Raw genomic sequence first — 101071 nt, forward strand, 5'->3', positions numbered from 1 at the left:
GGACAAGCCTTTCTTTTTTACGTGAAGACTTTTTTGTTATTAGAAGAAAGTCATATCATCTCAGAATTTAAAATAACTTTCCCGATTAGTCCCACATTGAAAGAGAATCACCTGGAGAAGGACCACTTAAGAAAAAAAAATAGGAGAGAGATTTTTCCAAAGGGGAGAGGTCAAATTGGGCTCATTATTAAAATGTTCTTACATCCTAATTATGGAGTCACTAATGTGACACCTTACAGCTAGGTACAATGCAAGCCAATATGGCTCTAGATAAAGACCCATCTTGGAAAAAAAGAAAAAAGTAACCATTTTGTGACATTTTCTGCCCTTTTGATTTGAAATCAAAGTGCTCAGATAATTGTTCATTTGTAAATGATCTCATCCTCCATTTCATAGACTGATTCCTTCAAGAGACCCTTTTCCATAATCAGTATGAGGCAGTGACAACACAGCAGAACCTGGAAAAAAAGTGGTCATAGGAAAAATAGGATACATTTGGGAGATCAACAGACCCAGCACTGAAGACACAAAATGTTTTAAACCTAGATAGTTTTCCCCCCACTAGGTAAAGGTTTAATAAAAGTTGCTTGTAAAACAATTAGCACCTCAGTCTGTGACCTTGAAGGCAATTTATTTGTGTGGAAAGCCATTGGTATACTCCCATGAATGATCAATTATCATTTTCGGAGTCTTAAAGTCATAGTGGGTTGGAAGGAAATTGAGCTGCTAATTTCTTAGAGTCACAGCACCTGTAACTGAAAGACTCATTTAAAAATAGAGGTGGGGAAATAAGCAGTAAGAAACTGAGGGATCTTGTAAAAAAGACTTTCAATCACTTGCTTTTATGAACCATAATACACTGCTGCTAGGTCAGACTCTCAAAAGCTTAATAATGAAAATCCATCATGTAATCTTCTATAGTAACTTGTAATGGCATATCATATCTTTTGTCCTTTAACATACTATAGCAAGACTATGTCAGCAATATCACAGGCTCTGAGAGAGCACCCTAGTTTTACTGTAAGAAAGTTTGTAACCTATATATCACATCCCTCATCTTTTTTCTTTCTATTTAAATTAGAAAAACCCAGGTCGGGATAGCGGGCGGAGGGGGAATACAGATTTTCTCTCCTCCATTTAACTGTAGAGCACTTTGCATTATTATACACCCAGAACTTTTGCAATAAACATACGTCTATACTGTGTCTATATGTATGTGTGTGAAAAGGACAGATCTTGGATGCTGAAGTGATGAAGGACTGATGCTGCTTAATTGAAGTTAAGAGAAAAGCCCTTCTGTCAGAAGCAGATGTGCAGCAACAACTACTTAGTCTAGACAGTGACATTCTCTCATCTTCTAGCTGGGAACAATATTTTAATAAGGGAAGTCTGAGACATGTTGGTCATCTGTGATGTCATGTTCTCACATGTTAGGACTTCATGAAAATGTCTTCTAACATCTAGTCTTTAAATGAATAAGAGTGGCACTGAGCTTTCCCTGTTTTGCTTACTGTGTCATTATAACAGGGTTCTCTCTCCGGCCTAGGCCCGGAGCAAACTGGGCACACAGTTGTAGCTCTACCATACTACCCCAGAGGACCACTCTCACACCACCTGTCTCTCACCGGGGTCCCATTCACTCCACTGGCTCTCACCCAGCCTCTTTCATGCTGCCCTTTCACCTGGGCCACATTCATACCGCCTGTCCTCACCCAGCTTTGGGCTTGTCTCTCCATGCCTTGGTCAGCCCCGGTGCAGACTGTTGGGCATCTCCCGTTGCCCTCACCTAAATGTTTGCTGAGCAACTCTACAACTGTTAGCCTACTTTGCTCCCTCACTGGGTCTCTCTCTCCCCATCACCCCTCTCTCTCCGAGTCTCTACTCATGCCCTTAGGCTTTACCTTGCTGCCAACTGCCCTCTTTATATATCTGGTCTGTGTTTGAAAATGGCCGCTGCAATCAGCCACCTGGCAGCTGCCTGCTCCAGTCCTTAAAGTGACAGGCACTAAAGGTGCACTGCCACAGTGATAATATATTGTTCTACCTCTTTCCCCCTCGTCTGATATGTCAATCTCATCTTTCACACCCCCAATTTCTACTCAATCCTCCCCTTCAGTCTTCCCACCACCTTACTCTCCTAAACTATTGTTTCAGCCTCTGCCTCTTTCCAACTTAATTTTCCTGTTATACCCACCAAGTCGCTCACATACACCTTTTCATTCTCTTTCCCCCTGTGACTAGTTAATTTCCCTCCTGTTGCCTGTACTGGTGGAAAGGGAAATATGCTTTTTCTGTCTCTCCCTGGAGGGGGAAGGACATCTCCAAGGAAATCTGCTCTCCCTGTGGGCAAATTTATCCCTTTCTTCTTCCCTCATTTGAGTTCCTACAAGGACTATTAGCAGCTCTGGTCCATGGAGGGATTGTCTACTTGCTCAGTAACCCGCTCAGCCTGTGAGCAGTGCACCGCTGGGTCATTGATCACTCCCCCTGGAGATACAGCAACGTACATGAACAGCTGTCATATGTGCACCATTGGGCAGGAAGCAGATGCTGACAGTTTAACCCATCAATTGTTCACTGGCTATCATTCAAGGAAGGGAACAAATACTAAAACTACCACAATTGCTCAGTGTTTTCAAAGGGCAACAGGAGTTTTTAGAAATATGCCATGATTTTCAAGTAGCCTGCATGTTGGTTGTCTAATGAGGAGAAAAAGACACTGTGGAGGGGTAGCTCACTGTTCCCAAATTAGGCAGGTGAGAATGAGGCAGAAGAGCAAACATAAAATGATGCTAGCACATTAAATTAATGGGCACTTGTATATTCAGGGCAGGCTTGGAGGCCATTTTGTCTTCTTCTGAAGGTCCCAAAATTTGGAGCTGATGGGGGGTACAAGCATAGGAAGAGGCCTAAGGAAGCTTAGTCCAGCTCTAAGACTGGGAACTCATAAAAAACGGAAGCGGGAGAAGTAGGGTTGTCATTTGTTTGTGTTGGGAGGATTGAAAAGTGGCTATTTACACTACCATCTACTAAAGTGGGTTAGCAACCCCTAAAAACAAGTCTCCATTCAGTCAATGGGGAAGCATTGCTGGAAAAAGAAAAGAGCTTAGAGGGCTATTCCTGTTTTCACCAAGTCAAGAGGTCCTTATTTTATCCTCCTTTTGGCCAGAAAGCTGTCTAAAGAGTTGTCACCTCTGTGACCCCCCACATTTTATGAAGGCCAAGAGGGCTGACCAGCAACCAGGGGCAACTGAGGCAGCAGATCACTATGGAAGCAAATTTCACAAGTCCCCGTCACACCCCATATGGACAATGTTTAGGTCCCCATAGGAAAGGATGAACCAGTTTTCAAAACAGAAAGCTGCTCTCTACACCCCATAGAAAGTAAATGTGACAGCTATGCCAACCAAGTAGAGTCACTATTTTAATAACTAAAGCATTAATTTAGTCTCTCTAGGTGAATCTGTTTTCTTGTTTTAGAAAAAAGTGAGACCGGGGGGGGGGGGGGAATTGAAAAGACAAAAATCCACTCCATAATCTCATCCTTCTGCTCTCTAACCAACCACCCCCTTTCCTCCCTGGTGGAATAGGTGACAATGCTGCCTGACATCATGAAGTTTTACCTATAAAAGTTAAAAACAAAGAAGGAAAGGTTCCTTCCTGTGCCTTTAAGAAAGCCAGTCCAAGCTCATTTTTTTTCTCAGGACAGATTCGGTTGTTTTTTTATTAACCTTAGCTACTAAAGCCAAGCTGTTTAATGTTCATGAGAAGTAACTGTAAAAAGGGCTGTGAAAATTGTCAATGACAATTTGGATTCAACTGAATTTGTGGGAAAACGTCTCTTCTATTCACTCAGCTCTAATTATGGGTAAGATTTTTAATTGAGTCTTTTTTTCCCTCCTATACCCTCAAACTATCAGAGGAATCAATGAATATTAAGCAGATAAGGGATGCTTAAGAAATACTTAGATTAAATCAAGTCTCTGAGGGGGAGAGCCGGCAAGTACCCTGTATTCAGGCAATCTTTTTTTCAAACTAACTTAGAAATCTCTGAGTGTAAACACTTCCGTGAGTTCAAAGATATCAGCCAGGCAATATGATGCACACCCAAGCCCAATAATCAGTCTCCCCAGAGCCTCAAGACAGTAAGAAATGTGAGAACTGTATTAACTACTTCCCAATGCTCTGTCTCTGAGTAGCTGAAATCAAAACAAAACACTTCAGCTGACCTGACCAAATCTTTTGCTGGATTCCCCTTTTTGTTTTCCTTTAAAAATCCTTCCAGACTTCTTTTCTGTTGGTCCCAATTCAGGCTGGGAATGGAAATCTTTCAAAGACAAGAACAAAGACTTTTTATTGCAGGCCCTTTGTGTTACTAAAGACCACATCCCAGGTACCTTCAAGCAGCCAGGAGACCTTAATCAATTTGTACCTGGATCAGAAAGAGAAACTTTGGGGGTTTAGATGCTCTGAGATGCGTGATAAACACTTTTTCTTTGATCCTCTTATTTTTTTAGAGCATATTTACTGGGAAGTGTCTATTTCAGTGGGAGAAATACTCCACCAATACTCTTGTCCTATTCTGCCATTATGATTGGTTGCTGCAAAATAAGTGGAATAGAAACACAGTGCATTACAGTGTCTTTATTAGTGAGTGAATTGCACTTTAAGCTACATTTTTATATTTCAAATGTGACAGCAAAGCACTTGAGTTACAGAAGCAAAACATCTTGCTCAGTATTCTCTCAGTCGTGCACAAATTTCTTTTCAGCCCCCATCTACATCCATTGAAATATGTACCTATTGTCATAACATCAGTAGGGAGTAGCATTCCTGTATCCTGAAATGCTTTGTGATACAGTATTCTAGGGCACCTATACACTAGGACTGTGCAAAATTTCTCCGGGTGTTTTGTTTCAAAGCTGTTTCGATGCATTTCAAGCTCAAAACAGCCAAATCGAAATGAAACAAAAGCCTTTGAGATGGCTTTGACCTGAAACAAGGGCACTCAATACATTTTGAAAGTTTTGAAATATTTCAAGTTTCAAAGCCGGGCTTATTTGGGTTCAGCGCCAGTCCCAGCCAGCAGCAGCAGCCTCCTGTCATCAGAAGCAGATCTAGGGGCCACCTGCCCAGGAGGATTCTGACACATCTGCCAGCCCTCCTGGGGGTGCGGGCCCCTGGATCTGCACACTGGATGACAGCATGCTATTGCTTGAAGCTGGGGCCAGCAGCAGCACTAATCCTCCCAGCACTGGGTGCAGGCTGCACCCAGCACCAGTCCCAGCTGGCAAGAGCAGCCTCCTGTCATCCAGCAGGCAGATCGGGGGCCCACTCGCGCCTCCAGGAGGGCTGCGGGGCTGCACTGGACTCCTCCCAGGGCTCCAGGCCCCCCAGTCTGTCTGCCAGATCACAGGAGGCTGCTGCTTCCACCTGGGACTGGCACTGGGAACAGCCTGCACCCAGCGCGGGGAAGATTGGTGCTGCTGCTGGCCCCGGGCAGCAGAAGCAGCCTCCTGTGATCTGACAGGCAGATCAGGGGCCCACACCCTGGGAGGAGTCTGGCATAGCCCCTGCAGACCTCCCAGGGGTCTGGGTGGGCTCCTGATCTGCCTGCTGGATGACAGGAGCTGGTTCTGCCAGCTGGGGCCAACGGCAGCCCCAATCTTCCTGGCGCTGGGTCTGGGCTGCACCCAGCACCAGCCCTAGGTGGCAGGAGCAGTCTCCTGTGATCCAGCAGGCAGATCAGGGGCCCACAGCCCCGGAAGGAGTCCAGCAGAGCCCTGCAGCCCTCCCGGGGTTGTGGGCAGGCCCCCAATCTGCCTGCTGGATGACAGGAGGCTGCTTCTGCCACCTGGGACTGGTGCTGGGCACAGCCCACACCCAGTGCTGGGAAGATTGGTGTTGCCACTGGCCCCAGCTGGCAGCAGCAGCCTCCTGTGATCTGGCAGGCAGATTGGGGGCCTGCACCCCTGGGAAGAGTCTGGCATAGCCCCACACCCTTCCCAGGGCTGCGAGTCCCCAGATCTACCTACCAGATCACAGGAGGCTGCCACTGCCAGTAAGTGACAATTTTGCTTGTCAACACCTTGAGATGCAGTTTCCCCAAAACCTCTATACCTATCTCCTTGAAACTTGGCAAGCTTCGTGCCCTCAGAAGGGACTACCATCCCTGCAAGTTTCATCTAAATCAGTCATGAAATGACAAAGTTATAGGCATTTAATGCTTCCCCATTATAGCCTATGGGCGAAACGGCGAAACAACTTTGACGAAACAGAACAGTGCTTTCAAAATGAACTGAAATGCGAAACAAAACACTGTTCTGTCAAAACAGAAGTCAAAGTGGAATGGTGCTGTTTTGCACAGCCCTACTATACATGTGACAGAATTCTGCTCCGATTCATGCTAAAATGCACTCAATCAACTCTGCTGGAGTCCGCTAATTAGCGCACTCCAACAGCCTACGCATTACATGTATTCAGCATCCCCATGTTTCAGAATGGCAGCGGGGTGCTTTAACTATCATTTTGAAGCACAGGACACTGAATACATGTGCTGCTGCGGGCACTTTAATTAAAGCAGCTCTCAGAGCTGCTCTAGTTAAAGCGTCCCCCTCTCCACCCCAGAGCAAGTGTTCAGATGCCCATATTGACTGGACTGGACTGGTGTTACTGTATAATCCAACCATCTCAGAACTGTCAACTCAGATATTCCCTCATGCTTCAAAAAAAAAGCACACGACAGTAGGCAACTGAACATTTTATTGTCTGTTAAAGAACAAATAAAAATTGTGAATTCATGTTTTACTAGAGGAAGGGTTTTACTTCTACCATGATATGTTTTTTATGATTTTTTTATTCTGTGTAGTTGCAGAATGTTGCAGCCTATTCTTAGGGTTATACCTAGAGAAATGCTACCTTTCTGAAAAGGCACGGGGGGAAACATTTGGGTACAAACCTACATACCTACACAGCCTGTGGGTAGCCTACTGAGCATGCTCAGTAGCTTTATGACTACTTCTGTGTCCACACTACACAGGAACTAGAGCTGCAAACTGTGTATAAGTGCCCAAAATGACAATTCTGCAGCTGGGTAAGTATCGTTTCGGTGCATAAAGTGAATTAGGATTCTGCCCCAAATGCTGGGAGGTGGCGGGGGGAGGTAGCATGTGGTTAATGTGAATATTTTGCTCAAGAGTGTGATTTATCTGTACTCTGCTCACAGTTTCATTTTCTTGGCACTTGCCTTAATGCTGGAACCAATGAATCCAAGAGCAAGTGTAATACACTAGAAAAACAATTAGGTACAAGAACTAAACATAGCTTTTCTCCCCTTCTCCTTGCCAATCTTGACTGGAACAATGCACGCAGGCTTTCTATACATGTGCTGGAGAGTGCAAAGTGGGGGATTTTAATTCAAGCGGTTCCCGGACAGCTCTAATTAAAGGGGCTTGTCATAACGTGTATTAAGTCCCTGCACTTTTGAAAATGCTCACAGGATGCTTTATCTAAACGTTATTTGACAGGGTTTAGATAAAGCACCCTCACAGCTATTTTGAAATGCACAGGGACTTAATGCCCGTGACAGTGACGTGACTCTGGAGCGATCTAATTACAATGTGAATGAGCATGTCTACAGGAACGTATAAATCCTATTTGAAACAGTTTGCAAGAAATGCCCCCTCCTCTGTTATAGTCCTGTGGCTAAGATTGTTTAATAAATGACTTGGCTCTTTTACTGATAGCAAACTGCATTCTAAACTTGTCTGACAGGGCTATGCCTGATTCAGGGCTTTCTAAATTTGTTCTGCAAAAAAAAGTAGGTCTATAAAGCTGTATGAGTCATGTCACCATGGTACAAGACACTTACAGTGAAAGAACTGCAAGATACAGCACTTACCCATTACACTGGAAAAAAGAGAGTGGTGACTTCTTGAGGATGTTCAAATTTGACAGCAGTTTATTAGCACAGTTCATAGTATGTGCTAAGACCAAGGAGCTGAGAAAGCTTAATTGAAAACACTACCTTTTGAGACAACTCTCCACAATTAACTCAACTCCACAGAAGTGTCTGAAATAGATTATGTACCTCAGTGAGGCCTGCAGAGTAGCATGTGATTATGTCTGTACTGTGGGCAGGCCACATGTGCCTGAGCCTAGATCCCTTCCACCCCTAAGCATCCTTAAAAGGCATCCCTCCCCCAGTCTGCTGAACATCTATCATAAGAATTCAGCCACAAGCAGGAACAACTCATCCAACAGCACTATGCTTATTGAACAGGAAGCAGACGGAGCTGAAAATGCTTCTGACAAATGTATTGATGAGCTATAGCTGCTTATGTGCAGGGGATGCAGAAAAGACCATACTTATAATAATGTGAGCCATATCTTACAACCAGGTTAAGATTAGTTAGGTACCCCAAACCCTGGAATATGCTACCAGAAATCATAGTGTCAAACCTGGTTACATCTACATGTGCAAATGCTGCTAGATGGGTTTACTCCACAGTAATTTACTGTAATTTACACCCTAGCTAGGTGTCTACACAAGTGGGCATCTGGAAGCAGATTTGCTTCCAATGGGAGCAGCCTTCTGCAGGCTGCTCCCACCCTGTTCTTCCCCCCTGCAGCAGTCAGGGGGAGCACCAGGCTCCCCCTGGGTGCTAGCCCAGGGGCTGGCAGAGAGCATGAGGCCAGGAGAGAGCTGTCTTCTGGTGGGGGCTGGGAAATTGTTCTCTGGCCCTGGGAGCTGCCTGCTGCTCGGGTGGGCTCTGATGGCAGAGCCCAGGCTGAGACAATGTCCCCCTTCCCCCAGCAGCAGAAGCTCCCAGCACCAGGTCCCCAGTTGGAGGCAGGGGACTTGGAAAGAGCTGTCCCAACCCCTGCATTGACCCGTGGGTGGGATAGCTAGGAGTGAAACCCAGCTGGGCGGTAACTCCCAGCCCCCACAACACATTTGCAGGTAGCCAAGTAGAGCATATTACTGCGCAGCAAGGGTCTGCACACATAGATGGTGACTCTTACTGCACAGTAAAGCATCCCATATAGACACGCTCCCTGTGTACTTCAGCACTAGGTGTGGATGTGCCTATAGTGATATGAGATGCGCGCAGCCCTGGAGGGTGGATGCTGAAAGGCAGACTTCATAAGCACAGATTCACATGCATGTAAGCCAGGACACCAGTGCATACTGCAGAGAAAGCTTACCCTGAATGTATGTCCACCTTTCACACTCAGGTGCAAAGGAAACCTGTCTAGACCCACCTCAAGATATATTTATAAACAAGTTGAATTCAAGTTTTGCAATTGCATGTTATCAAGGGCTGAGCTTCTCATATAGGATGTCTAGGCACAGCACTGTGCAGCTCTTGTTCTTTCATAAAGTCAAAATATAATGTATCCTAGAATCTGTGGAGATTAAACGCATCCAGTATCTGCTTCCTTCCACAGTGGACAGCCTAAAGCCAGGCCATGCACAGTGGTTTTGCCATCAGATCAAGTGAAGGAAGACTGGCTATAATTTTTTTTCTGAACTTGCCTTTTGAAGAATTTCCAGCTGCAGAGGGGAATTTATGATTCTTGGAGCACAGCTTGGCTTTGTGTACCCGGACTGTATTGTCATGAGGATGCCACTGCAGATTAGTGGCCGGATTGCAGCTTGAAGCACATTGCTATTAACAGCTAATAAAGATGACTTGTCAAAGATCTGATGAGTTCTTAAAAGATAAAAAAAATTCAACTACTTCCAAATCGTGTAAACAGTTTATCACAACTGTTTTAATTCCTCTGTGTAAGTTATTTATTCTCACCAGCTTTTACTGGTAATTTTTAATGCCTGGTCATGCACAATTTTTCAGTTGTCATGCAGAATTTTTTCTCAGCCCCATCCATAGTTTCGAATTGGGTTAATTTCCATTTTATGAAGCAGTGCCCACACTTTGGACCAGATTCTAGTGTTTATTACTAATAAGCTTCAGCATCCCACTGACCTGAGCAGTGTTTCTCTAGAACAGGTGGGGCATCCATACAAACATCCCTTGGGCTCCATCTAAATGTCCCCCTACCTATCCCAAGGAAACCCTGGCTTTCCGCTCACCAGCTGCATTCTAGGAAAACCCCACCCAGATATATCACACATGCACCGGGAACTTCTGCTTCCAAAGCACCAGACCTTGTTGTGTTCACTAAATATTGAGCATGCTGCTGCTAACAAGGGTTTGAGACTTCAAGCTAGCAGGTGAGAGAAGTTTGGCATGAAGCTGGTGAGTGCATATGTGGGGAGTTTCAGCTGGATGCCTTGGCAGCTGAGAATATTAATTTTCCTAGAAAGCTATTTTGAGTGTCTTGTATAGTATTTGGGATACATGGTGCATGCCTGCAGAAAGCCCAGTGGGTGGGAAGAGGGCTGGTAAAGTGGTACCAGTGGGTACACATGGTAAAGTCATGCCCAGAGGGTGCTTGATTAGTGATTAAAAGAATAAGCTTGGGTGGTTAGAGGCGTACCATGGAGGAGCCTGGCTAATGGTAGGAAGATGCATGACAATGCCTGGGAACTGAAAGGAAAAAAAAATAAGGCCCCTTTTTTCTAGTCAAAAGTGACTAGTTAACTTTAGCTGAAACTGCGTTCTTTTAGTAACCAAAGAAGAGAGATGGCAAACATTTCTTCAGGATATTTAAATTCCTTAAGCTTTATATTACAATTCTGTATAGTGTTTTTGAAGCATTCTTCATGCTGCAGTAATGCTTTATGTCAAAGAACACTTTACAGACTAGAGCATCATGTATAAATTACTAGTTAATGAGTTTACTACAGATACTGTCAGAATTTGCTACTACTGTTTCACTCAAAGAAAAATCTTGTCTCTACATGGTTTCATCTGGGGTTCCAATACCAAAAATTACTTTGAGCTACTTCAAGTTATATTAGAATTTTCTTAAAGGTACTTGCTATATAAACTGAAATAAGGGGAAAAAATCACATCTCACCTTTCAGAATTTAAATTCAGAGCTCTGTGGAAGAATTCCAATGAAGAAATACTCTTGAGTAAAATAACTTTCAAGCAAAGAAGTTCACTATTTTCTGTAGCATAAATATTTCATGACAGCCAGCAGCAGCTTACCTGACCCTGCTCTGAGCCATTTGGGCATTTGTAGAATTCAGAAAGCAGGAGCAGGCAATTATTTTGGGCAGAGGGCTGCTTACCAAGTTTTGGCAAGCTGTCTAGGACTGCATGGGTAGCCCTGTCCCTTGACAGGTACCCCACCCCCTAGTCACCATCTTGAAACCAGAAGTCCCACCCCCTAACTCCCAACCTTTGTCACCAGAAGTCCCTCCCCTTCTCACTGGAAATGCTCCTTTCAGCAAAGGGTTTTGCCATCTCAGAACCAGAAAAATACCAAATTATATTCTAAAAATCAAACATCTACAACATTCATTAATTTGATTTCAAAAAATATTTTTATCCTGATTTACATGTGTTTGTGTAGTGTACATAGAGGTGATTGCACAGTAGTTTAAATGAAGTCTTATATATTCTTGTATACTGTGGGGGGGCGGGGGCATGAGAGGGTGGGTATAGGTTTGTAGAGGGCTGTGGGTGTGTAGGTATGTGGAGTGTGGGGGAGTTGTGAGGGGTGGATATGCGTGGGGATGTGGGTGTGGGTGGTTATGTGGGGTGTGGGTGGGTATGGAGTTTGTGGGGGACTGTGTGTGGGGGTGTGGGTGTGAGGGTCTGCATATATTGCATTGTGAGGGGTTTGTGGGTGCATGTGTATGGTGGGGTGTGCTTGTGAGACCTTATGAACACACATGCACACCCTCCCGCTCCTGGTCCCAGGGTACCGCCATGTCCCCATGCTCCCACAGTCTGGTGATGCAGCCTGAAGCCATGTGGTGCTGGAGCAGGCATGCAGGGAAGCAGTGAAAGCTGAGGCAGGCTGAGGCTTCAAGTTGGAGGGGCAGGGTGGGAAGGGGCTGGGAGGACAGGGCCAGGCTGGCCTTGCTCTCGAGTCCTGCCGGCTTTCTCTGAGTCCTACTGTCCCTGGTTCCTATCATCTTTGACAGGCAGCCAGGAGCAGATAAATATTAATTTTCTAAACTTTTTAGGTGCCCTGCAGGCCAGACAGAATGGCCTGGTGGGCCGGGTCTGGCCTGCAGGCCATATTTTACACACCCCTGAATTAAAGGATAGTTTTGGTCATTTAAATGACTGACTTTAACAAGCAATTGCTCTATATTTTTTTAATTCTTGACAGTGGTGTTTTTTAATAGATGTCATCACTCTAAAAGCACAAAGACCATTATGATTACCCAGTTCATCTTCCTGTATAACCCAGGCCAGACGGTCCTAAACAATAATTCCTGCATGAAACCCACTGTTTCTGGCTGAGCTAGAGTTTAAAAGCTTTGAGTACTGGAGAATCCACACAAGCCTAGGTGACCTGTTGCAGTGATTAATTACCCTCACTGCTAAAAGCATGTACGCTTTATTTCTGGTGTGTTACCCAGACTTCAAATGGTTTTGTGGTTTCTTATAATTTAGCCAAGTGGCTTAGCTCTGTTAGATGTTCGTCTTCTGCACAGAGTCCAAAATATTACATAATCCTGGTAAACTAATGGGATTACGGGAACTAATTAATTAGAAACTTTAGATTTATTTTTATTGCTGTTTGGTTAAAGATGGACTAAATCCAGACAGAATGAGTTGTAAAAGACATCTGCTTGACACTACATAGAAAATGAACTCCTTGTTCTGTCAGTTGATAACTTAGATTTGGATTATGGTAGTCACTGGAAACAAAGCACTTATCAAAGTTCAGGAATCATTTATCAAATGTATATTCAGATTCTGCTTGGCATTTTGCTGAAAGCATTATAGTAAATTATTAGCCACAAATATATCCTGTATTTAGACATGTGAGGGGGCACTCACTTGTCCACAGTCTTATATTACTGTAACACTTAAACTATTAGCAGCAGACAGGGCCATCCCTAGGGTGGAGTGAATCAGGGCAACCGCCCCAGGTTCCGCACTTTGGGGGCGCCCTGCAGAGCTGAGAGGAACAGTGGTGGTGTGGAGCTGGGTGAGGCAGCAGCTCTGCATCCAGCCACTTGCTACCCCTCACTCCCCACCACTGCCAATGGCAGTGGCAGCTTCTTTGGGTCCAGAGCCCATGGGATTGGAGCAGAGGCAGGGCCCCACATGGGCTGATTTGGCCCAGGCCCCGCACCCTGCTCAGGTTGGCTCTGGCATCAGACATATGCAATATTCACATCTTTATGGTTATTTTGGGCTTTCCAATTCTGCAAAAAGTAATACTTGTGTGACGGGCTAGCTGGTAGCGATTTACCCCAGGGGTTTTGAAAAGGTAAAAGATGATTGGAGGGCTTTGGATTCCCTTTCCTCATCAATCAGGCCCCAGAGACTCACCCTCCATGTGCCATAATTGGCCCCTTGGGTCACCTGGAGGGGGATAAAAGGGGCAGCATAGCTGACTTAAGAGAGACCAGCGAGGGACCACAAGAAAGGAGCTTCAAAGAGCTGGCAAGAGCTGGGCCAGCGAGGCGGGAGCACTTGCCCCAGAAGCACCTGAAGGAGTGGGCCCTGCAGGTAGCAGTTGGACCCTCAGCAGCGTGGCGTGCAGCCAGCAGGAGAGGCTCCCAGCTGGGCTCCAGGATCCCGTATGAGAGGCTGCGGCCAGCAGGAGAGGCTCCCCAGCTCCAGCAAGGATCTGAGCAGCGACCTGAGAGGTTCCCAGCCCCGTGTCCAGCTCCTCCAATAAGAGACCGGGAAGCTTCATGTGAGGCCAGGGCTCTAGGAAGGTCAAGATCCCTGGCAGCTTGGGGCAACACTGGTCACTGTATAGTAGAGGTTTCTGCCTACCATGTGGGCAATCCAAGTTCAAGTCCTAGCTGGAATGACTTAGGGTGAGTGAAGTGATGGGGAGAAATTCTTGTTACAGTAGAAAGGGGTCATTGTCTTTTCCCCCCTTCCAGGTGCCTAGTCCCTATATTCTTTGTTATTTGATGTTTTGTATTTTGTGCCTTTTATATTTCGCCCACCAGCATTGTTTGTTCTGCTGTTTGTGTTTTATATTTTGTTAACCCTGTCTTTCGTCAACTGGATGAATATGTCTGTGATTGTAAGTGTCTAACCTTTATTGAATCCTGCCCCCTCGGGGTGTTGTAGCGTCCTCTATACCCCCTGGGTTATATTGGTTATGTTCCCAGTACTGTTCTCTCATTAAAAAGAATATGGTTACATTCCCATTAGTGATCTAGTTCTGCTCTGTAGGGGGAGGAGGGTCCCTATGCCTCCCACAGCACTTGTGTACCTGCTCTGATCCCTTCAATTGGAGACGGGGTACATCTTGAAGTACCGCCTAGGTTACACTTGAAAACTAGTAGTAGAGAAAAGAAAGCTCTGTGATCCTTTTTTGCTAGCTAACTGCCCATTCACTCATGCTTTTCTACTTCTCTGGTTGTTCTAAGACAGCTAGCATTCAGGCATAATTTCAGGAGGAAAACAAAAACCAGGAATTCTAATTAGTAATTTTTTAAAGGCAAGCCAGAAACATTTGCTCTTATTCCATTTTCTTCCTAAATAATCTGTATTTTCTCACATTTATCACACATCCGTTTCCAAAAAAATCAGCTGCTGGAAACTGGGTGAGCATTTTAAGCAAGGAAATATGACAATAGCAGCCTCTGCAGCATGAACCTCTGCCAGCTAAAAGAGAAAGCAATGCTGCATATGCTCCCTAGTTGCTAGCTGTGGATGCTTTCCCAGCAGTGCAAGGAGCACTTGTGCTGGCCCCTGGAGCCCTGGGGGGCTCCTGGGGCTACAGTTGTGGTGATCCAGGCATGCAGAGACTCACCAGCAGCTGGATTATGGTTCCAGCCAGCCAGGGGATGAGTGCTGCAGCCACGTGCACCACCCTGCTTTTTTTGGCATAGTTTTTTTACACCAGGATCTCTGAGTGTCAAAAAACCCCAAAACACTGCACTGCATTAGCAAATTAGCAAACCACTGCCACAGTAGCAAATTAGCATCCCCCCGATGCTCCTGGATAGGATCAGGCCCTCAGATTACCTGGAAGGTGCTCCTGGCTGCCCATCCCACTCTGGTCATGAAGAGAAGAGGCAGATTGGGCAATTTGGTTCAGCTAGCTGTATCTGCGGTGTCCTACAAGTAGGGAGTCAACAGAGCAGCCATGATGTTTTAATCCCACCCCCCCAACCACAACACCTACTGCAGCTGCTTGTGTTTTCCCTGGGAACATAACACACTTGCCAGTACTTTCTTTTTTATTTTTCTTCATCCTCCCTTTCAAAAAACAAGTTGCATATCTTATTTGGGGGTGTGATGTATGCAGGAAAATATGATAGCATAGGACAGACAACACACCATCCCTCGCCTCTGTACTTCCTACTTTGTACATGGGAGTTTTCTCCATTCTGTTTTGTGATGCCCTTAAACACAGCAACAAGCCTGCAGTACCAAGTACAGGGCTTGATTTTGTTGAAGTGAACAATCTTTTTATAAAACTAGTGACAAGAAAAAACCAAAAAGACAACCTAGTGGAAAACTGAGGCATTTAATGCAGAAAATGAAGACTGGCAGGAAGCTATCGAAAGATGGGGCTACTGTTTTCTTGCAAATAAGGATATAGACAAGGACAAACAGAAATCAATTTTCCTCAGTGCCTCTGGCAGGAAATCTTATTTCCTCTTAAGGAGGTTGTTATGACCCTAAAAACAAGAAATAAAAAAAGTTTAAAAGACCTGCAAAAGATCTTAATAGAGCACTATATTTCAAAACCAAGCATCATCGTAGAATATTTTAAGTTTCACAAGAGAATGAGGTATCCAGGTGAAACCGTGGCCCTGTATTTGCCAGCACTATAATAATAAGTGAATATCACTCTTTGGAAATGTCATATAGGTATGTTGTGGGACTGATTGTTTTGGGTACTGACAGAAAATTTAGAAATGATTACTAGTAGACAGGAAATACGTGTGACTAGCAATTGCAATGGAAGCAGCAGTGAAAAAGCTTAAGCCATTTGCATTTAGAATGCAGAAACAATCAAACCAGCTCAATAAACTGCAAAATTGCACTCTACTTTACCCTGTTAAGAAGCCAGTATAACCTGGGGATGAAATCAAGGCCTTTGTTTCTTTAGAGAGCTGCCTGCACAAATTTTCCAGGTTGTTCAAATTTTTTGCAGCAGACTATATGTACACTGCAAATACAAAGGTGTGTTTTTAACCTCAGCTGGCTCCCCTGAGTTTGCTACATTCAGGTAGGAGGAAAGAGAATAACTCTGGTTTCAACTTGAGAGAGCTGCTCAATGTTAGTCCAGTGGAGAAGTCTGTTTGAACTTAAGCTGCTAACACAATTTAAAACTCCAGTTGCTTTGTCTCCATTGCTATTTTTACTTGGTTAGCCAACTCAGGTTAGCCAAGCTGAACAAAAGAACACACTGTTTGAGCATAGATCTACTCTAAAATGGGGCTGTGCACTCTTAATATGCTCACCCCTTCAATTGCATTGGCACCATTTATGAGTATGAAGGCAGCTTGGGAATACACAACTGACTGCAAAGGGAAACCTGCATTTAGATATGGAAATTAGGCCTATGCAAAGCAGCTAGTATTTGCTTTGGATTTGGCCTATCGTAGGACAGTAATTCAATGTGGTGATTCGAATCACTGTCCCAAATACATTCGGCCAAATCTGATTTGGAGATTCGGCCGCTGCTGAATTGGCCGCATCTCCAAGTCAAACAGGCCCCATCCCCCACCCACATCAATGGCTGCCCCACCCAGCCCCAGCATCCCAGCTCTTTAAAAAAACAAAAAAACCCCACTCACTGGCTCTTGCCAGGCGTGAGGAGGGGATGAGCCTTGCTGCACCCCACTGCCCCGTGCTGCATGGGAAGCTCTTCCATGAGCCATGAGAGGCCCCAACAGCCACTGCATCACCCAGTGAGTGCGAGGTTTGGTTTTTTTTTAAAGAACTGGGAGCTGGGGCCAGGTGGGGCAGTCATGGGGGGGGGCTGGAAGAGTGAGTGGGGAGCACTTGGGGGGCTGGGGGAGCAGGCAGGGGATGGGGCCTGGTGGGGGTCCCACCATGGTCCCTTCTCTCCTTTAGCCCTCTCCTTCCCCCCTACTCACTGGTACGGTGTTCAGGTCCAGCTCCCTCTGGAGAGTGGGGACTGCCCAAATCTCCAGTGCTCTCTGAATCTTTTCCAAATTGAATTGGAGAGCTTTGAATCAATTCAAACCTTTTAATTGGTCTCCCAATTCGATTTGGATTCGGAGATTCAGCTGCCAAATTGGACTAAATCTCCTCTGAATTCAATCAACACCCGAAGCTTCGCACAGCCCTAATGGAAATCAATCCAGAATGCTTTGTTAATAAATATTTCCTGTTTATTACCAGCATGTCTAGCAAGGATTTTTTACCTCTTTTAGTAGGCCAAGTTATAACCATGGATCCTGGTGTTCCCTGATAAAAAATAGCAAATTCTCTGATAACACCCCCTCTCCAATCCACAATTAAAATAAAAGTCTCCTCCACAGCCCCCACCCCATCCAGGCTCTGGTGGTGCCCTTCATTATCCTTCCCACAACCCCCTGGCCCTGCTCATGCCCCTCAGTCCACCCTCCCCAAAGCCTCCCCAGACCTGGTGGTGCCCCCTGTTCCTCACCCACAGCCTCTGCCGCCCCAGCCTTGCCAGAGAGGCCCCCAGCTGCTAGGGCTATGGGGCCAGGGACCCAGGTCCACAGCCCCGTCCCCAGCAGCAGGTAGTAGCTACTGCAGCAGAGCAGAGCATAAAGCCTGGCTCCCCCTCCCCCTGTGCTGTCTGCTTGCAGGTGGGGTGGGGCTGGTTCCTCACTGCTACATGCACTGGGGGGTGGGGAGGGGAGCAGAGGGGGCCCATGCTCCCCAGATCTGTGCACAGGGTGGGGGTGGGCATGGGCTGCCCACTGTAGGCTCAGGCTTCCACCCTGCTGCCCTTTGCAGCCACTGGGTGTGACCCAGCACTGCAGGGCAGAGCGAGGCTGCACAAGAACGCTGCTTTCCACTGCAAGCTCCACACTGCCCTGGCTATGCATCCCCTGTGTGTGCAGCAGCAGTGAGAGGCACAACCCTGGGCCACTGCCCCTGCTGCATGCAGGGGACATATCACCAGAGCAGCACAGAGCTTACAATGGGAAGCAGATTTCCTGAGTGGCCCTGCTGTGCCCTGCAGTGCTAGGTCACACCCACAAGCTGTGAAGGGCAGCAGGGCAGGGGCCTGAGCCTCCAGCAGGCAGGCTGTACCCACCCCATACACAGATCTGGGGGCATGGGTCCCCTCTGCCCCCCAGGAGCGCATACAGTGGCAGGGAGCCGGCCCCACCCCTCACCCCCTGGATGAGCCACCTGCAGCCCTGTCCCACTCCCCACTGGGGCCTTGTGGCCATGTATTGTGGCTCCAGGCCCCAAGCCCCATGCACTGCCCAGCTGGACAGCAGCCCCAGCCCTGCCCAACTCCCTGCCTATGGGGGCCTCAACCCCCCACTCCACCTCCTTCCCTGCCACTTACCTGTGGGAGCTGCTCTTCAGGCTGCATGACAGCCATGTGCAAATGCGTGCACCTGGCTCTTTGCAAAACTGCAAAATCCTTGGGTTTCTCTGCTGAAATGAGAAATCCACATTTTCGTCCGGTAAAGGGGGAAATCCATATTTTACTCTGGTTTTCTGTGGGAAATGGAAAACCCGGATCCCTGGTTATAAGTGAAAGTGTCTTATGCCTCACAATACTTGCATTTTAGTTATGCATGGGATTTTTCAAAAGTATTCTGTGCTGTACACTACTCTTACTGCAATGAATGGAAATTTTGCTACTGATATAATTGGAAGTAGTGTTAAGATCTTGCTGCATGCTTTCGACAAATCCTGGCCTAAATATTTCCATGAGAAATCACAATGCTTTCTATGTAAAATATAGTTTCTGCTACAAACATTGTACTTCCAACCTAAAAAGATCCTGCAAAATGGAACTAAATATTTAAATTTCCCCTGATCTTTTGTGTTTTATTATGGGTTTGTATAATGCTTAGAAAAGTGACAAACTCCTTTCAGTAGGAGACCTCTACATGCTGTTCTAATACAACTAATAGTAAGACCCAAAACACATAACCTCTTAAAAAATAAGAAGACAAGATATGGGAAGTTAATATGAGTTTAATCACACAAGTCCTGCACATGCAATGATATGTACACTTCTTGTTAAACTGAAGTATTTATAAAAATATTACAAATGGATTTGGTTCGTTGCTGAAAGTCTTTAAAAGTAGTATAGGGGAATAGATGTAGATAAAGAGGCAGCAGTTGACTAGTAGGTAAGGACAGTTCCAAGGCATTAAAAGTAAAATAGAAAAGACAATAAAGATGCTTGATCATAACAGATACAAAAGAAGTAGGTGGGATGTTTGATCACAGCAGACATGCAAGAGGAGGGGGAGGATTTCAAGCTTTAAATTGGGAAAAAGAAAAAAGCATGTAACATGTAAAACAAAAATTGCCAAACACGGAGAAGAAAAAAGAATGCAAGTGCTTATAAAGGTACAAGTTCTATCCTGCTGCAGAGTAAAAAAACTCTGCAGCAGCTCATGTGTACAGACTGATGGGGCTGGCTGGGGCATGAGGGTGCTTCAGTGCGGGGGCTGCCTGCAGAATAACCCTGCAGTGAAGCTCCCTTGTGCCCCAGCCAGCCCCTCCATAGCACACTGAGCTGGGGAGAGCAGCCCGAGGCCCCCCAGGACCCTTGAGCCCCCTGTCAGCTGGGGCTGCTATGACCTGGCTCACATGAATCAACTGCAGAGTTTATTGCTCTGGAGTTATTTGCTCCCAGGTGCACATTCAAACAGTGGGCCCAGGAGCAATTAACACTGGAGCAATAAGCTCCTCAGTTTATTCACTCACAGTAATAGCATGTGCAGACAGGCCACAGTGTAATGCAATGGTTCTCATCTTTTTTGAGTCAGGGCACCTCTTCATAACTTTTTTCAGTTTTGTGGCACCCTACTTAAGAACCACTGCATCAGGCCCTATACAGTTTCAAGCAATTCCCTAAGCCAAACCTTACTTGCCCTGTTCTCCACACAAAGGCATACATCATAGCACCTTTAAAATCAGAGGCAACAACCAAGGGCACTGACTTGGGGGGTAGTGGCTACTGCTGTCAGCCACAAATTTGTGATTGTGGCAGCAACCAGATGTCACCATTTCTGCTTTGCCCCAGGCACCTGGCTGTGTCCCTACACCGCTGTAGAGACTGTTTGGAGATAGATACTGCTTCCATTAAGTTGAACTGCCCCATGTGCCTCTCTAGGAGGCACACTGGAGCTAAACAAAGAAGAGCTGCAACACAAGTGGTGCACCTGCCTGCGTAATGTAATGCAGACAGCGAGTCTTTCTATGGCAGCTCCTGCTCAGTCCATCTCCAATGTGCCTCCTAAAAACAGAGTTTCCCCCTGCAACGGTGGTAACATTTCACCCTAGAGCCTCTTGGGAGCCATGGCAGCTTCTCACATCATCTTTGAGTGCCAGATTAGCCTGGTTGAGAACCAGTGGTCTAAGGAAAGATCCCTTTCTTTTGAAGATCTCTGAGGTCAAATCCTTTACCCTACATTAGGGCTTCCAGAGAGTTTGGATAACTAACGCGTAGGACTGCACTTCCTTCACTTCGGAAAATTCTCCTAATCTATAGAACATCCAACATGGAGCATTTCAAGGGCAGCCAAATTGTGTCGCACATACCAAAAACAGTATGGACTATATAGCATGTAGCAGAATGGGGAGCAACAAGCAGCACAGCTGCAGATAAGTCAGGGAGCAGAAAGCAGAGCAGCAGGTTAGGCAGGGAGCAGAAAACAGTAGACTGGACGGGGAAGGGGATTGGAGTGACACTCAGAGAGGGGGTGGGGCAAATTTATGGCCTATTTAAAATGCTGGTCTCACTGGAGTTTCTGATGTCTCCATTAAATGCACAAAATCACTCCTTTAAATTGGCTTCATCCATGGGCAACTGAAAGTCACAAACCAGTCACCTGTTGTTTTGGCTCTGAGTTTATGAATCTAATCTTTATATCAATTATGGTTCATCCATATATATACGTGTGTGTGTGTGTGTGTGTGTGTGTGTATTTGCTACCATCTGTTCAAAGTTGTTGGACATCTAGCAATATAATTTCATATTGCATATAAGTACCTTCCCTTTGAACATCCTCTTTACAAAGATGAGCAAGGATAAAAGATAGCCCTTCTTTAGACAAACTTGAAACAATCAAAGGCCACATAAGACCAAGGCCAATGCAGTCATTCAAAATGTCCTGCAAGTATGATGGACGTATTGTCATTGTGGTGTTTGGAAATATCCAATACAGCTTTTAAAGGCAGTTACAAGACAGCAGTAATAACCCTTGTTAAATGTCATAGGAAATATGTAGCAATTTTGTGAGGAGCATGAATAGATCTGTGATCGCAGTGGTAGTTGAAGTAATAGAGCATAATAACACAGATTAGTCGCTGTCTGTGATTCATACAAGCCTTCACCTCAAATTGACATATTTGACATGGGCCACAGCTGACTAAAGAGGTGTGGATGGAGGGGGACATCTTTTCTATCTCTCAGCACTAGGGGCTTTTGTAGCTAAAAGGCTTAATATGAGTGTAGGTTTGGATTTAGCCTTTATTAATTCAGCTAACAACCAGCATAGTAGTACCCAATGGCTTCTGATGGACTGACATCTAAATACTCACTAACCAATCAGAAATTCAAGAGTACATGCTTCAGGGTTTTGCCCTAAGAATCTGATAGAACAGTTTGATTCTGATAACATTTTGAGGGACAAAACAAAAGCAGCAGGGTGCTCACCACTTACCAGGATGTCCATCTAAGTTTTGCATGAAGCTGGTTTATAGAGTATTTCTTTTCTACAGAAACAGAAAATGCAGAGGTTAGGATAGATACCTTCAAAGAAGAAATTCATGAGATGGCTCAGTTTAAAGATGCCCGGCTTGAGATGCCTTAGGCTAGATTTCCAGCAATGCTAAGCCCTTGAAGGCCTGTTAACTTCACTTGAAGTTGGAGGCATGAGGCCTGAGGACATTCTCAAATATCAACTGTCAGGAAAGGGAGCTAGCTTTCTAGATGCCCATATATAGACTATAAGGCAGGGTAGATTTGCACCTTCTGGCCAAGATAAGCCTGTTTTAACAATATGCCTGATATTATTAGCAATCTTGTCTAAGGTATGTGTGTGGATTGATCATTGTTGGCATAAAATTTCCATAGCATGACCATTTTGTGTCTTCCTGAACCACTTTTTTCTGGTAAAAAATAATCTAATCTAAATACCACATGGGGCAGAACTAATTCATTCGGCATCAGTAACATGTCACGTAACCCTATGCTTCAGGAAGAAGGCCAGCACCATCTTTTTAAACAAACTGCACATTTTTCTAACTAGTCCAGAAATGGAAAGCTTCACAGTATTTTTGCACTGTTACTTTTTGTCAGCAATAGCACAGATTTACCAGTAAAAATAGCCAACTCTATCATTCCTATCAATATTGACTATGACAGTTTGTTTTCTGTACTGACCAATTCAGAGATATTCCATAGGAAGCATATGACTCCTGCTTGTTCAATACTATATCATTAGTGAAAATTTCTTCCTAACCCCAGCTGACATCAATTTATACCATGAAGGAGGAGGATTGATAGCCCTTGTAACCTAGCTAACGTAATAAAAATACATTTTTAATTCATATTTACTTCTTTTTTTTTTCAAAGCCTGACTAAGCGATTTCACTTCCACCTAGCTCCCTCTTGTTCTTGAATTATAGGAAAGAATAAGTAGGAGTAAGAGCCAAGTACACTTATACAATCATTATTTTCTTTCACACATTAAATAATCCTTTTCTTTTTCCATTTCTCAGTGAAGGGAGTGCACTACCAGTGCATTTTGCTTCCACTTTTCTTCTCTAGTTGTTCTACATTATAGGTGACACTTAGTCTGCAGATAATGCTTAGAGCTAATATAATCTAACACTTTCTATTACATGACCCTGTTCTCAAATACTTTTTTTGGTCATATCTGTAACCATTCATACTGAAATTTTCTATGGAGGGTGCCTGCCTTTCAATGATTTTTTTTTGGAACACATCAGAAAAAATCATGCAGCCATTTCCCCTGAATCTAAGGGAAATGCATTTTTCCTCAGGTTCCATAATTCTTACAACAATTTCTCCAAGAAGCTGGAGTGCCTCTTCCCTTTGAAACAAAGAATTAAAAGTTTGGCTGGAGGGTTTCTCCTAAGTGCTGCAGCATTGCCTTATGTTGCCCTTTTCAAAACCCGTCTCATTTCAGACCACACGTGTTAAGCAACTGCAAATCAGGATTTGGTGTCTGAATTCCCTGAAATATCCCATTGCACTTTGTAAAAAAACAAGTCTTCTAAGTTACAGGCCAACACTGTAGCCACTACTCCATGCTGCTTCCCTTATGCCAACATGACTCTAGCACTGCCCAAAGCAATTGAGAGCAGGTTGATGTTCTGTGCTCTGAATACTCTTCCTGATGGCACTTAACTAATGCAGAAAAGGGAGGAGCCAAAAAGGAGACAGTAATGGAGGGCAAGAGAAATAGGATGGACAGAGCAGAAACAAGCTGTGAAATGGGACAGAAGAACAGAAACTAGTGGTGGGTATAAGGAAGAGGCAGGCTGCAAGGTGTAGTTGTTACTCAAATTGCCAATTGCTCAAATCATGAGAGAGACTTTATAAAGGTGAATAAGCCAAGGTGCTGTGTTTATTGTTCACATGAGTTAGACATAGAGGTTCGGGCACACCATTCATACAAACATACACAAATGATCATACGCATCATTACACACAGGCTTACACATACACAAAACAACCATTTCATCCACACATACACCAGATATAGTTGCTAGCAATAGTTGCTCAATATCAGCCTGGGCTTATTGAGTAGATGATGATGATTTGAAGATAACAGATTTGAAGATAACACTTGGAGCGGGGTGAACAGATGCATCTGTGCTCTGATGAAACAGCAGTAGAGAAAGAGACTCACCCAACTTGGCATTTTCAAAATGTTCTTTTATAGGGATAGGCATCCTTTGTTTCAGTGCTTTGGGGTTTTTGTATACCCAGCTTCTGTTTTTGCGGTTGTTCTTTTGTCTTCAGCTTATCTTAGCCTTGGAGTGTTTTTGCTGCCTGTCTGGCAGGATGGGTGTGTTTCTTCTCCTCATTATCTTCTTTGTGTCCTAGGCCTAAAAGGGATTCTTTAGCCATTCATTAATTAGTTTACTGACTGGTAACTTACATTTGGCACCTTGTTGCTTACGTAAACTATTAAATCTTCTCCCCTCTCTATGCCTTTCTCTCACCATTCACCCTCTTACACACACTCATACATAAAGGCTATGCTGAGTTTATTCACTTATGTCAAACAGAAGGATACAAAATGGAATTTTCAAGTTGCTTATAGGACAAGACTAATACGGTTATATTTCACTATTATTACACTCTATGTTACCATCAGCTACATTAGTTCGGTTCATGCTACACAGACAGTCACAGGCAGACTCTGGGGATGCATAATAGGCAGAGGTTGCAGAAAGCATCAAACAGGGGGTTGGGGGGCAAGTATTTAATTATTAGAACACACTACTTTCCACAAAACTGGGCACTGCACACAGAACTCCCTAGATTCAACTTGCCTCTTCCATCTAGCATATAGCTGGGAAACCCAGTGATAAACATCACCTCAGTCCCACTCTACTATGACCAGGCTCTATACAGGAGAATAACCGCCTATGGCATAGTTGCTCACATAGCAGTGGACAGTTATAAAAGTTCTGACCCAGCTGATGAGCCATAGAGACATTAGATGAATCCATTAGATGGATACGATCTTATCTAATTTTCCACCTGGACGGAGGGAGGGTGGGGAACAGCCAAAGGGTCACCAGGCCAGAAACCACAGAGGCCGGGGCCAGAGAGGAGGCCTTTGTCTTTCTGTCTGTCTGTGTGTTTGTCTCTCCCCGCCATCCAGCAAATAGTTCCGTTTCCTTAGGTCTTCCTTGTAAGAAAGTTATATAAAATTAATACATAAAAAGAACAAGAAAGGTGACACAAGCATCAAAGGTTAGATAATATAGGAATTAAGTTTGTCTGTGCAATCTTAATTCATCCCCTTTGCACATATATGCTGCAGTACAATCTTTACATGAACACATATAATCTTTTCCACAAAACTGGTGTACAGGATGGCGAGTGTTCACAGAAAGTATCAGGGACAGTGTTGGGAAAGGCATGGTTATTCATAAACCAATTTGCACTGCTGCAGACGCAGGAAGAGGTGTTGCTAGCAGGGCATACAGGAAGAGAACAGAGGATCTTCTAGGGGATGAGTGGGCAAAATGCATCCCGTGGGCCAGATGCGGCCTGCCAGGACATTCTATCTGGCCCATGGGGCCCCTAAAAAATTTAGAAAAATAATTTTTATCTGTCGCTGGATGCCTGTCAAAGATGACAGGCACCTGCAGCAGAAGGACCCAGGGAGAGGTGGCAGAAGAACCAGCAGCTATGCAGCAAGGCCTGCCTGCCTCCACCCCAGCCCCAGCCTCTGCAGTTTCTGACCTGGTGACCACCCTCCCTCCATCCAAGTGGAAAATTAGATAAGATCAGACAGAGGGAGCGGGGGAAACCACTGCAATCCACCCAGAAGCCAAGAACAACATGGTGCTTGCTGGGCTGGGCTGGAGCCACAGAGGGAAGTGGTGGGTGGGGGAGTGGAGGGGAGCAGTAGTGGTGGACGGAGTGGGGGAGGGGGGCTGCAGGAAGCAGCAGCAGCACAGGGAGTGGCAGGGGGGCCTCAGAAAGTGGTGGGGGCATGGGAAGCAGTGGGGGAGTGGCTGTGGAAAGTGACAGGGAGGCCACAGAGAACAGCAGCAGTGTGGGGAGCGGTGGCGATGGTGGCTGGGAAGCAGTAGCAGCAGTGGTAGGTCAATATGCAGGTGGGAAAGAAGGGAAATGGCAGGAGAGTGGTGGTAGTAGGCGGGACTGTGGAGCCCGTGTTGGTACCTTGGGGCCAATGAGGACCCAGGATGGGTTAGCAGGAGCATGGAGCCTGGGCACGGGATCTGCCTGGCTGCATTGCATGAGGGCCATATGCAGTCAGCGAAAGCGGCACGTGAAGAAGCTAGTGACCCGGCCCCATCTGTCTTTCTGTCTGTCTGTTAGAAATGGAATATTGTTAGAAATGCGCAGCTTGCATCTTGCACCTGATAAGAAAGAAATACTGCCAAAGACTCCTTTCTCCCCCCAGTCCCGCCTCAGTCTTTCTCATGCTGATTACACTCTCTCCCCCCTCACCCGCCTCAGTCTTTCTCATGCTGATTGCAGGAGCTAAAATTCAATTATCTATGGCCTTGAAGTGTGAACTTTTGGTGAACTGTTGTAGTTTTTGAGCATGCTTAATAAGCTGATGCATATTTACCTCTCCGCCCTGCATACTTAAGTAGCTAATTATACTATACATGCGATGTATGTAATGATGTAACTACATGTATGCTTGTATGAAACAGAAGTAGCTGTAAGAGTTCCGGTGTCTGCACACGTGCTCAGGAGAGAGAAGATAACATCCTTTTGTACCGGCTGATGTTTGTGTGTCTGTGATTTATGCGGGCCTCCAGAGAAACGAACCGCTTTGTGCAACAATCTGGCGAGCCAGCCAGGAGTTCTTTGGATCACCTCGAGACCCAGTGACAAGATCGTCCCTGCCGCCACGGGGAGTGTGCACCAAGCCGCCTTTTTGGGCTCACCCAGGGGGCTTGATACGTGAGTCGGGGTACCCGGGAGATTAAAGGCTACCTGTGCAAAATTTTTGGTTTCTGAGGACGCCAGACACACATTCCGGCATTCTGATCGAGATCTCTAGGATACCTGAGTGAGTATACGAATTCCCTTGCCCAATTTGGTTTCTGGATCCGGGGGCAAAGATTTGTTCGATTTGGTTTTGTACCGGGGGATTTTTGGCCCGGTATTTGGTGTGCGTAAGACGTACTTTTGCGAACGGTCGGTGACCAGGATCTTTTGGTATTTGGTGTGCGTTGCGCGCACTTTTGTGGGCATTAATGTGGGTGCGGGTAGCTCCCGTGTAGAAAACTCAGGTACTCCTTTGGGTTGTGTTTTACGGAACTTTAGCAAATTTGCAAAGCAGGCAGATTATGGGGTGAAGATGAAAAAAGATGATTTAATTAAGTTTTGTCAACTCGAGTGGCCAACATTCGGGGTCCACTGGACCCCGAAAGGATCCTTTGTAGTAAAAGAAGTGATAGCTATCCATGAAATAGTTATGCAGGATGGACATTGGGATCAATTTCCTTATATAGATTGTTGGTTGGGAGTGGTTCAAAATCAGCCACCTTGGATTAAGAAATGCTTAGTAAAGTCTCATGTGATGGTTGTTAAAGGAAAGACTCGAGGAGGACCGCCTGTACTCCCTGAGTCTGATGAAGGGGGGAAGGATCCTGAATTAGCCTAGTACCAGGCTCATTCTCCTGTCACCCTAACAAGTAGCGAGGATGAATCAGACACCTCCTCAGGATCCAGTCCCTCTGCACCACCACTCTCTCCCTCAGGGAAACCACCACCGGCGTACCAAAGCATACCTAATGATTTAGAGCGTGTGCCTCAGCCAAGTGCCCCGTCTGAATCAGGGAATAAGGGCTATTATTTGCGCAAGACTGTAGAATCACGGCCGGTGCTGAACTGCCCGATGCGAGAGGTTATTGGAGAGGGGGGCAATGCAACTTTTGTCTACACCCCATTTAGTACTTCAGATTTATTTAACTGGAAGAATCAAAGCCCCTCTTTTTGTGAAGACCCTGAAAAGATGAGGGACTTGTTTCGATCCATTGGGCAAACCCATCGACCCACTTGGGCTGATGTCCAGATGATGCTCCAAACCCTCCTGACCCCGGAGGAGAGGAGATTAGTGTTGGGGATAGCAGAGCGCATTGCAGCAGCCAGGGTAGAAGCGGAGGGAGCTGCTGGTTGTACCTTGCGTGATACCTGCCCTGTTGAGGAACTGAGATGGGATAATCATACCGCAGAAGGAAGAGAGCTGAGTGCACGGTATCTGGGGATTATAGTGGAAGCAATGGGGAAGGCAGTGCCTCGGGTTACTAATCTGTCTAAATTGTATGAAGTGAGACAGGGAAAAGAAGAGGATCCCTCAGCTTTCCTCGGGAGGCTGTACGAGGCGTTCCGCAGGTTTTCGGACCTAGATCCAGAAGCCCCAGATAATCAACGCATGGTAAATCTTATGTTTATTGGTCAATCCACTGCTGATATTCGTAAGAAGCTACAGAAAACTGAGGGAGGTCCTGGGAAACCGATTTCAGAGCTGGTGGAAATTGCATACAAGGTGTATGGGAATCGCGAGCAGGCACAGGAGCGCAAGGAAGATAAAAAGGCTCAGCGACAGATGGCAGCGCTGGCAGCTGCTATAACTGGAGGTAACCCTGTAAAGGCTGGGATACAGAAAGGGAAAGGAGAAAGAGTGGGAGCAGACATTTGTGCTTACTGCAGGGAGAAAGGACACTGGAAGAGGGAATGCCCAAAGTTGAAGGAGAAGAGAGAGGGTGAACCAAGAGGTCACCTCATGTGGGCAGAGGAAAAGGGTGAGGACACAGAATGAAGGGAACGGGGATCTAAGACCACTACCCTTCGGGTTGGAGCCCGAGAAGATCCCATGGTAACCATTAGGGTTGGTGGCAAAAACTTTGAAGCCTTGGTGGATACTGGGGCTACATTTTCAATGATTCCAGGAAAAAAAACCCTGTGCAAGAGCTAGTGAGCAGCATGTTCTTGTGGAAGGGATTGAGGGAACGCAATCCCGACTCCCCGTTTGTAAGCCACTCCTCACCAAAGTGGGGGACCATTTGCTTAAGCACGCCTTTGTATATTCTCCAAGTTGCCCGGTTGCACTTCTTGGGCGGGACCTACTCACAAAACTGCAAGCTGAGATATTTTTCAGAGACGACTAGATGGTGGTCCAGTTACCTGTCAAGCAGAGCTCGAACTATCAGATGGCTCTCCTGGAGGACTGACGCCCTGTAGTAAGTTCTGAAGATCACATGACTGGAGTAGACCCTTCGGTATGGGCTGATGGAACCCCTGTGCGAGCTAAGTTGGTCTCCCCAGTAAGGATCATACTCAAGGATGGGGAGGGGCCCGTTCGGGTAAAGCAGTATCCACTCAGCCGAGCGGCCAGAGTTGGACTCAAGCCATTAATAGAGAAATACAAGTAGTACAGATGGTTAGTGGAAGGGTCCTCACCATATAATCCCCCCATTCTTGGAGTGCCGAAGGCAGATGGGGTCTCATACAGACTGGTCCAAGACCTGCGAGCAGTAAATAAGAAGGTCCTTTCAGACCACCCCCGAACCCACACACGATTTTGACACAAGTACCGGGGGAAGCTGAAATATTTTCAGTGCTAGATTTGAAAGATGCTTTCTTCTCCATTCCCCTTCACCGAGAGAGTCAAAAATTGTTTGCTTTTGAATGGGAGGACCCAGATACTTTCCATAAAGCCCAGCTCATGTGGACAGTTCTCCCACAAGGATTCATGGCAGCCCCCCATATTTTCAGACTTGCCCTTCAGAAGGACTTGGAGGAGTGGAAGGGATCACACCCCGCAGTGACTCTCCTCCAGTATGTGGATGACCTGCTAGTTGCAAGCCCAAATTTGCAACTCTGCGAGGAAGCCACCAGATCACTCCTAAACACCCTAGGGGGAAAAGGATATAAAGTCTCTAGAGAGAAAGCCCAAATATGTCAGCCTCAAGTTACATTTTTGGGATATAAGCTCTCAAGAGGAGTTAGAGTCCTGAGTGCGGATCGCATACAGGCAATCCAAGGTCTAACCTCACCTAAGTCACCCAAGGAGCTGCGGGCATTCCTAGGGCTAACTGGGTTCTGTCGACTATGGATACCAGATTATGGTGGAAAGGCTAGACCACTGTATGACTCCCTGACTAAGGAGAGTCTCACTGAATGGAAATGGACTAAAGAAATGCAGCATGCCTTTGATTTGCTTAAAGCAGCATTAACACAGCCCCCTGCCCTGGCCATCCCAAATAATAATAAGCCATATCAACTGTATGTTCATGAGAATCGAGGGGTTGCATCGGGGTGCTGACGCAGCCATCAGGCCCAACTTGGAGACCCATGGGATATTACTCAAAGGTTCTAGATCCAGTTGCGCTCGGGTGGCCAGCCTGTCTTCGGGCTGTGGCAGCCACAGCAGTGGTTGTCGAAGAAGCCCAGAAGATAGTCATGGGTGCGGACATGGAAATACACACCCCACATGGAGTTCCTCAGATTCTAGGGACTGAGGGAGGAAAGTTTCTCAACCCTTCCAGACAATCACGGTATAAGATATTTTTGCTCTCTAATCCAGGACTTACTTTCAAACACACTACAGCCTTGAACCCTGCAACCTTGCTGCTGGAACCAGGGAGACCAATGCATGACTGCCTTGAGGTCCTGAATCAAACCACACAGGTGCAACCTGATCTTGCTGAGGACCCAATTGAAAACCCAGATGCTGAATACTTCGTAGACGGTTCCAGCTCTGTCATCGATGGAAAAAGACGAACAGGATGTGCAGTGGTAACCTTGGATAAGGTAGTATGGAGGTAATCATTGCCGAGCTCATGGTCAGCACAGGCCGCAGAACTCACTGCGCTTACCCGAGCATTACAGTTGGGGACAGGCCGGCGGGTTAATGTATATACTGATTCTTGCTATGCTTTTTCTACGGTTCATGCGCACGGACTATTGTGGAAAGAAAGGGGTTTCATTACGGCTTCTGGGAATAGAATTGCTAACGGCCCTCAGATTATCAAGCTGCTAGATGCACTCCACCAGCCTAAAGAGGTAGCAGTAATTCATGTGCGGGCCCATGGGAAGGCTGCTGAGGAAAAGCATAAGCTTGGAAACGCAAGGGCTGATGCGGCAGCAAAGGAAGCTGCATTTATTGGAGGAGAGGCAGAGGAAGTATCCAGGCAGGCCTTGTCCCATGCCATATGGCCATACGTCCGGGATCTAGTCCCGCAGTATTCCCCTGAAGAAGATAAATTTGCACAGGAGGCTTGCACAGAAAAGAACTCCCATGGGTGGTAGATAGTACCAGGAGGGAAAGTCATGATACCTAGGCCATTGCTTCGGGAGGTGCTGCATCAGCTCCATGCAAGTACCCACATGGGAGGCTTGGCTATGGGTGATCTAATGATCCGCCAAGCAGTAGCCCCAGGGCTATATGTAGAAGCTCAGCGCATTGCTACCAGGTGCATTACATGTCAGAAAGTAAACCCTCGAATGAAACCTCCTGTGCCAATGGGAGGTAGACCCTGGGCAGTGTACCCTGGACAAGCATGGCAGATTGATTTTGCCGAGCTCCCACGGTCTGCACATCATAAGTTTTTACTTGTCATGGTAGACCAGCTCTCTGGTTGGGTCGAGGCATGGCCCATCAGCAGTGCCACTGTGGCTACAGTAGTGAAGTATCTGTTGCAGGAAATCATTCCCCAGTATTCTCTGCCCGAATCCATCGAGTCGGATCAAGGACAACACTTTGTGGGAAAAGTAGTTCAAGAGGTCGCGCAAACTCTCAAGATTACTTGGAAACTACACACACCATGGAGACCACAGAGTTCAGGACAAGTGGAACGCATGAATAGGACTTTAAAGACTCTGCTCACCAAAATCTGTATTGAAACACGCCTTAAGTGGCCTCAAGCATTGCCACTAGCTCTTACTTGCATTCGAAACACTCCCCGACGGGGCATTAAATTAACCCCATATGAAATTATGTTTGGCAAGCCTCCTCGAGTCTTACCCCCTGGGATGCGAGAAAATGTAACTTTTGAATTAGGTAATAGCGAGCTTCACATGTATGTTATTGCTTTGCAGTCTGTCTTGTCTTCTCTTCACAGATATGCAGCCTCCTTTCAAAGTCTGCCTTTAGACATCCCGGTACATGACTTCCGCCCGGGAGACTGGGTCTTGGTGCAGCGGTAGAAAAAGGAACCTTTGACTGAGAGGTGGAGTGGCCCTTTCCAGGTACTTCTAACAACCCACACCGCTGTAAAGATTGCTGGCCATGACCGTTGGATACACCATACCCATGTGAAACGACATCCACGAGCGTCAGAGGACATCAGCTCCCAGGACGAGCTCACTCTGGAAGCTGAGCCGTCCTCGGAACAAGAAGCCAGCAGGTGGAGCTGTGAACCTACTGGTGATCTCCAAGTGCGCCTGAGACAGCTTAATCAGAGTCCAGAAAATCAAATAAGGAAGTAACAAAGAAAAAGTTTAGGCTGTATTTGATCTCAAGAGAGGGAGGATATGGCGGGAGTCTTAATATGTCTTGTTGTTATCTATGTAGTAAAAGAGGCAGGATTGAGCAACCCTAGCTGCCACCCTATATCCCCGTTTCCCCCAATTGCTCCCCCAGAAGCAAATTTGTATGTTGACAAATTGCAGAATACAATTTGCAGAATACAATTTGCAATTTGTAAGTTGCAGAATTGCAGGTACCTTCAATCTCACCAACTGCTGGGCCTGTCGGGGACTCCAAGAGGCCGGAGGCCGGTGGCCTTGGAGGGCTTTTCCTTTGGCTCCAAAGTGGCTAGTGAGTAGTAAGGCGGATGTTAACAGTACTAGTCAAGAATGGGATGAGAACTGCAGCTGGGATCTTTCCCAAGTGACATTAGGAGAGTATTGCATCAGTAATAATGGCACAGGGAGGAGTTTGGGACATAGCCATTGTACATGGACATTGAAATGGGTCCGAACATGCACTACCTGTTATGCCCTTAATTGCAACAGGTATGTGGGTCAATGGAATTCTACTGCTATCAAACTTCCAAACTCCACATGGATGAAATGTAAACCATCCACTCCACAATCATCCCCACATGATGAGGACACCTGCTTCCAAAAGGGCAAGAATATCACATTTCGATCCTAACATTACAAAATATCAGGCATATAATGAGACCCGAAGTGAGCGATTCATACCTTACTTCTGTAATTGGCAATGGGTGCACCTGAATGGCACGATAGCGTGGTTTAATAAATTTTGGAGTACCTCAAATGACACAAATGAGGTAACCGAGTGCGAGTATAGGGATAAAGATGGCGCATGGAGATGTCGGTTTAAACCGAGTGACCATTACACCGGCCCTTTAGGGCATAGGGACAACAAATACTACCCCCCTCTTTACTGGTGGAACCATGACCCCCTGGCCTTGGAAGGGAGAACAGGGCCTTAAAAGGACATTATTGGATTTGCGGACGACGGGCCTATACAATACTACCACGAGGGTGGGTAGGAACCTGCTACATTGGGGTGATTGTACCAGCTTTCTTTTTACTACCGTCCGAGGTTGGAAATAAGTTAGGAATCTCTTTGTATGATGATTGGAAAAGGACGAAGAGAAGTATTGATGTAAGTTTGACACAGGGTGGCTCCCAAAAGTGGAAGGAGGATGAATGGCCCCCTCAAAGGATTATTGAGTATTATGGACCGGCTACATGGGCTGATGATGGGAGTTGGGGATACCGGACACCAATATACATGTTAAATAGAATTATCAGGTTGCAGGCAATCTTAGAAATAATTACTAACCAAACTGCCACTGCTCTCGAGTTACTGGCCAGACAGAGTTCTCAGATGAGAGAAGCCATATACCAAAATCAAATGGCCTTAGACTATTTACTCGCAGAGGATGGCGGACTCTGTGGAAAGTTCAACCTTTCTAATTGTTGCCTCCAAATAGATGATAACAGGAAAGCAGTCTTTGAGATTGCCAAAGAGATTAGGAAAATAGCTCATGTACCAATACAAACGTGGAAAAACACATGGGGTGAAGACTGGTGGTCTAATCTGTTTGGAGGAGCTTGGTGGAAAAAAGTAGGGCTTGTATTTCTGTGTGCTCTGACTGGACTGATTTTTATTCCTTGCCTTACTCCCTGTTTCATAAGATTGATAACCACCACAGTTGAAGGAATGCAAGTTGCAACAGTTCCCCTCAAAGGGCAGACTGTAGCAAAAGTCATGGTACTCAGAAAAATTCCTCGTAATTATCTTAATCTGTCTAAATAAAAATGGGGAGCAGAAAGCATCTTGAGGGAGGAATATTGTTAGAAATGGAATATTGTTAGAAATGCGCAGCTTGCATCTTGCACCTGATAAGAAAGAAATACTGCCAAAGACTCCTTTCTCCCCCAGTCCCGCCTCAGTCTTTCTCATGCTGATTGCAGGAGCTAAAATTCAATTATCTATGGCCTTGAAGTGTGAACTTTTGGTGAACTGTTGTAGTTTTTGAGCATGCTTAATAAGCTGATGCATATTTACCTCTCCGCCCTGCATACTTAAGTAGCTAATTATACTATACATGCAATGTATGTAATGATGTAACTACATGTATGCTTGTATGAAACGGAAGTAGCTGTAAGAGTTCCAGTGTCTGCACATGTGCTCAGGAGAGAGAAGATAAATTCCGCTTACAAACACAATTAATTTGTCAGAAGCTGATTTGGGCATCAATGCCCCACTCTGACCTTGTTTGCAAACAAATACATCCTTTTGTACTGGCTGATGTTTGTGTGTCTGTGATTTTTGCGGGCCTCCAGAGAAACGAACCGCTTTGTGCAACATGTCTGTGTGTCTGTTTCTCCCCCTCATCCACCCACCATAACCCTACACCCTTCTACAACCCCCACACCCATCCACACCCACCCACCATTTCCACCTCACCACACACACCCACTCCCCAGCCACAACCCCCACATACATGCCCTTATTGCTCTCACACAATATCCAGTAGAACTGTATTTTGAGCTATTATGCAATTATCTCTAGCTACACTTTGCATAAATCAGTACACAAATATTTTTAAATAAAATTAAAATAAGTTATAGTAGATGGGGCTTTTTCTTTGGTTATGATTCGGGGTTTTTCTGGTTTCAAGTTTGTAGCACCCTCCTTTCCAAAAGGAGTACTTCCGGGGCAAAGGGAGGGACTTCTGGTGGTAAAAGTCAGGATTCAGGGGGAAGAACTTCCAGTCCCAATATGGTGACGGGGGGGAGGTGGGGCAGGGGAACTGTCAAGGTGTGGGGCTACCCATGCAGCCCTCAACAGCTCATCAAAACTCAGTAAATGGCCCTCCACCCAAAATAATTGCCCACCCCTATTTTAGGGCCTTGTTACACCTCACGCTGTAAGATGAACAAATGTTAATCAGCTTAGTGTTTTTTTTAGCTTAATAGGGCAGTCACACCGTAAAGCAAAAAACCAACCATCTCTCATTTTCCTTCACCTGCACAGCTGTGATTTGCCACAAGAGGCTTGGTGAGCAGGGCCAAGACTAGGAGCTAAGAACAGGACCAGTTCGCTGCTTCCAACGGGCAGAGCAAGCACAACCGCTCTGGAGTGCCCAGCAGCCACTGCCACTGGACCAGGTAGCTGCTTGAGCCCCAAGGGGCCCAATCTTTTTTTTCTCCAGAGCTCACCCCACTGTGCTACCCCTATCCAGCCTATTGGCCAGACCAGCACTACCTAAGCTCCAAAAAAAATTAGGTCTCTTGGAGCGCAAGTGGTGGCCAGCTGGCCAGAAGCCCAGCTAGTGGTGGAATGGGAGGAGGGTGAACTCCAGAGAAAAAATAAGATTGGCCCCCAAGACCCAGACACATGCCCTGGTGGCACCAGGTAGCTGGAGGAGAGTGGAGCTCAATGGCTACAACACAGCAGCCTGCAGCTGCTTTCCACTGACTCCAAGCTCTGCCAGGCTATGCAGGATCTAACTGTCAGCTCCTCCCACCTGGCTCTACCAGCAGCAGCCACAGTTGGTAGGTGCTCCACATAAAAGCAGGGCAGCTCCGGGCATGGAGCACAGAGTTTAGCACTGCCTATGTGGGCTGGGGCTTCACAGAGCAAGCAGGGAGGCTGCACCATTCACCAGGCCCAGTGGGGCAGGAAGTCCTGTCCCTGTACCCACCTTTACAGGTTTGCTGCTCCTGCTGGGCAGAGCCAAAGCTGCAGCCTTGGAGCTCACTAGCTCTGCTAGGGTGCAGCAGTCCAGGAACATGCCTGGGGCATCTGTGTAGGACTGGGCATAGGTTCAACCACAGCTCAGTGGGAGGAGTAAGCACCAGCCTGCCACCTCCTGCAGGTACTGCTGCCTGAGTCCCTCCAGGGCATTCAGATCAGTGAGTCAGTCCAGGAGGCACCGCAGCTGCTAGGCACTCCAGAGCTGCAACATTGGCTCTGCCAATGGCAGCAATGGGGCAGAGGTGCCATACATACCCCAACTGTGCCCCAGGGTCCCTGACTGCCTTGACTTAGGGGGGCCTACTGCATCCTGGGATGCTGGAGGACTTCAACCTGTGCAGAATAGCTGTGGATTAAGGTAGTCACACTTTAATGGAACAGGAGCAAAATTAGGTGGACTAGAAATAAACTTCCCCTGGAGTGGTGTAACCTTAAGCCAAATAACAACGTTAAATTACTTAAAGATGTTAATACACAGTCAATCCAGGGGTTAAGAGCTCCAGAAGCCACCTAAAATTACCATGTAACAAGGCCTTTAGTTTAGTCAAGTGGGAGACCAGGATTCTATCCCTTTCTTTGCCACTGAGTTCCAGTGTGATGCTGGGCAGGAAACAAAACCCAAAACTTTTCATAGGTGGGCATTTGTTGTGATCTTTATTTTATGAGTGGTCATTTAAACAACATGGCATGTGATTTGCTGAAGGGCTGAGTGTTTACCATGGCAAATAAAGTTAATAGATATTATGCATTGGCAGTATAAAGGGCTACAAAAACATCAAATTCTCTGAAAATTCTGGCTTTAGGTACCTCACATTGGGCCTCCTAAAACAGTGAGCACATCTGACAATTCAGAGGCTTAGTCCACTTATGCATCTAAGAGGTAGAATAGAATCTGGCTCATAATGTAAATGCCCAAAGAAATTGACTTAAGGATACCTGGACAATCTGAATCCTTCCACATTCTACCATCTACATGCCTGCCTATACATATAAGAAAAACCTGGAAGAGGAATCTTTAGAATAGGATGACAAAAGTTAAATACTCAAGGTAAAGTATCTTCTTCAGTTTATATATGAGCATCATAATCCATTCTATGTAATTCTCTATTTAGAAATGCCACCTAGCATCTTATGCACAAGCCTTTTGACATGGGCCTAAGGCCAGATGTGCTCTTTTGACACATCAGATGCGTAAAAAACTTGATGCAATCCAAATCCATCCTTCTTGAAGTGCAGAACCTTACATTATGTAGCTATACACATTATGCAGCTCTGACTTGGTCCTGTTTCCAAAAACCTGTTCTATTTACATCCAGCTAACCACCTTCCCCACCTTGCAATCCAATGCACTCTTTACAGTTGTCCAAGCTGGGCTCTGGAACTCAGCAAATCCCCAATTGCACACACAGCGTGACTAGTAGCTCTTAACTGTTCCTAGCAGCTGCTCTTGCAACAGTAAAAATCTACATCTCACCTGCAAAAGCACTGGTTGCCACATACAAGGACAATTAAGAATTCCTGACAGGTATATAGGGTGAGCATCACTGTAAGCAACTGTGAGCCAGAGGCTGAGTACCTAGGCAAGTTACTCATGGTCAGTCATCAGCCAAAGGAAAGAAGACATCTTGGCTGTGGTCTGGGATGAGTTGGAGGTGAATAATTTCTTGTGGATCTCTTGATCTGAGAATCTATAGAAACGGTAGGAGTGTTCAGCATGTGTTGGCAGATGCCCTTCCTACCTTATGCCTCAGCTCTTCCCACCTTGCACATTTGTACCCCAATCCCAAGTGGCTCTTTTAAGTTACTGTGAAGGACATGCTGGGAGAGAGTGAATGGTACCATGTTCCAGGTCTATACAGTTATTCCACCTACAGGGGTGCCAGGAGAACAGTGCTGGGAGGTGCTCAGATGCATCCTTTTATTGTAGGAAACAGGGCTTCTTGTGAGGGCTCCCCTAAACCATTTAAAGTCTAAACCAGATCCCTATCCCAAATTGATTAGTGGCTCCCAAATCTGCTTTTCATCACAATGTAGGCCAACGTTAGATAATGTGGGGTGAGGGAATACAAGCAGAAAAAAGCCCTCATCTCTGAGAGCAAATGGAGGCAATGGAGACCAAGGCTTTGGGCGCAGACTCTAGACAAGTCACTTTACCATACCTATCTAGAAAATGGTGTTGAAGCTGGTCATTCACATTTTGTACAGCCATGGATGGAAAGCACCAGTTCTATTATTATTCTCTAAGATATCAGCTAAGGAATTCTGTTTCAGCTGTAAGTACAAAGAATTTGACTGGGTGCAAGTGGGAAGCCTGGCTCATGCCATGCTGCTCTATGCACTCGCACTTAAGACATCCAATCTCTCATGACTGCTTCAGTCTCTGCTGCCAACATGATTCTCAGAAAGAAGAGTTAGAATAGCTAGTATGATCTATGCACCCCTGCAGGAATCTGGCCTTTTAAGACTTCGGCTTCTTAAGCAGTGGCATAACTAGAATGGAGAAACGGGCAATCACCCCAGGTGCCAGTTTCAGAGGGAACAGGCAGTATAAGCTCCCCCCCACAAGAAACTGGCTGCTGCCACAGCCACACAAATCACTGTGTGTGCGCCAGCTGCCCCAGGCACCCAGATGCATTCTTAATACTCTATTATTGGTACTAACTTTCTCTTAAATTATGTGCAACTTTTCAAACAGGAGATCAGACCATGTAGTACCTGAACATTCCCTAATTTAAAATTCCTGAAAGTTTTTATTTGGATAAATAAAGTTGCAAACTTGCTTTGCACTGCACCCTGGGGGGTTAGATTACAGTAAGCAATGGTTGTGAGGTTTTCTGTGCATCTGAACCAAGATATTTTAGATCATTTATACTAAATAGACATTAGGAGTTTCACACAATTTGGCTCACCAGACAATGGAGGAGTTGTGGCACGTACTCAGAGCTACCTTAAGATACAGTTGGGAAGAATAGTAAAAAGAGTTGTCTTTCAGCCTGAATAATGTGGTGTATTAAAACTTTATGTTTAATGAAAGACGGCGTTGCAGAGACAAGCTGGTTAATACAATGATAGTTGGTGAAGACTTCCATCGCACTCAGGACACACCAGAATATATCAGTTACTACTACTTTTCCCCACCAGCTCAACAAAATAAGCACCATTTTATTCAAGAATAACATATGTTTCATGTAAATACATTAAAGTTGAGATTTAAGTATCTTATGTACCCAGGAGGCTGACATTCAGATAAAGAATGGCTTTTGCTGAACAGAGAGTCTGTAACTCTAGCTCTACTGAATCCCTCTGTGGAGAAAAGCACTCAGCCTCTGGCTCTCTCTACACTCCTAGCTCAGAATCATTGCATCTCATTCCCCTTTATGTGTCTGCTAAAGAAGTCTCTTTTACTGGGGTGGGTAGGGTTAGGTAAAAGGACATTTAACTAAAAGGAACACAGGCAACTGGTAGGGGGAGTTCGGGGGGGCATCTGCCACCCCTGAGATTTGCCCCCAAAAGTGCTAGGGGGCCCGTTGATGCACCCCAACCTGGCACCACTTAAAACGGGGCCAGGTGTGGAGCGGATCTCTGCTGGCCTGACTGTACAGCTGGGGACTGCAGTCTGCTTCTCTACCCAGCCCTGCCCCCCAGCAGCGCTCTGGCCAACCAGAGCACTGCCCTGCCTCTCTCCCTACCTGTAAAGAGCATGCTCCAATCGCCCAGCAGAGGTGCTGTTCCTGCTGCTGGGAGAAAGGTAAGCCTGGGGCTGTTGCAGGGTGGAGGGTGGATCAGGGAGGCCACAGAAGTATAGGAATGGATATGGGGCTTTTGGCCCGCTCCTGGGCCCACCCACACATTGTGCCCCCCCAGACTCAGGAGGCACCAGTCACCCATGAAAAGGACGTATTATATACATACACATATATACAAACATACATATATACATATATATATACAGTATACGCATACATACATACATACATATATATATCCCTTTAGCTAACCCTACACACCCCAATAAGAGAGACATCATTACATTACATATAACTTCATTTGCTCCAAGAATTCCTGATTCAGGCTCTTGTCTTTATTTCTGGACCTGCAAGATATTTGAAAAAAAAAGCCCTTGTCTGACTCAGACAGCAACTGCTCTCTCTGGTTTGCTCCAGGTGTCCTGAATGTTTGTGTTTAGACCTTCTCTTACAGAGTCCATATTCTTCTTGTATCCTTTGAGCTATTCTGTATCTTGTAGGCATGTACATAGCCATCTGTCAGCTGGGCAACCTCTTCGATAGACTCTTGCTTAGGCCTTTGATGCACCATTGGGCACTGTCCAAGATTTGCATAAGCCCTGGTGTTGGCACCACTCCATTTGGCCAGGTTTCTCAGTCTTTATTCAGAGGAACGTTTGTCAGCCTCTTTCAGGGATAGCCAATAGAAAGCACAAATGGCATTTTAGTTCTGGCTGAAAAGTCTGTGGTTCTCTCTGGTTTGAATTACACATAGAAGATGACTATAATAAAAGCACAACTCCCTTTATTATCTTTCCAAACAAATTTTTATTGAATCAAAGTCATGGTTATGAAATGCAAATCACAGCCAATTATTCTATAATTTGGAGTGTTCAGTAGACTAAATTGCTTCTCTCCAAAGCCTGGAGCACCAAGGAGCCACAAAAGCCTGACACCCCTGCAACTGCAGTACATTTTCTCCATGCGAGTGATCCAGAGGCATCTAACAGATGAATCCTGCTCAGTGCTTTCCTTCCCAGCCCAAAATCTGGCAGTTTAATATTGAGCATGTGAGCAAGGATTGCACAACTAAGGCCTAATCTACGCTACAGTTTTACTGATGGAACTTGTTTTATGTCTGAGCATCTTTCCTTATGTCAACCATCAGTTCTGAGCCCTGTTGGGAGAACCCTGAATTTATTTCAGTCAAATTAAATGGTATAATCCTGTATCAACATCCTTCCACTGGTACAATGGTACTATGATTCCTGCATTGCCTATGCTGGTACCAACAGTCCTCCAGAAGCTATCCCACAAGGCTCTTGCCCCCAGGACCATCACAATTTGGAACTCTGCTGTCCAGAGATGCTGTAACTAGCCCTCCGTCAAAAAAATCCCAGAGTCTTTTGGAAATGCTTATTTTCTCAGCCCACCTTTGCTACTGTACAGCACAGGCATGACCTCTGAAGCCGTGTCTAGGAGTAATTCAGGCAAGCCTATAAGTATAGCCTAGCTTAGGAGAAGAAGTCCTATGATTTGCTCTGCATGGGGAGGAAGTAGAGAGAGCAAGTTCTTAAGGCTGAATTACCGCAGGGATAAAAGATTTTCACTTAGGCATTGCAAACAGACTCCGGATGCTAGGGCTGACCAGTTGCAGTGCTGAGGGAAGGAACTGCAGGCATCCTACCAGGAGGCAGCAGAAGTAGAAAGGAAATCTAGGGATGTCTCACATACTGCAGGTATACTGTAGAGCTGCATGCCACATTGAGTGGCCTGAGGACCCCACCTAAGATTGACAGTGAGCACCTTGTGAAACCTGACAGAAGAGGATCCAGACAACATGCTCAGGGAATTTGCAGAGAACCCACAGGTCTTTGGGACCAAGCTGAAGAGAAACCTGAGGAGCCTATAAATGGAAACCAGTGAATAAAGGGAAGGGAGCTCAGGAAGGCACGTTACTGCAAGCTGCTTTTACTTTTTCCCCCTTTGTTCATGGGCCCCCAAACTCCCTTCGTCTCTCCCACTACTGTTCTCTCTCCTCCACCCCCAATCCCTGCTTCTTAAAATTGTGGTCAAACATGCATGGGCCGGGAACAATGGAACTGCCTTCTGAAATACCGGGGGATTTGTTTTTGATTAAAAAACAAAAACAAACACAACACACAGCATGTGCATCAGAGATCCAAAAAGAAAGAAAACATTGTATGCATCCCAAAAATCTTTCCCCATCTGCATGCTCTTGGCAGAGCAAGCAGCTAGATTTTCAAGGAATATAAAAATCAATTCATAGCAAACAGAAAAAGAAATACACTGAAAAAACTGATACCTGAGCATTAAAATGAAATCATACAGATAACAAAATGCAAAATATATGTGCAATGTAGATACAAGAACAGAATGTCTTTTGTCCTAATCAAACTGTCCAAATCCAATACAAATTACTTGAATCTTGTGCTTGGATTCAGGGAAAGAAAGAGGAAGAGGGGGAAACTGTGTGGGAAATTACTGGTTTTTTTAATCCCAAAAAAGTTTGAGACATCAAAAATGTTCCCATTCCACATCAGAATAAATCCAAGCTTTTTGAAGATTTTTTTTTAAGAGAAAGGGAGAGACATTGACAGGAGGAGGGAGAAAGATACAAAACAACAGAAAGAGAGGACTGAAATGCTGAAGGGGGGAGGGGCAGAGAAAAACAAAACATAAAAACACACTCTAGCTTCGCAAAACACTTTTAGCAAAATTTGTACCCTAAACACACATTAGAAACAAGAAAAAAAATAAGATTTCAAAAGAATTAGAAATCTCTAGCATATATAAAAAAGATTAGTAGAAAGGCTCATCTAAAAACCCAGATAGAGAACAATCCTGCCTAATTTATAGATATTACAAATTAGAGCAAGTGTCCATTCAGAGTTGTACCAAGTTCATTTCTATTAGCCCACTGTTAATAAATCGGTCTATATCATATAGGAGTAAAACATCTAAATCCCAAACAAAAGCCTAAAACTATTAAAAACTGACCCTCCCTTCCCTTCCCCCCCCCCCAAAAACCCAACAACCCCTGGATATCACCATATTTGACAGTTTTCAAAATGGCCATCTTTTCTTGACCCAAGATGAAGTTTAAGACACACAACATACCTTTTTGTGACCCTGTACTGAACAGTAAAAATAAATACAGTGGGTGAAAGGACAATGGAAAATAGGCAAAAGTAAAACAACCAACAGCTGTCACCTGTAAGAGAAAAGAAATATTTCAAAAAGTATTTCCTTAGTATCACAATAAAGGTATAACATTGAAACCTCCAGAGTAAATGAATGCACCAGCACATTATCAGTAATTATCCCATGAAGGAACTACCACTGGAGATCTCTGACCTTCTTTGTAACTGGAAGTTTCTATGCATTTCATCAAGTGCAAAGGTGCTCAATCCCCAGTGTGCAGCCCAGATTCACCACTTCCCTGCCACTAAATTTCCAAGTTCTGCATGGATAAATCAGGCCCCAGCTGGGCCAGCACTGCATGTTGGATCAGGCTCCTAGACCAGATCTGGCCCATGGACTGACCTGGCACTGCTCATCCAGCCCACGGTGAGAAAAGGTAGGGCACAACTCACCATTTGAGATGTATGGAGTCCACCATCACCTCCTGTTTCCACAGTGAATTGGCATCAACAGCAAACACTCAAAAACAATTAATCTTAGCTACAAGCTATATATGATCATTTGTGTTTAAGTCATCAAAAATTCATGAAGACCGTTGAAACCAAGCATGCTCACAGACCTAGCAATATGAAAACCACAGCAAAAGAAAAGAAAGAAGCTTTAATGTGATCAGGGATGACTTACTCAAGGAGCAACTGCATCAACAAGTAGCCATACTGCATGTTTGAAGGGCTGATTTCACCCTTATTAAAAACCAAGCAGCAGTGAATGGCATTAAAATGAGACCTGGTAGTGAAGATATCCATCGAAGTTACTGTACAGGTATTCAAATCAATTTAAAAAATCCTGTGCCTCAGACTTAAAACACCCAAACATTCAGAGTGCTTCGATAAAAACAAAGCAAGCACCTCAAAACTGAGGCAGCCAAGATCCAGCAAAAAAGTTTCCAATCAAAAAGCAAGCCTCCAGCAGGCAATGGTTACTCTCCTTAAAAACAACCTTTCCCAAAACATTAACTGCTGTGGAGCCTGGAACTCCTCTGTTTATGAGATCAATAAGACCCTGACCCCCTTCCACGCAAGCCAGGTACAAAATAGACTGCCTAAGCTAATAGCTGGCTTCCCAGAAACCATCTAATAAGAAAGTCTAGATACTCCAAAAAAGAATGAAAGGGTCCAAAAATAATACATCTTTAAGCACACCAGAGAGGCTGTGAAATTATTAATAACTAGCACTGATCCTTGGGAGGGGGTATCACAGGTACAACCCAAACATGAGGGGTCAGGGATCAGAAACCAAGGGTCTACTATGCTGTAGGTCAAGAAGCCAGGCAATGAGTCCAATGGTTCATACCAAAGGAATCCAGCTAAACCATGGTTGAGACCAAGCCAGGGGTCAGGAGCTGAGGGATCCAACATGCAGGATGAAGTAGGCAGGAGTGAGATGCAGGTGTACAAGGCTGAAGGCAGGGCTGGAACAGGGCCAGAGGCAAGGCTGAAGGGTCCAAGGCAAAGACAGGGCAGGATCAAGATACCAGCAAAGGAAGAGACAAAGGCAGGAAAGGAGTAAGGCACAGGGAAGACAGGAAGGTCCAATAAAAAAAAATCAGGAGTAGGAGCACCAGTCTGGCACAGAGACACTGCAAGTACTGTTGCAGGGACAAGGCCCTAGAAGAGTGGGAGGATTTTTATAGCTCTCCCATCAAAGCCTTGTGGCTCCCATTGGCTCTTCTGGGTCACCTGATCCTCCATTGGGAACCTTGCGGGAGGTTCCTGGTTGGGCTGAGTCAAATGTCCTGCCAGCTGCTTTGTAGCACCATTAGCTTACGCTTCTGCCTGGAGGACCCTGGTTAGGACCCCTGACAGGGGCATTGAAGTAAATGCTGCACCTGTCCCTGTAAACTTTTCCACAAGTCTCTCCCAATTATGACCAACAGTATCATTGTCCAAACATAATCCCAAATGCTTTCATGTCAGATTAACTCCACAACACAACCCCTGGCACAACTGAGAACAGGAATTCATGCAGGTCCACAATACAAGACTTCAACTCTTTCCCAAATCAATCCAAGTAAAGGAGTTCTGTTTTTAGAATATCTACAGCAGGTGTGTCAAACTCACCTTGTGCCATAGGTCATATCTGGCATGGGGTGGCAGCCACAGCCACAACCACAGCCACCACAGTGGTAGGACAGCAAGCAGGAACAAGCCAGGGATGCACTTGCCCTAACAGAGATGCACAAGTGGTGACAGACCGGGGCCCACTGGATGATGGCCCTGGGACACTATGGCCCCAAATTCTGTGGTAGGCCATATCTACTGCTAGCCACACCCCCAAATTCCCTGCCCTGCTGGTAGCCCAGCAGGCCAGATGGAGCAGTTCTGAAGGCCAGATGTGGCCTGTGGGTCATATGTTTGTCACTCCTGGTCTACAGCAAGTCCCTATTCTGAGACACCCTGAAGCATACCTGGCTAACCCATTTCCACTGATACATGTCAGTGTGCCATACCCAGAAATGAAGTGCTGAAGCTCCTCTGGAGTGATCCCCTCAGCTGCTCTTAGGACCTTGGTCTCCAGCATGCATGACAATGGTCACTGGGGAAACATCATCAACCTATACAACACTTGAACTGAAACATAGGTTGCCAGTGTAAGAGAATGCCAGAGAGGTGATTTCACGGCATATAACAAAGGCTAGATAAAAAGGCTCATTCAATAACCTAGATAAATAACTCTGCCTAATTCCACTCAGGGTCTTTGGGTAAATGCGATATCTTTTATTAGAGCAACTATATAGTTGGATAAAGTGTTCTTTGCAAGCTTTTAGGCACAAACACCCTTCTTCAGGCATAGGGAGAGTCTGACAGTGTTTTGTGTTCTCCTGGATGGAATAGAAGCCAACATGCAAAATGCTAGACAGGAGGCACCTATAGCACTACAAAAAACAGTATGTACCATTTTACAATAACAGGAGCAATTGTGGCCTGATAAAGCAAAAACACAGAAAAAATTCCACAATCAACACAATCAAGAGTCTTCTCTGACCGAAAGGAAATCAAAACAACATACAATTTAAACAGATTTGAGGCTGAATTTATGCTTGTATTAGAAAAGGTTAATCTGAAATATTTGTACCTGTTGGGAATGCCTTAAATCAAGTGTGCACCTGCAGCAGCTCAAATAGCAGCAGGACAAATTTGTGCCAGAGATTTGTGCCTCAGCACATGTGCCTAAACATGCACTTTGTTGCGGGGCAAGTTGTACCGCATGGGGCAAACTGACTCTGCCCAGCTTCTCCCGGATCTGCAGCCAGGGGGAGCTAGAGGCTTTGGCCAACACCTGTGCTGTCCCTAGCAGTACAAAAACCTGGTGAGCAGGTCATGGCTACTTGCCCTTAGGAGCTTCTGAGACACAGCCAATTGGTGTCTGAGGACATTAGCCCCTTCTGCCACCTGGACTGCAGCATCAGTCCTAACCTAGAGCAGCCCCTGGAACCTCTACCCACTGCAGAAGTCTGGCAGTGAGGGCTGCTTCCTGGCCTTGATATGCTGCCACCTGTGACAGCATCTGCCCCCTTGGACCTGTACCCTCATGGCTATACACCTGCCAGACCTGGATGGGGATCACACAGCCACCTGATCTGTGGCATGGACACTGCAGCAGTGCCACCTGCATCTCTGAGCCAGCTTTCAGTGGCCCATAACTGCAAAGCTGGCCTTTGGGTGGCACTGCTCTCATGCCTTCTGGTGCTTCCACTCTGCCATCTGGGCAGTTATCGCTCAGAAGATGCGCTCATTGTGATGGCCTGCTTTGAACTGTCAAAGCATGTCCTTCTGGCTCAAATGGCCAGGAGATCATCCACCTTGTTTGCCCTCCAGGTGGCCCTGGACAGTGGCCTGTGCCCAGGCCCTACCACTTGCCTCACTAGCAGACATTCTGGTGTTCCTTGCTTAAAAATGGCAATTTCTCGGATTAAAAAAACCCATATTATTTCCTTAAAATATCCAAAATCTGTTTTTCCTCAATTAAAATGAAACACCACTACACACACACACACACACACACACACACACACACACACACACACACACACACACATATATATAGATCAGTTGGGCAATATCTTATTGATAGATTTTATTGTTAAAGCAGTTTGGAAGCCTACCAGTGCCTCTCTCATCATAGTAAAATGAATTCTAAATATATGCTTTGGTTTTTGCTTTCAGGTTTTCTTTTCATAGAAAAATCAGAACTGCCCCTGCCCCCTTCACTCACTAGGATGTGGGGCACTGAGGAGCACTGATATGCTGGAGTCCTGCCCTTACACTTGCCCCTCACTCCCAACCTACAGCCCCCTCCTCCCCCAGTGCCTCTCACTCCTGACTCACAGCCCCAATCTGCCCTCCACTTGCTTCCTCCCAGCTGCAGCTCCATCTCAGCAAAAGAACATGAGTCCAGCTGCAGATGTTCCACCAGCTGCTTTGTGGCTTTAAGCAGTGCCAGCCTTTACTGTTCCGCTCCCTGTACCTGTACCCAGGCCCCAGTGATCCCCATGCCGTTCCTAGCAAGCCCTCAGCTGGGGCTCAGGGACTGGACTGGGCAAGCCTGTTCACTTCCAAGTTGGCCTCCCCCTGCACAGGCTGCTCTAGGGAGGCAGGGGGCTCTAAGCCCAGCTCTGGCAGCCTCTACTACCTGGAACACTCCCCCATTCCCAACCTCTGTCTCTCTCTCACACACACCCTTGCTGCTACCTCCCCCTCCCCCCCAGCCCATCACACCCCCAAGTGGTTTCTGGGATCAGGAGCCCCCGTGGCCTGGGGCCATATGTCCCAGCACTGGTGTGGGCACAGGGCTGGGCTGCAGTGTGGCAGTTGCCCCTGCAGCTGCAGCTCCCACCAACAGGTCCCATCCCATGTGGCAGTTGGGCACATAGGGAGTGAGATTTGCGGGATAATATGGGGCTTCGGAGAGAAGGGGTATGGGGGGGTTGTAGGTGGGTGTAGGGTTTGTGGGAGTGAGGTTTGGGAGGGTGTGGGGCTTATGCAGAGGTTTGAGTGGGTGTGGGGTTTGTGGGTGGTTTGTAGGGGGGTGTGTGGGGTTTGTAGGTGGGTATATGGATGGAGGGTTTGTGGGGGTAGTTTTGGGGGTGTGGGGTTTGTGGGTGGATTGTGGGGAGGTTGTGGGTGTGGACCAGCTGCCTGATCAGGAAGGATGAGCACATTAATAAACATAACAAAAACCATTTTTGGAATTGATTATCTTCCCTATAGTTATAATACACTTCTTCTATAGAACCAAATCAGCAACTCACAGCCCCACAGGTCAAACTCTAAAAACCTGCCACAAACTGAGGTGTTTATCCTACTAAGCTGGTTGTCATAACCCCAGGGGTCAGGTATATAAATCTTTCAAGACAACCCTATCCCTCCAAAGTTCACAGAGGCATACAAAAATAAGACTGGAGAGACCTCAGGAGGTCACCTAGTCCAGTCCTTTGCTCAAGGGGAGGAGACAGGATCTTCTTGGTCGGAACCATCTCAGACAAATATTTTTCTAACCTGTACTTAAGAATATCCAGTGACTGTGATGCCACAGCCTCTAAGTAGTCTGTTCCAGTACTTAACCATGCTCACAGTTAGAAAGCTCTTTCTAATATGTAACCTTAATCTCCCCTGTTACCATTTAAGCCTATTGAATCTCCCTTGTCGCAATTTAAGCTCCTTGTCCTGTCCCCAGTGGACACAGAGAAAAAGGGTTTTGTATTTAAAGACTGTTAACAAATCCCCTATTTGTTGCTTCTCTCTTCTAGACTAAATAATATCTGCTCTTCTAACCTTTCACATTTCCTGGTTCATAGATCTCTACACATTTTTGTTTTCCTCTGGGTTCTCTTGTTAATCCATAGCTTTGTTGAAGTGCAGTGCCTAAACCTGGACATGGTACTCTACATTAGGCTTCATCAGTGCTGAATAGAGTGGAAGAAACACTTCCTATGACTTGCATACAACAGTCTTGTTGATACATCTCAGTATACTGCGAGCCTTGTTTCCAGTGACTTTGCATTGTTGACTCACAGATTCAGCTTGTGGTCCCATATATCTGTCAAGTCCTTTTCTGCAGTACAGGATCATTCCTGATCATTCTCCATTTTGTATTTCTGCATTGGATTGTTCCTTCCTCAGCACAGTAATGTAAACCTGTCCTTACTGGATTTCATCCTATTTTTTCAGACCATTTTTATTGTTTATCAAGGAAATTTTGAATCTGAATTCTGTCCTCTAAAATGTTGCAAACCCACCCAATTTGGTGTCATATGCATTCAATTCCATCCTGCAGTAAAATGCTAGACCCAGAAGAGACTCCTGGGGAGCTTATGTAAGACCTCCTCCCTGTTTTATATCAAACTGTTTGATGACTAGACTTTGAGCAGTTATGTATATAATTATGCAGTTATTTATAGTTGTTACTCTAGACCATATTAGCTTAGTTTATTTATGAGAATGTTATCACAAACAGTGTAAAAAACTTTAGTAAAGTCAAGGCATTTCACTTTCACTGCTCTCCTTCCCACCACACAAAGCCCTTCAGATTGTTAAAGACAGAAATCAGGTTGATTAAACCTGACTTACTCTTGACAAACCACTACTGGCAATTACCTATCAGCTTCTTATCCTGGGGTGGCCAACCTGTGGCTTGGAGCCACATGTAGCTCTTCAGAAGTTAATGTGAATCTCCTTGAATATTTGCACAAGCACACGGTGACTAGCTTGTCACCATGTGCTTGTACAAAGATTCAAAGGGAAGCATATTAACTTCTGAAGTGCTGCATGTGGCTCCCAAGCTGCAGGTTGGCTACCCCGATAGGTGCTTACAAATTGAACAATTGGTTCATAGATTGTAAGGCCAGAAGGGACTTCAGAAGATCATCAGGTCCAGCCCCCTGCATCAAGCAGGAAAGATACCTGGGGGTGAGGTGACCCCAGCAAGGTGACTGTCTTGTCTCCTTTTGAAGATTTCCAGGGTAGGCAATTGCACCACCTCTGGAGAGAGCTTATTCTACAGTCTGGACACCCTGACTGTGAAGATTTTCCAAATGTTGAGCCTGAATCGATCTTTCAATCTTTGTGGCCAGTATTCCTAGTTTTTCCCCTCGAGTACCCTGGTGAACAGTTGCTGACCGAGCCCTTGATGTACTCCCCTAGTGTTGTGGTAAGCTGCTACCAGGTCCCCTCTCAGCCTTCTTTTCCTCAGACTGAAGAGTCCCAGATCCTTCAGCCTTTCCTTGTATGGCTTACCTTCTAAGACTCTGATCATATGGGTGGCTCTTCTTTGGACTCTCTCAAGCTTGTCCATGTCCTTCTTAAAGTATGGTGCCCAGAACTGGATGCAGCACTACAGCTGTGATCTCACCAGTGCTGAGTAGAGCGGACATCTGCTGGGAGGAGCAGACAGCCAAAACAAACTGCTCACATAGGTTCTTAAACTGCATGCAGGACCTCCACCTAACCCAAGAGGTGTCCAGTCCCACCAGGGGCAACACCTTGATAGACCTGGTCTTACCAACAAGGGACGACCTTGTGGGTAACCTGAGAGTGTACAGGAACCTGGGTGATAGTGACCATCATTTGGTTGAATTCACAGTCCATCAAAGGGTGGGAAAATAACCACTGAGGCTAAAGTGTTAGACTTCAGAAAGGCCAATTTTAGTAAACTTAGAAGACTAGTTAGTGAGGTGTCTGAACTCAAGAGTATCGAGCATATGGGGGTTGGCTGTTTCTCAAGAGAGTGATCCTTGGGGCACAAAAGGAGACTATTCCATTATGCAGGAAAGGGGGCAAGGGGACTAAAAAGCCCCCTTGGCTGAACATGGAACTCTAGAAAAGACTGAGGCAAAGAAAGAGATTTATAGGCAATGGAAGCAGGGGGCAGCCACCAAGGAGGAATATACCTCCCTGGCATGCTATTGCATGGAATCAGTTAGGCAGGCCAAGGCAGGACTGGAGCTTAGGCTGGCTACAACAATCAAGGACAATAAAAATTCCTTCTACAGATACATAGCTAGCAAAAGGAAGGTACAGAGTAACACAGGGCCCCTGCAGGACAAATCAGGGCAGTTGGTGGGTGACACAGGGAAAAAGGCAGCGCTCTTCAGTGAGTTCTTTGCTTCAGTATTCCTAAGTACTTGCCAAGACAATCCCCACAATTTGAACATAGATAGATGTCCAGAAGGCACTAGATCGCCAATGGTCAGTGCTGCCTTAGTTAAGGAGCACTTGAAGGGTACAAGTCAGCAGGCCCAGATGACCTCCATCCACAGGTGCTGAAGGAATTGGCCAGTGTCATTGCTGAGCCACTGGCACAGCTATTTGAGTGCTCTGGCCAGGTCCCTGAGGACTGGAAAAGGACCAACATGGTGCCCATTTTTAAGAAGGGGAGAAGGGGTGAGCTGGGTAACTTTAGGCCAGTCAGTCTTACCTCTATCCTTGGGAAAACACTGGAAAAAATCATTAAAGAACACATTTGTGAAGGCCCAGCAGGGGAAATGATGCTGAAAGGAAACCAGCCTGGATTCGTCACAGGTAGATCCTGCCTGACAAACCTTATAGCCTTTTATGACCAGGTAACACAGTACCTTGACACTGAAGCTGAGGCAGTTGTCATCTACTTGGACTTTAAGAAGGCCTTTGATACTGTTTCACATCCTATTCTCATAAGGAAGCTAGCAGGCTGTGGAGTGGGTGCTTACACAGTCAGGTGGGTGGCAAACTGGCTTAGGGACTGCACCCAGAGAGTGGTGGTGGATGTGTCATTTTCAACCTGGAAGGAGGTGGGCAGTGGTGTCCTGCAGGGTTTGGTCCTTGGACCGGTGTTTTTTATCTTCATCAGCAATTTGGACAAGAGTGTGGAGGCCGTCCTGTCCAAGTTTGCAGATGACACCAAAACACACCAGAGGTCAGGGAGTGGATACAGGCCGATCTGGACAGGTTGGATCAATGGGCAGAATGAAACAGGATACAGTTCAACAGAGACAAATGCAAGGTACGTCACCTAGGGAGGAGGACTCCCCAGCGCACGTATAGGTTGGGGAATAACCTCCTCAACAGCTCATCGGCTGAAAGGGATCTGGAGTCATAGTTGACTCCAAAACGAACATAAGCCAGCAGTGTAATGAAGCCATCAACTAAGCCAATCACACCTTATCATGCATTAGCAGATGCATAACCAACAGATTGAGGGAGGTGATGCTGCCCCTCTATGTGGCATTGATCAGGTCACAGTTGGAGTACTGTGTCCTGTTTTGGGTGCCAGACTTGAAGAGGGATGTGGAGAATCTGGAGACGGTCCAGAGGAGGGCCACTCATATGATTAGGGGCCTCTGTGCAAGACCCTATGAGGGGAGGTTGAGAGATATGGATCTCTTCAGCCTTCACAGGAGAAGTCTGAGGGGAGACCTTGTAGCAGCCTACAAGTTTATCAAGAGAGGACAACAGAGAGTAATGTGCTATTTGCCAGGACACCCCTAGAAGTAACTAGGAATAATGGGTACAAACTAGTGGAGACTAGTTTCAGGTTAGACATTAGGAAGAATTTTTTCACAGTAAAGGTGGCCAGAAATTGAAACGGGCTGCCAAGAGAGGTGGTACTATCACCTAACTTGGAGGTCTTCAAGAGGAAGCTAGATAGGCACCTGGCTGGGGTCATCTGACTTTGGTCCTCTTTCCTGCTTGGGGCGGGGGGTCAGACATGATGATTCTTCAGGGTCTCTTCTGACTCTACAATCTATGAATCTATGAATCTATAAAAGAATCACTTCCTTGGCTTTTCTGGAGATGCATTGATTGATCCATGACAGAATGTTATTTGCCCTACTGGCTACAGCATCATAATGTAGCAAGAAACCTTTTTTTCTGGCTGCCCCTGCTCCAATGCGAAGTTTCTCCATATGGCAAAAAGCCCCTTTTGCAGTATTTGCCCTGCTTTTAGGGATGCTTTCTCTTTCTACTTTTCTTCCTTCCTCTCTCTTCTTCTTTTATTACATATTTTTTTATAGAATACAAGGTGTACTTGTAATAAAAATATAGTTTGCGGATGCTTTTATGGCTATAAAATAGTATTCTGCATCAGTATGTACCCCCCACATTGTATTTGATCTATTTGTTGTATGTGCCATGACATTTCACCCTTTTATGTTTCATATTCCATGCTTTTTAACTCTGTAACAAATGCACTTTAAGTATAAAAGTAAGTTGTACCATGTAAATGTTAGCAAGGCCAGGAATCAAATCGTGACTTCTCTGTATGGAGCGGGTCCCTGAATGAATCTTGATTGATTGCATAACACAGTAGCTAGACAGGATAACAAGTTAATGAGAGGCAATTAACACCTACAAAACAACAGACTAAGGAGTGGAAAGGATCCATAGAGAGCCAGGAACTCCCTGAAACTTCACTGTTAAAGGTACAGAAGCCTCGGTTTGAACTAATCAATGCCGAAGACTGACTCTTGGGGCTGAATACCACCACCCCCCCACCACCATCAACTGCCCCCAGAGCCCTATTTATCAGAGCAGTGAATTAATCAAACTTCATCAACAGACTCCCAAGACTGCACGTACCTGCGGATGTGCTGACAGCTGCCATCCAGCGACCGCCAAGGGGCATGTCCCACAAAGTCAATGACCCCTGGATTGGGTAAGCCCAAAAATTGGGGAGTCACCAAAGTCTGCCAGAGAGGGATAAAAGGCAGCAAACAATGACCCCCAGTGGTGCCCTCTTTGACCTGACCAGCACCCTGCCTGCCCAGCCAGAAGCACCAGCCGGCGACCCCCTTCTGCAGGCAACATCACACTGAAAGAAGCCTCGACTGGCCATCGACAGCAGACTTCAGCTCTTGGGGATAGGTATATCTTGACACCGGTGCTTAGTGTTCATAGCTAACTACTGTGAGTGTGTGTGTGCATGTATGTGTGTTTGCTTGTGGGGATCAGCCCCAAGGTTTATGATCTGACTTTTGCATCCATTTAATAAACCAGAATTTTATGATGATCCTGTGAGTTGGTCCTTTGAAGCCAACAGCACTGCTGACTCATATTCATACTGTAGTCTATTATTACCCCCAGGTTCCTTTCATTCATGGTGCCAGTCAGTTTGGTGCTGCCAAGCCTGTAGGTGTGTTGGGGGTTGCTCATCCTGAGGTGGAGCAGTTTACATTTCTCAACGTTGAACATCATCAGGTTCCAATGCACCCAACTTGCTAGCCTGTCTAGGTTCACCTGTAACTGTAGCCTATCTTCAAGCATGACCATGCTTCCCTATAACTTGGTGGCATCCACAAACTTGGTCAGTGAGCTCTTCACCCCTGCATCCAAATTGTTAATAAACATGTTGAAAAGTGCTGGACCTAGCACCGACCCCTGCAGGACACTGCTGCCCACTTCTCTCCAAGATGACACTTACCCATTCACTATGACTCTCTGGGTTCTGTCCTGCAGCCAGTTTCTCACTCACCTGACTGTCTTGGAGTTAAACCCACAATCCTCCAATATTTTCGCAAGGACATCATGGAATACTAGATCAAAGGCCTTTTGAAAGTCTAGGTATACGATGTCAACCTGCTCTCTCGTGTCCGGGTGGCTAGTTACCTAGTCATTGAAGGAGATGAGATTGGTAAAACAAGACTTGCCCATGACAAAGCCATGCTGGCTGTCATTCAGAATCTTACCTTCTGCAAGCTTATCGCAGGTAGGCTCCTTGATGAACTTTTCTAGGATTTTTCCTAGGATGGAAGGTGCTGGTGATGATGTGCTCCAGTATGTTTCCAGGTTTTGAAGTTAGAGTGACCAACCAATTCTAAAATTCTCCTTTAGGCTTTTTTAAAAAATTTAAAACAGCAACCAAACTAACCAAGTACACATGCACATGAACACACATAAGATGAAGCCCTATTCCCTGTTGCTAAATAATAATAATAATATAATAATAATAATAAAGTAGAAACAGAACAGCAGCAATATGCTTACTCTCAAGCAGTCTCCCAAACCCTCCTACAATCTTCGCTGCAGAAGAATAAGAAGAAGAGTTTCAGGGACTGCAAGAGATATAACAAGATTGCCTGAAAGAGGGAGGGAAATGAAGAGAGACTGAACTAAAGACTGGCTAAAAAAAATATGAGCAAGAAAAAGACAGGCTAATGGGCAGGGAGTGTGTGTTGGGGGCAGGGGAGCAGGGGAAAAGAGATCAAGTTTGAAAGATAGGGATAAATATTAATAGACTGAGAGGGAGCTTGAGAGATTTCAAGAAAGATTAGCAGAGTGAGGGAAGGGGCAAGAGAGACCAATTGAGAGGGAAAGAAAAACAGAGAGAGAACCGGAGAGAGTAAGAAAGATTCTGAGAGACAGATAAAGAAAGACTCAGAGAGGGAGAGAAAGACTGAGATGCTGAGAAAGAGAGATATTAGGGGAGACTGAAAGGGGCAGACGGAGAGAAAGAGGGACTGAGAAATTGAGACAGAGGTTAAGATTGTTTAAAGAAGCACTAATGAAAGAGACAGATGAGGAGAGACGGAGAGGGTCTGAGAGAGAGAAGGAACATGATTGACAAGGGCGGAAGCAGGGAGATCTAGATGCTGACAATGAGATTAAATTAAGGAAATTCGGAGATCACCTCCCCAGAATACCCAGCAGTCTCATATTTAGGTTACTGACCTGGGCTGTGGGCAATACCACTTCAAGCCTTTCCTCAGCCAATCTTTTACAACTCCAGCTAGTGACTTAACCCAATACCTGTGGACTATTCTGGGATGATGCTGTCTCAGTCTTTCCTGCTGAAGCTGTTTCACTTCACGTAAATAATGAAAGATTTCTCAGTGACACAATGTGAACCTGGGTACTCCATGTAGCATGTGAGTGCCCAAACCACTACGCTATAAAACCAGGATCGTCATTGTGAGCAGAAATTCCATCCTGGGCCACAGAAAATTTCCCAATGACAATTTTGTCAAAATTAGTACGCTCCCGTGAAAGGATTTGTCCTGGTTGAATCACCAAAAAATAAAAAGTGAAAAGTGAAAGAATGCCTACCAGACCAGGGTTGTCACTAGCTCAGGTGCTTGGCTGTAGATTGGCTAACAGGATGGAAACATCTGCTCTGATGGTGAAGTTGCAGAATAATTTAGGCCCAAATATCCTTGGCCTGCAGCTTAAACTCAGTAAAGTTTTCAAGCAGAATTCTTTAGAGTTTGCCTGCACCTCTCACAGAGGGGTGGCCTTGTTTTTCCCACCGTGGTAAGGAGTGCACATGCACCCCCCTGAGCATGGTGGTGCACCCCTACGAAAAAGCGCTGCTGACACTGATGGCAGCACCTGTGGGCGGTTGCCATTTGCCCTCCCCAGCCACCGACGCTACCAGTGGCATCTGCGGCTGTCAGGGTGTCACCAATCCCTGGTCAGCTTTTGCCATCCCCCGCCTCAACCACCAACAATGGGAGCTCCCCGCTTACTGGCACCACACTCATGCCACTGCCAGTGCCGCCGTGCCCTGCCAGCTGCCAGGGTCATGCGTCATTCATGACGGTAGGAGAGTTTCTTATCCCACTCTGCAAAGAGCTCCAGTGTGACTGTTGCTCACAGGAGTATCTGACATCCCTGGGCTTTGGATCCTTCATGAGTGGAAAATCAGCCAAAAATCAGCAGCGCTTGCAATAAGTCTAGCAATATTTACTGCATTGTAACCAGGGATACCTCGGAGTCAACTAAACATTAGACTTTGAAAAGTGTCCCCTCAACTGTCTGGGTGCTCCCCAGTTCACTGAAACAGTCCTTTCCCATGATACCTACAAAAAGCTTAACAGCAGCTAGGCTGTTGATGTCCTCTGATGATTGCTTATCACAATGACCACTACTGTTTTCTTGTGCTTTCTGGTATCTCTGTATCTATCTGTAGTTTACTGTCTAGATTGTGAGCAGTTTGGGAGTAGGGACCATCTTTTTCTCCTCTGTCTGTAAAATATTTTCTTAGCACAATTTGTTCCCTGGCTCATGGCCCCTGCCCCTTCCCCGCCCCGCCTTCCCCAAGCTTTATAGTCATTATAATGAAGATGAAGCTAGCCTAAAGAACGCCTGAGTCACTTCATCTTTTTATGCTTCATCAGACAATTTTAGACCATTTTTTTCACTTTTACTGTTCATTAACACTTTCAGACTACCAGCATCTCTCTGACTTCTTTATCAGGGGTCTCAGTTGGGGTATATTTGAGAAGTGCCCTCTCCACGTGTTCCAAAAGATGGACCTTAATCAGGAGGAAAATGAAACATGAGATGGAGGATGTGCTCTGACCCTCTCAAGAGCTTCAAGTTCATAAGCCATAAAACAAAAGCGTGGAGGGAAGGTAGAGGGGCAAAGGGCTTTGTAGGAAGGTGCATCAAAATATACACCTCCTGTGACAACAGCCGCAGCTGCTGCAAAGCAGAACACCTGAAGACTACCACCAGCAACCAGTGATCTGCATGGTCTATCTTTCCAGGGGCTGAGCCATACACCTCTGCACCAAGGATTTGTCTGTGTTTCAAAACCTCAGCTATCACAGCAATGTGGACTTAGCCATGTCAGCAGAGCCCCCTGGTGGACACATGACATGGGTCAGCAGAGAGGGGTTTTTTCTGCACTTCAGCTACACTGAACTACACAAGACAACCCAAAGGATGTGATGAGCTGGCAAAGGCAGTCAAGTACATACACACTTGAATGAAACTGAATTGTCAGCAGCTGCATGCTGGAAAAGTGCTTCCAGTGAAACCTTCTAAGCTCGGCATCTAAAACCCTAGGATTTGCAGGGGCTACCTTAGGCCATGTATCCATATGGTCCAGAATCCTATCCCCAGCTATAGCCAATATGTAATGCTTCCGTGCAAGAGGAAATAAATCTTCTTATCATCTGTCCTTGTGTGGGCAACCAGAGGAAATCTAGAAGAATGAGATTTGCTTTTCTTGTTCTCTTGTCTACATTCATGCTGAGAGCAAGCAGAGGTTTGCTGACCATCCATAGCCTGAAGGTGAACAGTGCAGGCTGGGTGCTGGGCCTGCCCAGTAAGTGCCCCAACCACATGGCTGTAGCCCCACTCAGTCTCTCCCTGGTCCTGTGCATACTTAAGTATGTCATACAAAGTGAAACCGCTTCTCCAGGATAGACAGAGAGACTCACCCATCCCAGAATAGCCTGTAGTGGAGACGTTTGCACACCTTGAGCAACCTGGATTCAAATCAGACATAGAAAAAAAGATTTGAACTTTGGTTTCCACATCCCAGGTGAGTGATCTATTCACTGGACTACTGGCTATGAGGTGGTGCCGCTACCAAGTCATCTTCCTCTGTTTTTGTAAGAAAGGGCTGATCTGGCCATAGTACCTATTTCCAGGACAAGAGTCATTGCTATGAATATTGCCTGGAAAGCAGCATTCCCCTCTCATCCAGAATTAGATGCCTAAATACTCAGAGAATGGTAGAGCTTAAGCCCTTCCCTTGAACTTGGCATCCCTCCTAATTAGTTCAGACAGCTCCTTGCTCCACTTCCTGGCATAAGCAAATCTCACTTAAAAGAGCAGCAGGTACTTAAAAGTTAATTGTTGCCATGTCTAGGTCTCTTTATGGATATTGCATTTCATTTATAAATTAGAATATTATCCAGCTTAAAATGTATGCATTCAGGGCTTGGTAGCTTAGAGAGATTTTTTCCTTTGCTGTGCTGAATAGAGTGCTTTCTCTGTCCCAACATCTGTGCAGTGCAATAAGTATAGGCTAGAGACACTACTACAGGACCTGGTGCTTCAGTGTAGCAAACGTCTTCTATCCTCACAGATACATTTCTTGCAGAGCTGTCAAGTCATATCAGCAACCAAATTTCAGAGAATTTAGCAGTAGATGAATGGTCTTGTTTTGCCTTTGCTTTATGCATCATCAGTCCTCTCATTTCATGGAGAACTTCTTTTTCCCCCCGGATCTATAGTTTTAGCATCACAGCCCATTTTTTATGGCTTCAATCATAGAAAGATACTGTTCTAATTCACTCTGGCTGACAGCTAACTTGTCCTGACTGGCATTGTTCAACTAATAAGGATTGTAAGCTGTAGCATATGTTTGAATTTATTTCTCATAACAATAATTAGCTTAATTGCTAACAACAATTAGGTTGCTGTCACTAAAATAAACTTCCTTTTTGACTGGGATTTAAGCCATTGTACCTATGCACCTCATAGCAACACAACCAGCAGGACTCTTTCACAATTTTTCCCACTTTCCCAAAAATATATTCAGTATAGGAGATACTCAGTTTAAGAAAGCTAATATTTTTAAAGGGAATATAAGTGCATAAATGCCTAGGTCCCCTCTACATGTTACATTTTTGCCACCATTAATGTATGCTGTATGTTCACTCAGTTTAAGGTGCCATAAAATGGCAAATCAGCCATAAATTTGTTTTACATATAAATGTAGAACAAATTCATGGCTGGTTGGTATAATGCCTTAAATTAAACATGTGGCCAGGTCAACAATCAGCTGATTGCTGGCCCCAGGCCCAGACCAGTGGACACCTGGCTTTCAACTTGCTGGTACATAGGGAACCTGGGATCATAATCCTGGGCTCCCCCTGTACTGGCAAGTAGGGCACAACCGGGATCTGATCCCCAATCCCAAAATCATGCCTCGCGCCATACACATGTTGTATGGCAGGAGGCATGGTTCTTGGGGGTCAGCAATCAGATCCACTGTTGGAGTGGATCCCATACTGTACATTAACTCAGTAAGGCAAATCCTTCAGATTACAGGAACTGTTATGTAGAGATGTAACAACAAAGCCAGGTGCCTGGGGCAGCAGCAATTTCTGGTTGCTGCCACAACAGCAATAGTGATTGTAGGGCTACAGCAGCAGCCAGTCCCCTCCACCCCCTCCACCAGTTAACACCCGGATGACAGTCCTAGTCACCGAGCCCAGCTACATCACTGCTATCATGGCAGGTAAAGGAACAGTCCATCTGATCTAGTATCCTGCCTCCCAAAGGGCACTATATAAGGCTTCAGATCAAAGGTGCCAGGAATCCTTAACAGGAAAGTTAAGGAATGCCATGCTCAAAGGGAAAGTTTCTTTCTGAACTCATCCTCCTCAACGCATTGAGTTAAAGCATAAGGGCCATCAGAAGATTTATAAAATAAATTTAATCTCACTGGTTTAACTGTAAATAGTTCCATTAACAATATAGATAGATGATCTTTTTTTTAGCCCTTGCTCTTGGGCTGAAAGATGCAACACTAAGTTCCATTAGCTATATGAATGCTGTATAAAAGTATCTATTTAGGAGTTTCCAGTTGGTGGGATTTCAGTGTCAGTGAGTGTTCTCTCCTTGTTGCATTATATAGTATACCTGTATCCAGTCATCTTCTGTACCTGCTGTCTAAAGTGAACGGGCCCAATTGTTTCAATTTCCCTTCATAAAGAGGGTTTTCTACTGCTTTCTTTTGGTTTCCCTTCTCTGCATCCCCCTGCATTTCTATGACCTAGACTCTTTAGTCTCCCTGCATGTGGAAGCCCCTCCATACCACTAAATATCCTTGTTGCCCTTCTATGGACCTTCTCCAGTTCCACTGTATCCTAAGCAGAGTACATATATGTATTTATACAAAGATTAATAAAAATGGTATTTATATTATTATTTATTATATATAAATAATATAACTAACTAATGCACCCACACACACAACATTATTAATATTAGTTCCATGGTTTATATTACCAAGATTTTTCTTTTTACCACCACTCATTGCACAAAGGCTTTCATGGAGCCCAAAATGACAGACTGAAGTGGTTACTGAGGAACAGGAATGAATAGTTCACAGTTTCTTCAAATGTGCATCACTTTTCTTGTGTTAATACTACATTCCATTAGCCATCATTCTGCCTACTCACTTAGCTTAGATCCCTCCAAAGTTTCTCCTGGTTACTCATCACTACTCATCTTTTTATCTTTTGTAAACTTTAAGCCTCTTTGTTCATCCACTTTCCTATATCAGAAAGATTTTCCTAACTTATTTTTTAAATAAATGTGCCCTCTTAACTGGTCCACTACTGAATAAGTGAATGGGCCCATAGGAGGATCTATGCATTGCCATCAGAAGCTAATCTTTACTGTTGTGGAAGTGTTTTTAAAGCATCCAAGCATTTTCAGATAATAGGTGTCACCAAACTGAATCAATGCAATGTGCTAGGGCAAAAATCTAATACTCAAAGACAAAGACACAAGGTTGGGCAGGAGATGAGGGCTTTAAAATGCATATGCACTGGATTATAATTGTTCAGTCTCTGTCCAGTTCCAGTTTTTAGTGCAAAGTGGATGTTTACAGCCAATACTGAATTATAAAAATAGATTTTTTTCAGGTTTAATACACAAGAACTGTCATACATTTATTTGGAGTCATGCTGGGAGCTGTTTTGACATGAAGTAGCAATGTGGTATGAGACTAAAGCATACAACAGAGTGACAGGAATACAAAGCTCCTATATGCCTTTCAGACTGGACAATTGATTTCTTTTTTTGTGCATTTGCATTTGCAAAAATCTCAAAAACTTATGCTTGACTGATTTTGTCTAATGTGTAAACAAGTGCAGAAACTGCTTTCCATGTAGGCAAATTACCACAAGGATGTTATCTGAAGTCTTCAAAAGACAGCACCAACTAATTCATAACACTCAGGGTGTACTCTTAAATAACAATCTTTTTTTTCTGTTACTAAAAGTGTCATAATCAAAGAGTAGTGGATACAGTCCAGGGCCAACTGGCTGAAACATTTTTAGTGAGATCAATATCGAATTAATCCTCAACATGACATTTATAGGTAGGTAGCCTAAAATGCAATCCATTACTAATATTTTGGATTTGACAGAGTGCTGTGGTAGTGAAAATTTGATTCTTCAAGGGTTCCTTGTGGACAGTTTGCTTCTTAACTCTCAGCAGCAGCTTCGCTTCTGCCGTTAACTCTTTTGCTGACAGAGCTGCCCTAGGAGCAGAGCACACTTCTGGGATGCAGCTTTTAATTAACACAGCAATGTAAATCCAGACATATGGAGCCTGATCCACACTGCATTTCCCTGAGTGCATGACAGAGCAATTCTGCTAATATCATTGGAGTTACCTGGGAATGATGCAGTGGTGAACAAGGTACACTCAGTTCTTTCTGCTACACAAGGTCTGTATCTTCAGGTCAATTTTTTTTTTTAAAGTATTTTGGGCTCTAAAGATGCCTAACAGAGTTCTGGATAAGCATCAAAGTGCTTAACTCCTATTAAAAATTAATGGTGGTAGGCACATAGGAATAGATACACTAAAGAAATAAGGTGCTGCAATGCTGAACATTAAACACAACTATCTTTAGGCACTTTGCCATATAGTGGAATATATGGCCTTGAGTTAGCCACTAGGACTGTCCTACTGCCTAAAAGAGAATTCACAAAAGTTGACACACTGGGAAAGAAACAAACCACCCTGGCCAATAGGAAATGCCAAGAAGAGGAATGTAGCTTAAATACTGTCTGTCTAAGAGCTAAGCACCTCATTCCTAGCTGAAGAAAGGAATTTTGATCTACCTGGGAACCCTGGAGTTAGCCCTTTCTCACTAATCACAGTGGGGAAAAAGAGTCAGGGACAGCACCTGCCGGCATTTTGCTCAGTCTTTTAAGTTCAAGCATTCCTCCATGCTGGAGGTGGCTCAGATTCAAATTCCTCCTCTACATGAGGGGCAGGAACTCTGATCTCCATCCTCCCCAGAGGACAACCTAACTCCAAGCTATAGGCTGTTCTGGCAGGGATCTCTCAAATTCTCCAGTTGAAGCTGTTCTACTTTGTGTAGCATTTTTAAACACATGCTGGGGCAGGGAATGGAAACAGGGTCTCCCCATCCCACTCATGCTAACCCAGTCAAGGTTTTATTATTCTGTATAAAGTGGGACAGTGTTGAACAGGTGAGATTCAAAGAGCTGCACACCAGAATACCCTGTAGTCCAGAGGTTAAGGTACTCTTCAGGGAGACAGTATCTCCTCATTGCTGCAGTGGCCTGCTATGTGTCATCTGAGAGTGCCTGTTGGCTTGGGCAAGATGGTGGAGGAACAGCTATTCCAAATCTTGATAAGGGCCATGGGAAAGCTTGGGTACCTCCCTGCCTAGTGTTGCCAGAATTTGGCAGTTTGGGATGTGTTCAGAAGCAGATATTTCAGTATCTTTAGAGCAAAGTGGCAACTGAACAGGGGATTTGAGAGCATACATTTTGGAAGTATTTGTCTAAAATGGTATGGTACCAAAGCACCAGATCCAGCTTGGTCTGCAAGGCACCTATGTTTAGACATACGAGTGCTTAAAATGCGGATGCCTTAAGCCAAGGGAGTGTCCCAATGTGCCTGGATTTAGAAGTCTAAAGGCTCTATATAGAGACATAGATGCTTCCTATAGGTGATTCAGAAAGCGTGGGGGAAACTATAGATAGCCAATAGGATATACAAGACAGCAGTGTGTCTGAACTCCCACCACTCTCAGCATCTTAGACATCCGGCTCAAATTATCCATTAGACGCTTCTAATTGGCGATGGTCATAGAGCTCATCTCTCATCCAGTAGTCTGCTGGGCAGAGTATGCATGCAGGATGTGGAAGAATAGGCCTTCTTCAGCCTGGGGAGATTCAAGTCCTAACACCTACTTCCCAGGAGAGTGTCCTAACCACCACGGTATACAATGCTCTGTGAGGGCACTCTCCATCCCTCATACTGAAGCTGGGTCACTGAACAGCCAACAATACAAAACTCATAGGGCCAGAAGGAGATAAACCAAGAGAGAACCTTCCTCTGTGACCTACTAGTTAGCATACTCTCCTAGGAATAGGAGGCCTGGCTTTCCATGACTCTTCATGAATTTTTCATTAGACAGTCATTGGTTAAAAAAACCATATTTAGCCTTGGCAACATGGGCTTTGACTCAGCACTCCACCTCCTCCAGGTCTGTGTCATGATCAGTCTCAGAAAACTATTAAAAACAATTCTGATTTTGATAATGCACTGATAAGGAAGGAGGTACAAAGTCTTCCAGATTATGGATGCAACTACAAAATCTGAATTCCACCGTGAAAAAGACAAATTGCAAAAGTTTTACCCGCCTGCCCATGTTGGACATCACTTTCTCTTGCCTGAACCCTTTCCTGCAGGTTCTGCAAAATATAACTGTTTTTTAAATAAACTAATCAAGAACTAACAGAGGTCTCCAGTGAAGCGAGAAAGACTCTAGATATGACAGGAACTGTCAGAAAGCCTGGAGCATTGCGGCTTGATAAATGAATTTTGGTGACCGCTCCTCTCACCCACCCCACACTCTTCCCCCTGCCCTAAAAAATCAGAAAGGTTGATCTAAAATTTCACACTGCCTGAGTTTAAGTTCCTGAAGCAGAGTTTATTTTGCAGGTAAAATGAGTTTTTCTATACTGCAACCTCATTTTCAAGGAGGAAAAAGTAGAACACTTGGCCTTTATCTTTTTTCTTCTCTCACTTTTGTTCCTCTCTTTTCTCTCCTTCCCCTTCCCTTTCTTTCTCCCTCTCATCGATCCCCTTCTTCTCTTGGTTACAACCACTCTCAGTCCTTTGTATCCTTTGATATCCTCAGTCCTATATGCACTTTCAATCCAATCATTCGTCATTTTTGGCCTTCCTCCACCAGTTATCCTGGCACAGCTCAGAACTCACCTGTAGTACAGAAGCAGTGAGCAGAGGCATCTTTTTTTCATGAGACTGGGTCAGCATCTCTCTGCCTGTGGTCATGGTGCATATGCACTGCGTGGAGGCCTGACACTGGGCAGAGTCCCAATTACCAAAGGGATTTAAAATTCAAGTGAGAATCCTCCATGGAAGTCTTCATGGAACATGAGATGGCACAGTGCAGGACACATAGGCTACCTGAAAGCTTCACAAGCTTAGCTGTTGGTGGCTTGTTTCCATGGCCAGTCTGACCAGAAGATGTGTTGAGTACTCACAACTGCAACAGAAGCAAACGGGAGCTGTGCTGTGAACATACAGGGCATGCTTATTTGTGCTTCCATTCACAGATACCTAAACTACCTGTAAACAAGCTGGCTTGGGCACCAGAATCAATATAGCTACATGAAGGTGACACTTAGCCACAGGGCTAATTTACTCACCTGAGAAGCAGGGGACATTAACCCAAGTGGAGCACTGTGCTAATGTGGCTACCCTGATTTGCATACATAAAAGGGCTCCTTTATAACTGGCCAGGATATCTGTCCACAATGCTGCATTATGCTTGATGGGTATACCCATAACACAGCATAGAAATGCTAAGCAGTGTGAAAAAATCAGGCCCTAGATGCCTTAGGCTGAGCACCCAAATTGCCCATTTTTTTTACAATGTTTGCTTCAGTCTTTCCATAATGCACTTCACCAGCTGTAAACAGAACTAAGACTACCACTTAGTCTCACACAGAAATTAAATATATTAATCAATCAATTAAGAAAATTAGTCATTCACAAAGTCCGAGTTGAAGGCTACCAGGGACCATTAAGTCATTAAATCTGACCTCCTGTATAGCTCAGCCACCCTGTTTTATGCAGTTACCTTTGTAGTAAGCCAATAAAATATGTTTTACTAAAACCTACCTGGTATTTTGGATGACATACAGGTTTCAGAAACACAGCCAATTATGATTTGAGGACATCAACAGGCAGGAAATCCATCATTTTGGTCTACCCTTACTGTTAAAAAATGTACTCTTAATATCTCATTTGAATTTGTCTGACTTTACTTTCTAGATATTGGCTCATGTTATGCCTTTCTCTGCTAGGTAAAAGAGCCCTTTAGTACCTTGCATTTTCCCTCTGTGCACATATTTCTCTACTGTAACTGAGCTGCTACTCATTCTTCTCTTTGATAAACTAAACAAACAGTTCTCACTGAGACATTTTCTGCAGCCTCAAATCTTTTTTTGTGGCTCTTTTCTGCACTCTTGCTAATTTTTGAACATCTGTTAAATGATGAACAAAAGAGCTGAATGCAATATTCTAGTATTGACCTCATCAGTGCTGTACACTGGGGGTTAGCAACCTGGCAACCCTCCCTACCTCTCACACTTAGCACACCACAAACACAAGAAGCACCAGTGTGTCCTCCCAGTAGTCCTGGTCCCCTTATCAGCCTCATGTCACCCCCTCCAGCAAGAGATGCCATTGCTGTGGGGAGGAGGTGTCAGTGTGACCAGAAGCCCAGGGCTTAAAGCTGTAGCCACCAGGTGGAAGGACCCTCTGGTACACTGCTACTGCAGTTGCCATTGTTGCCAAAAGCCACCAAGTCCCACTGCCAGCAGCAATCAGCACACGTAAATTCAGCGCTAAGAAAGGCTGACATCATAGCAGTCACAGTACCATGCTGACGTGGCCTACCATCTCTCCTGTTCTGGAGATAGTGGGCACCAAGCTACCTTGGCCATTTCTGCATAGCACGTCTTTGCATTTGTGGAAGAAATCAAACTTTGCATTGTGGTTGAATCAGAACTGACAGAGCCAGCTTTTCTTTATTTAGGGCTATACTGTGATCACAGGGAAGATTTCATACAGCAAGGAAAATCACTCACTTGTCTGTTTCAAAGGAATCCTCTTCCTCTCTAAGTTTTCAAGCATTTTTATACTTAAGACAGATAAAGAGAGAAAAAAAATACGACCTTGGAGAAACTAAAACAAGTTTACTTAACTGGACATCTGTCCACAGGGTAATATGACATGCAGGATTTCTTATCTCAAAATATATAACTGAAATAAGCAGTATCAGCACTTCTGGTCTCTGTCTGTTTTTCTAGTCAAGTAGGCCAGAAGCCAACTAAATTTACTCCTACATTCCCTAATTTTTTTTTCAATAAGTTAGATATTTATAGCCATTATCCTTTCAACTTTTAGTTTTTCTTTCTGCTATTTCAACATACAAATTATATACTTTGTTTCTGGTTGATGGGCTATTCTTTATTTGCTTGGCAGTACAGCTTAGGCAACATTGAATTATTATAAACACTAGGCATATGCTAATAAAAACAACAAAAAATATCAACAAACTATGAATGACAATGGAGCCTAAGGAACTGAAAGTAGAGGTAAACCAAGAATTCAAATTCCAACTATCTGACTCATGCAATTTAGCTGCTTCTTTTTGAATATGTTTACTTAAATCCTGGATTTCTTCTGAATTATCAGGAATATAAGTACAACATTTTTTACGTATTAAAGCACAGACTCCTCCTTTGCTGGCTAGTATATAGTTTAACACAAGTCAGTTTTGCAATGTCATTTGCCTTATTTCTTTCATTTTTGTATTTATTTTATCAAAATTATCAGCAGTAGTATTAGCCATCTTTTCCAGAGATGCTGCAACTTTCTTTATCTCAGACATAGCTAAGCCTGTGCCATAGCCAGGGAACATTATACCCCAAAATCTTTGATTTTCTGTAATTCTGTGAACATTGCAAATTCTTCCTTTACGTAAGTGAGATTTAATAGTAAAGACAGGATACGCTGTGGAGACATAGCACGTTCCTCTCAACTGGAGGGAAGATTTTTATAGGCCTTATTTCCACACCCAAAATAGTGACCAGCTAGTGCAGTATATCCACCTATATTACAGTGTGGGGACATCATCCATTGTGAATAATAGCCTGAAAATTGACCTGCAGGGGAGTAGTTAGATATCCAGGAACCATTAGAAAACCAAGCACCATTTATCTTAAATTCTACTTCGCACTTACTGACTCCTACTACAACACGAGATCCATTACAGGTCCAACAGAACTTTCCAGGGGTGGCATAAGCTAATTGTACATAGTCAGACTGGTTGCAATTTACATTTTGCCAAGTTTCATTTCCATGAAAATCTGAATAGTAAGGGGCTAACATTTGAGTTGCATTCAAGGGTGCCGATATCATGGGCATTCCCCTGGTAGAATAGATAGGGACATGACTACATATCCAACAATGAGAGACATTTAAATCTATCCCAATTTGATTATCTAAAGACAAGAACATATTTTCATGAAATGATCTTCTTTGTCGGTGCGGAAGTGTAGTTTGGTTTACAGAGTTTCTTATAAGTGATGAGTCAAGTTTATATAAAATTACCCAAAAAGAAATACTGAGAACTACCCAAATCACAACTAACCAACCCTACCTTATTCTTTGGGGAGAGCTGCCTGTACCTGTGAATGAAAATCCTTAACACACTTTATTAGTGCCTTACAATAGTCTAGAATAGTATTATCAAGTGAATGTATATCGCAAAAGTGGGAGGCAATAGGTGGCGAGGCGGGGAACCTCATGGGTCTTCCCATTAGAATTTCATGTGGGCTAAGCCCAGTCTTTCGGTTGGCAGTAAATCTCATACTTATTAGGGCTATGGAAAGTGCATCTGGCCATTTGAGGTGAGTTTCAGCACAAATTTTGGCCAGTTTATTTTTCAGAATGCCATTTTGGTGTTCCACTTGGCCCGAGGCCTGTGGATGGTATGGGCAATGAAAGTTCTGTTGGATCTGCAGGACCTTGCAGATTTCTTTCATTATCTGTCCAGTAAAATGAGTTCCTCTATCAGAGTTTAGAAGCAACTTTTTGCTTACACTGATGGTGTCAGCTTTTGCACATAGGTAGGCTTCTACCCATCCAGAAAACATACATACAATAACAAGAACATATTCATAAGAACAACATTTCTGCATTTGAATAAAATCTATTTGTAAATTTACAAACGGTCCCCAAGGTGGGGGATGTGCTGCCTTCTTTGTTTTTACAGGCTTTCCCACATTATGGGCTTGGCAAATAGGACAGGTGTGGCAGTACTGTTGAGCCACAGATGGAAAAGTTGGAGCAAACCAATCAAGCTTAACACCTTCTATCATCCCCCCTTTGCTCACATGTGCCATGCCATTGTGTATGCGAGCAAGATGAGGAAGAAGGACAATTGGGGCCACCAGGCGGCCGTCCAGGGAGTGCCACAAATGGTCAGGGCGTAACAAACACTCAGTCAGTCTTCATGTATGTTTCTCTGGTTCTGGAGCCTGATTTTGGAGGAGGGCAATGTCATGAAGACTTGCCAATGGAGTAGACAAAAACACAGGCGTAGCCTGAGGCATGGAAATAGCCACAGCTTTGGCAGCAGAATCTGCCAGAGTATTCCTACGTGTAACATCATTGTAAGGTTTCTGGTGAGCTTGGCATTTAATAATAGCAACATCAGAAGGTAATTGTAAAGCATTCAACAAGGCATTTACGTATGGACTATTACTAATCTTGGCACCTCCTGAAGTGAGGAAGCTTCTTTGTTTTCAAAGTTGACCATATTCATGTACAATATCAAAAGCATAACGAGAATCAGTATAAATATTAACAGAGGCACCAGAGGCTAGGGTGCAAGCCCTGGTGAGGGCCACAAGCTCAGCAACTTGAACTGAATACACACTAGGTAAGTGATAGCTTTCTATAACATCATATTGGGAACATACTGCATATACTGCAACAAGGGAACCTTCTGAGTTTCTTTGACATGATCCATCAACATAGAATACTAGATCTGGGTTTTGCAAGGGGTTGTCCTTTAGATCAGTGCGGGGCAGTGTTAGGTGAGCAGTAACAAAAATGCAATCATGGGGTTCACCATCTGAAGGGGTAGGTAGCAGAGAAGCAGGGTTTAAAACAGGGCACCTAGTTAGGGTGACATTTCTAGCAGAGAGAAGCAAGATTTTATACTTAGTTAATCTAGCTTTTGAAAGGTGTTGGGTTTTTGTTTTTAGTGAAAGGGCTGCTACAGCATGTGGGACAGCAACAGTAAGGGGAGATCCTAATACAAGGGTGAAGGAAAGTCCAACAGTGACGGCGGCTGCAGCTACAGCACAGAGACATGGAGGAAATCCAGCTGCAAATCCGGGTCAAGAGCAGAGCTATAACACGCAATGGGATGGTGCTTGGCTTCCTGTGTTTGAGTATGTACTGCAAGTGCAAATCTGTCCTTTTTATGACAAAGAAGAATAAAAGGGAAGGCCTAAGGCAGCAGCTTGTGACAGAGCTTGTTTAATAGAGGCAAAAGCGGCTTCGATCTCTGAAGTCCAGGGTAAAGGTTCAGGGGTATTAACAAGAGTCAGATTTTGCAACAGCTTGACTATAGAGGCATAGCCGAGTATCCACTGACGGCAGTAGCCAGCCATGCCTAGGAAGGTATGCATTTGGGACACAGTAGTAGGTCTGGGATTTTAAGAATAGCTTAAATCTTAAAGCTGCTTTCTGGAAGAGGAAAGCAGTCGTTCTCCAGCAGAAATATCATAACCTAAATAGTGGACATGAGGAAGACAAAGTTGTAGCTTTTCTTTAGATGCCTTACGGCCTTTTAGGGCAAGAGAGGTGAGGAGAGTTAAAGAATCAGTTTTACAGGCTTCAAGGGAGGTAGATGCCAAGAGCAAATCATCAACATATTGCACAAGCACAGAATTTTTTTTAAATATTATGTCATCTAGATCTTTCTTCAGAATTTGAGGAAAAAAAAGAGGGGGATTTAGTATAGCCCTGGGGCAATCGCATCCAGGTATACTGAAGTCCTTGATAGGTAAATGCAAAGAGAAACTGGCTATCAGGGTGTATAGGAATAGAGAAAAATGCAGAACACAAGTCACCAACAGTAAAATAATAAGCATTAGGAAGAATACAGGACAAGAAAGTAGCTGGATTTGGTACAACAGGAAAAGTAGGTAAAACTGCAGAATTTACCGCACGAAGGTCTTGTACAAAGCGATAGGTATTCTTTCCAGGTTTTTTTACAGGAAGAATAGATGTATTACAAGGGCTCTTAGTCGAGACAATGATACCTTGCTTTAAAAGAGCAGTTATAACAGGGCGTATCCCTTCTTCAGCTTCTGGACGTAAAGGGTATTGAGCAACTTTGGGTAAAGGCTTAGCTGGGTTTAATCTAATTTTTACAGGCTGGGCAGTATGGATTTGTCCTACTTCATTAGCATGCCAGGACCAGAGAAATGGAGGGATAGCTTTTATTTCTTTTTGCAACACAGAAAGATCAGGGAACTTAGGCTCAGAAGGTGAGCTAGCTAAAGTGGCAAGTACTGCTATCTCATTATCACAGGGGACATCTAAATAAACACCATTAGGAGAGCAATAGATAGTACAACCGAGTTTACAAAGCAAATCTCTGCCTAACAAATTAACAGGAGAACAAGAACTAAGGAGAAAGGCATGTTGATCAGAAACAGGACCAAGAGAAACATGTAATGGTTGGGAAACAGGGTGAGGAACTATTTGATTTGAAATTCCTACAACATTTACAACAGCAGAGTGGAGGGGAGTTGTGGAAAATTCTTCAGCTCGAAGAGTAGAATGGCTTGCACTGGTGTTTACTAAACATTTTGTAGAGATGCCATTTATCACGCAGGAAATGAAGGGATCATCTTGATTAAGTGGGAGAAGCGGGGCTGTGATGATGTTACTATTCCTCAGGCTGGCCTAACAGGAGGCTCCCTGATTCGGGACAGAGAATTGAATGAGAGGAGGTGGTGGCAGGTTAAACATCATCCCCAGCTGGCCAGGCCAGTGAGGCCATTGAGCCTTCCAGTGTCCTGGTTGGCTACAATAATGAAAACTGTCATTATTTTGGGACTGAAATCCTTCTCGTCCCATCCCACAACCACGTCCCCTGCCTCTGAAACTGTCCTTGATAGAAACCTCAGCTTCTGCCCCTGCCTAAAGTCTGTAATTGTAATGACATTAGCTTAGTTTCTGTGGATTCCTTTTTCTTTTCCTGGCAGGTTGTACAATGATTTGCAGTGGTGACTAGTTCTGCAAGTAGCTTAGTTTGCCAACCCACAGCAATTGTGCACAGCTGTTCCTGGACTTTAGAAAGAAGTCCATGGACAAAAGCGGAAGCAACTGATTCTGGGGCAGTTTCAGCTGCATTTTCAATACCAAAATGTCTTTTAAATACTAGTTTCAAGCGGTCCATGTAGTCTGCTGGGGATTTTCCTTTATTTTGTTTACAGTTATGTATTTTGGCCCAGTCAGTTTTCCTGGGGCAAATTTTAAGCACAGCCTCAAGGACGTGCTAAGGTATCTGCTAAGTAATCTTCTATTCCGGGGTCCTGAGTAGGCCAAGTAGCCTGTGTGATGAGGTGGTTGCAGACCTCAGAGGCAGAACACTTCTTATTAATTGGTTCAAATCTGCCCATGTTGGATTATAACAATAGATTACAGTTTCCAATTCATCTTTAAATTTCTGGGGTTCCTTCCTGATGTTGGGAAATTGTTTAACAAGGTTTAGGAGATCTCCTGGGGCCCAGGGCACAGGGACTGTGATTGTAGTTTCTCCATTTGGACCTTGCCCTGGAAGTTGGCGTAAAGGCATAAGCTGAGCCTTTTTAGATTTTAAAGAAGGGGCTAGACCATACTGGGTACCAGACCTTAAACAAGAGGAGGGGGTTGAGATTTCAGGAGACAGATGCCATGCCTCTGGTGAATGTGGGCATGCCCTGGGGGCAGGTAACAGTTGTTGAGTGATAGTTTCCTAGTGAGGTGAGCTAATCCTGCTATTTGGTTACTTTGGACTTCTTCAGGTTCAGATTGTGCCTGAGGCTGATATGGGGGTGGCACATTAAGAAAATCAATTATATCTTCTGCTGATTCATTCTCAATTTTTTGTGGACAAAGTTGTTTTGGTACTATTGATGGGGGTCCCCTTTTGGTGCACTTTTCAGTTTTAATTCCTTTAGCTGAGATTTCAGTTTCTCTTGGGAGTCCTTAAGACTCCGAACTTGAGATTCTTGACGTTTTTTGAAAGCTTCTTCATACCAATCAAAAAATGTGTCCCACTGAGTCTGTGGTATATTACTACCTCTTAACTCAAGGTCTCTGTGGAGATGAACAATTTTACTTAAATCAAATGTTCCCTCCAGGGGAAACTGCCAGCTAAAATCATCTCTGGTATACCAATTCCATTTGTCTTGAAACTTACAAATGTTATGGCCATAGCGTATGTACATGTACAATGCTGGAGTCCCTTTTGGCGGAGCCGGTATGTCTTTAGACTCTCCGCTCCCCATATCTTTAAACTCAACTCACACAGGTCTTTCATACAGGAATGGCTTATTCAAGGTGTCCAGTCAGGTTGTGAGATTTGCTAGTGGCAGAGATGCTGTGGCTAATGTCCAAAGACAAAACTCCACTGCAATAACAGCACACAATGCAGTTACTCACAGTTAGACACGGCTCATTATGAGGGTGGGGAAAGGGTAAACCTGTCCACTGGGTCACGAGGTTTCAGTTGGGCCCCCTTGCATTCAAAACTGCCCTTCTGGACAGCCTTGGGACAGCTGAACCCAACCTTAGTCTCAGACCTGGTCAGTGGCTCATATTTCTCAATTCATACTCTCAGTTCACACAGGGGAATTTCTGCATTGAGGCATGAGGTTCAAGAGCATTTCTTTAGTCTCAGCCTTGGTCAATGCTTATCGTGGAAAACACTCACACTCTAAGAGTTTCAACCTTGCACACTTGCTTTCAAATAGCACACAGAAAAAATCTGTTGTCTTCGGGGCAGCTACACAAGGTTTCTACTTCTGGCCTCAGAGAGATCTCATAGTTCTTTACAGAACTTAACTCAATTCACACAGGGAAATACTTTCAATGACAACAGCAACACAGTCTTTAACCTTAACTCTTTCTACTTACAGTTACTACTTACACAGTGGGTCTGACAGTTCTGGCAGAAAAAAAGTTCAGATAGGGTGAGCCTCAAGCAGTGAATCAGGAAGACATAGAGACAGCCTCTCACTGAAAAGCCCCAATAGAGATTTCAAAAGGTCTCTTACCTTGGTTTGGTGCCAGGGCTTCAGTGAAGAGATGTCTGTGTCCCAACTGATCACTCCGGGCACCTCTATCCAAGTCACAGCACCAAATTATGGAAGAAATCAAACTTTGCATTGTTGAATCAGAACTGACAGAGCTTTTCTTTATTTAGGGCTATACTGTGATCACAGGGAGGATTTCATACAGCAAGGAAAATCACTCACTTGTCTGTTTCAAAGGAATCCTCTTCCTCTCTAAGTTTTCAAGCATTTTTATACTTAAGACAGATAAAGAGAGAAAAAAAATATGACCTTGGAGAAACTAAAACAAGTTTACTTAACTGGACATCTGTCCACAGGGTAATATGACATGCAGGATTTCTTATCTCAAAATATATAACTGAAATAAGCAGTATCAGCACTTCTGGTCTCTGTCTGTTTTTCTAGTCAAGTAGGCCAAAAGCCAACTAAATTTACTACTACACATTGAATAGTCTTATGCTAAACAGAAATATAGTCTAATAGTTCACCAACTGATTGGAGTGCAGACTATCCAGTTTCAAGTCTCTGATCCAGATCAGCATCTTGGTGCTGAGTCACCAATACCCTAACCACTGGGGTTGTGATTCTCCATCTGCTTTACCCCCAGCTACACACCAAAAGAGATTATGATATACCTGATGCAAAAAGTCTCATTTTCAGTCTGCATGGGATGAAACAAATTTCAAAACCTCAGGTTTGGGGGTGGGGGGGAGATCTTAAGGTAAGATTTAAGGTTGAGGGTTTCTTTTTTCCGTATGTGATACTGGCTTCTTAAAAAGCTATGAAGCACAGTTGCCATAAGCTAAGGTGAACTTAAGAACGCTTCTGTCCACCCAGAAAATGCAGTCACTCTTTGCTTCGAGATGTGGTGCAACACACAGCCTGACGGGAACTAGAAGACTCAGTCCATTAGGAGATGTGCAGACTTCTTCACTTGGCACACAATTCCCATTAAAGCTAGCATGATTGTGCATGCATGTCAGCACAGACATGGAGGCAACCATAGCATTTCAAAATTCTTCAGGCCTCATTATCCCTTTATTGCTTTGGTATTACTGTTACAGACATTTATAACAAATATGATATAATTTGCAAAAGGGATAAAATCACACCAAAATATGTCCATTTCTCTGGATAGCAATCTCTCTGTAATTATCTAAGTTCTTATACCGTGGCAATCATCAAGCCAGCTCATGGTCCAGATTTCAAATTACCCAAAAGGGAAGTATGGCTTCAGGATCATCTGTAACTTCTAAAGAAGCCTGTCAGTGCACCACAGTCAGTGGGATCTTATGTCATCTACCATCACAGCAGCATTTTAAAATGTAATTGGTTTTTTTTAACTCATCACCTGTCAGTTTTCACTCTTAGTCTTAACTCCTCTTTGCCATTATACAACAACAAAAAAACAGGATTTCAAACTCTGCATTTAGGATTGCTCATTCTAAAAACACAAGGAATCCCCAGTGGTTGGCATGAAGGGATTACGAGATAGAACTCAGTGATGTAGTGCTATTCTGTAATCTGATAATACTCCCTGCAACCTGGTCATTTAACTAAGGAGAAATCAAGGGCTGGTAACAGACCAGCATTTGGTATTATCAGATAATGACAGTGACAGCATGTTGGAGAACAGTATTAAGATGAGAAATAGAAACACATCAACTAGTGACTGAAGTAGAGGTCAGAGTGAGCATTATAGAAGCTCAGAAATAAGCTTGGGCTAGAAATAAGATGTAAGCAGAGAGCTTGCTTTCTTTTTAGAACGGCTTACATTTTTCCAATAGATATTTTTGGCTTATAAGCAGAAGCTGAAATGTTACCAGCCTGCTTCAAACTTGAGTCAGCAAAAGAAATGTGAACCAGGCCATTGCATGCTGCTTGAAATCAACAGTAAATTCAAATGCTTGTCTCCATTCCAGCCTTTAGATCCCAGATATATGAGATGGGGGAAATTGCCCAAAGTAGTTTTTCAGAAACAATACCATCTCTCAAATTTCTTGAATCAAATACAGACTCAGGTTTAAGATGAGCCCGTTTTATATCCACAGAACCAGCCAAGCTTTCAAGTAATCTTATTTTAGCCTATTTTATGCCCTTTTCCTATGTGTCAAGATACCTGATTTGGCTGTAAACTCTTAAGTTTCACATATTCAGCATGGATGCCCCCCAAACCTGCAGATATGAACAATCAATGGTATCTACTCTATACTGTAGATTCCCTTCTGAGATTCACCTTGCTTATTCTCAAAGCATATGGTGTTTCTACCCATGTATCAGAAAGACCCAAGGAGGAACCAGCTAAATTATCAGTCTCAAATATTTTGGACCCAGTCATGAGAGTTATTTAAATATTGAGACAACAATTAACATTTTTCAGACGTGCTAAGCACCCAGCATTTTGAGTGAAGTAGAAAGAAGTGGGGCTCCTGTGGCTCTGAAAAGCAAACTGTAAATATTTTGTCTGTGCACAAGCAAATGAAACTTATGCAAGTAGATCTGATCTTGTTTTATGCACAAAATCTTAGCACAAGACAATCATAGCTGTAATATCAGAAGCCACTTTAAAAAAATGCCTTCTGTATTCCTCAGTGGATGGATATGCAAAAAAAATTTTAAAGTCTCAATCTGAGCTGTACACTTCTTGATCTTAAGTTTGGAAACCAAGGACTGGCATTAAGGAAAAAAATTCCATCTGTTCATTCATCCATGCAACACACATAGCACCAGTTACCACTACAAATGGCAAATATTTTCTGAGGGACTTTGTAAACCCCAAGACCCTTATCAAATTCCTACTTTGCCTCTGAGGTAAACTGATCTTACATATGGCTGATAAACAATGAAAAATTCACATTTTCTGCTTTCTTGGGGATGGATGGTATAACAGTGCCCTAGGTAATCCCTAACCTTTGCCAACATCTCCACTATGTCCTTCTGTAGGATATGTAATAAATGCAGGGATGCAGGGAAGATAAATCAAGCTCACCCATCTAACCTTATTTATCTTGAAATGGAATTGCTCAATTTAGTAGTAAGAAACGAATTCCGACCATTGTTTCAAATAATGGTGAAGTCCTATTTCATTCACATTGTAAGAAGTAGGAATTGCCCTAACTGATCAGATCCACAGTCCATCTAATTCAGCATCAAGAAATCCCAATTATGGACTACATTATTCATTAGAGGCACTTCTAAGTCAGCAGTTCTTTTTAGGCTCCAGGGTCCTCTCTATAACATCTATGATTTAAGCAACACCACATTTAAAAAATAAATGTATATATTGGGGTATAGGTTGTAGGCGTGTTGGTCTAAGGACATAGGCAAACAAAGTTCTTTGGGTAAATTTGATATCTTTTATTAGACCAACTCAAATAATTGGGAAAAAAATTCCATCAAGGCAGATCACACACCATCTGCAGATGCTTCCTGAGCCTGACGAATGGTTTTTAAACCCGAAAGGCTTGTTAAGAAATTTTTTTCCAACTATTTGAGTTGTTCTAATAAAAGATATCAGATTTACCCTAAGAACCTTGCCTGCATTTATTGCAGAACTTAGCGCACATTTTATTGCAAGCACTTAGCTCCTCTCAGAGCACCGGGGCGGGAACCGTCATGAGTTTACCTCCTTGCACTGGAGCCAGCACAGCTAAACCTGAGCTTAGGTCTTTACTTATGGGCTAGGGGGAGGGGGAGGGAGGAGCAAGCACTTCTGTTCTAACACAGAGGCCACAGGGATAAGTGCGAGTCTGCACTTACTTCCTTGCATAGAGGGCCAGGTAGGGAAGAATGAGTGCTTATGTCCTCATATCGCCGGGCACTGTCAAAAGGGTCTCACATCTTCCTAGTTGAGAATGGCTCATCTAAGTCCACTAGTCAGTCTTTGGCTGTCCCATGTAGAATGAAAATTTCCTCCTTTTTATCCCAATTAATGTAACTGTAGATGTTCTCATTACCCATATAAATGTCTAATCCTTTTTTCAAGCCCGATAAGCCCCTGGATTCATAGCCATGTGATCTTGCCAAGTACCAATATTAATTGTATGCTTATAGTTTTGCTAGGCATGGTATGACACTGTGACTCAAAGCATATTGTCATCCATGCAAGTAGTGGCTTTAAAAAGAACATTTTAGATATGGATCAAAATGAGTATTCAGATTGTAAACCATAACTGCATATTAGACTGGGAAACGCTTTTCTATATTCTGACCTTGTTCGGCATTTAGGTCAGTTTCAATAAGCTTAAAATTGTTACAATTTCTCAGACCAGTATGAGATGGGCTTCCTAAGTGAGATAACAGTCAGATTAATTAACTTTTTGGAAAAATGCATTGAGCCCTTTAACTCTCACTTGCTTCTAATTAATTAACTTCAGGCAGATAAGCAGCAAGAAGCTGCAATAAAGGTATTAATTAGGAAACGATTAAAAGTAGTTGCCTTTATTACCTTGTTACTATCAATGCAACTGCACAAGAACCCTGCTGGAATGCTCCTGTGGTGAGAGAAAATTGTTGGGTACCTTTCTTCATCCTCACACTCCCCCTCTTACTATTTTCTGTGAAGTGGTTCTGCTGCCCTACAGAACTCCACAATTTAAATCACCCTAGGATGAATGAAGACTTCAAGAACACCAAAGAGGAAAAAAATCTAACTTTATTAGCTTCTCATATAAAAAAAAAATTCATTGTATGGGAGCAGATCAGTGGTCTGCATCCATCCTGTTCAGTAACTTGTCCCCAATTGTGTGTGTGTGTGTGTGTGTGTAAAATATCAGAAGTCAAAACTCCAGTCATGGCCCCAATGGGCAATATTATGCCATACAGGAAATGTATTCCTTAGCTTCAGTTGATTACATTATGTAGAAAATATGAGGGCATTTTTGTCTAATCTAGTGTAACTGCAAACATAATTCTTAGTCATGTAAAATAACCTGCCCGTGTAAATGCAGACCGTTTCACGCTCCTGAATTACCAGTGCTCCACTGAAGTGCACACCAGCCCTTTCGATTACAGTATAAATATCATTTCAGGTAGCTTAAACACGTTAATTAATTTTTAAATATGCAAAATATTTTCAGGAAACATATTACTCAGTTTGCAATCTCTTGTGTAAGCCTACTAATTAAGAGATCTCTCCAGTGAAAATGAACACAAGTGAGCTGTAAATTTAATTTGATCTCACATCTGCTATCATGACAGCCTAACCTCCTGGGCTCAAGGGCTGGTCAGGACTCAGGTGTTCTAACATTTTCTTTTTGTTGAATTTTTTTTTCCAATTTCAAAAAGTAAAAACAAAAATAATCCCTGCAGAAATTTTAAGCAAGGTGGACAAATTCTGTTAGCCACTTAGACTTTGTTGTGGAAATTCACGCATGCCAACATTTCAAAAGAGAATTCATTTCAAATACAGACTTGTTTCCACACCTTTTTTTCTGCTACTATTTTCTGTGCGAACAGGAGGAGGTGATTAATTGTTTATTGTATCATCATTATTGTGCTTAAGCACTGAAAAAGAAGGAGAGGAAAATTTTATATTAACTAAATTTCATAAAACTCTCTCTCTTCAGGACTGGCTGAAGGCTATTCTGAACCCACTTACTAACATGGGACTTTCGCTCAAGAAAATGGCCCTTCTAACCAAGAAAGCAAGCACTGCCCCTAGTACTATTACAACAACAAAGTTAAGGGAGGCTAACACCATACTTCTTGTTGAATAGAAGCCCCAAAGATGCTGCCTTTTCTATTCTCCCTCCCACTCTTCTCTTTGTCTCAAAACATAAATGTTGACTTGTCCTACAGAATTAGATCCAAAGCCATATCTCCCAACTCCCAACCCACTATCTTAACCACAAGATAGTAGGATATCCTTTCCATTGACTCCAGGTACTTGAATGCAAAATTCATGGGTCTAGATGGCCAGCACACAAGGAGATGCACAACCCTCTAGTGGTTATTATGGCACATAGTAGAGAGGGCAGTCCTTGGTGCAGGTCTCATTTTCCTGGACAATTTGTGCTTTTCACATTAGACAGTCATTGGGTAAAAAAAAAATCACACTGAGAGCAGAATTACTGGTTCACAGTTAAGTATTGCAGCCCACAGTTAGGTATTGAGGCCCACCTAAGATCCATGTGGGGCAACTTGGTATATGGATACACAAACAAGTTACTTCCAAATAAAGGAAGACAAAGATTTACTGGGACTCTACAGTGTGCCAGCTGAATTTTCCATAAATATACATATAAATGACCATAAAAGCTTTTATCTTGCAGTAAACAGAAGCTGACCTATGGCAGCTCAGCTCTCTTTCACTGAGCGGTAAGCTACCATGTGTATCTGTCGTTTACTATGGGGCACACAGCGAAGCACATGTAAAGTCTTATCCTTTACTTCACAACAACTTGTTCGCATGCCAAAGCCTTACCCATGTTGAAAAGAGAAGCAGAACAGCAAATAGTCTCTCCGTTGTATGGATGGGGAACTAATGCTCAGAGAGGTTCAGGAATAATACAAGATGGGGCAGAGAGTTAGGCACAGAACCTAGGTCACCTGAATTCCAGTCTTGTGCCTCACCAAAGCCTATTCTTCTGTCAAATGAAAGCACAAAGATCTTGTGCACTCAGATGGAGTTATTACTAAAAAGCACTGGGTTCTGAAATCATTTGTCACTTGTGATTGTTGCTGTCCTGAGAGCTAAAAAAATCTTGAAAATGGAAAGGACTGGGGTGAGCAGATGAAAAGGTTTTGAACAGACAGAAATGTCTAGGAACATCTAACATTTTCCTAAATCAGCAGGATTTAATCAATAATGAATGATCCATTCTACAGACAGAGCTCTGAACTCTCACGCTTTACAAAAAATTCTCCACTTGGATTGTCTCAGCATTTGCTAGCACAGTTAGAAACTGCCCTTGGGTGCCTCCAACTGATATTTCTTACTCCCCTTACAGCCTCCCTCCTTACACTTCTTTGCACTTCCCTTTTAACTGGTTACTCTATCCATTTTTCTCTTTGTGTCACATGAGGGGAGTACATGAGTATTTATGCACTCCTGGTAGTGGCAGCTTAATGAGGTAGCATCAGGCTTTGATGCTGATGGAAGCAGTGGCCAGGCCAGCAGCAAAGCAGCGGCTATTTTTGCAACCCCTGCAATCCCAATTCAGCACCTAGGGCTGGTACCCCAGTTGCTCTTCCTAGCTACATTACCATTTTAGACCTTCTTTCATGCTTTCTTTTGCAACTGGCAAAGCATCTCTCAATACAGAAAGTATCAAATCTACCAGATTCCTCTTTTAAGCCCAGTTCTCTTACAAGGCTTCTTCATCTTGAGTTCACTGACAACATCATACAGTTTTCTGGGTTTAAATAAGACTCATCTATGAAATTTTCATAAATGAGAGTGCAGGCCAGAGGCAGCATCTTCTGCAAGAGTTTAAAAACTCTCTATACAGAATAGCTTTTTTCAAGGTTGAATGCACTGACTTGAAGTGGGGATTACGGAAATGTGGTGGGACGCAACGCATGATTGGGCAGTGAATGTCAAGGGCTATAGGCTATACAGGAGGGACAGGATAGGAAAGAGAGGTGGGGGCGTGGCGCTCTATATTAAGGAGGAATACACATCCTTGTCAATTAGCAAGGGGTCAAGGGAGGGGCACTCTGAAGTGCTTTGGGTTAGAGTACAAGGCAGTCGAGGGGAGAGGGACTTAACGGTGGGAGTCTACTACAGACCTCCCAACCAGGGAGAAGAGCTTGACCAGGAATTCTTGGGTCAGCTCACAGAGGTAGTGAAGGCTAAGGATGTGGTAGTCATGGGGGACCTGAATTTCCCGGACATCTGCTGGGAAGAACAGTCAGCCAGGTCTGAACGCTCATGTAGGTTGTTGGACAGAGTGCAGGACCTCCATCTAACCCAGGAGGTGCACAGCCCCACCAGGGGAGATGCCTTGTTGGACCTAGTCCTGGCCATGGGTGATGACCTGGTGAGGGGGCTGTGGGTGCTCGACCACCTGGACGACAGCGATCATCGCCTGCTGGAATTCACCATCCAGTGCAAAGTGGCAAAGGCGTGCAGTAAGGCAGTGGCCCTAGATTTTAGGAGGGCAGACTTCAACAAGCTAAGGAGGATAGTTGGACAAGCACTGACGTCCCAGAGGGGAGGGGAGCCAGGTGTCCAAGGAGAGTGGTCGCTCCTTAAGGAGACGATCCTCCAAGCCCAAAGGAAGGTAATCCCAATGAGGATCAAAGGGAGCAGGAGAGCACACAAGCCTCCGTGGCTCACCAAAAGCATCTGGGAATGTCTCCTTGCTAAAAAGGAGGCTTACACCCAATGGAAAGAAGGGGTCATCACCAGGGAGGACTATTCTGTAGTTGCTCGGGGATGTAGGGGGGTAGTTAGGAAGGCCAAGGCAGAGCTGGAACTGGGACTAGCTTCCCAGATTAAGGACAATAAGAAGTCCTTTTTTAAATACATAGGGGGTAAAAAGAAGGTCCCAGGTAATGTGGGGCCCTTGCAGGACACGATGGGAAACTTGGTCGTCACACCAGACGGCAAAGCTAACATGTTTAACGATTTCTTTGCCTCTGTCTTCCTAAGTAGGGACCAGAACAGCCACCTCTCTGCTGGGCCCCCCTCGGGCCCCGGGGGAGGCACACCTGGGCCACGGGTTAGCTAGGATTTAGTTAGGGAGCTTCTGGAGGGGTTGGATGTATTCAAGTCAGCCGGTCCGGATGATCTCCACCCTAGAGTTCTAAAGGAACTGGCCGAGGTCATTGCAAGTCCCCTGGCACAACTTTACAAGCACTCGTGATGCTCTAGTGAGGTACCAGAGGACTGGAAGAGGGCCAACGTGGTCCCCATCTTCAAAAAAGGGAGGAAGGAGGACCCAGGAAACTATAGGCCAGTTAGTCTTACCTCGATCCTAGGCAAGCTTTTCGAGAAAATTATGCTGGCACACATCCAGGAGGGGCCAGCAGGGGACTGCATGCTTAGGGGCAACCAACATGGGTTCATCAGTGGCAGGTCCCGTCAGACCAACCTGGTGGCCTTTTACGATCAGATCACCAGATCACTAGATGCAGGGGTAGCAGTGGATATAGTCTTCCTGGACTTCTGGAAGGTTTTTGACACTGTCTCTCACCCCGTTCTCATTAAGAAACTGGAGGGCTGTGGCGTAGACACCCACAGAGTTAAATGGGTCGCCAACTGGCTGGAGGGCTGCATCCAGAGGGTGGTAGTGGATGGGTCCTTCTCAACCTGGAAGGACGTTGCCAGTGGGGTTCCGCAGTGCTCGGTCCTCGGGCCCGCACTGTTCAACATCTTCTTCAGGAATTTGGATAAGGGGGTAAAAAGCACCCTGTTCAAATTTGCTGATGACACTAAGATGTGGGGGGACGTGGGCACACTGGAAGGATGCAACAGGCTACAATCAGACCTAGACAGGTTACAAGGGTGGGCAGACGAGAATAGGATGGGTTTCAACACAGACAAGTGCAAGGTGATGCAGCTCGGGAGGAACATCCAGCACCATACCTACAGGTTGGGGAACTCCCCTCTTGTCAGCACAGAGGCGGAAAGGGATCTGGGGGTCATCATTGACTCCAAGATGAACATGGGTCGGCAGTGTGGAGAGGCAGTTAGGAAGGCCAACCGCACCTTGGCATGCATCCACAGATCCATCTCGAGCAGGTCCAAAGAGGTGATCCTCCCCTCTATGCGGCACTGGTTAGGCCGCAGCTGGACACCACACTTCAAGAAGGATGTCAACGGCATGGAGAGGGTCCAGAGGAGGCCACTCGTATGATCAGAGGACAGCAGGGCAGGCCCTATGAGGAGAGGCTGAGGGACCTGAACCTGTTCAGCCTCCAAAAGAGAAGGCTGAGGGGGGATCTTGTGGCCTGTTAGAAACTAGTCAGGGGGGATCAGCAGGCATTGGGGGAATCACTGTTCCCCCGAGCACTGCCAGGAGTGACCAGGAATAACGGTCACAAGCTGGCAGAGGGTAGTTTTAGGTTAGATATCAGGAGGCGCTACTTCACGGTCAGGGCGGCTAGGGTCTGGAACCAGCTTCCAGGAGAAGTGGTGCAGGCTCCTACCCTGGGGGTGTTTAAGAAGAGGTTAGATGAACATCTTGCTGGGGTCATTTGACCCCAGTACTCTTTCCTGCCATGGCAGGGGATCGGACTAGATGATCTGCTCAGGTCCCTTCCAACCCTAGAAACTATGAAACTATGAAGTCAATGAAAGGTCAGCATGCACCACATCTCATAAAATCCACAAGGATCAGAAGTCTTGCACCATATCTCATCTGACTTCTTGCATGCCAGAGGCTACTAAGCTTTACCCAGTTACTTCTCTATTGAGCCCAATAGCTGGGTTTGGTCAGAGGCTATTTTCTAGAGAAGCACCCTGTCTTGATCTGAAGATATTAAGGGAAGGAGAATCCAAGATTTTCCTCGCTCATCTCTTCTATATGGATTTGCATAATTAGCTCCACAGTAAAGTATCTCCATCTACATGTGTGGAACTATAAGGCTGGGGTAAACTAATTTACTTCACTGTGAGTTAGTACTGCTCGATACAAGTACTATCCTATGGCAGAGTTATTTACTCAGTCGAAACACACACGTAGATGATAACTGGCTGGGGCATGAGAGTGCTACAGTGTGGGGATGCCTACTGGCTAGCCCTGCACTGGAGCACCCTCATTCCCCCATCACCCCTCTACAGCATGTTGAGCTGGGCAGGCGCAGCCCCAGACTGGCAGGTTGACCCCTCCAGACCTCTGGCCAGCCAGGGCTGTGCCACCTTGGCTCAATGTGCTGAGATCCCAGATGCACATGTAAATGCAAACTGCACCCAAGCTTATTGCATTGCATTAATAATCACATGTAGATACAGCACACACCTTCCTTTATCCCCTCAGGGGGCCACACCCCCAGATAGCAGCTCATCCAATCAAGAGTTTAGAGTGAATTCTGCAATCACTTTGAGCCATATCCATGGATCATAGTTTGTCCAATCAGAAGTTCAGGTTGAATGGTCCAATCATGCCAAATTTCCTTTGTTGCAACACGTGGAAGCATAAGCCCAACCGGACAGAGACCAGGCTGTAAGAGAGTCTGATCTAACACTGTTACATATGTTTTAAAGTCCTTTGCTCTCTTAGACTTCTTAAGCCAGATCAAAACAGATTATACCTTCTTCCAGGGAGTGAAACTTAAAAAAACCTCGTTACCTGCACTGTTTTGTCATTAGGACTTGTGTTAATTATTCCCAGTGCATTTAGTCCCTCCTGGGATATTCTTGAGATTACCCATTGTGCCAGGAATACTATAACTAACAAGCCAATGAAGATGTATATATCTATAGCATTAAAAAATCAGAAGTCTTTGAATATTCAATGATTCAATATAATCTTTCACTCTAATGAAATGAACACTACAGCTGTGGCTTTAGGGCACATGCCTAGGCTGTGAGTATACCCAAGTTCAAATCCTTGTTCTGCCTGATTCAAATGTGGGACTTCCATAACCTAAAGAAGTGCCTCAGGCACTAGGTTTTGATCACTCTAGATATATCAATGCTTTCCCTCTATAGCATTTTCTGCTAGAGACCAGATACTGGGCTAGAGGGACCATTGGTCTGACCCAGTAAAACACTTCTAATGAGATCATATATATTGTTCCTCAAGCTTCTTTGGGCCAGTAATTTTTTCTTGGTTTTGGCTCTGATCCTTTGTGTTAGATGACAAGCTGTACCCTCAGCAGGTCCACCTGGTTTCAGAGTGGCACCATCTGCAAGGGTCAAGGTAAATGCCTCACAGGAGGCTAGGCCTAATATATAAGCCCAGGCCTTTCAGTTGGGCTTTGACTGTTCAGTGCTTCACAGCCTGTACCTGGCCCCATCAGGCTGGCTTTCTGCTCCTCCTCACCCTATTTGGCTGGTCCTGGATTCTCTGGCTTGTGACTTATGGCACTGCCAGGACTGTAACTTTGGATCTTGGATTGTTGGCTTGGATTTGGGCTTTCTGATACTGACCCTCTCAGGGAGGCTCAGCACTTGGTTTAGATTGTCCTCTGGCTCAGGTATTTATCTACCCTGTGCTCCACAAGATTCCTTACAGCCACTCTTGCACTTAGAATCTCAAGGCTATCTATACTTGAGATCATATACATTCAACGCATTTTATTCTACAAATACAATAAATGTCTTGTATTGTAACCTCTTGTACGAAAACTTGCACAAAACTTGACACCCGATCAAAATGTTATCAGAACCTGAGTCCCCCTCTGAATTGCAACAAGTCTTGAAACATGCTTTGCTGATTTGCTCAGGACTGTCATGAGACTGAATTACTTGCTATGTAATGAGAACTATTTTAAATTAGGAAAGAAAAACATTTTTTCAACAGCTTTGTTTCCATTTCAGTTCTTTAAACTGAAACTAAGATTCATGATCATATCAACCTAAATTACCTTTTTGTTCTAATAGATTTTAGAAAAGTCTAATAATAATAATTCATAGAAACAGCAAATTGTTCTATCTACTGCTGTTCACAAAAACATGTTACATTCCACACCTGTAAATGAACTTCTAAAAGAAGGAATTTATATTTCATTCCTCTTGTGTTGCAAGAACCAAGTGACAACTATTATACTGAGAGATTTAATTTAACATGATGATCTTAATTCCCAACTGGGAAACAGAGAGCATGCTATTGATGCTATTTATGCTCATGGAACTTCCAGTCCTTTGTTCTTCTTTCCAGGTCAAGAACACCACCAGCAATATCAAATAGCCAGTTGTGCAGTATTTCATGCCCTAATTTCTTAAGGAAGCTAAAAAACGCAAGACAAACTGAAAAATTAGCCAAACTGCTTAGACTCTCAGAAATGCTGTTTCCCAAGCTATAATATAGGAAAAACATGTACATTCAGGTGCTTTTACTTGGAAAATGAAAATCTCCAACAGCTTAATCAGTGAAACAATGGCCTTGTGATAAACATTATTTTGCCCAAAAAGGCTTATTAGAAAGCAAGAGACCAGGACACAGATTTTGGTTCCATTTTTTTTTAAAGATGTAAAAGAAAACCATCCAGAGCAAGAACCCAACTTCTTGAATCTAAAGAAGCATCTAATCCAGGGGTTGGCAAAATATGGCCCATAGGCGTAATCTGTCTTGCAAAGCAATTTTGTCGGCCTGCAGCAGGTCTCTTGGCTTCACCCAGCCCAGGTACGGGGGACAGCCCCTTCTGCTCCAGAACACCGCCTCCAGCTCACCCATGGGCCCATCCCCAATAGAGAGTTTTGGTAAGTTGTTCCATAGGAAGGGGTGCTGACCTGGACTGCAATGCCTCAACAAAACTGCCCATTTGGCCAGAAGGCCAAATAATTGCCCACACCTGCTCTAAACAATTAATTATGTTCAATAATATTATTTTTTGTAATACAAAAAAATGCAGAAAATTCTGTAAGAAACAACTCCTATTTACTATAGTGCATATTTTAGTTTTCTTCTCTTCTTGTTATGCTTTGTTTGTTTTTCTGAGCATAACCAGATTAAAACCAGAAGTAACTCAAAAATCAGTTTGTTGCAGTTTGAGGTGTGGGTAGGCTCTAATTTTTGTCTAAATAGCTCCCTAACAAAAAAGAGATGATCAGAGATGGATCCAATTGGTCAGGGAAAGGGGTTGATAGTGAAGTTGCACCACCTCTTTGATCTCTGGGCCACTCAATTTACAACAAATTGTTCTGTAGGGACAGCTGCATTTCTATTCAGGTAGAGCTGAGGAAGTCAACTGACTTCAGGGCATATTATTATCTACTTGTTTCACGCTAATTTCTTTACTCCGTAAGTGTTTATGATCCCTGATTTTCCTCTAATCGAGCTCTCTTCCTCCCTACTGTTATCCTAGCAACTCTGAGTAACGTTTCTCTGTTCACCTTCCAGCATGTCCAATAAGGGGGTACCACCATATAGGGACCTCTTCTGGGTGGCTTTTTCCCTAGGGGATTCAAACCCACAACAAATCAAAGACAGGGAAAGAATGGGCAGGGCTGAAGGCAGGACAAGCTGTGCTGTGGCACAACAGTCAGAAGTAAGTTGCAAAAGTTAGATGATAAGATAGGTTTCTGCAGGAACCCTAAGTTATACATTGCAGCATATGGAGGTAGCTGTGGGGCCAGTGGCATAACCAGGGTGGCATAAAGCAGACCAAGAGGAGCCAGGTAGAGGTGGTGCAACCACAACTGTTTGTTTCTGTATTTTGAGGGTAGAGGGCAGTGGAGGCCAGCTGTGAGAATGCTTTGAGCTGGGGGGGTGGGGCATGGCATTTATAACCCTGCCCCAACCTGTCCCTTTGTCAGGGACCAGGGCAGGGGGAACTTGTTGGGAGATGATCTGAGGGAAGAGGTTTCTGGGGGTTTTGAGGGGCTGAATGGTGGTGAGGGAGGAACCATGGGAACCAAGAAACTTTTGTGGGGAGGAGGACCTGTAGGATAGAGGGATGTAGGATGAGGAGAGAGTATGACATTATGTGGATGGGAGTGTGGCATTATGGGGATGAATGAATAGTGTTCATTTCATTACAGCAGATGGGGTTGTGGGGATGAAATGAGGTGTGAAGGGTTGGAAGCAAGAGAGACTGTGGGTAAGGGAGACCCTGGAGATGAGGGCTACAGTGTGGTTTGGGTGCTCAGAGGGATGCGAGGAATATGGTGAAGGGACAGGAGGGTGAGGGGGTTGGTGGAGTTGGGTCTGTGCAGAATGCAGTGGGATCAGGGGGCAGTGAAGGGGAAGGGCAGAACACCACGGGACATGAAGGGGATAGCAGTGTGCTGGAGTTTGGGGCATAAAGGAGCAGGGCTGAGCATGGGGGATATGTGGGATAACAGGGAACAGAGTGGAGCCAGGAGGCATTTGGGGTGGCAGGGACAAAGCACAAAGGGCAGTGAGGGGCACTTTGGAGCTGTGGTGAAGTGTCTGGGGGACCCACATGTTGGGGTTCAGAGTTCAGAGTTCTGTCTGTCCAGGCTGGGAAGTAACAGCTGTACTCCCCTGGCCCCAGGCGTCTTCCCTTCCCTGGAGCTGGCAGTCAAACCCTTCACCCACCCAGCTCACTTATATTTGTTGTTGCTCCGATCTTAACAGAATAACAGCCCTAGGCCCCTAGCATATTAGTACATTTTCTAACTTCTTCTGAATTGAAGAAAAGTGTGTTGTGGTATGTAAGGATGCACTACACCTCCTGCACACTCCTTTTCAGAATCATAGAACTGCCCATGGAGACAGTTACTTGCTTCATACCATTAATAAGCTTCTAAGCCTTTCAGATTTATGCAGATTTTTCAGAAATGACCTATTTGTTTCCAGTTCCTTAAAGAAAAGTGTCTTTATTACAAAAACACCTACGCAACTAAGTGCCTTTTGGCAGCCTTGGGAAGGAAGCCAAGGACAGAATATTTGTGGAGTCTGAGATAGACTGTCATATAAAGTCCTTCTGGATAAGAATTCAGGCACTTCAGTGGGGCAGATTCTGTACTAAAACTACCCATCTGGTCTAGTGATAAACAGAAGATTTGGCCTGTACTGTGTTGTCAGTTACAAGCACTATATGGACTGGACAAAGGAAAAAAAACTTATTGTTAAAGCATATGTTGATCCTCTAAAGATTACCTATTTGTTACTATGCAGGTGAAAAGACAGCCTAGATCAACATTACTAGAACTGAGCCTACAAGAGCTCTGAATGGTAATGGTTCACATAACAATATTTTCCCATACTTAAAGTAGTTTCAAATATTTACAATAAAAAACTATGCATATGCTTCAAAAAGGAATTACTACAAATTAAGTAGCCATGCAACCGGGTGAAAAAATGCTTCATCCCTGGAAAAAAATGCAAACTCCCTTGAAAGTGAATAATCCTGGTAAATGATGTACAAAACTCCAAACCTAATGTTTGCTAATTAATGAATACATTGTTGTTGGCCAAGCTAATTAAACATAAAATGCTAACATCTAATTTTCTCTCTGGGGACTGTAAACTCTTACTGTATGGTCATCAAAAAAATTAATTCCTAGAGCTCCACTAGTATCACTGCAAATGGAAGTCAGTGGAGCTGCGAGTTTACTGAGGTGGAAATTCCTTTCATTGCAAGTAAAATCATTCTGGAGTTTGAATGGCACATCAGGGAAGAGAGACTGCAGTGCAAGAGAGTTCTGCCATGCAGACATCATGTAAAATGATAAGCTCCAAATCTCCATCAAATGGTTCCACAGCCAAAAGGAAAAGACAAAGTTTCACCTTCCTGAACATCTGTTGTTTACTAATGAAGGTTGACAGAAGAACAAAGATTCAAGCACATATTGAGAAATGAAAAGCAAGGTCTTTTCTTTAGGCAAGGTCACAAATCTGTTTTACTGGACCTTGCTTGATCAGGTTAGTGCAGTAGTTTTCACCCTTTTTAGACTCAAGAAATCCCTTGGAGAATACCAGCTCTTACCTTTGACTCATATCTTGATTAAAGAAAGATAATAGAGCAATTATTTCATTGCAAACAACTCAGACCACAGCAGGTCAGAATGTTTTTGACACTGTGGATTCCTATTTTAAATCATTGGGTTTATTTTCTGAATTAAGTGTAGGTATTTGCACACCTAGCAGTGCTAATAATGAGTAGCATGTTTAAAAGGATATCATTGCACCCTGTTTGAGCATCACTGAGTTAGTGGATGGGCTCTTTAGATCCCCCATTGCCTAATACAACTACTGTTCTCTTTTTTTCTGTTCATTTTATCTATCACTTTTCTGCTCTGTTTCTCTTTCCCTTTATAGTCATCAGCTTTCTGGTTGGTGATGATGGCTCGAAAATGGTATTTAGAGGTTTGCTTTTGGGAATTGGCTTGTAGGTAAAGTAGATATTTCATTAAAACAATGGTCCAGGCCAATGGCAAGGGTTAATAGATTTCTAAAAGCCTGTTTGTGACAAAGTGTCCTTCCAGGCACACTGTATCTGAAGCCAGCAAACACACAGGCTGGGAAATTAAAGATATGTACCATACTGTTCCATAACATGAGATAAGGGGCTCTGCGGCATTGGCTAGGTCACAGTGCCCAACTGCAGGGCCTGGCATTTCCAACTTTTGTGAACAGACCAAATTAGGAGGCCCAGTAAATAACCAAATTAAGATGTGTGCATGTGATGGGTTGGGAAACAAAGGAATATGCTGACAGGACAAAACATAGATGACAGTATGATGACCCCAGGGAGACCAATCAATGATGCCTAGGAATGAAGAGTATTCAGAGGGGACAAAGGATACAAAAGGAGGGATTTCAGAGCAGCAAAGAGTCCATGAAAGGGGAACCTGATGCCACCATGGAAAGAGGGCATAGCAGCAGCCTGTCTCACCCACCCCACTGGGGAAGGGTGGGCCTCAGCCTTTGATCTCGAGGCTGCTGACATCTGACATTGAAGAAAGAACCTCAGGGTGAAGCTTGCATACTGGCCAAATGTACCTTCCCTCTGTGACAGCTTTAGGACTAGTAGCTATAGAATTGTTTGCATTATTCTTATCTGCTATCACTGCGTATCAATGAAATTTGCCTATTATTAAATGGAGCGGTTGTGGTCAATCTGAGGATTTGGGTCTGCCCAGAACAAGGTATCTGGGTCATAAATGCACTGCCAACAGGCAATACATTTTTTCTCTCATTCATTCTTTGCTTTGTTACATTTTCTTTTGTGACTTCTTTCTCAGTGCTCTTCTTATCTGGTAGATCTGTTTTCTGTACGTGCAGACACTTACACAGCATGTCTTCACTCATTCCAAAGCAAGGTAGCTGCCCCTGGGGTCAAGCATCCTTTCATGCCATTCAAACTGAAATCCAGCCTGTAGCCCAATGCATGCGATTTGCTCCTGTAACCACCTTTACCACTGGTCACTAGGGAGAAACAAGGAGGCAAGTGGTTTGCTTTAAAACAGCTACATGCAACTTTACCAGCAGATGCAGGAGGAGACTTATGATTAAAGACCTATCTACATTGTGGTGAGATGAAGAGATTTTCATGAGCTGCTTGCAGCACATGGAGCTGATTTTGTGATTTTTTTTGCAGTAAGTCCCCCCTCAGCAATGATTGGCTAAGGGGACCCAGAGGCCATGGCCCTCACTGCTGATTCACAGAGAGAGTAATCACTCATCTTCTGATCTTGCATCTGACTTCTTAAAAGATGGTGCCAAAACCCTTCTGCTTTCCTGACTGGTGCCTTCACTGAGTCTATGTCATTAGCTCAGCTTCTCATTAGCTCTCTCTTAAGCCATGTCCTCCATGGCTGCAGGGATTGCCACACTTCCTTTGTATTCCAGAAAGCTTTTATTTATTAATTTTTGGTTGATCCCATGCAAAATTGCAGGAAATGCCATTTTTCGCAGTGATCACGGAAACCGCCTTTTTCATGGTTTCTGCAAAAATTGCAAAACTGAGATTTAAGTAGGTATGTGATGTGTATGGAAAATGAATAAAGAATCCCATAGCTTTTGCAACACATGCAGGTTCTCACCTATGCTCCAGAACCTGTCCAATGTCCCTCAGGTTGAATTACAGATTTTCCAGGCACCAAATAATTCCTGCATTTGGTCTATATTTGACTGCTGATGAAGCAGATAACATTACAGTCTTTTGGAATTATTCTAGTGTATTAAAGAATGGGGCAAAGCTTCTAGAGCTCACATCACACAGAAAGTCAACTCTAGATCAGTGGGTTCCCAATGTTCAGCAGTAATTGACTGACAAACCTTTGTAGCAGTCATTGTTAAGGCTAATGATTTCCTTTGTAATGGGCTTAATAGGCTGACAGAAAATCCAACTTTGTTCTCCATCCAATGAATACCAGTGTGCCAAGCCTTTTGGAAGGTGCCCAGTTACATGAGCTGGCCTAAAGTATTTTATCAGACACAGAATTCTCCCTCAAGCTTGGATTAAGCAGCTGGATGTTCCTTATTGCAACTCTTATGGCATATGTAATGCATATAATGTTACATCTGTGAACATAAAGATATTGCATTTTATTATGCACCCCTCCTCTCCAAGCATGACATCTGATGGTTTAGATGGCTTTCTAAAAACAAAGCTTTGGAAAGCCCTGGTCTAGATGGTTACAATGACCCCTGCTAGCCTTAAAATATATGACTTTTTGCTCTTATTTTACCACATGCATCATGGGGGGGCAGGTTCTGTACACAATTACCTTAATAAAAGATAACCCTAAACTAGGAATAAATTGTAAAAGACAATAAAATCTAGAAATAGATTTTATTATTATCTACAATACCCATTAGTGCATTAGATCAAATGCATATAGAACTGAAGACCTTAAGTTACAAGGCATCAACCTATCACTATCTGACACAAATTAGGAAGAAGCTGTCTCTGTGTATAGGTTATTTCAGGATTGCATACTTTTGAGATGCTAGCTTCTTGCACTGATTCCTTATCAAAAGGCAGAATATCAGACTACACAGGCTGTTGGTATTACTCAATTTAGCAATTTCTAAACTATTTCTCAAACAAATATTAGAGAAAACGCTCTCCAATTCGGGAAATGCCACTCACTAAACTTAAAATTTAACCAAAACAGGGGCTCTTCCCATCATCCACAGGCAGGAAAAAAACTAGCAGTCAATGGAAGTTTGCTGTATTTTTATTTCAGGATCAGGCCCATAATTTGAAAAGATTTTAGTTACAAGCCTCTGTTTAGGGTAGAGGGGAAAAGTGCTAGAAAAATTAGATCCAATAGGAGATCAAAATGAGTCAATTGCTCATCATTGTGACTACCAGGTTCTAACTTACAGGGTAGCATGGTGACAGCACTACTAGAAGCTGACTGCTTAGTTAAAGAGGATTTGGTAAGAGACAGAAGCAAAAGGTCAATAATGGCATAGAAAGAAGAGCAGGTGAGGGGACAGAAACTGTAAAATAAGAAAAATCAAAGGAAAAATACTTCAAGTGAGACTGCTCTCCAGAAGCAAGCTGAATGACAGGAGAAGTGTCAAACAAAGAGTGAATGAGTGACAGAAGTGTCAAACAGACAACAGAAAAAGAGAATGAGAGACTCAAAAGAATTTGTTGAGACACATGGAGAACTGGGAATTTCACTAAAGGAGTAGCAGAGAGGTCATTTTTGCTTTCCTAGTTTTCATGTATAAGTGGCATTTCTTTTTCTCCTGTATCTATTTCTGAATGTTAACAAAGGTCTTGGAGACCTCCAATACTTTTATAAAAGCAAGGTTTCATTAAAGAAACTTATCTGCACTTCTCTATAAATTTTAGATACAAATCCAAAGACTTTTTCTCGTCAGAGAGACTTACACCTTGTAGAAATGAAAAGTGAACCCTTCCTGAAGTTTGTTAGAATGAGTTCTTTTCAACACTGTCCTAATGCAGAAATGTGCAAGATGTAAGTTTTCGCTTTACCAGCAAGGACACAGTTATGTAATCTGCAGGTGAATGAACTTGAGGAGCAAATCCCACAGCAGAAAACTTCTTCACCAAAATTTTTTGTCACTTACCCACCTTCCTTTTCATCTAGGGCACTGATAACTTGAGTATTTCTTCTCTGACAGCACTACGTGAAAAAGTAATAGGTCTTTGTGACACACATCATTCCAAACTGTTCAAAACTTCATACATCAAAAGCCAACACCTTAAATTCCCACTAGCCACCAACAGGTAGAAAGAGGTAGTTAGCTGTATTAGTTTGAACACCGGGAAGTTCAAATTTATGGCTGCTTACAGACATAAAAGGAAAAAAAACCATTGCTTTACTTTAAGTTTGGAGTACCCTGCACTGAGCGCAGAGCAAGCACAGAAGAGGCGTCACATTAGCTTGACCCAGCTCGCCCAACATCTGTATAGATTGCACAATTCAATCAGCTATTAGATAAAAGCATCAAAAAGCCCCACTGAAGTGTGCAATATATACAGACAGTGAGGAGCCAGGTCGAATGAATGTACTTCATCTTCCCATAAAGCACTGGGTTGTTTGGTTTTTTTCCTCCCATGTCTGTCAGCAGACTATGAATCCCATCATACCTAATATTCAGTTAACTTCAGATTCAGACTAAGACTGATCGTTCCTGTGGGTTTATGGCTTATTTTCCTCTCCCAGCACTGCCCCACTCCTGCCCCTTCCCTCCATCCCCAGCATCTCTCCCTGCTTCCCTTCCTGCCTTTTGTACTGAAATCACTCTTTCCATTTTACACACTACTCTGTGCATGTCCTTTCACAGCAACTGAAGAAGCAAGCTTTATGCTATATATATCTCTGACTTAGTCTATAAAGTACAAATCTACCCAGCCTTCTACCAGTAGATAGCCAAGCCAGCAAAGACAGCAATAACATCTGAACCTATCAGTGAGCATCCCACAACTGCTGTCCCTCTTTTCTGTGTTTTTTAAGGACCAACCTGATATAGAATCCATCATGGTAACCTAAGGTCAGGGTGGCAAAAATGTCTGAAAAGAAATGGGTAGGGTCTCCTAACCACAGGGATGTAACAAGAAATCTCGGCCACTTTTGGTCCTTGACTGTCTAAAGCTGGATGTAGCTTTAACAAGAAGGCCAGATGCCTAAGATGGGGGAACCCATTCATTCATGTATATCAGTAGTGTCTCTGTCATGGCTTCTACCTGCTTTCCCTAATCTAGCTTGTCAGTCTTACTCTGAGTATGGAATTAACTGAATCAAAGGTGTGGTTTGACTCATAATTTTTTACACATTTTTTTACTTTATTAAGTAGAAGATGTGTCCTCACAAAATAATGTACTTTTTTCTTACAGGTCAGCTTCCTTTGCAGCTGTTAGTCCTGAATCAAAAGAGAAAGTCATTTAGGGGCTCATGAACAGAGGACCTTAGTCTTGTTCTTGACCTTAGTATCTTGCTCATTATATAATCAGAAGTGCTTAATTAGAACTTGTTAACTCCGTACCACGGTAGCTCAAGATAAGAGGGTTTACAGTAAATGGACAAAGTGTCTTTAGCTCCTCTCATATTATGCTATAATTTAGCATTGAATAAACTTAATTAAAAAAAAACCATAAAAGTGATAAAACACAGAGCGCTGTTTTGTCATTACTTACTCTTCATTCTCTCTTTAGAGTGAACCTGCAGTGAAATCCATTCTCCGAGTGCTTGTGATGCTTTTAAGTGTTGCAGTTAATAGAAAGCAGACATGAATCAGAGATTGCTTCCTTAAAAAAAAAAGAGTACATTATGAAGTATATTCAAGTATCTGAAACTAATATTTTCATGATTTTTTTTTTAGTTTAAGCTGTAGCATTTAGGAGAACTAAACGAACAGTGATCATAAAGACTCCTACTGACAGAAAATGTAGGGATATTGCACAAACAAGAACATATGGTCCTCTGACAATTACTGCCACAGAACATTTTTGCTTCATGGCTGCAGTACAGGGACAGATGAATTTAGAAGCTGACAAGTAAAGGTGCCAGCAACTACTTCAAAATTACATTTCTTACCGCTCTTCTCTGGAACTCAGAATTACCTTTAGGAGGTTTTGTCCTATTATGCTTTTCAAAGTCATTTCTATTTATTGGAACATCTTGTGTGTATTTACAGAGGATAAACCCAGCTAAAAGCACATAATGACTCATATCTCCATGAGGCCATTTTTAAAAATTTTGATCCAGGTACCTTTCTGCCTAGTACATAATACAAATAAAGGACCCAATTTTCAAGGTCAGGCACATGGAGGTGTTTGTGTGCACTTGTGCACACAGCTATCAAGTGCTTAATTTGAGGTTATGGCTAGCCAGACCTGGGCTAAGTGAATACCAAGAACTAATTTGAAAACACTTCATTTTGAATTATGTCCCAGAATATGGGCCAGATTTTCAAACACAATTAGATGCTTAAAGATGCAGGTAGTCAACTGGTGGAGTTTTCAAAAGCAACAAAATGCATCATGAACCTTATTATTTATTGAATATTCTCCTACATGTCTTCCTGAATTTTTTGGCCCCTAAATACCTTTGGAAGCCTGCCTTTATTTCCCTAATTTAGATAATTTGTCACAATATATTATACCAATAGGTTTTTGTGATAATATGGCTGTGCTCTAAAGGAAACATCAGCCACCATCCAGAAAGGTGACCCTCTAAGGGGAAACACTGAAGTTATTACTATTAGGGCCACTGTAGTTTCTAAAGAAGTGACATAGGGTCTTGTTTTATTATACAGACACTGATATTATTCAGATCTTACAAGCTAAATAGACAAGACAGGCTAAGAGGAAGCAGAGATGCAGAGAGGGAATGTGGTTTCCCTAACATCCAGCCCAGATTAGAATCCACTGCTCCTGTACCCCAAGACAGCACCCCACCTACCAGACCATAATATGACAGAGAAAGGTTTTGCTGCAGTTTCTAAAGAGCACTGACTTTTGACTTAGCATGACTAAGGAAGAAGAGTACTAGGAGCCCAACTTAGGTGAATAGAGATATAAAACTGATAAAAACACCATTAATTTATGACCAACAAACAGACATTGAGTCTATTCATCTGACTTTTCATGGTCAAGGGAGGGGGAAAAAGGCCTTGCAGCGTCTTCTGATGGAGCATAGAGTGGGCTGAGGCACCTTATAGCACAGAAACTTCCCTATCATCTTTTCACATCAAGTCCTTAGGAGCAACATTTGTGTTGCATGTTGGTCTCTGTAGTTGCTTCAGCAAAGTAGTTGCCTAGCAATCAAGATGTGAGCTTGAAAATCTATGAAAACTAAACAGAAAAACAACTGGGTTAAAAACAGCACTTTTTGCACACAAAATGGTTTAATTGCACAGGCAACATTTTCAAAAGTAATTTAACTGTTTCCCAATGTACAGAGTTGTTAGAAGGGATAGCATTAACATGGCAGCCTGGGGGTAAACCCGATTTGAATGGTGTGCAGTACTCACTTGATATATTCTTCAGCTACATATTGCAATTTAAGCTCTTTAGATTAAATGTTCAGCTGAGAACAGCTGGCCTCAGACTCAAGCATATGCCATTTGAAATACCCTGACTGTCAGTTGAACTGGAGAGGAACCATGTCAGTCCACACTACCGATGCCTGAGGGAACCTAAATTAGTATAGCATTTAACATGTGAAGGAGCTGCAGTGAGATATCCATCAAAGCAGAATGAGAATTAGTTTGACTTGCATCTTCTTCTGGTCCCTGGGTATATAATTTATACAAATTTGAACACCTTTAAATATTGGAAGAGTGGGAGTATGTTGCCTTAATGGATTTTAAGCAGGATGAGTTTCTGACACATTTGCAGTTTGAGAGAATCTAGAGTTGATGGCAAAGAAGTGAATCTAAGTAATGTGATCAATGTCATCAGATGCCCCAGAACCACTTTGGCAGCAAGCAGCCTCCAGGCTACTGGAGCAGACTGTGATTCTTGTGTTGTGAACCAGGAGAATTTGTGCTGCCATGACTAGTCCACATGCCCTAAAGATTTCCTTACCTGGGGGATATCTTTCTGTGGCCAGTTATACCAAGTGTACATCTACTTTGTGCTGGAGGACAATGTACCAGAATAAAATTAGAAAGGACTCCCAGATTCAGGACAAGTTGTTTAGACCCCAATGCATATAATGTACACCAAGTAAGACTAAAAGTGCAGATAGTTGGCAACAACACATTATGTAAATAAGCTATTTAAAAATACATTGCACAGTTGAGACCTCTCTCATTTGTTCATCAGTTTTCTAAGAACAATAAGAAATAAAACTACCAATTTATGCCATGTTACAACATGACATTTAAACAATACATGTAATCATCAGTTTGGGTTTCATATCTCCTGCACTGGCACATGAACAAGATAACCCTCTGTACTTGAATATTTTTCCAAAGTAGAAAGAAACAAGTATTTCCCAAACAGTTGTCTGAACACAAAGCAACTACATATGGTTACTGAGCAGAAATCTTAAAAAATATCTAATTGATATGGTGTGGAAACTTTAAATGTCATGGAGCGTATAAGAGCAAAGAGCACATCATAATACAGGATGGTATAAACATTTTAGCTGCATAGACGGTTGCATTATTTAGAAATCTGAGCCATATATGTCATCAGAGAGGTGTTCCCATTTGCTTGCAACGCATGTAAAGCACTGCCTGGCAACCACAAAACATGCTGGTGTTAAATACCAGTACTCTGGTTTTTGAAAATCCATGAATTAGGTTAGTTTTCTGACCATACAAGATCACTCATGGAACACCTTGAGGTCACAACCTTAACTGTGCATGTATTTGAAGCAATAGCATTAGAGCTGGTTGAAAATTTCTGAATCTAGCAAGTTGATTATATTATTTTATTGAAAGTCCTTATTTGGATGAAAATGGACAAAAAAACAAACTACCCAAAAATACGTACCTTATTTGGATCTGCCGTAACAAACACCGCTTAATCATTTTTGTAGTCCTCCAATTATAAAGTCAGATAGACAGGCTTTGAGATGCTGTACGAGGCACATGCATGCTCATCTGGACGTGCCCGGGTAGTTCAGATGGTATTTTCCAGAGGAGGATCCTTGGGTGAGAACACCCTTCCTGATCAACACCCCCTCTCCATACAGGCCCAATCCTGCTCCCCATAAAACTATTGTAGATAGCAGAACCCCTTCCAAATTCAGTGGGAGCAAGACTGTGTACATCTGAGAGCTGCAATAGCTCAAGCACCTCCACTGAAAAGGGAAAAGATGAGAGTCTGCAGTTTTCAAGGCACAAAATAAGATTTTATAAATCAAAGTCGCACAAGGATAGTACATAGCGTCACATCCAAAATCCATTGTAGTTAATGGAAATATTTCCATTGGCTGCCATGCACTTTGATTCAAGTCCAAAGACAGTAGTTATTATAATACACTAAGGAAACAAACTAAAGTGTTGGTTGAAAAAAACAAATTGAAAGGGGAAAAGGTTAAACAGGTCTCTATAACATACTTCACAACACAGCTGGAAAACAAAGTGTACTTCTGGGCGTCACATAGGTGAGATCAGACTTGGCTATATGTACTATTACATGTTACAAGAATTAATTATATTCCAAGGAATAACAGATAGGAACTTGTGGTAAAGACAGGCTAGAAATAGTTTAACAAACTGTTCCTAGAAAATGATGTTTCGCAGTCATTTTATTATTTTTAAAAGGTGTTTTATAACCAAAATTCTATAACCAAAATTGGCAGCCTGTCTTTTTCTGAACACCTGGAAGACAATGAACAAAGGAACAAGAAAGGTCAACATATTGCAAGAGGAGTGAAGCACTACTACCATATTTAGAGAAGCTGCGTTAGCAAGCTAAATTTAGCTGTAGGTACGCCACAGTACCTAGTGTGCTGGCTGAATGATATTCTCATCAATCATTTTACGTTGCTTTTTCACAGAGTGACCTTTTGGCTGTAACACCTGCTTTCTCTAAACCTGAGATCTTAACTAGCTGCATAGCAAAGCTGTAGAAATTACATTTTACTTTTCAACAATAGATTTTATTTGAGTTTTCAGCTGAGTTTGGTTATTCTGATGATCCCTAACAAAAAAAGCATCTGCCACTTCAAAATGTGACTCTCAAATCTTTTCCAATATCTATTTTGATGTTTCTTTTAAAGTGTAACTGACTTCCCATAGAATAAGCCTATTGCAATTTTATCTAGGAATTATAGTAACCATGTTATCAGAGCAAAATTGTAGTAGCTTATTCATATCCCTACTTGTATCCTTCCTGTGCATTTTGAAGCTTTAATCAGTAGTAAATTGTGAAATGTTTAGACTGGTGTAATAAGGTGTTATTTAAATTTATTAACTATTTACTGAATCACGGACAAAACACAAAGAAGTTATGTTTAGATGTGGCCATAGTTTTAGAAGGTGACGGTATCAGTCTGGACATGAATTGGATGAGACAGTGTGACTAACTTATATATATTTATAGTTTAGAACTCCT

General features: G+C 44.0%; 1 long non-coding RNA gene across 1 annotated transcript; it reads right to left on the bottom strand.

Moving 5' to 3' along the window:
- Positions 1 to 18607: 18607 nt before the first annotated feature.
- Positions 18608 to 99687, bottom strand: LOC149868784 (uncharacterized). The gene is made up of 5 exons (XR_016441029.1): positions 99503 to 99687; positions 96194 to 96304; positions 94624 to 94679; positions 21941 to 21992; positions 18608 to 18752 (listed from the first exon to the last, which is right to left on the bottom strand). It is a non-coding gene; the product is annotated as an uncharacterized LOC149868784 (long non-coding RNA).
- Positions 99688 to 101071: the final 1384 nt, after the last annotated feature.

Source organism: Crocodylus siamensis, chromosome 3 (genome assembly GCF_052110815.1).
Source record: "Crocodylus siamensis isolate JL-2025a chromosome 3, ASM5211081v1, whole genome shotgun sequence".
NCBI lineage: Eukaryota > Metazoa > Chordata > Crocodylia > Crocodylidae > Crocodylus > Crocodylus siamensis.